Consider the following 121,896-nt stretch of genomic DNA (forward strand, 5'->3'; position numbering starts at 1 on the left):
TATGAGCAATAAATAATGTGTAACAAGAGAGAGTCCAAAAACTGTCAAGAAAACATGCCTCGTGTTTTCTTAAATTCTTAAGAGGACTCAGAAGTTTAGCGCTAAAACAAACCTTTGCAAGCAGCACAGCACTTCCCTGTAAAAAGAGAGAACTGGATCCCAAATCTACACCACTCAGTAGTGACCTAGGATGGACCTCAGCTCTCTGGTCCTCTGGTTCTTGTATCCAAGGCATTCCAAAGCACTCCTTGCAGGCTGCTTACAAAGGTTTCAGTTTTGCTCTGCTTTCCTATGAACGTTTTGAAGGAATCTAATTCCAGTCCGAAGAAGTCTTTTTCCTTTTGAGGTATTCTTGAATTATTAAATGATGAATACAATTACATACTAAAAGGTCATCTTCAATCTGTCTGCTGCCAAGAATTCCACGTGCATCCAGGACGACAGACAAGCTAGTTTATGGGCCTGACACCTTGCATGGAATGTTACAAATCCCTATGATGTCCTTAAGCTCCTTCTTCAATTGAACTGAAAGATGGCTAAAAACCCTACTTGGGCTGATGACTCCCCACCGGCTAGCCATTTGAGAATGCTCAAGGGTGCAGTTTCTACAGCTGAGGCGGGCAGTAACTGTGGCTGTTTTCCTGAGCATAGGCAGCCTTCTGACAGTAGCCCGACTCAAATTTATGAACATGGATAAAGTTGCTGGATTCACCTTCCCTGGAAGTGTGGACAGGTCCCACACGCTTCTGACTGCGTAGAAAGCGGGTCAAGATAAGAGCCTGTGTGGGGAGAGGCAGCTGAAGGTTGTCCATTCCAGTCAGGTTATATGGCGTCAGATCGGCAGGACAGAGTCCCCCAAACACAATACTTTAGAGTCCCTCAGGGAATTAATCTGTGCTATCATGAGATTACCTGCTTTACTGTACATGCAAATCAATGATTAAAGTATATACAGGGCTGGACTTGCTACCAGAAATGCACACCTTTCCCTGTAAAAACTTTATTTGGTTTTTACAAAAGTCAAAAGTTTACAAGCTATTGATGAAGAAAACAAAAACAAAAACAAAAAAACTTTGTGAAAGAGCCAAATTCTGTAAGCTTTTTTATTTGGAGGTTGTGTGTTATGAAGTGTAATCATTAATAAAATAAACTTGGACCCAGGCAGTGGTGGTGCACGTCTTTAATCCCAACACTTGGGAGACAGAGGCAGGTGGATCTCTGTGAATTCCAGGCCAGCCTGGTCTACACAGCTAGTTTCAGGGCAGCCAAGGCTACACAAAGAAACCCTGTCTGGAAAAACCAAAACAAGCAAATAAATAAAAATAAATAAACTTGGCCCTAAGCAAGCTTTTAAGGAAAACAGTTTGTGCAGTTAGTGGTTCACTCAACATACACACAAATGGCCGCAGTTTCTACTCTTTCGTATATTCAAACACTCACCTGAACTCCTAATGATGCCATGTGCTGAACTTGACAGAGATGCTCAATGCTGAGAGGACACATTTCACTCCTTCAAAGAGCTCCCACTCCAGTGTGCAAGGCAGGCGAGGCAGCAACTGTAACAGGTAGCTCCCCTGACACAGAGGTTAACACGGGAGCTATCCTGGGGCAATGACTGCCTGAAGTAGCTACAGAAAGCTATTTAACAGTACTGGCACCTGAGCTGGCTCGTCAGGAGGGAGGGCTACTGAGCAGGCGGGGTGGGGGAGTCACAAAGGCACAAACTACCAACTAGAGCTGAGGAGCTGGAAGAGCTGGGAAATGGCAAGGCCTAGGGGGAGCAGTGTTGGAGGAGGTAAACAGAGGCCAGAGCACCAGGGGTTTGGACACCACTTAATTCTGCGGGCAGCATCCCAAGCCAGGGGATTTGAAGTAGGGGGACCTGCACTTAGACTTCCCTCTTGGAAAGACCTCTCTCAAAGCAGTGTGGAGGAGGAAGACCCAGACCAAGAAGCAGCTGGGAATCCAGGGGCAAATTGGTGGTTACCAGTGGCTGCAGGGAAAGGGATGGCTGGACCCAAGGGACTTCAGTAAACGGTGGAAGTGTTCTAAACCAGGACAGTGGCGGTGGCTCTGTAAGCCGGACTTTAGGAAAAGTGCCAAAGGAGGGCCCTTTATTTTATGTAAATTCTGCAACAGTAGAACTGTTTAAAAAACAAAGAGCACTGGTGGTGGCGGTGGCGGTGGCACACACCTTTAATCCCAGCACTCGGGAGGCAGAGGCAGGTGGATCTCTGAGAGTTTGAGGTCAGCCTGGTCTACAGAGTGAGTTTCATGACAGGCACCAAAACTACACAGAGAGATCCTGTCTTAAAAACAAACAAACAAACAAACAAAAACCCAAACAAACAAACAACCCCCCCCCAAAAAAAACCCAACAAAACAAAAACAAACAAAAAAGCCAAGAGCAATTATGGGGTGTCCTGGATACAAATCTGCTAAGAGTCTGCCACAAGCGCTGGGCATTTAGAATCAGCATGGATGGAGACGAGTGAGGCGTTCTGAGATCTGGATGGGACAGGGCCAGGAGAACCAGGTCGGTCAGGAAAGGTGGGGGCCTCTAGGCTTTGGCATGTGATCTGAGACCCTGTGGCCCGCTGCAGCAAGGTTCTCTGAATTCTGCATTAGGACATCTTGGGTAGGCTACTTCTTAGGTACTGTCCTGTATCGTGGGATGCTTAGCAGCTTCCTTGGCCTCTCTCCACTGAACTCTAGGAGTGAGACAACCAAAAACATCTCTAGATACTACCTTATATTCTTACGGGAACAGGTGCGTTCCATTTGAGACCCAGTTATGGAGAGAAAGATATGTGCCTTCTTACACACACACACACACACACACACACACACACACACACACACACACCCCACTGTATTAGCAGTTAACTCCCCAGATCCCTTCTCCTCAATCCTTCACAACCACTCATCTACCACCAATCTCTGTGGATTTGCTTTCCTGACATTTCAGATACACGGAAGCACAGACCACGTGGCCCTCTTTGCATCTCGCCTCTTTGGCTTGGCCCATTCTCAAGTCCGTGCCGAGGCGTGTTTCAGCACTTTGCTCCTTTGATGGGAATCTTGCATTGTGCTTAGACCACACTGTACTTATTCCACTCCTTCCCGAGATTCTTCAAAACGCCCCTGATGACCTCTAGTTTGCCAAACCCAAACAGTGGATCTCCAGCTCCTGTAGCACTCCACTTAGCAGCAGCTTTTGAAACTGACAAATGTTCCCTCAAAACAAGTTTCCTGCAAATTCCAGGCCCCTGCTCTTTTTTCTCGTCAATTGAGAGGAATTTCTACCTCTTTGCCATGGTCAATGATGCTGCCAGGAGCTCCGTCGTGAGGCTGTTATGTGCACACATTGCCATTTGGGGGGCACGGGGACCAGAAGAGCAGGTAAGGTGCTGACTCGGGAGTGGAACTTCAGAGGAACTCCAAGAACTACTTCTCAAAGTGCTGGTTCTGACACTCCCAGCACCAGGGGTTCAGTTCAGCGCCTTCGTTCCCATCACTGTCCTTAACTCAGACTCGTTTACTTCCAGTTAAGGTGTAACTCCTTCAGACGAGACTGGAGGAGGAGAGGAGGAGGAGTGGCCCAAGGTCATGCTAGAGGTCAGTAAAGTCCATCCTCGATTAACATTTATCATTCATGTTGAAAACCACGGAACTAAAATTCCACTCTAGGCTCCACGGAGCACCACAGGTGGACTGACACTCTCCTCCCAACTGCTCAGGAGTCACTCAGCGAGTGTCTTGTCCCCCATTATCATTCCCCCACTCCCATCCATATTTGTAATCTTGGAAATACGTCTTGCCTTTCCATCTGGACACTGAGTAAATTTCCCATCCCACCTTCTCGGCCAGGGTCTCTCTTCCTCACCTCTAATCCCTCTCCTTTCCCTCCTTCGTCACCCCCTCAATTCTAAGACTTTTCAAAGTCACCAGTGACCTCTTGCCAAATCCAAATGACTCATTTCTAGTCCTTGCTCATTCAAGTTATGAGTAGCTTTTGACAGGCAACCATCACCCCCTTACAATCCCCCTGCCGTGGCTTCCAGGATCCCGTCCTACCTTTCCCCCTACTTTACCAGTCCTCCAGCCTCATCTTCCCACCCACACAGAGCTCAGTCTTGACACCTTGCATTCTTTTCTTACATCACTAAGCACCTCAGATAAGCTGACTTCCCCTCCTAAACATCCAATCTTCGTCAGATCCCTTTCCCAAAGACACAGCAATTCCTTCCTTCCACTGTCCCAGGCTATTGATTTTAGTGGCCCCCATTCTCTAGTCAGCAGCCCCATCTTTACGGTCAGGATCCGACGACTACTTCTTGTCTCTGGCATCACTGTAACACGCCAGCCCAACTTCCACCATCTCTCCTCTGTATTATCACAACAGCCTCCTGGCTGGCTCCCCTGCACCTCACACCCCATCCACACCCAAGGCCCTGCAATCTACTCTCCAAGCAGCATCCACGACGAACCGTTTTAAGAGAGGTCAGATCACGTCATTCCTATGAACAAAATCCTTCACAGACTCACCTTTATGAAAGGCGATTTGGAAAACGGCTACCATAATGTCCTTTTTTGTATCCACATGCTCATTTGCTCCCTTCCCAAGATGACTCTGGCCTTGGCTGTGTGACGACTTCTGCCCACACGCCAGGTGACTGAAAGATGCCTGTTCATGGGCTGGTTCTCTGTTGTTTCAGGGAGCACTTCCGCTACCAGGTCAAAGGCTCAAGCCAACTTCCGGAAGGATGATGAGTGTCTTTGAGAGAAGCCACCATCCCTCCAGCTGTCCCAGCTGAGTCAGCCCCATGCAGAAGGAAAAAAGCCACACCAGACAATCTTGAAAAATAGTAGCTTTATTGTATTAAGCCACTAAATACCGGGGTGGTTTGTTACCCAGTGAAAGCCCGTGTCCTGCCATAGCTTCACAGCCCTCTCCCTCTCGACTTCACTTAGAACCTTACAGCCTTCCTGTGTTCCTCACGGACTGCCCACCTCAGGGCAATGTACTGTTTCCTATCGTAGGTTATCTTTCCTCAAACGCTCATGGGGCCTGCTCCCTGACTGTTGTTTTTTATCTGTAATTATCAGTATATCATCCGAGAACTCACACTAACAAACCCCTCTGACCCTCCCTCTCCCACCCTTCTTCTTAGTTCTCGAGATCTGACACATCCATCACCCTTCATCACACCTGCTCCCAACAAGATGCTAGATCTGTAAGGGCAAGAACGCGGTCTCCTTTATTACTATGTTTTTAGCACTTTCAATAAGGTCTGGACTTTTTTTTTTTTTTTTTTTTTTTTTACTATCAGGAAAATAGCAAATGCAGTGGTATTCCCACTAACTTGGTGTCTAGGTCTATCACTATCATGTTTCTTGAGGCTAAGGCAGGAAAACGAGGACTGTACTCCACACTGAGGCAAGTTACATTTGATGCTGAATTCCGTATAACTTACCACCTAGAAACCTTCAAGCACACAGTCATCAAGTCTTCAGAAGGGCGGCTGGAGGCTGGCCTGACAACGGCCCAAGCTCTGTGCCCTTTGACCTCCCTCCTTCATTCTTTCCCCTTCTTCCATTAACATATAAAAAATAGTTAGAAACAAAAAGCTCCAAGAAAATGTTATCAGCATAGAAATTTATTTAAATTCAAAATAATATGACTATAGTTAGAATAATGTAATATTTATCTAAAGGAAATATCATCATTGGCTCTGAAACAGTCTAAAGATGTAATTGTTCTGGAGTCAAAAATATGTAGTAAGAATATGCAGGAAGTGGGAATACAGAAACAAGCGGATTGAGTGTGGAAAGCTGTAACAGGAGAGGCACACTAAGACACTGGAACAATCCAAACAGGAAGACACTGTCAAAAAGCTGTCTTACCCGTCAATCCCGGACAGGAAGTCAGCAACTCGGAATGAAGGAATAACCCCACTTGGTTAACCGGACAAATTTCCCTCTCATTTGTCTTTGTAACTGATTTCTTTCCTTTTTACCATGGGTTCCATCTTGTTGACAAAACATTTGGTTTTATTTGCAAAGTGGAGTAAATAAATATCCTCATCAGAGTGTTCAATTTTGTTGAAGGTGCTCAAGGATCAGACTTTTTAAAAAGGTCAACTGAGCTAGTTAGCAGAAACCATCAGGTACGTTTGCTAAACATATGAAAGCAGCATCATTTAAAACTGGGTGAGAAATTCCAGGGATTACTGTAATGTAGACAATCAAAAGCAGACAGACGACCTTTGATTAAACCCATCAGAGGGTGAGCTAGGAGAAGGCTCAGGACAGAGCCTGATTCCCAAGGGTCCATGTCCAGAGGGCGCATCAGAAGGTCTCTTCCTCCCGCAGATACTGGAACACAGACGAGAAGTCTTTCTTTGAGTAGCCTTTGGCACACATCATCCTGTATATCTGGTGGGCCAGGCTTCCTAGAAGAATTGGGGTCTTGGTGTTGGTGGCAGAGTCTTGAGCCAATCCCAGATCCTAAATCAAACAGGCAGGAGGAAGCATGCTGAGATTTGTGGGAAGATGCATTTTGGAACTGGGCTGTCTACTGCTAAGGGGAGGAGGGAGAAGGAAGAAGAGAATCTGAAAAAAATAAAATTCTTACGTGTATTAAGTGTGTGAGTGTGTGTATGTTTTCTCTCTTTTGATGCAGAGGATCAAACCAAGTACTTCATCCAGTAGTAGGCAAGCATGCTACCACTGAGCCACACTCCCAGGCGGTATTATTTTACTAAGTGCTTTCACAGAGCTGGGAAAGTGCTACAAAGAGAAATCTTGATTTCTGAAGGTCAGCACGCCTGTCCCCCAGGAAACCTGTTTATTTTGTTTTTAGATAAAAATACTGTGTATGCAGGATTACATAAGGATGTTTTGTTCAAGCCAGGTGTGTTGGCACACACCTTTAATCCCACTATTCAGTAGGCAGAGGCAGGTGGATCTCTGAGTTTGAGGCCGGCCTGGGTTACAGAGTGAGTTTAAGACAACTAGGGCTACACAGAGAAACCCTGTCTCAAAAAAACCGAGATAGAGATAGAGATAGAGGGAGGGAAGTTTTCCAATCTACGGAAGTCTGTATGATTGCTATAAGAGTGTCTTCTAACATGAAGGGGACACATGAAAACAGTTTCAAATGTACTCTACACACCGGTACAGAGTGGTGAATATGACGACGCTGCATCCTACACAGACTCAGTTTACTGAAGAAAGACACTCAAGAGGGACTAGTATTATTTGGGAGCAACAGTACCAGTATGGAGGTCAGGAGGCATAGTCCAAGGTCCTGGTAGAGCCTTCTAGAACAAACAGATGGTGGAGCACAGAGCTGAAAGACAGGTGTTAGCGGGGTGAAACACTGGGGGCTGGGGAACAGCAGCAGGGGAGACCAGGCCTGACAGAGCAGTCAGGGGGAAGGCTGGGAATGAGGAGAAGGAGCGGTGAGTTCAGCACGGCTAACGCGGAGGGGAGCAGAGCAGGGAAGGAAGCAAGGGCAAACCGTCAAGGCCTTGTTAGACACGCTGCAGAGAGACGTTAACCTACAGCAGCTGAAGCTATTAACGGCGGTCCCAGAAGTGACACACGGGGGCTTTACATTCTAGCTACTCTCATTATCGCGAGGGAAGTGATATGGAGAAGATCGGGAGGGTCAGTGCGGGAGGCTGGGGGGGTGTGCAGAGGAGGCACTGCCAGGGATCTGAATGAATCCAAGACCTGCTCAGGGATGGAGTGGACAAACGTCCCGGGGCATTCGGGAGAGCAGGACAAGTACAGCATGTGGGTGAATGTGTCAGTCCATTCGTAATGGGGTGGAGGTGGTGAGCGCCATGAGAGAGCGGACAGATGGGTCCGCTGAAGTATTTTCTACAGTTGAGACGACGAATGAAACCAAGGCAGTGAGCTGCCTTTTAAATGACTAACTTACACACAAATCCCTCCGTACACTCAAAGCAGGAAGACCTACTGGAAACCCATGTATACTTTAACACAAGTGCATTAACAGCCAGGAAATCCCACTACTCCCATTCTAAGGAGTTGGTAAGTTAATGCAAGCTTATGATGAAAAACAAAATTTTACTAGCTTGTATTATAAGCAAACCCAAGCCCCAGAGAAAAATCTCAGCCCATCCTTGCCCAGAAATAAAATGAACAAAGTAAGGATTTTTTTTTTTTTATCAAAGTCATATTTACACTAATTTTTAGTGGGGAACTGACTCACTGTGATAACAATTTGCCTTCTAGGACAGGTGCATGCTTTGCTGAAAGGTGTGTGTGTGTGTGATGGTGGGGATTAGAGAACTAAATGTTTCTTCTTTCCTCCCAGTTAATCTCGGCATTTACCATACCTTAGCCATGAGTGTTGTCCCAAAGCCACCTTGGTAGTTATTAGACGAGGGGACTCCGTCCATCACCCCAGGCACGGGATTGTAAGTATCACTGGACCAGCATCGTCCCGAGCTCATGTTCAGAATCTTAGCCAACAATTTTGGGTCAAGCCCTGACCTGTCAAAGGTCAAAGAAAAACATTAAATACCAGAATGTACAAGTCACGCATGACTTATAACAAGTGAGGGCATTCCACCTTTTTGTTCATCACTATAAATTGAAAGTCCACACAGAACTAGGAGGCAAGAGAGTCGCTGCAAGTGTGAGCCGGCTTGGGATACACACACAGAGAGGGTCAGACCAACCTGGGCTACAGAGTAGCAGCCAACCTCAAAAATCCAAAATAAAGGCCAGGAGTGGAGATGCACGCCTTTAATACCAGCACTCTGGAGGGAGAACAGGCAGATCTCTGTGAGTTCAAGGCTAGCCTGGTCTACACGATGGCCAGGGTTACATGGAGAAACCCTCTTTTAACTCCCTACCAAACAAAACAAAACAGAACCCCACCCCCCCAAAAAACCCAACAACAAAACACCATCCATAAAATCAAAGCCAAGTGAGGAATCCAATCTTCAATTGTATATTAAGAGCTGCTGATTAAAGCTGAGCAGTGGGGCACACACCTTTAATCCCAGCACTCAGGAGGTAGAGGTAGGCAGATCTCTGTAGTTTGAGGCCAGCCTGGTCCACAGAGCGAGTTACAGGGCAGCCAGGGCAACATAGAGAAACCCTGCTTTAAAAAAGCAAAACAAAGCAAAACCCCTGAAAACAGCAATAACAAAAAGAGTTGCTGATTAACAAGGTCATTCCAGAGAAAACCTGCACTGTCTACTATAAAGAGAAGAAAATGCATAACCTCATCACAGTGTGCGTGGCTTCTCACACTCAAGGGTTCACTTATGAACTTTAAATCAATCTGATAATCTAAATTCTACACTCACATAGAAACGATCTATTTCAGAAAGAAATATTGGCAACTCTGGAAAGTCATGAGTCTGGGTGGAAAGCACTTATATGTATGTTTATTCCTTTGGTTTTTATGAGAGTAAGTGCAAGAGATGAACGATGAGCTGTGAAATGTGCTTAGGAGAAGTTATCATTACAAAAGACAGTATTTCCTGCGGCACACTTTCCCTTATTTATTAAGCCTTCATTAGATAATCTTGCTTATGAAGCAAGTCTGCCCAGAGTGGTGGCATATGCTATCTATTCAGAGACATGCGTCAGAGTTCTGGGTCACCTGCTGATAAGGTTACTGATCCTGATAAAACAAAGCTTGCTGGAGCGGAAACATCATTTGTTCTATCACTGGGCTGATGGCATAAATGGCTGCTCAATGCAACCCTAGGAACAGCTGCAATCTAAGGATCCTCACACAGTTTGGGATACCCAGCTTGTTAAATATCACTGAATCAAGTTTCAAATAAAACTCCATACTCAGCCATTTATTGGTTTCTTTCATGCAAAGGACCATTATAACACCACTGTCATAAAAGCTTTCTACTTTGTCTTAAAATCAATCTCTTCTAGGAAAAAAAAGATTGAAAAGAAACACTTAGATAAATGTTAAACAAACTGCACCTCAGCATGCTTAAATTGATCACTGTGTAGTCTGTTCACTGCAAAATCTGAATACCGAAACAGCAAGACATTTTTGTGATGCTAAAGCCGGAAAGAGAGCTGACAGCCCAGGATCACATGGAACCAGTGCAACACAACAGGATGCAACCAGGGTTCTGAGGGGTGGGAATAAACAGCACCCTACATGCCACCAGGCTGAGTTTGTATGCGGCCCATGTTAGGATGATGGGTCTTTTATTAAGGATTCTATCCAACATAAAGAGTCCATCTAAATCAGCTATCAGCTTCTGTCCAATAATGAAGAGAGGCACAATAGTTTCAGTCTTTTAAAAATATGAGTCTGGCCGGGCGGTGGTGGCACACGCCTTTAATCCCAGCACTCGGGAGGCAGAGGCAGGCGGATCTCTGTGAGTTCGAGGCCAGCCTGGTCTACAAAGCGAGTTCCAGGAAAGGTGCAAAGCAGAGACACCGTGTCTCGAAAAACCAAAAAAGAAAAAAAAAAAAAATATGAGTCTGGCAGAGCCCAATCTCAGCAAGTGGGAGGCAGAAGCAGGAAGATCAGGAGTTCAAGGCCAGCCTGGGCTACATTACATAGCAAGTCCCAGGCCAACTTCAGCTACATTAGTCAGACACTGAAAAAGCCCAAGGGGAAGGAAAAGACCCAAGTCTGCTGTGTGTGTAGTTACAACAGACACTTTCTTTCCAGTGCAAATAAAATCAAGCTATCATCAGGAGGACAGTGAGACATGGTGTGAAAAGACAAAGACAGCATTCTTAAGGAATAACTGAAGAGAAAAAGCACAGATTAGCCATCAGCTAACTGCTGTAACTACCAATGTATGCTCTAGGCAAAACAGACATCCATAAGGACAGACATTCCCAAAGACATCCAGCATTTTAGGGCCATCCTACTGTCTTAGAGTTCAAGATGCCATCACATCTAAAGCAGCGGATTTACTCCTCTCTTTAGAGCTTTCTAGGTTATGCTGGCCAGTACTTCACAAGGCTCTTGACTGCAAAGGAGGGTTCATACTCTGCAGCATTTGCTCAAATGGCGAGTTAGGCCTAATTCCCTGACTTCGGAACACCCCCTGCTTTCCCTGAATGGAACAACCAGGGAAAACCCTGGCACTGGCTAACGGAAACCTGCTTTGGCAAACATGCCACTATCTAGAGGTGTCTAACGGGTACATGCACACACAGAAAATCAGGAGGGCGCTGTTCTCCGCTCACTTCCAAACCTGATGCTGCCTGCCCTGCAGACTCCCTTCAGGAGCCTCCTGCTCCCTCCCTGCCCCCACTCTGCCGCAAAGTGTATCATTAAAAAGAGCAAGTGAGGAGTGTTTTGCATTTCCTCTTTCTGAGGCTTCTTCAGCTGGCACATACAGAACTGACAGTTAGAATTAGACAGGATATTAAAATCAGTTACTGAAGTCCTCTGTCTTCCACTGTGCCCAAGGCTTGTAATGGTCTGAAACCAGCTAGAATACACAGTAATTGTCATTCAGAGAGTCTACCCTAGAACGTCATGCTTCACTGGAGAAGACTGAGTTTCCATTTGAAATCAACAAATTAATCCAAGACAGGTATCTGAAAGGGCAAGTTTAATAGGAAGCAGCTACTGGGCTCTCAACCATGATAAAATGTTATTGCTGCTTCCCTGTAAATTGGCTGGGAACATATGATACTTCTGCATAAGAGCCCCATCGCTGCTCAGGAGATATACAGCTCAAGCCATCAAAAGGATGACAGTCTGTCAGTCCCCATAATAACTTGCCACTGGAGGTGGTTCAAGAGTGTGTGCATGCATGCTCGTGGCTTTACAATTGCTGGGATGTTCTCTGATACAAACAGAATGAATTCATTGCTCTGACTGCATATATAATGCAACTCAAATAAACGTCACTATGTCAAACCTGCTCACCTCTAAAACACAAGAACGGTAAACGAACTTTTGGGAGAAGTAAAAAACGATGCATCATAAACTGTTAAAAAAAATGAAAAATTATAACAACGCTTTGCCTTCACCATGGCCAAAATTTTAGGGACCAAAAGTTTGTTCATTTTCTACCTTTCAAGTATCTACACTGGTATTTGTTAAGAACAACAACTGAGTGTTGGTGTAACAGAAACAGATCTGGAAAGAACACATCTAAAGCCATGTCTATTTTAATCAGTCACCCACTGATTCACTCGCACATACTCACACATACTGCCACGTGTCAGTTCCAGGCAAGAGCCAATGAGACAACAAAGAAAGCCAGCACAGTCTGTGTCTGCCTACCGGTGCAGGTGAGAGGAGAGCCACACCCAGAGGCCATGCAGCCACAGCCCATCCTCTCCCTCAACTTCTCCCTCCTCTCCTCTTTATTTAGTCCGTCTTCACTCTGAATGCCTGCTATGTTCTTACAAGCTGGCCATGCACACATCTATTATGGAGCTTACATTCTAGATGGAAAAACAGGCAATAGAATACACACACACACACACACACACACACACACACAGAGAGAGAGAGAGAGAGAGACAGAGACAGAGACAGAGACAGCTAGTGAGAAAGGTTATGATGGAAAACTGTCCAAAATAAGAGTCAAATCCTAACCTCAGATATCATTAAGTACTATGTGCTAAGAACTACTTTTAAAAGGCTACAAGAATTAATCAGCCATCTCAATAACCCAGTGGGGGTTGGTACCATTATCATTTTATAAATGAGAAAAGCAGACATCTGTGTATAGCTGGATGCAACTTAGACAGATTAGACAGCCTGAGGCTCACTGTGTGACGGTGGGTAGTAGTGACATGACAGTCAACCGGCCAAGGTGTGGCATTTCACCAGTTAAGAAATCCTATCAACATTTTGATTATCAACCTCCATTTTTTCTGTTGGGTAGGGTATAAAAATAAAAGTTTTGTCAGGCAGCGGCAACACACGCCTTTAATCCCAGCACTTAGGAGGCAGAAGCAGGTGGATCTGAGTTCGAGGCCAGCCTGGTCTACAGAGTGAGTTCCAGGACAGCCAGGGCTACACAGAGAAACCCTTGTCTTGAAAGCCAAAAAAATAAATAAATAAAAGTTTTAATCCTCACAAAAGGGCAAACTGAGGCGCAATAATCAAGAAACTGGAAGCATGCCTGCAGGAAAAGCTCTCCGGGAAGAGTTTAAACTGCAGCAGAAGCAACAGAGTTACAGCCTCTGTAGGTCAAGACAACATGCTGCGGCTGCAGGAGGGAGTGGGCCCCACTGACCATGCAAGTCACTTGTTACCCACCAGTGTTTCTTAAGAATCAGTTCCCAATGGAGCAGAATGAAGAATCAAACAACAGAATGCACTTTAACAATGTTGCTTGAGTGTGATCACAGAAACACAACCTCTCTCATGCAAGCAGGGAGCTTTCAAGGCTACAGGACAACTTCGGAGTCCTAACTAGGAATCCAATTAGGAGGGAAAAGATCTAATAAACAGGAATCTCAAAGTATATTATGTACCAATATTTTTTGCACTTTATTTTTTTTTAACATTTTAAATTTTCACTAACATCCATAAAGGCTCACTGTAAAAGAGCAAAGGGTCAAGATGGTTTTTAAACTGTATGGTTTTATTCTTCTATTAAAGAGAAAACCATATCCCAGAAAACACTAAAACACTGACTTATGAGAATGAAATTAATCAGAAATGATCACGTCACTGGAACAGGCGACTCAATTTGTAAATGTTGACATTAATACTCTAGAAAATTCTACTTGCAAGTGAGCAGAATATAAATGCAGTTGGACCACTTTGATGCTGCACTACGCTGTGGGAATTTACTACTTGGGAATTTATGCTTGCTGATGCCAATTTTCTCTTTCACCTTGCAAAGTGCAATAAATCGTGGCCGCTCTCTATACTCTATCAGAGAGCAGTCCTGTCATTTCAAACCACGTCTGTAAACCACAGAGACAAGAGCAGAAGCTCTCCTCCTGGGCTGTCAGAGCACTAAGGCAATGCGGGGACCTCAAGTTAGGAAAACAACCTAGTACAATCTGAAACACTGAAAGTTACAAGTTATCTTAACAGTCAAGTAAAACAAACAAGTTTCTGCCTTGTTTATGGACTTCTTATGCACATTTTACTTATATTTATAGGTCTCTCTCCATATAACACACACACACACACACACACACACACACACACACACACATTTGTACATATTTAGAGTTTTAGGAAAACTAATCCTTTAAAAGTTTTGTATTTTTCAGCTTCTGGAGTGCTAGGTTCTATTACACCCTGGAATCACAGAAAAGCCTCCTATTTTCAAACATTATTTTACCATACTGGGTCATGGCCAAAATAAGATAAACTATTTTCTGCTATTAATTTCCCTATGTGGATTTACGCCACTTTCAATATTTTCCTTGGGAACCAACCTAGTGCAGTAGCCAACGGCTTTCACTTCATTATACATTTTGTTCAGGTGATGGCCCTATTGTTCTTTATTAGCGGCCATCGGTGGATTTACACAAGCACTTACCCTAGATGGAAGTTCCACTTTAATGTTTTCAATTCCATTTGTGTGTGTGTGTGTGTGTGTGTGTGTGTGTGTGTGTGTGTGTGTGTGCACTCACATGCCATGGCATGGGTATCATCAGAGGCCAACTTGCAGGAGTCGGTGCTCACCTCCCCCCATGTGGGTCCCGGGGATCAAACTGTCAGGCCTGGCAGCAGGTGCTCTTACTTTTACCTGTTACAGCATCTTTCTGTCCTCAATGCTTCATTTGTTTCATTTGTTCGTTTGCTTGTTGGTTTACTTATTTAGAGACAAGGTCTCACCACGGAACTCTGCTGGCCTGGAACTCACTATGTAGAGCAGGCTGGCCTCAAACACACAGAGAGATCTGCCTGCCTCTGCCTCCCAAGGTCTGGGATTAAATAAAGGCATGTGCCACCACATCTAACCCAAAGCTTTGCTTCAGAAGAGCAAATAATTATCTACTCAGAGTTTTGACAGAGAAGTATTCGAGAAACGCCAGAAGACACACTGTTGTGCCTAAGGAGCATCCTGAGCCAGTGATGCTCTGGCAGGAGGGAAAAACAAACTCGTGAGGAAGGGGCATGTCAGGAATCTAGGACGTGAACCTAGGCTCAGCCACGCTTTTGCTTTCATGGTTTATTTCCAGAAAAATAAGAATAAATCATACATATAAATATATATGGATATTAGTTCTGTTGTTAGCAACAATTAACTTTATATGCAATTCAAGCTCCAGAAAGTTTTGTTTTCCTCTTCCATGAAACTGATCTAGAGAACAGATGTGAAAATAAATATGCTAGGAACAAGTTTTTCAGTATGACAAGGGGCCCACAGCCTGAAACTGGCCACAGCACAGATATGAAGTTCTGAAGGGTTCCCACGCACAACGGTTTTATTAAGGCTTTGTACAGACATGCTTTACCATCTTATAGACATGGTTCTAAAATGTAAATGGTATGGGATATTGATAAACCAATTAGCGCTGATGCAAAGCAAATTCCTCTTTTATCTCAATTACAACATGACAACTTAATAGGTCAAGATAGTTTAACATCTGAGACGGGCAATTCAATAAAACAACAGCATCTTGATATGGTAATTAAGAGGAAATGTGAATCCATTACCATGGTTTAAAAAATATCTCAAGCACTTTGGCTCTTTGTATTGCTTTTATCAAAAGCTGGGGTCCAAGCTGCTCCTCTGCTTCGTGCTGCATCTATCTGACAAAGCAGCCCAGAGATATGAGAAAAGCTGTGAATAAAGGAGTCTGCACACATTAAGCAGTTCTCCAAAATTAAAAAAGTGTATCTATTATATTCATGAAATACAGAACATTAAAAATATTAATTAGTTGATTAATCATACATAGCATTCCTAATCCAAAGGATTAAAGGCTAAAATTAAGGCATTAACCTTTAGCATTCTAGAGAATTATCATTGAAAAGAAAAATAGAATTTCTTACTCAATTTAAGTAAACAATTAGTGAACACTGTATTTTAAAGATATATCCTAACATAGAGTAACCAATCAATTTAAAATGAAAGCTGTGTACATGAATCGGACCTTTAGGAACATAAGCCTGGTTATCCTGACAACAGACCACCAAGAACCCTGCTAGTGTGGATTCTGAGAAGTACATTTAAAACAGGTATATAAAACTAGTTACACAGCATAATACTTGAATTCACTACACATTAAAAACATGTTTCATTCAAATTTGTCCTAACATTGCCAAAATATGTTTGAATTTTATAGTTTTTGCATTTCAGTATAATAGAAGATATGGGACTTCCATATAAAAAGCATAATATAACTTCAGTGGATAGTGCAATATATTTTACGGCTGTGGCAAAGAGTGTTGATATTCCCGAGGGTCCTATTGCTTGTCCAATAAGCAAAGTCTATTAAAATTCAATAATAAAGCACTTTCAGCGTGCTCCTGAACTAACTCATTTCTCTCTCATGAACATCATTCTTTTAACATCAAAAATCAAATAGGGAAGACAATGAAGAGTGTTAGAATACGAAAATGTTCTCTTCCACAAACCTGATTCCAAGATTCATAGCTTCAGCGGTTCCAATCATGCTTATAGCCAACAGCATGTTGTTGCAGATCTTTGCAGCCTGAAAATAAAGTGAATAGTAAGGAGCTTTACTGTAAGTTATAATTTACAAGACTTTTCTTTACCTGATTCCTAGGGTTCTCTCTTGGAAAAAAACATACATCCAATAGTGGATTCTCTCTAGTGGGTAAGGGAATGCAGTTCAGTACATCTCCCTCTGAGCCTAACACCTGTCCTCAGCAGACCTGGAGTCTCTTCCACTGGTTAAAACAAAGGGCACTCCTACTGTGGCCTCGACACTAAGGAGGACTGGTTCCTGTGGCACACTGTTCTCACAGGACAATGGGAATGCTATGTGTTACAAAAGGGAACAGATGAGCAAACCAGAACAATAAAGGGTAAGGTCCGTGGGGAGGAGACAGGACGGGCAGGAAGAATGGAGTCCATGTGTGCATGTACAGGGCAGGACAAATGATTCAACTTCAGAGTTCAGTACTAGTTATCTCATCACTAAAAATAGGGTCTCGCCGGACGGTGGTGGTGGTGGTGGTAGTGGTGGTGGTGGTGGTGGTGGTGGTGGTGGTGGTGGTGGTGGTGGTGCACGCCTTTAATCCCAGCACTCGGGAGGCAGAGGCAGGCGGATCTCTGTGAGTTCGAGGCCATCCTGGGCTACCAAGTGAGCTCCAGGAAAGGCGCAAAGCTACACAGAGAAACCCTGTCTCGGGAAAACAAAACAAAACAAAACAAAAAACAGGGTCTCGGAGGAGGTGGAACAGAAGTCATCTCTCTGAAGGTCAGGACAGGATGTAAACAGACAAGAAAACAGAAGGACATCAGGGTAAATGGTAAATACATAAGAGGATTAGACACACAGAAGCATGGGATTTTAAGAACATTACGCATACATACATTTTAGGGAACATGGAGAACTTTGATAGTTTAGACTGTCAAGTAGGATAGAAAGTTAGAACATGACATGGTAGAAAATAGAGATCTACTGGCCCTCTGAGCAGCAAACTAGTTATGAGATAATGGAAGTCTATACCCAGGTAATATGTGGAATGAGCAAGATGATCAAAATGGTAAAACTCAGTACAGATTAGAGAACGGTTAGAGAACAGATTAGAGAATTTAAGTTCAAAAAATTCCTAACAGGAAAGTCTTGAGCTTTAGTGACTGGGCAAAGCATTACAAGAAGAATGGAATATGAGCATGTGTTAGGAGCAAGACAGGAGCAGTCAGTTCAATTCAGAGTTCAGTACTATCAGTCATCTCATACTTCTAAAGGAGATGCTTTACTTTTCAAAGGTTGAAGGGCACAGGTTACTTCTTTCTCGTTGGACTGACATCTGCCCAAGCCTACAACAATGATGAAAAACCAACTCATTCCAATTTAACTTAAATCTAAGCAGGGAAGCCACAGCATGAATCAAGGGAAAAAGGGGCAAGAATGTGGTCAGAAAGAACCTTCTCCATTGAGTCACACCAATCACTCGACAACATTACCTGCCCAGTCCCAACAGCTCCACAGTACATCACATTGGAGCCCATGCACCCCAGCAACTCTTTGGCAGCAGCAAACTCATCTTCAACTCCTCCCACCATAAACGTCAGGTTTCCAGACCGGGCAGCTCCTACACCTGAGTCATTGGGGGGAAAGAGAGGGAAGCAAAACTGCTCAGATAAAATAACAAAATGAGAGAAAAACCTAAAAACCAAAGGGATTTATTCAATCCTTGCCTCAAAAATGTATTTCTGCCATCCATGTGGAAGACTCTCCAAATCTCCACAGGAGTGCTCCAGTAACCAAGCATCATGCAGGTTAATCATAAACCCACAGACACACACAGCCATATACACTTCGAGTTTCCTGGGGCCCCAACTGGAACCACAGCATGCAGAGGAGCCTGCTCTAAAGACCGTGCTTGAGGTCTGGGGCTCCCGAGCTCCTTCTCCAGCCCCCACCTACTGAGGAGATCTGGAGCCCTGGCTCTTGGAAGGGAGAAAGAAGCGCTTGCTCATTTAGATGACTCTCCCAGGCACTTCAGGGGTCACCTGAGCTTCCTCATCTTTCTCTCCCTCCTGCCACATCTTTGAGGCAACTCATTCCTAGTGACACGAGCACAAACAGGAAATAAACTTTAGCATGCTCTGGCTACTTCTTAGCTTTTAACAAGCTTGATGAATTAACTGTCTCTGGTTGAAAGGATCAGTGAAACAACTTCTAATTTAGGCTTGTCTTCATAGAGGGAGAAGGGCCACTTTACTACAACTTTTTTATAAACTATGAAATAAAATTTGAAAATTAATGCTTTTAACAATTTTCAAGTTAGATTTTCTTCTTAAAAATAGTAAATATGTGAATATATTTTTATTATTATTATTTTTATTATTATTACTATATTAGGGCAACTTCTGTTTTTGTAATTACTTTACTTGCAACTACAGATGGGAAACCACAACTGCAGCACCATTAGACCTGGGCATTGGAACAGAATCTCCAAGTGATGGCCTGCTTTTCAATTTAACTCACTCAATGCAACAATTTCTAAACATTTAAATTAAATTATACAGATATGTATGTGTATATATATACACATATACCATATACATACATACACATATCCCCAAAGGGTTTCTCTGTGTAGCCCTGGCTGTCCTGGATCTCACTCTGTAGACCAGGCTAGTCTCAAACTCAAGAGATCTGCCTGCCTCTGCCTCCCAAGTGCTGGGATTAAAGGAGTGTACCACTACTGCCTGGCTTAAATTGTCAGTATTTTTCTATTGTCAATCAAGTAGCTTTCTTTTTCCTGGTTCATATCATTTTTAAACATTTACTAAAAGCAAAAGTCAGTGTGATGTAAGCCAAACAATCTCGGGAGTGCATTCCCTATATATGGAAACCTTCAATGCTCACAGGAAGTTAAGTTACACCGTTTCATAATAGCATTAGAAACACTTTGGAAAGGATTGTGTACAAAAACCTAATTATTTTAACAATAATGACATTTGAGTGGCTATCATTTTGCTGGTTTCTAATTTATTTCACCAAGATGGTAAACCATCAATGTTTTTACAATTATTTTCCTCACTTTATCCATTCTTATTCAAAACACATAACTACTCTGTCTCCTAATCCTGTTGATCTAACCTGGAGAAATTAAGTAGACAATTTAAGTCAAAGCTTACAAATAAATCCAGTGCTGTCCATCATAGGTCAGTAGCTCTGTATCTAGATTACAGACTGCTAAATAGCTTCAGAGAGTCACTTATTGAAGAAAAATTAATGCTGACAATGGTTTTCAGTTGGTTAATCTTTTGACAGGTGCACTTTCTCACTTGTTCAAACACATATTTCAAAAGAAGAAATAAGTTACTTAAGCAAGAAAAACTCACAAGAAAGAATCGTTCACCCTTGATTCAGAAGTCCACGGCAGTCTCACTCTTTCAGTGTGATGGTGTGTTTATTTCTGACTTTATGCCAACGTAGCCTGATTAAACTGAGCAATTCCTGGGATCAAATCCTATCATCCCATACACATTCCTTTAACGCTATCAAGCCTACTCCCAAAGCAGGGGCAGAACTAACCCTAAGCTATCCTAAAAGAAATGAGACCACTGCAGATGAAAAGGACTTCTGAAAAGCTGGAACTCAAAAGCTTCCCAAGACCTCTTACAGACTTCAGAAGACACTGCAGAGGATTTTATGTCTATTGATAAGAAGCAATAAATGGTCTTGCTATGCCATTTTAATTTTTAATATTCTAAAATAGGACAACACAGAACTAATGCATGCTCAGGTAGCTACTGGGAGAAATATTCATAGGTTGACCATTCTTTCTGCTTTGTTTAGACAGGGTTTCTTTCTCTGTGTAGCCCTGGAGTCCTTGAACTCTATAGACCAGGATGGTCTTGAACTCAGAAATCCAACTACCTCTGCCCACCTCCATCCCCAGGGCTGGGATTAAAGGTGTGTGCTACCGCCGCCGCCACCACCACCACCACCCAGCAGCTGACCATTCTTAATTCAACAATCTAAAACCTGTATGTTCCTTTTAAAATCCAACCCCTTTTGAGCACCAATATGAAACCACAGCAAAAAAAATTGAGCGTCTATCCTTAAGTAATAGGATGTGGTCAAAATGCAGGCAATCTAAAAATTCTATGTAAAATTACCTTCAGCATATGAGTAAAAAGTACACATAAAACAGAAACGAATTCTGTGTTTACATTTTGGTTTCAACCCCAAGATATTTCCTTACATACACTCAAATATTACAACATCCAAGAAAGTCCTAAATCTGAAACACTGGCCCCTACCACTTCTGATAGTAAGCCTGTATTTTAGTTTATATTTTAATAATAGTATGCATAAATCCAAACACACTGTTTTAGTTGTATTATAATATTTACCATAGTTTATTAAAACCTTTGATTTTCTTTATCCGATTTTCTACAAGGTCAGCATGGGGTCTTGCTTATGTCAGTATTCCTATTATGTAGCACACTACATGATATATTCAACAGACGACTGTTTGGAAAATAAATCAATAAGCATGGCTGAAAGGATAAAGGCTCTAGAGATGTAATAACTGGTTTTAAGAGTGATACCTGCTGGCTGTGTGATTATAAAGAAATAACTCCGAGCCAGTGAATAAAATGGGAAAGGCATTAATACTTCTTTAGAGAGTAGCCGGCATACCATTTAATAGAAGGGTTTTATAAGTTGAGTTTGTGAAGTAGGCATTTTCCTATCTGGTTATCTAAGTCATCGTCTCTACTAGGGCAGTTTTAGCCTTGCTTGTTAACCCCATAAACAAGAGAAGCAGGCTGGCCCAGGTTAAGAAGTTCTAGAGAAGTCCATGCCTGGTTGATGCTGATCACATCACTGTAAGATGGCTGTGTTAGCACACACCTGCCATCCCAGAACTTGGGGGGCTGAGGCAGCAAGACCATGAATCCTGACCAATTTCAGCAGCATAATGAGACCCTGTCTCAAAAAAGAAAGAGTGGGGAGAGGATAAACCACTGTGAAGAACCCTTGGAAAAATCAAGGACAGCTTAGTGTATCTTTTGGAAAGAGATGAGCAATCTGCATTTGCTGGTTCATCCAACACAATCTGCCGGGGACCTAGTCAGTAGCCCGTCCTTAGCTGTGGCGTGAAAGCTAAATTACACGTATCCTTGCTTCTACGAAGTCATGCAGCTGTGACCTGGCCACTTTGTCTACAACCCTGGTCTGAGCGTGGACTACAGCAACAGCCTCCTTCCCTCCCACTCGCTCCCCTTTCTGCCCTGGTCTCCAACACCTATTCTCCACACAGGAGCCTGAGGAACCCTCCTAAAACATAATCTAGTTCATGGTTTTTCTCTACTCCCAACCATCCCAAAGCTTCCCACCATGCCTCATATGAAATCCAAAGTCAGACAAACCCTAAAGGGCCCTCTAATAAAGCCATGGCTTCCTCGCCTGTCTCATCTCAAACCCACCTTCAGTCACTTTGACCTCTGGCTATCCCTGAAACAGATCAAGCATGATCTCTCATCCCAAAGCCTTGCACTTCTTATTCTTTTCAGTTTGATACATTCTTCTCCAAACTATTCATGACTAATTTTCCAATAATTAAGAACTTGGCTCAAAATGAGCCTCTTCAGAGAAGCCAGACCACACTTCTTTATCACTTGTTAACTTTATATCACTCCCTGCCCCAGCTTGCTTCAACACCTTTATCTCTGATCTGCATTCTCCATAGGAACATTATTTCCTGGACCGCAGTGACAGCTGACTCATGAGACACATACCCACAAGCCTGGTACCAAAGAGATGTGTGGTATTGTGTTCCCCCAAATATTATGCATGCTAATAAACTTATCTGGGGTCAGAGACAGAGCAACCACAATATTAAATATAAAGGATAGGCAGTGGTAGCACACGCCTTTAATCCTAGCATTCCAGAGGCAGAGATCCACGTGTTCAAGGATACAGCCAAGCATGGTGACTCACGCCTTTAATCCCAGGGAGTGGTGGTAGAAAGCAGAAAGGTATATAAGGCATGAGGACTAGAAACTAGAAGCATTTGGCTGGTTAAGCATTTGGCTGGTTAAGCTTTCAGGCTTATAGCAGCACAGTTCAGCTGAAAGCCATTCAGATATGAGGACCCAGAGGCTTCCAGTCTGAGGAAACAAGACCAGCTGAGAAGTTGGCCAGGTGAGGTTACCTGTGGCTTGTTCTGTCTCTCTGATCTACCAGCATTGACCCCAATAACTGAACTCGGGTTTGATTTTATTAATATGAACTTTTAAGATTCATGCTACAGAGATGTCTAATAAGTAACTATTTACCCACAGAAAGAGATGCTATGTGTCCTCTAAAAAGCAAGTCATCCCCATGACAACAGTGTTGAACAGTGAGACCCGATGAGAGGTAATTAGAACATGAAGACTCCATCATGAAGGATCATGCAACTTCAAGGGCAAGGGCGTATGAAAGGACAAGTGTGACCCCTCTCACATTCAACCCTAACCTTTTACTTTGGACTTCCCAACCTTCTGAACCATAAGGAGTAAGTTTCTGTTCCTTATAAATTAACTAGTCTCTCTCTTTTTCTTGGGGTGATGGTTGCTAGGCATCAACCCCAGGACCCTGAGCATACCAGGCAAGTACTCTATCGACTGAACTACATCCCCAGCTTCCAGTCTCTCAAGTACTGCTACAGCATCCTAAGGGGACTAAGACAGGAGACAACAGGTTAGAAACACTGAGATGCAGTACTGGGTGAGATCTGCTGTCAGGGAAATACTCAATGATGCTGAGAGTTAGTTACCAAGCCTTTCACCATTCTCGTATGCCATTAAGTGCTGCCTGCTCTATCCACTTCCCATCTATGAAGACAGTCAGAAAACACAACCACGGAGACAGACGCTTCCAACCTTTGACATTCTACGACCACTTGGGGTTTTCAAATTCACATGCATCCACAGTCAAACACGTATGACACTGACACACAAAATGGAGGCACCCTGACTCTGTACAATAGTTCCGTATCAGAGAAAAGGCTGACCATGACAAAATTCAAATGACAAAAATAGTATGCTACTTATCACGTATGATGTAATACTTGAAGATATGTATACTTTGTAGAACGAACAAGTCAAACTGTCTAGCAGGCTATACTGTACACATCTTTAATCCCAGCACTTGGGAGGCAAAGGCAGGAGGATCTCTGAGTTCAAGGCCAGCCTGGTCTACAGAGTTAGTTCCAGGACAGCCAGGGCTACACAGAGAAACCCCGTCTCAAAAGTAAATAAATAAATAAAACAAACATCTTCTAGCTGATTAAGTCCAGACCCACTCTATGTACTGTCCTTTATTGCTTCTTGGCCTTTGGCTAAGAACAAGTGCAGAAAAAGGAGATTATTTTTTCTTACATCACTATACTGACTAAAGCTAACAAGCCCAAATCCTTGTGGCTGCCTTTAGAGCTTACCTAGCCATTTCGTTCAATAATATCTTTAGATATTCTCTTCCATAACCCTAGAATAAAAAGAATGAACTCATTTGTATAAACAAATGAAAATGCAAATGCCAAAATCACTCAAAATAGACACAAATACTGTTCTTAAAAGCCACAGACATCTATCATATGTCTTGGCTGTATGGAGAGAAACAGCTTTTCTTTAAAAAAAAAAAAATTATTTATTTATTTATTTTTATTTATTTGTAATAAATAAATTATTTATTTATTTGTTTGTTTGTTTTTACTTTATGTACATTGGTGTTTTTCCTGCATGTATGTCTATGTGAGAGTATTAGATCCCCTGGAACCAAAGCTATGAGCTGCCATGTGGGTGCTGGGCATTGAACCCAGGCCCTCTTGAAGAACAGTCAGTGGTCTTAACTACCATCTCTCTAGCTCCCAGGAGAGAAATATTCTTACACCTAATCAAAGTCTAAGTTATCAAGTCTTCCCTATTTTAAAAACAGAGACTTACAGTTGACATACACAAAAAACTGGCAATTGGAGACCAATCATTCAGTGGCCTTCAACCTGGTACTAAGGAACAGCTCCTATGGACCAAGGAGTATGAGATCAATTGCTGGTGATGGGAAAGCAAGGAACAAGAAAATCCACAGATGCAACAAAAACAAATGCAATCTAGAGAAGTATACATACAGACGTTCACAAGTTCAAAGAAGAAAAATACCACCAGCAAGTTATCTTTTCAGTGCTTTAACTGTGACAGGTACAAAGATTCAGTGAGTAAATATCTTTCCTGAATCAAAAATCAAGATCTGTTTTCTGGCATATTAGGAGACCATCTGAATTTTGGATTTCCAGGAAATCCAAAATGTGAGGTTCATGGGAGACACAGAACTCTATCTTTATCCTCCAGTCCCCAAGGACACACCTACATACAACTTGCACGCCTAAGGCTCAGGGACCACTGTAGAAGAGGGGCAGATGGATTCCTGGAGCCAGAGAAATGGGGAGTTTGCTGTGAGATCATGTCTCCTAGGAGTATCAGAAGCTACACCCATAAAGTCTCTCCAACATGACTGCCTAAACATGAGCTGAACAGGACAACACCAGTGGACATGCTAACATGATCAAGGGGAAGCTCAGGAGGTCTAACCCTACACAAAGAACAACAGCTAGCTGAGGAATGCTGAGAGTGGGAGAAATAGTGTTTTCCAGGGGTGAGCACACCAACCGGCTATCCAATACCAATGGTCACCATGAAAACACACATATAAGTAACATTATATACACCGAACAGGCTGTAGTTATATATTTAAGGAAATGTATGTATGCATGTATGTAAGAACAATTAATGAAAAAGGGAGCCATGAATTTGAAAGAGCAAGGTTGGGTTTTTGGGAGGGTTTGGAGAGAAAATGATACAATTATATTATAATCTCAAAAGAAAAATTTAAAGGTCTAAACCATAACTACAGAAGAGATGTGTATCAGCAGTGTGCTATATGATACCAGAATCAGATGATGGATGACAATCACCATCAAATCCTGGGTCCTTCTTTCCTTCCATTTTTTGACTGCTATTGTTAAAAAGGCAAAAAAGGAAACAAGAAATCTCAAGACAGGTAACATGGTGTCTCATATTCCAAATGCACTTGCAAATCTGGTTCAAGGAGATAAAGCAATCATGAACTAAGCCCTCACAAACTCTGCTTGTTCTCCAACCACACAAAGCCCCTCAAGAGCTTTAAGTCTGCTTATTGGAACAGTAAGTTTAGAAAGCAGAAAGCCAGGAATAAGAAGGGAAGTGTTCAGGAGCCCACTGTACAATGTGATACCTACCATTAGTAATAATGAATTGTATTTCTGCCGATTGCTGAGAGTAGATTGTAAGTGCTCTCATAACTAAAATCAATGCACAGTATAGTATTTTAGACATTTTGAATTAGCCATTCTACAATGCACACATATCCTAAAATAATACATCGTATATGATAAGTAGTATATATTTTTGACACTTAAAAGTCAACTAAAAGGTTAGGAATATGGCTCGGTAGATAAAGCGTTGCTATGCAAGCATTAGGATCAATGTTCAGATCCCCAAAACCCATCTAGAAGACAGGCAGGTGTGGCAAGCACCTGCAATCCCAGCACTCCAGAGGGAGAAGCAGGGATTTAAGGAGCAAGTTGGCTAAGCTAGCCAAATTAGAGAATGCTCCCTCTGTTAACTGAGACCCTCCCTCAATGAACAAAGTGGAGAGGCACGAGGAGCATGCCCGATACTTGAGTCCATACACATTTAAACACACACACACACACACACACACACACACACACACACACACACACACATCAAAAGGAGAAAAAAAGGAGCAACTCAGCATTAAAAAATACAAAACAAAACCCTAACATTTCACATACACACACAAAAGTTATCTTCAAAGTAAGAGCAAACTTCATTTGGGGAGGAATAAAGCAACCTCAAAAAGTGAGTTTTTCCTTGAACTGAGTTATATATTTCAAGTTCACATATTTTTCAATGCTTATTTGGTTCTTTACACAGAATATAAAAAATGATATAATGAATACAGTTTTTCCTATTTTTATGTTAAAGGATCGTTTGCTCCAACTGAACTCAGTTAACATTCAGTTTGTCCCTTCTTCTGGCTGAACTTGGCCTCACACCTGTAAATCGGTAAACATCAACATAAACTATCTCGTTTTAATAGTTATGCTGCTCGCTCTCCCAACCTTGGGGCAGCACAGGCTGCTGTCTCAGACAATGCCTTCCCAGGAACACAACCAGCGGCAGACACCATTCACTATTACCAAGCTAGCCTTGTTCCCTTGTCCCCTACCGTCTCTGAGAACTTGTATGTTGGACTCAGCAAAGGACAGACAACAGAACTCTTACTTTTGTCTTCCTTTGGTCTTAGAGTTGTAGAAAGCAGTGAACTTGTTCTTCTCTCTCCTCAAATCTTCTATCTTCCTCTTTCTTGTCAATGAATGCTAAGAATTTCTACCCCACAACAAAACTGCCTTGCGCGTACACTGGGAACCGTGGGTTTCTCTGCACGCATGCTGTTCCCTCCCTCACAGGAAACCCCTTCTGTCCCTCCTTGCCTGACCAGCTTATCTCCAAGACTGCACTCATGCCAAGCACCTCACCACTCTGGCTTTCTTTTACTATTTTTGGGGCATTCTGAGAGATGCTGGTAAAAAGCACTTGTAACTACTCAAATCCATGTTTTTCTTCTGATGGGTCTTGTTAAGACCTTTATGAGCATGTACTCTTTGAATCTTAGTAAGTTAAGTTCCACCAAGCTGTCTACAACGTATACACACTACTGAAACATGCTATAAATGATAAATACCATTTTTATTTATCAATTTTATATAAAAAAAAAAACCCACCTCAATTTTGGAGCAGTGTGATTCTCCGTATGTGGCACTGGCATTTTCACTTACTGCCATATAAACAAACTCAAGTGTGTGTGTGTGTACAGGGATATTATTATGAAGAGCTATAAATAAAAACACGTGATTCAAATTAAGAGGCCTAAGTGAAATCATCACTCAAGTCACACAGCTTGGACAAATCCCAGTTCCGTTCAATCTCAGTTTCTCTGTCTAGAAGGTGCCGTACTTACGTGGAAGCAACAAAGAATATAAAAGAAAGGTATTTTATATAGTAATACACAAATGCCATGAAGCTTAAATGCAGTACGTAAATCTACTCAACCTAAGGATGTCAAAGTCTGCCCTAAGAACACCAAAGAGGTGGAATTTGAAAATTAGCCTTACTGAAAAAAGCTGAACCAAGTGAGGGTAACCTAAAATAACCTCTCAGGAATCACAAATGAGCTCATTTCACCCACGCCTATCGGAAAGAGGCCTTCAAACCCAGAAAGGGAGAGACAGAAAGTTAAAATGTACGCTCCAGCTAGATCTGCCTTTAACACTGTAAAAGCCAAACTGCCAAGGCACTCACAGGAAAAACGCAGTAAATCACCTAATTTACTCAAAAGAACTTAAATGTTTTAACCAGTCTGCCATCAAAAGAGATCAAGAAGAGGGCCAATGGGACTTGGGCTGCAATGTGAGCTGTCTTTAAAATGCAATTGTTCTAATCATTTTCTACAGATGCAGCCTCACAAGGGGCTGCTGTCACAGGGACCATTTACGACTTGTTATGGTGTCTCTATTGTTTACCAGCGTCATTCCCTGAAAAAAGGCGACAGCTGGGACAGAAAGCTGCTACTCAACGAACAATATAATCCCGTGAAAGTAATCAACAAATTTAAGGGTGTTAATTAACTTTACACTTTATCATGTTCAATTAGTTGTCCTTTCTAGAAAAGATTGCCGTGCACAATCAGTTTAGAGCGTGCCATGTTTGATTTGTAAGTGATCACTGTTTCTGTTTCAGAGCCATGTCAGATGTTCTCCTGGGTTTTGGTGACACAGATGAATGGCTCTGCACATGTTAGGGGTGATCTGGTTTAACATAAGCCAGCATAACATAACCCCTTGTTAACACTACTTCTGGCATAATCCAAGCTGGAAACAAGAAAGCCAAAACATTCACAGCACTATTCTGGAGTCTGATAAACAAAGTTTGGTTAGCCTTTCCTGAAATAAACAAAGACAAATGCATAGCAAAATAAGCAATTTTTCATCATTATTTTTCAGAGTAAGATTTCTCTTTCAGGGGCATGTCTGGGATCATTTCCTCCCAGCAAGATCTCGAAGCTCTGCCACATTATGCACAAAGCACCGCTGCAGCCTCAGACTACACAATGCAGACAGGCTTTTCCACAGCAACTAAGTAGGAAGTGTGTTCAGTACTGGCCTATATTCAATTCTAGATTGTAATGATTAGATCCAGAAGCTGCATTCTGTAAGTGGAGAAAATCTGCAGGGAAGCACATTAATCTATGAATGCAATTTGTTATCATGCCTACCTTTAATGCACCCGCTCCTACTTACTAATAGGACAAGGAGAAGCTCGTGATAGAGCGACAATATATTCACTACTGCACTTTAATGAAAGCCACTGCAGCTATTCTGAATTGATAAATACAGCATGTATCAAAATATTTCAAAGTCAATGAAGGGGTGAACAAAACCTAAAACTGAGGTCTGGCAAGAGGTGTCCATCTTTATGAAAACAAAAGCAATGGGCATGCGCTGGTCTCTTAACAAAAATGCTATCGATGAAGGATTTTTGAAACACTGTCCTAAGTCATACCTTGCTGTTCTAGACTATTTCTTGCACAATGTACAAATTAAATAAACGCATATAAATAGCTACAGCTGGTTAGCTGGTTACAGCATTCACAAGGACAAAGCCGACTTCTTTAAAACAGAAAAGTTGTTAACACTGAAAGCTAATAATGTCCTAAGTTAAATATTAAAGAAGGAAATTATAGGCTATATCTGAAACAGCTGAAACCACAATACACAGCAGCAGAAAACATTTGTTTTCTGCAGAAGATCTGCAGGGAGAAGAGGAGCGGTCGATAGATCCTTAAATTGGAAGCAATAGCCGTTCTTCCAGCCCAAGTTGGCAGCTGCTCCATTTGCAGACCTGCTTCATTATTTACCCATAATGACCATCAAGCTGCAGTCAAAGTCAGATCACAACAACTGTCAGCAGCTCTTTTAATTAGCCTTGTTTGAATTCAGATAAATATCACAATAGCCCTGCTTATGCGGACAGAGCAACAGAATGTTCTGTGTGGAGCAAGCTTGGCTTGAGAAGGACCCTGGTGCTGTAGAAAGCCAGAGAGAAATGCAGAGTGGGTCTAACTGGTGGGGAATCAAAGCATAAAATGCTTTACCTTTATTTTGAAATCACCTAAAAAAACAATTTCCAGACATTGGCCGAGACTGAGATAGTTGCTCAATGCTGAACTGCAATGAAACTCTAGGTCCCTGAAAGGCACATATCCTGAGCCTCCAGAGAATCAGGGCAATGTCTTCGGAAACACTGAGTTTTAAAATTCTGTCTTGGAGGTACAGAATGGTAGAGCACATTCTAATACCATAAAAACGAAAACTCATCTTGTAACTATCCTATCTTTCAGCTTTAAAAACAATTTAAAAAAACAAAATAAATCTTTTATTAAGTAGCTTGTAACTTTAATGTACTTTTATTTTACCTTTTAAAAAATTTTAGGAGTTTATCCTTCTGTGATAGGAATTGGTGATTTCCTATAAATTTCATGTTTTCTTCTCATTCAGCATTAATAATCAAAGTTTAAAAGGCTAATAACCAAATTCTAGGTAATCCAATTACTGCCATATTCCACATCTGTCTGGACCCCACCCACCCCATCTTGATGCAAAAGAAACGTGACAATTACTTCCCCTCGACTTTATACAGAATGTGCTGTAGCTTTAAAGGAAGGAGAAAGCAACAGCTGACAAGTGAGGAAGAGGAAGAAGAGGAAAAACAAGCGAAGGGCAAGATGACCCAACAGCAAAGGGAGTAACAGGACCACCAGAAACTAAGGAATGCTGAGTGAATGTAGTCACTCCTGGCCAACCAGAGCTCAGCTCTGAGTCCAGCCCCTTGTAAAGTCTTTGTGAATCTCAACTCCGGATTTCAAGGTGGAAGGCCAAGCTGAGGAAGTAGCTGCTTACATTATGAGATGCTTTCCCTCCATTCTTGCTAACTCCTCAGCCACCGTGTCTCATTCTGCAATCATTTCTAATACATGGCAACCTCAAGGAAGGTAGCCACCATATTTGCATGAGGGTAAAGGATGCATTACTATTTACAGTTCGTATCCACTTGGCAATCTCCTTATTGAATTAAAAAAAAAAAAACACTGCTATGGGAAGTAATAAAGAAAGCAAGGACTGCATTTACAGTCAACTTCAGGTACTTACACCTCAGAGTCAATTATAGCACGCGGTGCCTGTGAGAGAAAGGCAACTATTTACTTGAGTGCTGATAATGTTAAGTGAGGAGGGAGAATTCGCCATCTGGTTTTGTGAGAATTACAGCGGGGTTATATTTCTTGTCTTGTTGTCTTTAAAGTGAAGCCATATGTAACAACCTGCTATGGAAAATAGCCTTTCAGCTCTTCACCCTTTAATACAACCTACCTCTTGACTACATGCACAGCCAAGAGCTACAACAATGTGTTTCTTATTGTTGGCCCTCACAGGCACAATTCAGCATGTTCTAATGGTGACCTCCAATCTTCTCCTTCAGTAACACCCCAAACTGGTGCTTCTTCAGGCATCTCCATTCCTTAGCCATCGGCAGGGCCTACATGCACTAGAAGCTGTAGAACAGATTTCCCAAGGTTAACACCTTAGATCACTAGTTTTACAGGACACTGATGGAGATTTACACGTAGAAAATTTTACAGTTATGTTTTGTTTCTGACCAGTATAGTTTCCCATCCTCCTCCAGTACCCCATCCGAATGGCAACAAAACCAACAGAATTCTGCTCAGAAAGGCCAGCGTTCATAGGAAGGGTCTGCAGCAAGGAAAAACAGAAACAGAAACAGTACCAGGACCCAAACCCTGGTTTCTTTCAATTTGAGAGCTACCCCAGTAACTTCCTAACATGAACCGCCCCCCCCCAACACACACACAAAAGTTCCTTAAATGTTTTGTGGTCAAACACATTATGTTAAACTGATGCTTAATAACATAATCTTATATAAATATGCAAATATATACCTTGAACTTTTTCTAAAAGCAGAGAAAAGCTTTCCAACTTACTTTATTTTTAAAAAGTTTTTACTATTGGGGCTAGAGAGATGGTTCAGAGGTTAAGAGCACTTTGCTCTTGCAGAGGACCTGAGTTCAGTTCCTGGCACCTACATGGTGACTCACGATCATCTGTAACTCCAGTTTCAGGGAATCCAATGCATTCCTCTGATCTCCACAGGCACCAGGCATGTATATGGTCCAAATGCATACATACATGCAGGCAAAACACATAAAATAAAATAAAAAATAAAAAAATCTAAAAATGTATTTTAAAATTTAATATGATAATGATGTATATGAGCACTTTGCCTGAATGTATGTCTGTGTACCATGTGTGTGCGTGGTGCCTGCAGGGGACAGAAGAGGACATCAGATCCTCTCAAATGGGAGTTACAGATGATTGTGAACCATCATGTCAGTTCGGGGAACTGAACCTGGATCCTCTGCAAGAGCAAGAGGTGCTCTAACCACTGAGCTAACTCTTCAGTCTCTCCAACATCTTACTAAATTTCCTTTTCAATGTATCTCAAAATGTGTCTTCTTTGGGAGATATTTCATGAAATGTTATGTTCGAATCACATGACCTCACTTTCACCTTTTTAGCCACTAATTTCCATCGATTTTCATGTGAAATTTCATTTTTAGTTAGTATTTTCTCAGTGAATAATTTTCTGTGTTAAATCTCCTGGCATTAGCTTTTCTTTTTTGCGTTTTAATAGATGGTGTCTCTCATAAGAAGTAGAAGGCTAGAGTTTAAAAATATAACTGATGAAAAATGAGTTAGCTTGTTTTACTTTCTGTGGTTAGTTATTTATAACACATTATTTTGTAACCACTATTCAAGTTCATTTCATTGTTTTCTCCCTCTTGCCTCAGTTGGAGAAGTTTTCTACTTTTCACTCCATTTTTCCTTCTTACTGTTCTTATAATGGTAATCTTTAAAACTGTAAAGCATATATCATTAATTATAAACGTTTTAATGGAGTTTTTTTTTATTCCTACACTGCTGATCATGACATGAACTCTGGTATATTTTAGGCCAGGGAATACCATTACACTCTCCACCCTTTACACACACACAATTAAAACATTATTGCCAAAAATTTTAGTTTTCCCTTTTAATTTCTAAATGCACAAAAGTAAGTTTTCAAGGTAGCTGATGGTTTTATTTTATGTCATTTTGTGTCTATAGCTATTTATATTCTGTTTTACTCTCTAGAAAAACCTTCTAGATGATGTGGTAACTAATTAGGTAAGATTTTGTTAACCTGTTTCATTTCTTTAAAACTTAAGAGTTTCAGTTTTCAGAATCATTTTTTTTTGGGGGGGGTCTGTTTATATACCCAGAACATCTGAAAAAACATCATCTTGTCTGTTAGAAATTTACTTAGTAAAGAGTTTAATTTCAAAATGTATATGATCCAATTCTTTTACTTATTTTTGAATGGGGCACCATGGAGGGAAGCTTCCCTCCCTTAGGCCTACCTCCAGTAGGGCTAGAAGCAGGGGGCAAGATCTGTTATTCTGGTCCATCTAATGATGTAACTTTCAGTTATTATTTTAGCTTTAAGAGGAAATAAAGGGTTCGGATTTGAAGGAGGTGGTACGGGTGGGGGAATGCCAACAAAAGAACACTGATTGTAATGTGAGAAAAGTGTATTTTTGTATTTTAATAAATATTGTTCAATTTTTTTAAAAAAATTTACTTAGTAAAGAGTTTAATTTCAAAATGTATATGATCCAATTCTTTTACTTATTTTTTATTTTTTCTAATGATCCAATTCTTATGTCAAGGTCAAACGGGTTCTCTGTGGGAGAGAAAAGCTTCTCTGCAGAGCAGCCACATTTGAGACTTCCACATGGCCTGTATCTCCTCGCACAGCCGCTATCCTGGTGGTATTCTGCTGCCACTTCCACACACTCGCTGCTCACAAGTTTCATGAAGAGATTAAATCCTCACCAATATTCCATGGACATGTCTGCCAACCTTTGATTACAACGGTAACTTCTTGTCCAGAAAGTTCTTCACCTCAGGAAGGTGGCCCCTGCTCATGGTGTCTCTATGCCAAGGCTGTGGCTGCTTTCTTGGGCTCTTTGAATGGACTGCTCTTTATTCAGTCCCATTCCTTACTCCCACCCGGGTCACCCGTACTGATCTGTCCTTTGTGAAATAGGGGACTGAACCATCTGCATAGGCTAGGCAAGCACTTCTATACGCAGCCTCCCACATAGCTCTTTATGGTACGGTTTCTTACTACCAACATGGTAGCCACTAAGTTTCTGCTCCTGAATTCTGGAGGAGACACACACAAACCATAGCACCTACATGTAAGAATTCTGTTATTTGAGGCTTACAAGAATTTGCCTCCCCTAACCTTTCTTCCCTGGGTGTCATAGCATATGCCTGTAATTCTAGCACCCAGGAAATGATTGCCAGAGGATAACAGGTTTTGAAGTCAGCCTGGGCTAGACAGGATACCCCTGTCTCAGAAAAACAATGCCTAAAAAAAAAAAAAAAAAAAAAAAAAAAAAAAAAAGCCTAACCAAATTAAATTTTTTATTAAAAAAATGAATGTGCTGGAGATTGAGTACTGTGAACATAGCAAGCAAGTACTCTACCAGTGAGTTATAACCTTTGCCCCTTTGTTCTTTGTTTTGATTAGTATTAAATAAGTACAGTTTCTTCCGTTTAATTTTAGTCTATCTATATGGTTTTTAAAGAGGACCTTCCCAAGTAGAAGGGCTGGAGAGATGGCTCAGCAAGCAGTTAAGAACACTTGTCTGTCCCGATTTGCTTTTTAATGCTGTGATAAACACCATGACTAAAAGCAACTTAAGGAGGAAAAGATTTATTTGACTTATTTACCTCAGTCACAGTCCACTGCTGAACAAAGTCAAGGCAAGAACTTAAGGTAGGAACCTAGAGGCAGGAACTGAAGCGGAGACCATAGAGGAACACTATTTACTAAGACAAAAGTTAACATCAGGGACTGGGGTATTGCTTATGCCCGACCATGTTTTTGTTCGGAGGAATTTGAGCTTCGGGAGTTTGGGTTAGGAAAGCAGTGGAATGCTTTAAACACTGACTAGTGGGCCATCCTAGTAGGAGCATGGAAGGCAGTGGTGCTGAGGGTGATTTGAACTGTGGGGGGCTGGCATAAGAGGTTTCAGAGGAGAAGAATTTTAGTCTATGGCTTAGAGACTGTTCTTGTGGTATTTTGGTGAAGAATGTGGTTGCTTTTTACCCTTCTCCAAAAAAAAAAAAGTCTGCCCGAGTTTTGGATTAGTTGCACTGGCAAAGGAAATCTCAAAACAGCCAAGTGGTTACTAGTGTTCACTCTTAAGAAGATTTATAATGAAAAGGAGTACACTGAGCACGTAAAAATACAAAACGTACAGATTGAAGAGAAAAGGAACACCAGGAAGTGGAATGGAGCTAAATCCTGTGTTCAAACTGAAACAGATTAGAGAAAAGCCAGCTGTTAAATAGAATAAAGAGAGTGGTAACCTCAGGGCAAGACCCCACCCAGCTAAGTTTCCAACTTGTGAAAAGGAATTAAAGAAAAACTTAGGTCCAGGAGTGGGTAGGATCACACACCTTTAATCCCAGCACTCAGGTAACAGAGGCATGTAAATCTCTTGAGTTCAAGGCCAATCTGGTCTACAGAGCAGATTCCAGAACAGCCAAGTTTAGATAGAGAAGGAAACCATGGAAAACAGAAATTGGTGAAAATGTAAGTGACCAAGGGGGCCATGTTCCAGGTCCAGTAAGCAGCAGAATTTGGCAGCTTTGGCCACGTGGTTCTGGCTTTAGAGTCAAGGATATAAGAAAGGGATTATGGAATACCCCTCTGTGACTAAGGAAAGCCACTAAGGACACGCATGTGTCAAGGGTGTCTCTGCATGGAGGCCCTGATAGGCCATTGTGCGAAACTGTGAAGGTGAAGCCAGGATTGCCTTAGAGACCCTGTGGGAGCCCATTTTCAGGTTCCTAGTGGCTTTACCTAGCAGGTCTGCAGAGAGAGAATGATTGGATCACGGGCCTGAGTGCAGGTGTCTGAGATGTTCTGCACTTGGCTGTGCTGGGGGGAGATCTTTTGCGCCACACCTTGGCATTTCTATAAATACTCTAGGGCAGAGACAGTCGAGGCCCATTGGAATAGGTTCCTAGCCCTCTTGAGGCTATCCTGTATTTCCTATCTGTTTATTACCACAATCAAATCCTTCTATCTAATATTTCCTGCTGCTCTCACTCAACTCTGGGGAACTGTGGGGTTGGTGGGTTGCTGCTGGAGATGCCAAAGCCATAGGATACCTGCCAAGGAAAGCTAATAACAGAGAGTGGAACCAGCCCCAATGAAATATTATCCTTTATTAAGAGATGCTGTGGTCATGGTGTCTCTTCACAGCAACGGAAACCCTAACTAAGACACTCTCCCTAGCTTGCTTTCTTACACCATCTGCCTAGGGGTGGCACTACCCACTGTGGGCTGGGTCTCCTACATCAATCATTAATCAAGAAAATGCCCCACAGATATGCTAATATGCCAATCTAATGAAGTCATTTTCTGAACTAAGGTTCCTTCTTCCTAGGTGACCCTAATTAGTGTCAAGCTGATAAAAACACTCAACAGCACACAGCTATCCAGAGGACCTGAGTTCAGTTCCCAGAACCCACAGCAGGCAGCTTACTATGAAGAGCCCATAACTCAAGCTCCAGAGGAAAAAAAAAAGAATGGGAGGGGAACAGAATGGTAGGTATAGAGAAGGGAAGAAATCAGGCATGGTAGCCCAAGCCTGTGATCCCAGATTTGAGGAGACAGAGCTGAAGTTCAAGACTAGCCTGAGCTACATAGGAGGAATCTCTGTCAGAAAAAGCCAAAACAATAAATAAATAATATTTAAAAAAAAATGTCATTTTTAAAGTTTCTATATTCTTAGTACTGAGACTTTCTATCTCCTCATTTTTGGGAAGCACGGTTATAACAGCTGTTTTAAAGCCTCTGCCTGATATAAAACATCTGTGTGATCTTGTGGTTGGTATCTTGTCTTTTCCCTTGGGAATTTATCAGCCTTTCCTGGTCTTTCTGTGTCAAGTAACTTTTAAAGCAACATGGACATTTGGAACATAACATGTAATGAAATCCTCAAACTTGCTCAGTTTCTATGAAAAATAGTGCATTTTGGATGCGTGGGATATATATTTCACCAGACACCAACTGGGTTAGAGGCAGGCTGCACATTTCAACCTGCTTTCACAATTTTCCAAAGTACTATTTGCATCAGCTCCAAATGCAAATTCTCCAGAAAACAGTTTGACATTCAGGAGATGAGTCTTTGGTGTGCTGTTAAAGATGAGAGCCCTGCTATATGGCCCGGGAATAGACCCAGAAATCTATATACATTTTTTTGATGTTTCCTCTTGCACCTCCTAACACTCCAATACCTACCCCCAATCCTCCTAACCCTTTGACTAGAAAGTCAAAAGTAACTAAGTCTGGCCCTGTGGCCAAGCAGAAGGAAAAGAAAGAAAACCACAATATAGTCCTTCATTCTGGACCAAAGTTCCTCTGAAGCAAAATAACTTCCCTTTCACCAGGCAGTGGTGGCGCACGCCTTTAATCTCAGCACTCAGGAAGCAGAGCCAGGTGGATCTCTGTGAGTTCAAAACCAACCTGGTCTACAGAGCGAGATCCAGGACAGGCTCCAAAGTTACACAAAGAAACCCTGTCTCAACCCCCCCCCCAAAAAAAAACCCAAACCAAACCAAAAAACCCCTCCCCTCTCAGGTTTCCAAGATCTGCTTGGCCATTACCAAACTTAAACTTCAGGAGTGAGACTTTAATGGAAGAGCTGTGAGGGGAAAATATAGAGAAATAATTTACGCACCATCACCCCCCCCCCCCCAGGAGGAACCTCTTTCCTGCTCTTGGCTAAAATTTTTCTTTTTTGGAGTCTTCCCATCTGTGCCCTATGGGCAGCAAGAGTTCGTGCTGTGGAGGTGAGGGCAAACTGGGAAGCTTGCCGCCAGAGTGTTTGATTTGAAGTCCTGTTTCTCCTCTCAATCCACCTGCTATCATTTACTTTTCAGAGTCCTCACACAGTGGCTGCATGCATTCTGTCCAAGATCTTTAGTCATATTCAACAGAAGAAAAAAGGAGGAATACATTTATTCCTTTGTACCAGAATTGGAACCTCACCATCATCTTGAAGGAAACTTTCATTGGATTGTGTTCTAAATCAACAGATAACTTAATCTTCTGACAACAATGTTCCACTGTCTTGTGGCTTCGATTATTCTTATCAAGTTTATTACAGACACAAAAGACCACATATTATATGAATCCTGCACGCACACATACACATTCATAAAGTATTTACATTATAGTCTAGGAAATGCAAAATTAAAGTGATAGCCAATAAATCAGTGTTGACCTAGGCAGGGCTGGATAAGTGGCTAAGGAAAGAAAGACAAGCAAACTTGCTGGGGAACAGAATCCGTTTGTGTGTTAACTGTGATTGCAGCCACACAGCCATATACAACTGTCCACACTCATCAGTCCCCACAGTTCAAACGACTGAACTTCATTATATACCAATCAGCTGATGCACATGTGGGACAGATGCATGGGGGAGGCAGACAGGCTCTTGCTACCAGCCTGCTGTCCTGTGTAGATGATGTTGTCTTTTCTTACCGCTTTAAGTGTTGTATTGGTTACTTTTCTACTGCTGTGATAAAACACTATGACCAAGGCAATTTACAAAAGAAAGGACTTACTTGGGCTTTGGTTCAGAGTGTTAAGAGTCCAGCCCTACGTGGTCTGTTTTTACCCAAGCACTTCCATTTATTATACGAATATCTATAAATTCTAATAGTCCTAGATTGAAGGATTTTCTCCAGAGAGGATGTTCACTCCTTTTATGGGTGATAGTTCATACTAACTCTACTTAGAAACCCATAAAGTTTTTGGTTATTTTCCCAATTGGGTAAATAATTTAAATTTAAATTCTATATCCATTAATTCAGAGCTATTGTTGTTATAAAGATTCAAAAGAGATTAACAGATTTTTCTCAAACTTTGGCTGGTATAGACAAAGAGATTTCCTTGTTAGCCTCCTTGACCAGCAGGCAAATTATCTCCAGACGATCCTTTCTCCTTAAGAGTATGGCCTGTTTGGGGGTGTTTAGGTTTCTAAAATTTTTCTTTAAAAGGGGCACAGTGGTTAGCTTTCTCAGTTTGTAAGCACATATTTTAGGTTCCCATTACCCTGTTATCCAGGAGTATTAATTCCCAAAGTCTCTGGCTCCCAGAGCTAGCAACTGCTTCCAGGGCAGTTCAACTTGCTGTGTTTATCTATCATTTTGATTTCACATTGCTACTCAAGTACTTGATCTTTGAATATTTCCCTTATCTTTTGAGGACCGTGAAATGCGTTTAAAAGCATGTTTAGGAAGTGCAGTGTGGTAGCACACACGTGTAATCCCAGTACTCAGGAGGTAGAGGAGAGATTTAGAGGTCAAATCCAGCCCCAGTCACATGAGTTCTTGTTTCAAAAATCCCCAAAGTATTTGGAGCGCTGAGGATACAGATCAGTGGTAGAACCCATGTATGGCATACATAAGGCTCTGGGTTTGCCTGTACTGACTCTCACCCACCAAAGTTTATGGTGATTTATGCTGTGTATGGGTTCGTTATGACAACAGGGTATTTGAATATATCTAGGTAAAGCTCACTCACATTCCTGTATATAACCTCCCATTCATGTTCTTATAAACAATCCTAATTAAATTCATTATATCACCAACACACATTCAGGTGTGCACATGCAGGCAAATGTACATGCATGCATGAACACACAGAGAAGCAAGAAAATGGACTAGTCTGGAAAACAAAGTTGATAGGATGGTAGAGAGAAACAGAGAGGGCAATGAGGAAAAGTAAGATCAAAACATTCTATACATGCCCAAAAATATCATAACTGGATAAGTAAGATATCTCAACTGTGCAAGCCTGATGATCTGAGTTGGAACTACACAGCAGGTGGAAATGACTCCTACAAGTTGATTCTCTGACTGCCATACACATGCTGTGGCACACTCATGAATATACACATACAAGATAAATATATGTAATAAAATTATTTTAAAGTCATTAAAACCATTAGGTATAACTAATATATGCTAATAAAGTTTTTAAAAAGATTTACTGGGGGCCAGTGAGACTGGTCACCAGTAAAGACACTTGTGAGAGCCTGACAGGTAACCTGAGCTTCGTCCTCCTAACCCAGCTAGAGAAGAGTTGTCCTCTGACCTGCACATGCATGCCATGACACAAGTCCACTATAAACATCTTGTACACATACAAGAATAAAGAGATCAACATTAAATCTTTTTGTGTGTTTTGAGATAGGCTCTGAACTGTGTGGCCTTGGCTGGCCTGGAACTCTCTATGTAGACCAGCCTGGCCTCAAGCTTGAAGATCCGTCTGCCTCTAACTCCCAAAGATGTGTACTACCATACCCAGTCTTTTTATTGTTTTTTGTTGTTGCTAAACACTAAAATTTTTTACTTGGTTGACCATACTGCCAAAAGCAGAACCTAGCCATATGAAGAAACAAGATGTGTTCTTTGGTATCAAAAGAAAAAATTGACTTCCCCCTACTTTTATGCTAGGATAGTTTTCTTTTTTGATAATAAAACAAGTTTCATCTTGACCATTAGGACTAGCATCAATCTAAAACTTTACAAACGAATGCGTCTTTTATGGTCTGTACTTCCTATGAAATCAAGAACTTTCACTCAACTAGATACAGCAGTCAATTGAGTTAATAATGACTTTCTATGAATCAAAAAGAAAAAAATTAGATACTTGAAATCACAAGATCACTTCAAGTTCATGTATGCTCTTTTTGTGTCTGTTTTAAAAATCTCATATAAAAATATTTACTTTCTACAAATCAAGTATTTACCAGATATCTTCTGTATAAGCTCAATACACTTTGGGTTTTCAGATCACACAAAAATAATTAAGTTCCAATTTTGGTTCAAGTTGAGTTTGAAATCCAGACAAGAGTTATTGCACTATAAAATAAATCTGAATGTAAAGAAAACTAATTGTCATTAAAAAGTTAAGATGTTCACAATTCAAATAAGTAAAATATCACACTGGGTTATAAAACTAAAAGCTTAACTAAAAATATCAGATTAATGAGGCCATCAAAAGTGATCTAGTATTACAGTGCGCTCACAGAGACTGACTTGGGCAGACAAGGGAATTCCAGGTAAATAAACTGTGGCTGCTTCCCTCCCCACCCCAATACAGGAAGCCCTGGGTTCAATCTCCAGCAATGCAGTAAAAACTGGATTTAGTGGGTCATGAAGCACATGAGAGGTAGAACCAAGGAGGAAACAGGATCACAAGTTCAAGGCCATTCTTTACTACAAAATGAGTTTAAGAAGTCTACAGGAGATCTTGTCTCAAAACACAAAATAGCATGGAAGAGGGGGTAGAAAGAATGTGACAGCCATAAGATGAGGAGGAGTGGTGAGAAATGCTGTCTTCTGGACATGGACTCACAAACACTGCAGCTATGGTTATTACACAAGATCAAGCCAACAAGATTAGTCACCATTGTACGCACTAATGGGACCCAGTGGATTACAAAAAAGACTGGAAGGTGGAAGGGAGATATGTTGGGGGCTATGCAGAGTGAGTGAGATGGAGAAGCTGGGGTTACAGATGATCAAGATACATTGTACCCATGTATGAAAGTGTCAAAGAATAAATACAAAACAATAAAAACCTGTTATGATGAAATGAAGTAAACGACATACCCAGTGAACATCAAGGGGGCTGGGAAGACGGCTCAGTGGGGAAAGTGCTTGTTGTGCAAGCACAGGATCGAGTTCGGATCCCCAACACCTACATAAAACCCAAATGTATGGTGCACATCGGTGGGCAGGTAGATCCCAGGAGCTCCCTGCAGAGACAGTCTAAGGTTGGCTTCAGGCTAGTGAGGTTAGTATGGGACTCTCTCCATAAAAAAAAGTGGAGAAAATGGCCAATGTCAAACTACACACACACACACACACACACACACACACACACACACACACACACACAGACTGGGGTGGGTGGGGAGAGTGTTAACAGGACACCACTGGAACCAAGACATAAAACATAAAGGCATAAACATAAGAGATTTCTTTCTCCCTGGCCTGCTTCCCCCAGTGGATCTCAGAAATCACTTTATACAGAAACAAAGATATATTGGGAAACAATGTTTATAAAGAAAGGTGTATCTCAAATACCTACCTGTTTGAGTTATAAACAAACAAAAAAATCTTACAAGTCAGTTTCTATGGTATATATGTATGCAAGTTTTGGCCCACAAAACTGTTCTTCAAGGAGAGAAAAAAGAATGTGTTACGCATGTCTCCTTTTCTAATAAGAGGAATCTGTATGCTCTCCTTACTCACAGGAAATAATACTCAAAAAGAATTAAAAAATACAAATTTGAGTTCATAATCCACAAATCTTCCATATTTTAATATGGTGATATTTTATTTGCACTGATATGTGATTTTATTTGTATGTTAATAAATAAAGTTGCCTGGGGGTCAGAGCTAATAGCAAGCCATAGCAGAGCTGGGCATTCGTGGCGCACGCCTTTAATCCCAGCACTTGGTAGGCAGAGCTAGGTAGATCTCTGTGTGTTCAAGGATACAGCCAGCATTGGAGACACATACCTTTAATCTCAATACCATAGAAGACCTGGAGGGCTGTACAACAGTGACGAGGCAGTCATGTGGTTGGTTTTATAACCAATGAGAAGGCAGAACAGAAAGTCTATATAAAGACAAAGACAGGAAGTAGGTCTCTTTTCGGAGAGGTCTCTTGGCTCAAGGTAGGTAGGTAAGGCTTGCAGCAGGTAGGTAAGGCTCTTAGCTCTGATCTCTTGGCTTTCTTCTTTGCATTGGTTCTGTGTTTCTTATTTAATAAGACGGTTGGTTACATCTATATTTTAATTTTTACCAAATTATAAGAAATTTGGTGCATTATAAGTCAATGGTTATTTTTAACTAAACTCTCAATTTCCTCAAAATAAACTACATAAATGCTTGCATTTCCAGTGAGTTTAGATAGCAAATAATTAAGGAGGACAGGACTGTAGATTAACTATTATTCTCATGTGATCTGACAAAATCCAAACTATTGGACAAAGGTCTATCTATTTGGAAATGAAACACACCCTACAATCTTCACTAATACCACAAACTACAAAAGTACTTAAATGTTTTCAGAATAAGGCCAGGTAGTATCAAACAGGTTTTGCATAAAAAACTTAGTGTTTTTCTTTCCCAAGACTCTCTGGACTTGATAGGTTTAAGTGTAGCTGAAGCACAGGAACACAGTTATCAGAATACAGGGGAGGAGTATGCGGCTCACAGTCAGAATCGCAGATGGGGGCTTTGTTAGGCTTGTAAGTTTGATAGCGAAATAAGGAAAAATTAAAGTGCTAATTTAAAAATGCATAAAGAACTATGTTCTTAAGTAAGGTAAACTTTAAGGAACAGTGACTGGTCCACTTTGGCTCAAACTTAGGACTTAAGGAAATACCTACAAAAAGGAGTTAGATGCAGACTGTAGGCCTGGAGTGGCAGACTGAAAGCCTGGCTCGGACTGCCACCATCAAGAGCCAGAGGTTTCTGAAGTGTGCATCAGAGGTGACCTTAGGCACGCAAAGCTCCAAAGGTGAAGTAGCAGGTTAAGTGCAGGACCACAGGGCAGTGAAGGCGGCAGCAGTAAGGGCCAGCCAGTCTGTGCACAACGTGTGATGTGCCTACCGTCTAAGCAAGATGTGTACAGACCGAACTGTATAGATGGTCATTTCTTCCCTGGGATTGGCAGGCCTCCTCTTGGACAACCAATCTACTTTTTTTTTTTTTTTCTTTTTTAACCACATGAGTGGGAAAATCTGCCTCTTCCTGAATGGATTCCTGGCTGGACATGCTTAAGAGAGCTATCTTCTCTCAGCAACAGGAACAGCTCCAAGCATACCCATCCCTCTGCAGGTTGTCTCAACTCAAGTTGCCCATCTTCAGAGTCCTTTAACATATTCAATAAATCATTCTCCTAGGCATTCAATCAAAGTTGGAAAGCTTGAGAAAACAGTCACTACTAAGAGAAGCAGATTTAAGTGAACAGGGAATTCAAGGGAGGGAGAAAAGAAACCAGGTAAGAAAGAAGAACAGAGCTGGGGCAAAAGAAAGCAGAGAGCAAAGCATGAAGACATTGAAGGAACCCATCAACCATTACCCTAGTCACACAAATAGAATGCATATTTACCCTTAAGCCATGAAGACATAGAAGGAATCCATCAACCATTACCCTAGTCACACAAATAGAATTCATATTTACCCTTAAGCTTCATTTTCAGAAGAATGAATGTTTGGCTCATGAAAGGTGTGGAAGTGGTAACAAAGTTAATTATGTTTTACAACTGGTAATTAAGATTAGAAAACAAAGCCTTCTGTGATATGCTACTCTAACGATGGAGGACCAACATCTGAGAAATGTAACAGTGTATGAGCATAACCACATATGCAAAGTACACAGAACCATTTCCAGTTACCTTGTCATTGAATGATTAAATATGAATTCATAATTAGAAAAACCCACACTGTAATTTACTGGCTCCTCCAACTGTTCTGGTTCATTAGCAGTTGATTACTAAACAGTGACCTCTAGTGGCCCATAACTTTCTAATGCTGCATTACTTCTCAAAAGAGCAAGATTTGAAGAACCTATTTACCCTAAATAAAGCAATTACTTTTCCTTGTAAGGGGAAATACTCCTCTTTCCTGCTTAAAATAATTCTGTATGAGAATATAAAGTCTCCCTAAAAACTATGGCTCCTGCCCAAGTGACACATAAGATTTACTAAATTATAAATGAGTGCCTGCCTGAGACCCTGGGCTGAATGATTAAGGTAGTTTATTAAAACGTAAGGACTGACTTCACTAATTCTTTATGATCTAACCCAAAACTAAAGCAACATGAATTGAACTGCCACAGTACTATTTATTCACTGTGCATACACATAAACATGCTAAAAGTTCACTTTTAAATTCAATTTCTGATTCACAACATTCTGAACTGCTATTTGCCTTACAAGGCAACTGACTAGCAACTATGAAACAAATCTAACAGGCTGAAGACAGAAGTCAGTGGTAGAGCAAATGTCCAAATACACGACCCTGGGTCTAATCTGCAGCATTAAGAAAAAACACAGTTAATGTCTTAACTTTTACTTGGAGAGGTTTTGATACAAGGATCTTGTTCAAGAAGTCTATGTCCATCACATGTGTGAGCTTTCCATCTCTCTCCTTTCACCCTCTCCCTCTTAAAGTGAACACATATTTTTAAGGGTCCATATGTTCACATCAATAGTTTTAAGTTAAAATACAATTTACAAATATGTGAATGCACTTGCTTTTATTACCTGAAACCAGGTACATTCATTCATTAAGGTTTTAGAAAGGCTACTGACATGAAGAGAAGACTTGGACGGTGTAACAAAAAGCATTATATTCTTTCATTCACTCATATCAGCCAGGCTATTGATTCTGGATTTCTAAAATAATGGCAAGGCTGGGGCATCCTTTAAGATATGACTCAGCCTCTAATAAATATAAGAGGCAAACAAAAGAAACGTACATATTTCCCTGCACACCACTGCTGCAGAACACACTGGTATGGGTGCTGGTGGTTTGCCCTGATGGTTGAATGTGCTAGCTGGATAATGAGTTGAACCTTCTGTAACAACTGAATCACCATTTAATGCTAGTATCAACAGTTCATGACCCACCAGCAAGAAATGTCAACCTGATTAATCTAAATACTGATGACCTTAAAAAACCCAAACCCAAAACTGCCTTACTCCTCACAGGAGAATCCTACTATAAACATCTATTGTTCTTGAGTATGAAGATCTACCAGGAAAACTGTTACACCAAGACCACATCTGAGGGCTAAGAAGCTACTTAACTATCAGAACATGTAGGGTTTGAAAAGAACTGGTGACATTACTTAAGTGTGAAGTTTTGTTACAACTAAAAGAAATATTTTTGAAATTAACACATGCTCTAAGTTCAGCATATTATTTAAAATATTTATTTTCTTAGCATATAAATTAGTATTACACTAAGCTGTTATTTGATTATTAAATTCTTCTTATATATGTTTCAAAAATAACCAGACTAGATCAGAAGATCTACTTCCTACTTCCTTTTATAGATAGAAAATATCAGTGCAAAATATTTCATTTTCACACACATTGGAGTACAATCTCTTGCAATTCAGCCTGTTTTTGTTTTACACAGGGGCCACTTTTGAAAGGATGTAAATCTGAAGGCGGCACTTCAGAGGGAATCATTTAACACTGCCATTTCCAGATCCTACCAGGGACAGAAGACCACAAATCCTACCATTAGGTTTCAGAAAGGTGACTGCAGCATAAAATTGGACAGCTGATTTTTACTAAAAGCAAAAACAAAATTTCTTATCACAATAGCTAGGTTTCTTTATCTGCAAAAAGTTAACTCAATTTCAGCTTCCCTATACTTGAGTGAGGCGACTGGGACTCTTAAGAAAAACATCTGAGACCGTGAAGATTAAGTCAAAATTTTCTACAACTGATGCCAAACTTTTTTTTAAAAATATAAAGCAGGCTGAACATGGTTACTGAAAGATTTAACCTGAAGCTAATAACAAGGAAACAGACAAATCCAGATTGAAGTCCTATAGGTTCCTCTAGGACTCTAAAGATTTTATTTTAATAAAAGAGTTTTTTTTTTTTTAATGGATGGGGGGAACATTAGAACTGTTCTAGATTAAGACAAATGGAAAAAATAAAACCACCACAATGCACTAACTGCTGTCAGACTCTGGATTAAACTTGTGGGACCACATGGGAAATGTGAGTCTGAACTCTACCCATTGTTGTGGGGTAGTTGTTCACACTGACACTCCAAGACTGCCAATAAAGTTTACTTTAAATCAGAGAACAGAGTTGGGAACCAGCTGACCAGAATTAGCCATAGAAGTTTGGGAAGACTGATGATACCTATAGAGACACAGGAAGTAGGAGGGAGGGGCTTAGAAAGATTCCCGGCCTTTTGGATGGGGGAAGGAGAGGGGAGGTCACTGGTTGCTTCTCTGATCAAGGTTTTTACCCCATCTCTGACTCTCAAGTTTTATTTAACAGAACAATGTAAGTAAGCGCTTCACCCAATAACACCAAAAAACCAGTGTTGTGGGATATTTGGTTGCACTGTGAAACCCTGAGACTGTGTAATAAAATTAACCTTGGATTGGGGGCAGAGCCAGTGACTAGTTGACTGGAATTAGCCAAAGAGAGGATGGAGGAGCCAGGAACATGGATACAGATGCACAGGAAAGAGTAGGGAGGGACTTAGAGATTTGCAGTCTTTTTGGTTTGGGATGAGTGGAGAGATGCTTCTCTTGCTGGGTCTCTGGCAAAAAGGAAGGGTCAGCTGGTTGCTTCTCGGCTTCGCTGATCTAGCAAGTTTTCACCCTAACATCTGACCCCCAAGTCTTTATTGGTAAATAGAATGACAGAGACTTAGTTAAAACTTAAGTTTGGTGGCCTCCCAGACCGGGAAACCCACCAGGCTCTGGTGTGAGCAGCAGCGAACAGTGACAATACCAGTGGATTCAGGTGCAGCCGCTAAGCTGAGTCTGTTATCAGTCTTGGAGTTATACAGAAGAACCTCTCTTCAGGAAACACAGGCTGAAAGTATTCAAAGGTGAATGTTTTGGCCAAAGAGCAGAAAGTATGTAAATGTGGAAATCAAGTATGGAGTGCACATAAACTGAAAAACAAACAAACAAAACAAAAAACCCAGAGCATTTGAGTAGGCAGCAGGGGGCTCTATAATAACTAGTCCATAGTAATCTATTATCAACTCATAATCCATGAAACCTGAGTATAAGTGAACTTGTATACTCATTGAGAAGTATTTCCTGAATTCCATATTTACTGTAACTTCTAGAAGAGCAAGAACCAAAGATCAATGAAAGTAAGTGAAGTATCTCTTGATCTACATATCACTATTATGAAACATCAGTCATTTTCTTTTTTGTTTTTGATGTACCTAAGGAGTGGTCTCAAACTCTGGATCCTGCTGCCTCAGCCTGAGGATGCTGGGATTCCTGGTGGGATTCCTGGAGTGTACCAACATGTCTGGCAAATAGAAAGTCTCTCACAGGAGAGTTCGTTGCTTTCATTAGTTTAGGGTTTTGTTTTTGTTTTTGCAATGGTAGGAATTGGGCCCAGGAACTCCTGCACGCCAGGCACATGCTATATACCACTGGGCTACATCTTCAGTCTATTCTGAGTAAATTTCTAAAAACAGAGTAAGTACTCAATGATTGGCACCTAATCTTGCAAAGTTGTTCTGGAGTATCTACCAGAGCATTACACAGAGAGCACCCTCTTGAGTTCCATTTTAAGGTAGTCTAGCAGATAAACCTCAGCTACCAAGTAAGAAGCTGGTATTGGCTGACAGAGTGAGAAACAAGATTCCTGGACAGATTCTACAACACACGGTTGTGCTGAGTTAGAGCTCATGAAAATCCAGGGCTTCCTCCTACATCCAAACTGCACCAAATGCATACTGTGCATGTGTATCCTCAAGTAGCCAAGGAACAGCATTGTATAACCACATTTCTACAAATGAGGACTTGTGGGAGAGAGAGAGAGAAGGTTAAATTTAAATATCCTTGGGTATTTTTTACAATGACCAACCCCACCCCCAAAGAAACAGAAGGGTCAAGGAAACAAACATGCTTCCTGTGACTTTTTTTTTTTTTAGACTGGGTCTTGCTATGCAGCCCAAATTGCTATGCATCCTTGAATTCAAAATCCTGCCTCTACTTCTAAGTGCTAGGATTACATGTATGTGGCACTACTCTTGGCTTCCAATGATTTTAATTAAGGAAATGAATTGGCATTATAATGAGACCATAGTAGACATCTCTCAATACAAAACTCATCATGCCCTATCTCATAGATGAGAAACAGTGATGGAGCAGACAGTTAACCAGGACTTCTAAGAGGTGACAATAAGTCAAAAGAACAGAAGCTTGGGTTTGTGCAGATCCAGACCATCAATGCAATCCATGAGATTAATCCATAAGCTTAACTACTTAGAAGTCAGACAAGTCAGTTCCCAGGAGCCAAAATCCGTCCCAACAACTAGAGCTGATGCTCAAAAATTTCTGATGGCGGTCTCTATAGTAAACAGGTAGAGAGCTCTTCAAGCCAATAGTTAGAGAAATGTGGTTTTTAGTTTCTAATTTGAGTACAGAACATAGGGAAAGACTATTTATTAGGTATGCTTTGTGCTCTTCAAAGCAGATACTGTAATTTATGTCTTTTCTTTCTAGAAAGATTCACCTATTTACTTATTCACTATCTACCCATTCCACACAAGTCAGGTGCCTACTATGTATGGGTATTGTCACAGGAACAGACAATACAGCAATTAACACAAATAGAAACAAATTCTGGTTTTACTGGAGCTTACAATCTAGTGGCATTGGAATCAATCCCAACTATGTATCAAGAACAACTCCTAGAGATTCTGATTGTAATAGGAGACAGCAAGAGAGGTGACAATCAGAAATAGAAGGTGACTTTAGAGATCACTGACACCGTCCATCCCGTGACAGAGGAAGGCATGGGATTAGTAGACATGGTGGTGGGATATGTGGAGTCTCTTTCACAAATGTGAGCATTCTCTTGAGAAAGGAGGAAGGCCACCAGCTGACACTGAGAAACAGTACCAGGGTCTGGAGACAGAAGAAAGATGAGACATAGTGCAGACAAAAGAACAAGGGAGGACTTGGCCAGCAGCGCTAGGATCCCACTCGGCAATCAGGGATCATGATTTAAAAGTAAAAGCAAGATGGCTAACTATTCATCCCAACACATTCACCCACTCAAAGGCAAACAGCAGTTGGATTTGACTACAAGAGGATTAGATTCCAGAGGCAAAGAACACGCCCCACATTGGGCGCCATTTGTTGCTGGAGGGCTTCTCTCCAGGTTCCATTAAGCCCCGCAGTCCCACAATCCACGTATAAAATAATCACTCAGACATTTATATTACTTATAAACTGTATGGCTGTGGCAGGCTTCTTGCTAACTGTTCTTATATCTTAAATTAACCCATTTTTATAAATCTATACTTTGCCACGTGGCTGGTGGCTTACCGACGTCTTTACATGTTGCTTCTCCTGGCCGTGGCTGCAGTGTCTCCCCCCTTTCTTCCTGTTTCCCCAATTCTCCTCTCTCCTTGTCCCGCCCATACTTCCTGCCTGGTCACTGGCCATCAGTGTTTTATTTATATAGAGTGATATCCACAGCACTTCCCCTTTTCTTCTTTTTTTAAAAAGGAAGGTTTTAACTTTAACATAGTAAAATTACATATAACAAAACAATTATGGAGCAAGAATTACAGTTACAATATTAAAGAAGATGTCCTATCTTATATTTGTGAGTTTAAGGTTTTATATCTAACTTATCTTTTATCATAACTGAGGAAATTACAACTATCTAGTCTTTAATCACACCAAATACCTGGGGCTGAGGCTGTGATCGTGCAGAGTGGAATGTGTGCGTACAGCGGGAGGAGAGGAGCGCAGGGGAAGGGGAAGGAAGAGGCTGGCCCACTTGGCTGCCTCCCCTTGAGCCAGGTAGCTGCTTACTGCTGTCCTAACACTCAGGTTCCTTTCCTTTAAAGCCATTCATTTTCCTTTGCAGAAGGTAGGCTGCCTTTCCCCTTAACTTTATCACAGTGTAATTATCAACTAAGAATTATGTGTTTACAGTATACGTGTTACTGTGACGAACATGCACCTTTTAGATCACATACATATCATTCTACTATGTTCTTAGTGTCTATCATAGATGAGGAAAACTTTGTATTTTTGTATCTTTGGTGCTTCAAAGACCAATAGCACTTTTTTTCCTTACTTATTTGGCATCCAAACTACTTAGGATTAATATTCATATATTATATTTCAGTGTAGAAATAGTGTGTTGATTACAGAGGGCTGCCTTAGACTCTGCTGGAATTAATGCATAACGGAGTAAATACAAATGCTGCCTAGGATTTAAGAGCAGCTCACATGACTCCACAGTGCTCAGTAAGGGAATATTGTCCTACAGAGGCTATTTTCTCTCTTCCTACTTTATAAACAGGAATTTAAACTTCTGGTTCAGTGTTAGAACTTTTGTAATAATTTGCTTCTGATTACTGGCTGCTTAGGATATACCAGGTACTCAGTTTTGTCCACATTATCTCAATTCAATTGAATATTGTGAATGATTCTTTACAGCCTAGATATCTGGAAGTAGTCAACTTTAAGCTAGGCCATTTCTCCCTCAAAACCCACTGGGCTTCCTAGGTCAGGAGCTGAGTTAGCGGTCCCTTGTGCCCTCCTTACTCAGGTAGTATACCATGTGGTTAAAATGGCTAATCTAATTAGCTGCACCTCCACAATGCCTAGGACAAGTACTTCAACCTCTTCACGGACCATTTTCACTTCAGTGAGATAAATGGTATTTAACTCAAAAGCAGTTATGAGGACTACACAGGATATAGTCTATAAAACACTCAGCAATTAAAAATTTTTATTAGCTCTTGGAGAATTTAATACATGTATTTTTTTTTTATCATATTTACCTCCTTCCCTCTTTCTTCCAGATCTATCCCATTTCCCTACCCACCTAACTTTATGTCCTCTTAAAACACAAAACCCCAGTTTGTGCTGCTCATACATCTTGGATGTGTGGCCTCCACTGGAGTATTCTACCTCCCAGGGGCCACACTCTTAAAGAGCACCCACGCTCCCTCTCCCAGCAGCCATCAACTGCCAAGAGCTCCTTAGCTAGGTACCTGGTCTAAGACTTGCTGTGCAACTGCAGCCTATTAAATATTAGTTTACTTTACCTTTGTAAGAAGGGCTATTTACACAGTGGCATTTCCTTTCTATATTACAACTACTGTTCTACAAAACTCTTTTATCCCTGTAGTAAAATGAAATTCACACGCTATGATACTCTTGTTTTCAAAGGTTTCCCATTTTGACTTTACAGGAAGCTTTTGAGGCACTGAGTGTTACAAATTCATAACTTTTACACCGAAATTTACAAGAGATGACAGAGGGAAATATATATACTAGATGGTATTAGAAGCCTCACTTGATCCATTCAACAAGTCTGAAAGGTAGTTATCATTGTCCTGGTTTATAAAACAGTAGAAAGAGATTAGGCTGAGTAGCCTGGCCAATGTCACAAAACTAATACAGAACACTATCTTTGTCAAAGCCAGGAGGAAACAGTATCTCATGATGCAGCCTAATATTTACTCATTCATTGATTTTCCTTTCACAGAACTGGGGATCAAACCCAGGGCTTTGGGCATCCTAGGCAAGTACTTAGACACATTTACTCTTACACACACACACACACACACACACACACACACACACACACACACACACTTTCCCCCTTAAAAAAATTTTTTAGACCTTTTTTTGAGATAGGATCTTACTAAGTACCCCTGCCTGGGTGGGAACTTTGCTCTGTATACCAGGCTGGCCCTGAACTTGTAACAATCCTCCTGCTTCCATTTCTCAAGTGCTGAAATTATAGGCATTGTGCCACCAAACCTAGTTTACAACTCCTTTTACAAAATGTTTTCTAGCTTCCTTTCCAGAGAAAACTACTTAAAATTATACATAATAATTATGCATAATAATTATGTATAAAACACTTCACATTACTATAATCCTATTACATATTTACAATAATTTTTAAAAACTGAATAACAAATTCTTTTTTTAAATTCATTTTACATACCACCACAGATCCCCCTCTCTTCCTTCCTCCCGCTCTCCCATGAATAACAGATTCTTATAACCTGTTTTCAAATCCTAACAAAGAATACAGTAAAAAAATTTAGGTTAACGTCAGACATGGCTACACAGGGAGTCTCGGACCAGCCTGGACCAACGAGACCCATCTCACAAAAACTTTTTTTTCCATGTCAAATTGATTTATTTTAAATCATAATGCAGATTAATAAATTCATTCTTATTGGATATTCGAGCTATTTCTAAGTCATCACTAAGTTACATCAATGGTTCATAAATCTGATCTTGGGATCCCTTCATTTTATTACTTATCAGTGAGGACACAAAGCTTTTGCTCATATGGGTTACATATATCCCATCAGAATTTACAGTATTAGAAATTAAAACTAAGAAAACTTTAAAATATTTCTCTTTACTAACTTAAAGTATGTTAACATATTTTTATTTTTAAAATGTTACACAGCAAAAGAAGAAAAACATTTTACAACTGCAACTGTCTTTAGCTCTGGCATAATGGAAGGCAGCTGCATTCTTAAGGCAGGTTAATGTGGATATACGATGCTCTCGGGTGAGTAGATAAGGAACACAGATAACACTAGAAAAGTTCACTACTTAAATAGCCTTTCCAGAAAACTGGCTATTCTTCCATGATAGCAAACGAAAATCTGTCCAATGTTCTCTGCCTGTCTAGCTACAACATGGGATCTGAAAGTGCTCCTGGAGAATTTCTGTACTGGCACATTAACACCAACAGTTGGTTTCACAACGCCCAATAATGCGCATGTGGAATACAGTGAGTCGGTGAAGTACACACAGCTTCACCAATTCCCGGGACACAGTGTGAGGAGCCTGTGTTCTTTCTTCTTTTCTGTCCTTTCCTTCTCATTTCTTTTTTTCTTCCCTCCTCTGTCTGTCCCTCTGTCCCTCTGTCCCTCTGTCCCTTCCTTCTTCCCTCCCTCCCTCCCTTCCTCCCTCCTTCCTTCCTTTTTTTCTTTTTGGTTTTTCTAGACAGTGTTTCTCTGTGTAACAGACCTGGCTGTCCTGGAACTCACTCTGTAGACCAGGCTGGACTCAGACTCACAGAGACCCGCCTGCCTCTGCCTCCCGAGTGCTGGGATTAAAGGCCTGGCTAGGGACTTCTGTTCTTTAATAGCACTTCCAAGCAGGTAAAAAACATCTTAGGAGTCTCTCAAAATCTGTAGTCAGATGGAGGAGTTCCAAAAGTATAATTTTTCACTTGAACAAACTGGTTTTTACAATTGACAACAAATACATCAACATTTTTTCCTTGAGATTAAAGGCTCTGTTAGTTCTTTTTCTAAGTCGTCATTAGTAATTTTTAGAAGTAAAATGATGTTCTACAAAAAATCCCAGCCAGTTTGGTTTGCAATTACACATTACATCAAATGCAGCACAAGATCTTGGTGCACATGTGCCATTTCATCAGAGAGAACATTGAGAGGATGCATCAAAGTCAAAATTCGATACAATTATTATTTCTTCATGGAGGATCTTCTTAAGTGAAACTATCTGAACAGGAGTTGAGAATGTAGCTCAGCTTATCCAGTGCCTGTCCAGCATGCTTGAGGTCCTGGGTTTGATCCCGAGGACCACATAAACCAGACATGATGGTGCACACCTGTAATCCCAGCACTTGGAGGACAGATAAAGGAGGATCAGAAGTTCAAGATCACCTCAAGCTATAGAGCAATCCTGGAATACATGTGACCCTGTCTCAAACAACCACAAACCCTATAAAGCAGCCAACCTGATTCATGCTTGAAGACAGTGGTACCTCCTATTCCTTTCATGAGGATTACGGTCTCATTAGGAAAACGGTCTTGACTTTGTGGTCCATCTGGAGGGAGGGTTATGGTAGCACCTCAGGAACCTGTTCTCAGAGTTGGGGCGAGTAACTCAGTCAAGAACTCACCTAGGCCTAGGGTCTTAATCCTAAAAATACATGCATATCCGTAAATATTTTTACACATTCCTAATGTGGTGATGATTTCTTAGAAATAGAATCACTAGGTAAATTATGTGTTTGTGTAATTTTTGTTTTTTGAGACAGGGTTTCTGTCTGTGTAGCTCTCTGGCTGTCCTTGAACTCACTCCGTAGACCAGACTGGCCTCAAACTCAGGGATTCACTTGCCTCTGTCTCCTGAGTGTTAGAATTAAAGGCATGTGTTTGTATAATTTTTAGAAGCATTTGATACATACTACCAAACTGTTTTTTGATTTGGCTGAAATACAAATATATAAATATAAGAGCTGTCTACAAATTTACATATTTCCCCAGCCTTTGCTAAGAAAAAAAAAAATCATGCCTTCATTTTGGGGACCATCCTTACTGTCCAAATAGGACTAGAGGATTAAATAAAATACAAGAAAATGACTGAACACACACACACAGAGGAGAGAGAGAGGAGAGAGAGAGAGAGAGAGAGAGAGAGAGAGAGAGACTAGTTAGATGATCCAGAGGGGCAGATGAAATGTTAACAGCACTCTAGAGAAGTATATGAACTGTTTCGTTTCACAGAATTTTGTTACATCAAAAGGAAATAAGCTTAGGGGCTTAGATGAACAAATTTTAGTTTATTAATGGGAGACCCAAGGCCAGCCTTCTTCCAAGCCAATCTAATCTGAGAAGATGGGTGAGTTAATTTCTCCACACAAATGCAATCCCCTCAGACACAGGGGTGGGGAAAGTCACCTGAAGGGACCCCAGTTCACTGTGTACCGTTTACTCTTTAAACATGGTTTTCTCCCATGAATGCTATGCCTTTGTTTCAACTACACAAAAGCCCAGAGTGGCCAAGTGGCGAGCAACTATCCTCTCTGGAAAGGAGAGCTCTCACTCCAGGAGGTGCTAGCCCATGGCTCACCAGTGGCCACTTTTACTTCCCTGGGACTTCGGCTTAACAGCCCTCACTGGTGACTTGTGACATTGTCCTGCCAGTCCCTGCAGGTCCAGAACCCTGACAGGCCATTATGAAAAGGCTCTCTAACAGGGCCACTGGCTGTCAGAAGCCACCAGCTGGCCTGCCACAGCCCTGCAGTCGCCAGGGTCCAGCTGCCAGTCTGGGCGGTGCTGTCCATGCTGAGCAACGTGCCACCCAGCTGCTGCGTGGCCACGTCCATCTGGAGCTCTCTAGCTAGACAAATCTCTATGCTGTCAGATCTCTTCGGCGAGTCTTGTTATGCAAATCCAATTACTCAAGTGTGCCCTGTAACTGCTGGCTAAGTCCTCCTAGAACCTATCTCACACTGACAGTCCACATTTTTTTTTCTCACCAAAAAGTACCTCATTTATTCTTGCTTTGCCAGGCCCGTGTATCATTCAAGCAGAACAGCTAACGCCATAGCATTCTAACCTCTCGGCAGTGGGTTCCTGTTCTCCACACGGAGCTCCGGGGAAAATTAATTACAAAACACACCCTTCTAATCAGACACAGAGGTGTTCAAGCTGCAAACTGCTTACATTTGACTGGGGTAATTTTACTGCGAGAAATATGAGACTTAAATTTCAATGATTTGGACAAAAGTAGAATTATTAGAATAAAGCTGTAGTAGTACTTTTATCAATACCCAATTTTATATTTTAAAAAGAGGACAGGTTTTATCACATAAAGTTCATGTTGATGGCTCCTTGCCCTTTCTGAATTCCTTCCCTATAATTTCTTCCCTATACACTCTCCTGGACATGAACCCTCTATATGAACATTCAGCCCTTAATTTCTTTCTCTTTCAATAACTCATTCTAAGCAACCACTGATTTGAAGATTATTTGGGAAGAAAATTTTTGAAGTCATGTAACTATTTCTACTCCAGTCAACTGAGGAAAGATTCTACAATGGTAAAGCTGTAATTTAAAGAAAAACATTCACCCAAGAAATGTCATTATAAAATTAGACACTTGAACAAACCGAGAAGGGAGAGAGATGAGTGTATCAGCAGCTAGACTTTCAAACTTGTAGTTTCCAGGACCCCAGTCCTGCAGTTAAAAGGGGAAGGCCCTACATAAAAGTCCGTTTGTCAGTCACAAAATGATACGAACACTGTATAACCAGCATTATGAAAAAATATTGGTATCTGGACCTCAGTCCCTTGAAGAATGTAACTGGAGTGGGAATGCTCAGGATCTTTACTCTGAAGGTCCCAATTCACCGCTGGCTGCAGACACAACCAGATTTGCACACTCATACACTCACTAGTCAGCTTTAAAGATTCAGGAACTAGTCTGTTACATGGTTTTTGGTTTGCTTCATTTTCTAAATGGACTTGGAAAATGAGTAAGAAAGAACATCAGGCAAGAACTATGATCAATCAGAATAGAGTAACTTAAAATATTCCAGGAGACTACTTCGTTATTTGCTAAGATAGTTAGTTTCACTAATTTACAACTCTCTAATTTTGTTTCTAGAAATAACTAAAGTTTCTTCAAATTATATCTGATACTAAAAAGCACAAGAGCTTATATTCTTTATTTTACTCTAATCCTGATCAAATGAGAGAAATGCATAGTGCCTATGTAATCCATCTTAAACCCAAACAAGCTACCCGACCCCTGCTTTTCAAGTGTCCATCTACTGGTAATTTCAAAGTCACCGTCTTTTAACTCTTCAGAAACTGAAGTTTAGTAAGAATTATGTAAGTTGAAATTGAAAGCAAAGCTTGCAAATGTATTTAAAAGCATAAATGTATTCATTACCATTTGCACTGTAGGAATAAATATCTACCCTGCAGGAGTGATATTTTTTTAAATGTGGGAATGTGAATATATTAAGTAATGTAGGTACACTGAAAAGATGTGTTTCTCTCTAATGAACTGGTTATACCAACATGCAATGTTTCTACTTACATATTCATGTTCACAAAAAGGGTAAAGTATATTTCCATTGTAGTAAAGTATATTTCTATTATTATCCTTATGTTTTTCTCTTTTAAAGATTTACTTATGTATTTTATGTATATGATTGCTCTATTTGCGTGTATTCCTACCCTACAGAAGAGGGCCTCAGATCCCATTATAGACGGTTGTGAGCCACCATGTGGTTGCTGGGAATTGAACTCAGGCCTCTTTGGAAGAGCAGCCAGTGCTTTTAACCACTGAGCCATCTCTCCAGCCCCCTCTATTATTATCTTTAAAATCACAAAAATACTTCGGTTAAAAATAATTTAGGAGCCGGGCGTTGGTGGCGCACGCCTTTAATCCCAGCACTTGGGAGGCAGAGGCAGGCGGATCTCTGTGAGTTCGAGGCCAGCCTGGGCTACCAAGTGAGTTCCAGGAAAGGCGCAAAGCTACATAGAGAAACCCTGTCTCGAAAAACCAAAAAAAAAAAAATAATAATAATAATTTAGGATTTTTTTTAAACATTTCTTCCCAACACTCAATGCATAGAGGGGTAAATTAGCTTCCATAACTAGATCAATCCTTGAAATAGTCTGTTAAAGTTTCTCTCTCTTTCCCTCTCACTTCCTCTCCTCTCCCCTCTCCTCCCCTGCCCACCCCCACTACTGTAGTCCAAGTAGGCCTTGATCTAGCTAGTGATCCCTACTGCCTCAGCCTCCAGAGTGCTAGGATTACAGGCGTGAGCCACCACACCCCACTCCATATTCTCAGTGTTAGGTAACCACTCACTATGTCCAATTCCCTTCCTAACTGGAATTAAACACTGCTGTCTATTCTGTAATCGGAATTTGTTGCCTAGGCAGGTCTCCTAGTTTCCAAGCAATCTCAACAGTTTCTTCTTGATTCTTTCAGAAACAGTCAAAAATAAAGGTTTCCCATACAGAACCAAGTAAGCAAAAAACAAGCACTATGTGCACCAAACCCGACTCTGTAGACTTGAAAGCACTGTCATTCACTAACTACCACCCTCTCATCTCTTCAGCACTCTTACTCTATCTCTACCTCAGCTGTACAGCCTTCTGGAGGCACTGCTAATCCTTCACCAGCCCACACACAGGCCTCACTTCACTCTAACCAGAAATGCCCCTTGTGTCAAGTCCAGCCATCGTAGCAGCAACTGATTATCAGAGCAGCAATCATGGGGACTGGGGGATGGCGCCATGGTTAGAAGAGCTTACTGCTCCTTAGAGGCTCTGGGCTGGTTCCCAGCACCCACAATGGGTGGCTTGCAACCGCCTGTTACTCCAGCCTCAAGGGATCTGACCTCCTCTTCTGACCCCCTAGCTTATGCAGGCACACTCACAGAGATGTAAAAATATTAATAAACAAATCTTTAAAAAATGGAAAGCAATTACACTTAAGAAAATACCATAATGTATGGTTAAGTAAAATTTGACCTCTAGCCTTTCAATGAGGTATTCTTGAGTTTCGATCTTTGAATATAACCCCAAAGAACAATCAATGGGAAAAGAACATAGTTTAAAAGAATGCCAACACTGCAAAAATCTATTTTAATTTTTCATTTTATAAATACAAACCTTCATATTATGATACTACATGATCTCATTTAGGTCTTAAATTTTAAACTTTAAGCTTGGCATTAAGCTTTTCTTAAAGGAGGTGCCAATATAAAATAAATTACAACACAATACAAATTATTATTAAAAAAATTAAAACTCCCACAAGCTGGGTGTGGTGGCACATGCCCTTAATCTCAGTACCTGGGAGGCAGAGGTAGGATCATCTCTGAGTTTGAGGCCAACCTGGTCTACACAGTGAGTTCCAGGAGCCGGGGCTTTGTAGAGACTCTGTCTCAAAAACCAAGACAAAACTCTTACAATAAGGTGAAGGAAGAGCAAAAGGGAAAACAGGAGACACCTGCCTCCGGCCTCAATAAGCACAGGAGTGAACACACACACGCTCTCCACCAATCTCAAGTTCCTCACTAGAAAGAAATGAATAGTTTGGTAAAGACCCACTTAAGAGCCACTTAAGCTCACTGAGAACTGCCACACCCACCACAAGTTCTGATTACTTCCACCTAACAAAGGTAGCTTCATTATTTATTTTTACCATTTGCAACTATTTACATGTTACACTGAAAGCTGTTTTTTTCCTTTAAAAATACAATAAATCTATTCTCTTGAAATTTAGTCAATCAATTTAGTCGCTAAACTGACACTCTGAAAGTCCGTTCATCTCTTTCCCCAGCACCCAGCAAGAGCACAAAAGCCGAAGGATGGGGAGGAGGAGGGGAAACTTGACCTAACTGGCATTTGGGGTGAGGCCTTTAGGAAGTGATCCGAACTAGGTAAGGCATCAGGTTACAATCTTCCTGACTGGTATGAACGGTTTCTAAGAGGGAGAGAGAGCAGAAGAGACAGGTGTGTATGCTTCCTGACTCTTGTCATGTAAGGCACATGCCATGGGACTCTGCCAGCAAGAAGGGTATCAACAGATACAGCCTATGACCTTGGACCTCCAGAACCATGAGTCCAAATGAAACCATTCTTTATAAAGTTATCCAGCCTCATAGATTCCTAAAATAAAAGATAAAAGGACTAGTAGTCCTCAATAAGTGTTTACTGGATGAAAGGGTATTAAGAATAAAAAATAGAGCTGCAAAGATGGCTTAGCAGTTAGGAACCTGTATTACTTTTCTTGAGGGATGTGAATTCAATTCCTAGCACCTAAGTTAGGCAGCCCAGAACTGCCTATAATTCCAACTCCAGGGGATCTAATGCCTCTGGACTTCATGGGTACCACCCCCCACCTATGTGGCATAAAAACAAAAATACACAGATTAAAAATAAAACAAATCTTCAAAAAGAAATAAAGAACAGAAATCCAATGAGAAAACAGAAATCTGATGCTTCCTTGGGTTATGAAATGAAAAGAAGAGAATTTTAAGTCAACATAAAAGCAACCACAGCTGGCACTAACCCTAAATACCTGCACTAAGCCTATTTAACCTGCCATAACCTTGGTGCATTTTATTGGCTACCTTCTTATAATACCTAAAGTCCTTCTAGGAAAACAAATGAAAAATCATGTTATCACTTCCCATGACTAGTACAAACTAGTATGCTTGCGCTGTTACAAGACTGTCCCCAGGCACCCCAGATTTATTCTCACCCCTCTATCTGAGGTGTTTCCCACACTATAGCTGCTATCATCATTTAGAGATTCTAATATGATCACACTGCCTTTCTGCTTACAAGTTTACAGCTTCTCGCTATTCTGGGCACAAAGAACAAAATGAGCAGCGTGTCTAACAGGGCTTAGGCCAGCCTCTCCTCCCCTTCTGACTCTAAGGTAGACTTGGTTTTGTAAACATGCCAATTTTCTATAAAGTCTGTGTAATCCCAACAAAATTGTTAACAGGATGCTTTTAGAAGAGCATAATAAAAATCACTCCCACATTGCTTTGGAACAAGAACCAAGTAAAAGTTGTTTGGAAAACTTAGAGGATTTCAGGGGGGAAAAAAAAAGACTATTCCTTCCAGATAATAAAACACAGCAATAGAAAATAAAACTGTCCTCTAGGAAAAGAATCAGCCGTGATCTATCAACAGAATCGTATAGAGAGCCGAAGAACTACACCAAAAATATATGGGGACTGAGAGCATGAAGTCAACAGAGTATTTGAAATTAATGAAGGAAAGATTTTTATTTCATTAAGTAGATTTTACAAAAAGATTTATTTTTATTTTATGTATATAAGTATTTTTACATGCATGTATATTTGTGTACCACACGCATGCCTGGTTCCCCAAGAAAACCAGAAGGGGGTGCTGGACCCTCTAGCACTGGAGTTACAGACAGTTGCGAGCCACCACATCTGGGCTGAAAATTGAACCTGGGTCTTCTGGGAGATCAGCAACTGCTGAGCCACCTCTCCATCCCCCATTAAGTGGATTTTTGAAAGAAAAAAGTAATCTAGCTCTCTACTAATATCCCCTCCATCAAAATAAACCACATACAAACCAAAGAGTTGAAGTTTAAAAAATAAAGTTCTAATACAACTAAAATAAAATACGTATGAATTTTAAAATCTTATAAAATGAAGAGGGCAAAGTCTTTTTAAATAGGTCATAAACTCAGAAGTCATGATGGGTAAGATACAACAAAAAAAAAAATCCAACTATATAAGTGATTTAAAATTTCCATGCTTTGAAAAGTACCATAAATAAAGGGCAGACTGACAGAATAATTTTAACATTTATATTTTCCCTTACATATTCATACCCACTACAATATAACCTCCATAGAGAAAGTGTGTGATGTATGTGTGTGTGTGTGTTTATGTGTGTATGTATCCCTGTGTGTGTGTTTGCTGCTATATTCCTAGGCTCCTAGGCCTAGCATAATACTGAGCACATGGCATATACTCCGTAAGTAACTGCCGAATGAATGAATGAATGAATGAATGAATGAGTACCTGATATTCTTATCTCAGTTAGAAAGGGTCAGTGCAAGAATGAAGGCCTGAGTTTGAATCTCCAGCATATACATTTTAAAAAGTCCTATGTGGTGGTATCTGGAGTTCCACCCTCATTGATAAACATTCTTAAAATGCCAAACTACATAATTTTTTATCCTCTCAGATTAGAAATGTGATAAATACTCTCTAATACTTTGTGCTACTACAACAAATTACCTGAGATGGGGTCATTTATACAGAAAAAAAAAAACTTTCTCAGATTTTTTGGAGGACAGAAAATTTAAAAATATACCAGCAGGGTTGTGGCTAGTAATGCACACATCTCTGCATCCTATAGAAGGAAAGAATGCCATGCCATCCTCAACAAGGCAGGAAGTGGAAGGCAGAAGGAGACCAAGAGACCAAACTTCCTGGGTCAGACCTTCTCATAAGGGCACTAACCAATTTCCAAGCACAGCGCCCTAACAACCCAAACATCCTCCCACACTGCAGCTCTGGAAATGAATTTCCCAGCACATGGAATTTGAGGAGCACATTCAAATGGGATCCCTTCCCCACACTACTAGTGTGTACACTGTTGAAACACCTGGCAACCTCTACCAAATCCAAAATACAGATACTCTGCTACGCATGGCAGTACATGCTACAGTCTCAGCACTCAGGCAGGACCCCAAGTTCAGGGTCAGATTGATCTGCACAGGCAGTTCCAGGCCACCCTGCACTATAGAGCAAGACCCTATCTCAAAAACACCAAAACATTGATTAATTTCAATAAAATACATATATTCTTTGACCTGGCAAGTCCATTTTTAAAGAAAAACACATAGAAAGATCTATGCTCATGAATATTTAGAGCTGCTTCTTTTGCAACATTAATACTGTGCACATAATAAAATACTTTGTAGTATTGAAAACTATAAAGCAAACCTACTACATAGTACAAAACATATTAAATAGAAAGGTACGTTTTAAAATAGAATCTGATTTTCTTTTCAAAGTGTATATAAGGCAATCTTCAACTAAAACACACAGAAACAATTTGGTTTTTTGGTAACCCAGGTTGGCCTCAAATATGGCGTTAGTGGAGGATGAACTCCTGATCCTTGTCTGTTTCCTGAATATGCCAGGTTTATGTGGTGCTGAGTTTGAACCCAAGGCTTCATACATGCTAAGAAAGGACTGTACCTACTGATCCAGAAGCTTTCAGAACAGAGGTAGGAACTCTTCATTTCATTTAAAAAAGAAAAGAAAAACATAAGCAAAGAGGAAAAATTGAAAGATAGACATTAAGAAAATCCAATGGCTATGAGGCCATGTTTATAAAGTATATCTTTACTTCCAATAGGATTTTAAGTTATTTTCAAAGATGTCATAAACATGTGGACTATAACACTGAAGAGAGAACATAGATCTCTCAAATTCACCAGTATTGGACTAAGACCTGGCAGAGAGTGAAAATGAGGTGTTTTTAAAAGTAAAATATACAAGTGAAATGGAAATCATATAGAAAAGGCAAGGGTGTGGAAAATGATTGTTATTGAGTCCTAAAAATGCAGCAGGCCTCCTGACACCCCTGTAAAAAGCTAATCTTCCAACAGCTTGAGGAGCTATAGCACTATGAAGGAAACTGCCAGAATCTACCAGCCAGATGCCTCTGCATGTTATATTTCTAGTGCTATAACCTCAAAGAACTGAGTGGACTCCAGACACCACCAAGACCACCTACCATTCTCTCTCTCTCCTCTAAGATTCAGACTGACTGAACCCAGGGCTTTGGGCATGCTAAGCATGTCTACTAATGAATTTAACTTCCAGCTCCCTCACCTGTTATTTTGAGCACAGATTATCATTTTCCCTCAATATAGGTTTTAAAAAAAAGGACTCCAAGGTCAATGGCAACTTGGGATATATATATATAATCTTATCCAAACTGAAAAAGTCAAGGGATAGAAATAGAGCTCAGTGCTATGAGCTTGCCCAGCATGTGCAAGGGCTCTGGGGTTACAACATCATTGGCAATGGAAAAACCAGCTATCCAAAACAACAAAAAGTGTTATTTTTTAGGGGGATTCTCTGTGTAGTCCTGGTTGTCCTGGAACTCGCTCTGCAGACCAGGCTGGCCTCAAACTCAGAAATCCACCTGCCTATGCCTCCTGAGTGCTGGGATTAACGGCAGGTGCCATCCCGCCCAGCAGTTACTATCTTTCTTACGTTGCTATTTATTGGCAGGAATACATAAAATCTAGAACATAAAATATAAAAAAGCTCGAAGAGAGAGTTCCAGAGCCAGGAACATCAATTTTTGATTGCCTGTGTAAAGAAAGGAATACTAACACACATAAATGAAATGGGAGAATAATAGTTTACAAATCACCCCACGTACTCAACTGGAGCTATAAATTTACCTTCACCTTCAAAGCATCTGAAGTATGAACTATCCAAGAAAGAAGAAAACACTGTCTCAGATACCAGGTAATTTGATGATACCTCTTACCTGTTTTTACTAACACATTTACTAGTTAGAAGAATTCAATCAGAAATATATTTCAATCCAATAGCTAGGTACAACTACAGCCAATGCTGATAAACCAGGACTGCATAAAAGCTACTCACGTGTACAGTTACTTGAAACAGCACCAGTCAGGCTAAGCAGAACTAAACAACAAAGACAGACAGGAAAGCATATCCTGGGACATAAGAATGGTCACAAAGAAATGTTTTGGGGGAATTAAACTAAGAATAGCTGTGTTGTGTGAATCAAAGACCTCAACATTTTGTCCCTAGACCAATCGTTCTGTAATATAAGAGACTCCCATACTCTCTACTTTCCTCCTTCTTTGATAAAATAAAGACGGTCCTTCATTATCTAGATATTTCTCTCTGGAAGTTCTGGTGGAAAAAGTTTGACTATCTCTACCACTGATACTGTTTCAGACAAAACTGATCCGTCATTTGTGGTCTGCATCCCTAAACCATTTTAAAGGAAATTAGAAGTATACACTCTTGCTGATCTGATGAAGGGCTTGTTGGATAATGTGAATACCGTGATTCCATTTTCAGGAAACAGAAACTAATCCTTTCAGATCAAACTTCCACCCTAGGAGTTTTAGTACAGTGTTTATCATACCTAGCAAACCTGCCAGAGAACAGTTCATCTGCTACAGCAGAACAGAGGAAGATAAAGGTCTCCAAAGCCCTAATAGCACTTTCCCAAAAAGGGGCCATAAACTTAACACCGCTGACAGCCAAATGCAATCTGCTCTTTGCAGACCTAGACAGGAATTGCTTCAATACTATCTCTTCCCTCTTCCTCACCATAAAATCTACTCACTCCTGGTTGAGATGCACAGATCTACATCCCAAGATGCTTAGGAGATTAGGAACCCACAAATACCAACAAAGACAGGAAACTAGGACTCTGTTCCCACAGCTTTACCACCATTTCACTTCAGAAATGACGCAGCCACTGAATACCAAAAAGCAAAGCAGAAAGTCTGCCCCAGCACAGCCAAGACAAACCAGATGTAACAGCATCATCTCTGCCAGATAAAGGTTTAGTGCAGAATACCTTAAGGGGACATTTACTTGATCCCACCCATCCCTTTTATATCATCCCTGAGAAGGAATAATTGAAGAGTCCTTCAGAAAACAAGCACCATACAGAGACGTGTTCATATACCAACTCCAGTCCAGTTAGAGTTGTGGTCCTGGGGTTCAAACAAGAGTATCTTAAATGCCTTCTTCATATATAATTTAATATAATTTAAAGAGGGGTTAAAAAGGAAGAATATTTACAGAAAAACTTCTACAGAAAGAGAAAAAAACTACATGCAATTAGATACAGTTCCCATCTTAAAAACTTTATTTTGGATCTTTTGTACTTAAATTCTTTATTAGTTTTAAGACTTCACCAGGAGAAATTAAAATAATATAAACAAAACAATACAAATAAAGTTAAATAGTATTTACTCAAAATTAGTTCTTTTTTAAGTAAAGAGTCTTATCCCCAAAAGAATTTGCATGGAAGATTATAAGTAAATGTCTGGTGGTTCTTTATATAATAGTGTATATTATAATTGCATCATATAAAAAAATCAAGAACATTTAAAACACATATAAATAAAAGGTTTGTATATATTTTTTAATTGTCAATGAAAAATTCAGGGTTACTGTTGTATGTGGAAGAAATAACAACAAGACCAATTTATTTCCTAGACCATAAAATGTTTTAGAGGAGTAAAGGAAGAGCCAAGTCAAGAGGTACAGCCACAACAGTAGAGAATATAGAAATGTCAGGCCATGAAACCACAGACCACTCATTTCCTACTCTTCCCAACTTCCAATTCCCAGAGTCATGTGACAGACATATACTACAGATTAAAAAGTGCCAACTGTTTATTTTGGTGTAGTACCAAAATTACCATTCAGAAGAGCAAGTGTGATATCCGTAAGCCCAGAATTCAGGAGAGAAAGGCAGAAGGGTCCAAGTTGAGAGCAGCTTAGGCTACACAATGAATTCTAGTCTAATCCCTAATAGTAAATACCATCATAAAAAGTAACAATCACAAAGACAGCACTAAACAGTTAGGAGTGGCAGTGTGCACCCCAGTCCCAGAGCTCAGAAGGCTGAAGCAGGAGGACAATCTGAAGGACAGTCTACACTATGCTATGAGGTGAGTACAGTCTGTATGGTGAGGCACTATGGAACAGGGTTAGTGTAGTCTATATGGGGAGGCACTATCTGAAAAAAAAAAAAGCCACTGTGAACAGTTTTTTTTCTTCTAATTTTTCTTAATTTTTCACTCAACGAATACTCCACAGATCCCTCGACTTTCTCTTTTCTTCAATAAAAACAGAATTCTACTCCATTTCACACTCTTTTCATCTTTATTACTAGTTTTCCCACATCGTCTTCCCTTTCTGGAAACACTGTCTCAGGTTCACACTCACACACCTTCTGGAAAATCACAACCAACCTTCTTAAAGCTGAACCCTCTATCTTAAAAACAATAACAACAGAACTAATCACATTTTAAGAAGTTGTACTTATTCTTTTTATTTATGTGTATGCCACAGGGGTTTTCATGTGCCACATGTGTGTAGGCATCTGAGGCAGTCAGTCAGAGAGCACTGAATCCCTTGGAACTGGAGTTGTGGGTGCTCCTGATGCACGGAAAAATCAAGAACTGCCCCTTCCCTGTCCCAGGAATTTGCTATCATGAGCATTCTGGCAAGAAAAGATAATATATATCGTTGACACAAACTCTGTCCTTGGTGTTCCTGTAATCACAGAATCCACCAGGGCAACCTTCCTAATGCTGCAACCCTTTAACACAGCTCCTCATGTTGTGGTGACCTCAAACATAAAATTATGTTTGTTGCTACTTCATAACTGTGATTTTGCTACTGTTATGAACTGCAATATAAATATCTGATATGCAGATGGTCTTAGGTGACTCCTGAGAAAGGGTCGCTTGACCCAACAGACTGCAACCCACAGGCTGAGAACCATCACACTAAAACACCCTCACAATCCAACCAACAAGAAAGAAAACCATACAAAAGTAGTCGACTGAATTTCAAGTTTCATCACTACTGAATGAATAACTTTCTATGGCGATATTTTATTTGTAGTGAGATGTGATTTTATTTGTATGTTAATAAATAAAGTTCCCTGGGGGCTCAGAGCTAATAGGAAGCCATCGCAGAAGCTGGGCTGTGGTGGTGCACGCCTTTAATCTCAGCTCTTGGGAGGCAGAACTAGGCAGATCTCTGTGTGTTCAAGGATACAGCCAGCATGGAGACACATGCCTTTAATCTCAATACCAACCATAGAAGACCTGGAGGTCTGTACAGACAGGCAGTGAGTAGGAGGTCATGTGGTTGGGTTTACAACCAATGAGAAGGCAGAATAGAAAGTCTATAAAAAAAGACAAACAGACAGGAAGTGGGTCTCTTGGCTGAAGAGGACAGCAGCAGCAGTGAAGTGGTAAGGTTTTTAGCTCTTAGCTCTGACCTCTTGGGCTTTCATCTCTGCATTGGCTCTGTGTTTCTTATTTAATAAGACAGTTACATCTACAACTTTCTATTCAGCAATAATCATTATTTCCTTGGACTATCACCCTAGGAATCAGAGTCGGAATATATTCAGAATATATTTATCTCTTTGTATTTGGGGGCTGCCAAAATGGCTCCACAGAAAAAAACACCTGCCCTGCAACTGTGTAGACCAGAGTTCGGATTCTCAGACCCTATATAAATGATGAACAGGCTTGGCAGCCAGTCTGTAATTCAAGCCCTGGAAGGTAGAGACAGATGATCCCAGAACAAGCTGGTTAGCCAGACTCGCCAATCAGTGAGCTCTTCGAGTGACTGAGATAACCGGCCTCAGATGAACAGTAATGGATTCCTGACATCAATCTTGGGCCTCCACATGCATGCACACACACATGAATACATGTGTGCCAGCAAGCACTCAAGCATACACATACATGTGCACACACAAAAGAAAGTTTTTTCCTCCAGAAATTTTTTGCTTATCTTCTCTCATCCTTTCCTTTCACAGCAACCCATATAATAAGTTCACCTTTGATGTTTCCATCTCATCAGTATTTTTAGCCCTCACTGATATATACAATCTTTTGTGAGATTACTGAATCTATCCCAACAGCTTTCAGCAGAGGACTTCACATGGGGGTGCTTTAAAGGTTTAATCCTGAAGAGAAGCCAAGAATGATTCCTTATACTTTAGTTAAAACCAACCAACCCTCCCACCTATACTCGCCAGAGTATAATGGGAAAGAGATTTCTTGGAAGGTTTTAAGAGAATCTGATGTGTTAAACCTGCTTTGCCATTGTTCTGAATTTCGCAGAAGATCAAGTATGTCAAAGTTGGAAATGCTAGCCCACAGTTGGGAAACCCTGGAACCCTGCCCACCTCCAATTCTGCATATTCCAAAATTTCAGAGTTCTTACTTTCATTTTCTTAGCTATTTTCATTTTTTAAAGACTTAATGTTTCATTACTCTTATTACTTATTTTGCCAAAAATGCAATTTAATTCAATCTTTTATTACTTTGAAGCCAAGTCTAGGGCTGACAAGATGGCTTAGTGGCTAATGATGCTTACCACCAAGTCTAAAGATCCTAAGAACCCACATGGTAGAGAGATGCTGTCTTCTGACCTCCATATGCATACCAGGAAACACACAGCCCTGCCCCCACCTCAAAAAACAAACAAATAAATGAGAGAAGCCATGCTTAGAATTAAGTGGATATGCACAATAAAAGTATATTTAAAAGTTGGTATCTTTAGCAGGGCAGTGGTGGTACATGACTTGAATTCCAGCACTCAGGAGGCAGAGGCAGACAGATCCCTTGAGTGTGAGACCAGCCTAGTCTAGAGTAAATTCCACGACAGTCAGAGCCATTACACAGAGAAAGCCTGACATTCATAGATGATAGATAGATAGATAGATAGATAGATAGATAGATTGATTGATTGATTCCAGGACAGTCAGAGCCATTACACAAAGAAAGCCTGTCATTCATAGATTAGATAGATGATAGATAGATAGATAGATAGATAGATAGATAGATAGATAGATAGATAGATAGATAGAAGGTAGAAAAGGATAGGAAAAGATAAGATAGATAAGATAGATAGATAGATAGATAGATAGATAGATAGATAGATAGATAGATAGATTGATTGATTCCAGGACAGTCAGAGCCATTACACAGAGAAAGCCTGTCATTCATAGATTAGATAGATGATAGATAGATAGATAGATAGATAGATAGATAGATAGATAGATAGATAGATAGAAGGTAGAAAAGGAAAGAAAAGGATAGGAAAAGATAAGATAAGATAGATTAGATAGATAGATAGATAGATAGATAGATAGATAGATAGATAGATAGATAGATAGATAGATATACAGACATACAAACAGAGATAGACAGACAGACAGACAAACAGGTATCTTTGCTAGGTGCTGATTGTTCACCTTTGATCTCAGTGCTTAGGAAACAGAGGCAGGCTGATCTTTTTTGTGATGCTGTCAAAAATAAAAATAAAATATAAAAATAAAAGTGAGGTATCGGGCCGGGCGGTGGTGGCACACGCCTTTAATCCCATCACTCGGGAGGCAGAGCCAGGCAGATCTCTGTGAGTTCAAGGCCAGCCTGGGTTACCAAGTGAGTTCCAGGAAAGGCACAAAGCTACACAGAGAAACCCTATCTCGAAAAACAAAAACAAAAACAAACAAACAAACAAAAAAAAGTGAGGTATCTTAGTTGCAGAACTTGTAAAGGCTAAAGTCTCTCACTCTTTATTCTTAGTCTTAATGTTTTACATGCCAAAAGAGCCCACTGGTTAACTTTCTGCATCCCAATTCACTTCTCAAAGACCTACCTCAACACCCTACACCACGCAGATCCAGCACGGTTTATGTGGTCTTGAAAACAATATACTTCCCACCCACTGGTGGTTAGTTGAAATCAGACACAGCCAGGCCCAGCCAGGCAGTTTTTATGATTTTAACTCTCTTTCTCCCAAGCAAGAGCACCCTCACACATCTTTTAAATTACTTATTTTAATTTTAAAACTTCTGGATGTTTATTATCTTGGCAGCTTTACTTTTTCTCTGGATGGACTAAAAGGTAAGTTTAAACAATTTTGGTTTCTTTCTCTAATGTATTTGACGACCAGAATCCAGTGTTACAAGTGATAATGATCTTCTTACTATGCTAACTCACTACACTGGCACAGCTTCCTTGCTATCTGTAACTTCAACAGTCTAACTAAAATGTGACTTTGCATACAGTTAAAGCTGGTTGATCTCTAACCATCTTTCCTAGCAGTGACACCTAATTACCCTACATATTTCTAAAGAATTGAAAATCTATTTAGTGCTTGATTTTACTATCATCATTTCTGGTTTATTTATGTTTTTACTACTATTACACATTCAGATGCAATATGTCATTATTTTCTTGCCTAATATTTAAAAATTACTAAAACTAATTTTAAAAATCAAATATTAAAAAAATTCTATAAATCTCAATGCCAGTTTTTCTTTCAAAGCCACAATAACTGCCTCGTAACCAGTTAGTTCGTTATTTCAGATATCAGTAAAACAATAATAGGCATCTTCAATAGTTAATGCCATTTCAAAGACTAAAATGCTAACTTTCAAACTAACAAATTTAACTGAGTTAAACATTTTTTATCTTAAATCAAATGAATATATTTCGCATGGATGCAGTTTTTAAAATAAAGTATGCAAAAACTCCCTAACATACAAATGAAAAATGATTCAATGATTCAATACATTTCAAATCCGGAAATGTTCCCTTCCATCCTCACTGACTTTAACCCTCAATAGTTAACACTTCCCCTCTTTTAACCAACCACCCCCAACCTATACCCACCAACACACATGCAAAGCAGATCATCTAGACTAGTAGTATTTACAATGCCCCTCCTCTGACCTTAGACAGCCTTATCTTTATATCTATATGGATGTTCCCATGGCAACATTCATTCAGTCCAATACTATTTCCAAGTGAAATGAGAGCAGCCAAAACTCTACGTTTCATTGCAATATAGCACACATGCTAATGTGTGAGGATTTTCTTCCCATCACTATTATTAATGAAAAATTTGATTTGTAAAGCCAGTTTACTGTATCAAATTTGATTTATTTATTTATTATTTTTAATGCTGGCTACAAAGGTCACAAAACCTGAGTGAGAAATTCTGATGAGAAGCCAAGAAGTAATTCATGGACAGCAGAGGTGATTCCAGAACATAGGACACATAAGCTATATAGGAATCACAGCAGCTTTTTGATGTGAAATAAGGAGGAATATTAGCATACAACAAAGCTAAGAAGCAGACTGTTGTATCACGTTTAAAAGTAAAATGCACAGGGTCAAATGTCACGAATATCACTGTCTAGACCACTTTCAAATGTGAAGTTATAATTTTAACACAAAGTCTCTGATAATATGGAATATATTTACTTTTAGTACAATACACATGTCAACCAAGTGATTCACAATATAAGAGAGACATTAAGAGAGGGAAGAGTTTTAATATTTCACCATGTGAAAGGGAAGAGTTTTATTTTGTTGCTAAAAGGGAGTATCAAGGTGGGAAGTCAGGCATTTACTTTGAAAACATGTTTCTTATAGGCTTTGCACATTAAGAAGCCTCAGAGAAGAGGCAAGAGTATACAGTGAGTAACTTTCATAAAGCACGCTAATAAATGATCAAAGCCAAGCATTAGCCACCTCTCTGCACAGTAAGTACACACTGTTATAGAATAAAAATCAAGAGAATGAAAAAAAAATCAAGAGAATGTACAGAGAACTGCATATATTCCAACTGGAGATTTGTGTTAAATAATTCAATAGTTTTTGGTACCGTTTATTAATTTATACTTAATGGCTCATAAAAATACAACATGAATACGCATCTTAATGAAAAGATCTCACTTTCATAAAATTTATAATGAGGTGCTTTTTTGTTTTGCATTATCACTTTTTAAAAATAAGCTGATTCAAAAGCTATAAAGATTCACTGAAAACCAGTACAGTAAACTCAAGAACCTACCTTCCTCAAAACAGCTTTGAAGACATGAGCATGAACTGCCGGATGAGTTTCGCTTGGGAAAGGACTAGCCTGAACCTTTCAAGGCCCTCCATCTTCTTTACAATTCCTGTCAGTGCAGCCTGCTGACATGTTTTTATCGGGTGTGTGCGTGCGCATTCGCAGAACATGTGTGCACACGGCTGGGGGCTCATTTGTAGCACTAAGGGGTTTTGAAGTGTTTGTGAGCATTTCTACAAGCAAGATCCTTCTTCTGTTGTTCAGACAAGTGTAAGAAAGAAAGAAATAACAAAACACTGTATTCATCTTATTTTTTAAAAAGATAGTCTCCATAAATGTTTATTTTGATTTACTTTCAGAATCAACCTAAAAATACATTATCTGTAAAACTCAGGTTTTTTTAGCTCTCTGAGGACACTTAATTAACCTTACTATTAGATATATTTTTAAGCCAACATCAAAAGCAAAAGCCTAGGAAATGTCTTACATCCTCTCAAACAAACAAACAAAAAAAACCAGTGCATCTTAAAATCCTTCCTCCATCACAAGCAGGTTTGGACGCAATGCCCCCTGGTGGTACAGACGAACTCGTACCCGGGCTGATGGTTCCACAGTTGAGCACTCCTTGAAATACCAACTGCCTCTTTCAACTACTCTACCATCTTCCCAAATGAATTCTTATCCTACAGTTGAAAAATAATTTGTATTTAGAAATTTTAAGGCCTTTAAGCAATTAACTGCATGAATGCACATAACAATTTCCTCGGTGTTTAAATCATAAGAGAGGCAAAACATGTTTTCAGAAAGCAATTTTGTACTAAAGTTTTCATTTCAAATAACAATGTTTAGGGAGGGGGTTAAGGCTGGAGTAACCAAGTTGCTTTGTAAAATTACACTGTATAATTAATTCCATGGTAAGAATGTTTTTATGGTGTGTTTTGGTGACCTTTTATTACCATCAAGTTCACAATGCTGGTGGGCTGCCTTTTAATCCCTCCGCAGACAAAAGCCCTAAATAAACACAGATCCCTTCCTGGGAAAAAGTCCACTCGGTTAAATGGTAAGGAAATGAGTAAATCATTAGTAATCTTTAAAGCCAAAGCTATAAACTCAAGTTACCTTCAGCTGAAATGAAAGTGTCCTGCAAGAGTTTCAAAGTTCTGTCACAGATAGAAATCTCCAGCTCTTGACTCCAGACTAGGCGCCAGCTGATAAACAAACAATTTAAGTCAAGAGCTGGAGAATTCCCAGCTTTTTCAGTTAATGGCCCTGGCCAAGATTATTTATTGCCTCCAGTTTTATTCTCACTTAGCTCTAAGAGGGAATTTAAACTCATCATTATCTTAAACCTCATACAGGCAGCAGGCAGCTCACCTGAGGCAGCTCCTCTTACTGGGTACTAGTGTGCGCCTCTACTACAAGTGATGTAATAATATAAACTAATTAACCAGTTTTATGTTGACTTTTTAACAAGCTAAATAAATTTTGTTCAATATAGTTTATATTCCCACTTGGGATAGTAACAATTCCAAAAAGTTTAACTTTACAGTTTTCAGAACAAACCCAGCAGCTGAAATGGAGGGGACAAAGCCTGTCTTTACTTCCCCCAAAGCCTGTGGTCCTGCCCGCTGGCCCCCCACCCCCCACTCAAGCCATCCAACAAGCCTACTTCTGCATCAGATGTGGACTCCTTCCTGTTAACTTCAATGTCCCAGCATGGACAGTCTGTTTCTGAATGGAGCCGAGGCCAAGGTCTAAGATGTAAATGTTGGATTGTGAAAACTTGATTTTATATGAGTACTAATAAGAATATAAATAAGAATATCAAAGTTCAGTCCAATTAAAGACCATGAGATATCATCAAATATTTTTACATGCTGATTTAAAGTTTGCTATTACAGATTCCAAGTTTTGAAGTCAGTTACACGGTTGCTCTTATTTCTTTCTTAAAATTATCTGGTTTTAGGAAACTCTCATCTCTACCCAGTATTTTAAATCAAAATAATTCTTTCAACAATCTGAGTGTTTACAGATATTTAACAATTACAAGAAATAAACTATTCTCCTTTCTTCAGATAATTATCTAACAAAAAATGCTAAATGAAAAGCTTCTATAGCCTATGATAAAGGGTTAATATGTCATTAGTAAAAAAAGAAATATTATTTTTCTCCAGTTTCTTAATTTTCAGAAAGTTTTACAAACCTATCTTGGCTAGAAAAGCCAATTACCTGTTTCAGTGACTGCCAAGCCTTTTTCTCTTACTATATGGACACAGAACATTAAAAATGTTGGATGCTGGAAAACAAGTATTAATCTCACACATAAAAAGAATTACAAGCAATGAAATTAATTAACGGTAAAATTCCTTGTATGCCAGGTCTTATATATATTGTTTTATTTTTAAAATCTTTCTAAGAACAACGCCTTCTCAGAGGCAGCAAGGGAGAAAAGATTTTGAGGACAACAGCTTGTACTACAACAGTACAATGTTGACTACCACGTTTAAATTTCCCAAGGAACACGGGGAAAAAAAAAAAAACCCTCTATTTTTCATATCCTCGATGGTAAGCTGGGCTAAATACAAAACAACGGCCCATCGTCAGGTCAGGTTAAAATCCCTGTGAGGCAAGAAAGAGAAGGCAGGACCACTGTTTCTGTTCCAGCAGGAAGGAAGGGAACTGCCATGAAATCTTCAGGCAAATTTAAAATGTCCCCAACTAGAGCACCCACAGGAATGAAGGAAACAGATACAACTGTACAGCAAATACAAAGAGGTAAATTTAAACTTAACTTCATGTCATTTTTATCTCCCACCATTATCAAATTACTTTAAGAAAAGCAGACATCTGGAGAAAATAACTATTTTCATAGTACTTACAAGGCTCTAATCACATTCTCAACTCCATCTTTGCTCTCGCCTCTCCCCAAGTGCTATGCCCAGATCAAAAGAAATAAGGCTATGTAAAGCATAACGGGCCTGATTTCATGCTGCTTAGAAATCAATAATACTAAGGAATAATAAATTACACACAAGCAACAGTTTCAGATTTATTTGCTAAGTGTACTCCAGTTTTACATAAACAGAGGTAGACACTCCTAACTGTGTGACCAGACCCAACTGCATCTGGTCTCACTTACATCCTGAATGGCAATTAAAAGACATTAAAAATACCCTAGGATTACTGCAGGCAGGACCCCCGCCTTACTGATGTGCTTTCCTGCATAGCAATGTGAAGAGAACACAGTGCCCCTCCAGCACAGGCAAGGGCCTGCCAGGAACAACCTTTGTAGTGAGTGTTTTCAACTGAAAATTACAATGCAATTAAAATGTAGCTTTAGAGATGAAGGAATCCCAAAATAAGAGAATCGGTGTACAGAAAGCAAGTAGACTACTAGTAACAAGGACTATTATAACAAAGGATAGTGATGGCAATAATGAAAACACTGAGCAATCACTTTACTGTCTATAGCTCCTTCTCCCATTCTCTCCTTGGGACAGAAACTCTCCGAGCTATCATTATGCCATCTCACACACTGAGTCAGTAGTCCTCTTTCACTGCATTAAGAACTCACTAGCAGCTTACAGGGGGACTCTGGACTACAACAGCTGTTGCAAGGGAGTCTTAGAATGCCAAAGAAGATAAAGAGATTTTTATAGACACCACATCAGAGGTCCTTTCAATAAACTCTTGAAATGTATTTACAAACATTTCTGAACTACCTGTGTGAACTGTAGAAAAACCTCGAGGCAAAGACCTTCTAGACACAAAAAGGATACTTAAAGGATACAGGGTGATGAGAATTTCAGAGAATGAAATGACTAACATAATTAACTCAATTTTGTGTGCTCTGTTAATGAATCTTAAGTCATTTCCAAGGAAATGGAGTTGGCTACCAAAGCTTTAAGTACATTTTAACCATTTAAGCTACTAAAACAATAAAAAACTTTATTAATATTTTTAAAGAGTAACTCAAGTTTCTCATTCTAAAGTCAATGCTACAACATACTTTTACATTTTAGTAAATGATCAGAGTTTCCAAATAGAGAGTAACTTTAAAAATACACTGCCTAGTCCAGTGTGGTACCTCACACCTGTAGTTCTGGCCTAAGGCTGAAACAGGAAGCAGCAAATTCAAGGTCAACCTGGAATATGGAGCAAAACACAGTCTCAAAGGAGAATGAAAAAACAAGACCTATGAAAACTTAACCATTTTATTTCAAAATAAAAATTACAGTCACGTTATTAAATGGTAACTGATATACCAAAACTCACAAATCTTTAATGAATAAAATGTGATCAGTTTGGAAATAAGTATATGTTGTGAAATAATCTTTTCGTACACTATGAAGATGTCTTTGCCAAGGCGTTTTCTGATTGGTTTAATAAAGAGCTGATGGTCAATAGCTAGGCAGGAAGAGGTTAGGTGGGACTTCCGGGCAGAGAGAGGGGAAGAGGAGATGAATCTAGACATGAGAGAGACACCAGAGGACATGGAGAGGAAACAGGAGGTGCAAGATAGAACAGAGTTAAAAAGCCACATAGCAAAAAGGAGATTAATATAAAGGGGTTAATTTAAGTTATAAGAGCTAGTGGGACAAGCCTAAACTATAGGCCGAGCTTTCATAATTAATACTGACTTGCTGTGGATATCACTCTATGTAAATAAAACACTGATGGCCAATGACCAGGCAGGAGGTAGGTGGGACAAGGAGAGAGGAGAATTCTGGGAAGCGGAAGGCTAGGAGAGAGACACTGCTGCCACCGCCAGGAGAAGCAACATGTAGACTCTGGTAAGCCACCAGCCATGTGGCAAGGTATAGATTTATAGAAATGGGTTAATTTAAGATAAAAGAACAGTTAGCAAGAAGCCTGCCACGGCCATACAGTTTATAAGTGATATAAGCGTCTGAGTGATTATTTTATACGTGGATTGTGGGACTGCGGGGCTTGGGGAACCTGGAGAGAAGCCCTCCAGCTACACTGACTTCATGTCATTTTTTGTGAGCTAGCGCCCCAAAGAAAAACCCATACACACAAGCATACACCCATAAACCTGCCACTATCATCAAGGTAAATAACATTTATCTTCCACAGTTTCCTCATCCTCGTGTCTCCTTGTTGCTGCTTTGCAGGAGCAACACTGAACAGATCTCCCTTCCAATTATTTTGTCTTCTTTTGTTTCCTATGGAGCTCAGGTTGACCTTGGAGCCATGATTCTCCTAGCTCTGCCTCCAGAATGTTAGAACTATAGGCCTATGCCACGATGTCATGCTCTTTAACAAACGCTTTTCACTTGCTTATTTCTGTGTGTGCAGTGTATGCACATGTGTGGAAGGTAGGAAGGCACAGAAACTGGGAGGAGTGGTGAGGGTCCGCCTCTATCTCTGCCCACCTTCCCACAGGGTCTCTTACTGAACCTGGAGCTCACATCTTTCTTGCAGCCAGCAAGCCCCAATGAACATGTGTCGCCCTCGGCCCACAGGCCTGCCTGTGCAGGAGCACACTCACCTAGTGGGGCCAGGATGTGACTACAGTCTTCGTGTTTTCACAATGAGCTCTCCTAACTACTAGGCTGTCTCTCGGGCCTCCCCCATTCACAACTCCTTCAGTAGAGAACACAGAACCCTTAACAACGAGCACTGTGATGTCACAGCATATCTCTAGAGCTCATTTATCCTGCACAGTAAAAATTCTTACTGAGGTAAGAACAAAAAGGAAGGGTGAGCTGAACACTGGTAGGTGAGATAGCTCAGAGGTAAGAGCATTTCCTGCCAAGCCTGACAACTGAGTTTCATGCCTGGGATCCACAGAGCGAAAGAAGAGAAGCAACTCTCCCAAGTTGCGCTGACCTCCACATGCAGGTTGTGGAACTCATATCGAAACACACACTCACACAAAATGAATAAATAAATGTAAAAACATTCCTAAAGAACAAACAATACATATACAACATTGGCATGTAATCAAACCATGTGTGAGGGCACTAGGAAAAGTACTATAATCATCCTTCTCCCTCAATGCATCAGACACATGAAATTTGATAAAAAGAATTTGCTTTGGAACAGAAATAGCAACATTTCAGCCTAAAGCCAAGTAAGACTGCCAAGTTGTAAACTTTTCTAAGAAAACGCTGTAACCAAAATGCCAACAGACCCTTAACTGTAATAGCACTGGGTGCCAAAACAGAAATGATTTTTGGTTTTGTGGTCCCTTTACTATAAATTAGATACAGATCTAGTGGAAAAACAGTAGGTATCCAGCTCAGTGAGAGTCAAAGCCAAAACTGCATACTTGATTATTAAATAAGAATGGAGACTATATGAAACTTTCATTGAGATGCAGCCTGCACGTCTGGTACTTCAAGGGCAACTCCTTAATAGGTTTCTGTGCTTACTACTTCACAGTCTAAAGAACACCTCAAATGACTAAAACATAACCCAGGCAGTAGAATATAAAATCAGGTTTCCTGGTAGGAAACTGTTACACAAACACACAAGTTCATTGATTTAATTTTGACATTAATTCCTAAGTGAAACAATTCAGTTTAGTGTGTCAATCAGGCTTGGCAGCACAGAAAGCCGGGAGCTAATTGCAAGTGCCACTTCAAAGCTGCTTCAAGGCAAGGTCTCTGTGGAAACCTACAAACATATTAGGCAATAGGTGAGTTTATCTTTAATTATTCAAGCACAGGTAAGTATCGTAATACTGGTGGAGCAGCTTATAAATGTGGTCATTAGAGATCATTTTAAATTATTAAATAATAATTAAATTTGCTTCATGTCTGGCATCTATACCAGAAATGAGTTGATTAAACTGGACCACCACTGTGGCAGCAAATACAACACCCTCCCCTGCACAAAAGACACGTATATGCCCAAAGTGGTGTGATAACTCTAAGTCTCACAAAGACGTGATTTGCACAAGATAAAGAGATTATGCTTCAGGTGGATATCAGGGTTAATTAACACCACAAGGTATTAAATAAAGGCTGGTATGAGAAATGGTAATCAAGTAAAGGCTATTACTCAACCCATCAACCAGGTACCAGTAACACCCTAGTGATAGAAAGGTAAAGTGTCCACAAACAGGAGACTGTACAGAGCAGTCCCTCCACTAAAACACACCACTCTCCTGGGCCTCTACATTCACATCTCTGATTAAATGTCCTTCCTTAGAAAGAACATCCATCACTCTAGAGAAAAGGACCCTCCCATTAGTTTCTAACTCCCTAATGAGTACTTTTACTTAAAAGTACTAATTATTGAAATTCCCTTTATTTGATTGCTCCTTCTATTCCCACTAAACATATGCTCCAAGAAAAGACCAAGCTCTAGTATCCCAAGTATACCAAAATGTAACAAGTACTTTTTATAAACATTTACTGCATGAAATACAAAGTGGATCATGTCCCTTGTGGTCAAAGTATTGTCAGCATAATAAAGAGTATGTAAGCAGGAAGCAATATACAATCTTAAAAATGATATAAAAACAGTAATTTTAATTGCAAGCTATTTTGTTGAAAGAAATGTATACTTACCTTTTCATGTGCATGCATATGAGAGGTATAGATGTCATGTGTACATGTGCAGGTCAGTTGACACTGGAGGTCTTCAAGCGTTCTCCACCTATTTTCAATTTTAATCTTATATATAACGTGTGTGTGTGTGTGTGTGTGTGTGTGTGTGTGTGTGTGTGTAAGTATGAGTGCTTGTGTGCCATGGCATGCATATAGAAGCCAAGAAGACAATGCTGTGTGTCAGTCTTCTACTTTCACCTTGTTTGAGACAGGTCTCCAGGCTCCACCTCCCATCTTGCTGTAGGTGTCCTGGGATTACATACATGTGCTACTGCATGCAAGCTTTATGTGGGTTCTGGAAATTCAGACTCTGACCCTCATGCCTTTGTGGCAAGTGTTTCACCCACTGAGCCTGCTTCCCAGACCCTGGTGCCTAGAGTTATCCTTTCTCACTACAAGTCCCAGGCTCCTAACATCCAAGAAAACTAAACTTCTTCACTAACACAGCTGATGGTGATAAGAAAATGATCTGAACTAAACCACTTCCTTCCTTGGTTTAAAGAATATTTCCCAAAGAACTGTGAAATCTAAACCTAAATTCCAGTGGTTCCCATAGGATATTACAGGAATTCATCTGAGGTTTCCAGAGTCTATCTTTAACATATATTTCCCATTTCCAAACTCAAAAACTCTTTCAGCTTCTGTAGAATCAGCTCTATGTGTTAAATCCAGTGTTGGTTTCTCCTTAACTATCCATATGAGTGTATGAAGGAAAAATCAGAACAGGAACAGCCAGCCAGCTCAGGGTGACATGCTTCTCTATGGCAAATGGCCACTGCTGGAAACTGCTGCAGAGAAGCTCCTGTTCTGCACAGGTCCTGAGATGCTGCTATTCTATAATAGTTTTCATTCTGCAACTGTTTACAAATTATTAGTATGTTTTTCTACATTCTAAACTTCCATGTAAAGTCTTCCTCTTTACAGTGTTCTAAATACTACATAATTTAAGGATGAGAAATGACTGCAGGAAGACCCAAAGTAATTAATATTAACATTAAACTTGTAATTTATTTATTTACTTACTTACTTACCTAGTTACTTATTGGAGTCCTGGGGATTAAACTCAGGGCCTTGTACATGCTAGGCAAGTGCCCTATCATCATCTTAAAAAGGGCTGGGGATGTTGTTCAGTGGTAGAGAAAGTCATGTTTGAGTGTTATGAAATATTATTTTAACTATGTGAAGGTGTGTTACATTTGTTTATGTGGAATTTGTTTAATTATGTAAAGATGTGTTGCTGTTTTACCTTGCCTGCCTTAGGTACCTGATTGGTCTAATAAAAAGCTGAATGGCCAACAGCAAAGCAGGAAAGGGATAGGAGGGGCTGGTGGGCAGACAGAATAAGTAGGACGACAAATCTAGGCTCAAGAAAGAAGGAGAAGAGAACAAAGGAGAAAGAGAGCAACACCCCCAGGGCTAGAAGCCAGGCAGATGAAAGTCAACCAGACATGAGAAGCAGGAAAGTAAGACATACAGAAAAGGGGTGGGGGTGTAGATAAAGAGAAACCAATTAAAATAAGAGCTATGATGAGGCCAAACATTCATTAACTAATAATAAGTCTCTGTATCATGATTTGGGAGCTGGATGGTGGCCTAAAAGAAAGCCTGCTACACTTGATACCCAGTATCACATACATGAATGAACAGGTAGCTTGGTAAAGCAGGAAGAAAGAAAGGAAGGACTGATTGATTTTGGTCATTTTTATTAAATGACCATTAGGAATATGCATTGGAGATATAAAATTAAAAAAAAAAAAAGTAAGGTCTACCCACTTCTGAGTCTAGCAGAAGAAACAAGCACATAAATATAGCATGGCAGTCCTGGTAAAGGCCTAGATGTGATGCCATGGCACAGAAGGCAGGCATGGAACAGCTTGACTGCTGCAAGTTAAACCATCATTTCGGCCTTGTGGCTTTCAGGCACACTCCTGTTGAGGGGCTTACATCTCAGAGCAGATCATGTCCCAGTCCCACCCGAACCTGGTAGGGATTCAGGGAAGACAGCACTTACTTCTTCCTCTGCAGGCTTATTTGATTAAGCAGCAGCAGCAGCTAGGTAATCCCAAACAGGAAGGACTCCCAAAACTGGTTCTAACCCATGCTGTCGGCAGAGCAGAGGTCACTCTCCAACTAACTAGTAGAACTGGTCAGAGTTCTCCAGATTACACAATAATGGTTTCTCAACCAATTCTTCCCAAGTGACTCAAAAAGACATGGTTAGCTCCACTCAGGTTAGAAACTGGCCTCTAAGGGCTAGAAAACAAGGCAGTCCCCTTGACGGGCCAGTACCCATCAGGGAGTGAACTAGCAGGCAGAAGTAGCTGTGGAGAAGGCGGCCTCGCTGGAAACGGAGCTATCAGGAGGAAACTGGCATGACAACGAGAAATAAATCATCACAAGACTAAAGGGAAGAAGTTCTGGAAGATGGCAGAAGAGCCAAGACTGAGCTGGAGACTAAAACCCTGCTCCCAGGTTTGCTAAGAACCTGGAGAACTCCAGGCAAGTCACTTACCATTTTTGAACCTCAATTTTTCCATCTACAAAATAACAGAGTCAGACTAAAGTATTCATAAGATCCCTTCTAACAATAAATTTCCGTTGTAGGAGCAAAAGAGACACTTAAAAAGTGGACATACTACTTAACCTCAACACGCCATGAAAAAAAATAGTAACATTTTTTTTTGAAATTTACCAACTACTTTCCCAGATGTGAGCAAATGTGGGTATCTTATACCAACTTGCCAAGCAACTTGATTAGCATACTCATTGGTAATCAGAAATAGAGACTTAAGGGCACAGAACTGTTTATAGCAATCAGATTTCCATATAGAGTCATTTTCTCCAGCTTGATAACAAATCCTGGACAAGAATCTTGGTTATCTTGGTTATCAAACTTCAGGACTTTTACTTTCTCACAATTCTATAGGTAAGCAATTTAGTCTGAGCCTACTGGACAGTGCACATGCTGGTCAGGCTCAAGGTAACCAATGAGGCTGCAGTCATCTGGCACTCTGACTGGGGCAAGCTGGATCAAGCTGCTCTGGTGGTGGGAGAATTCTACATAGAAAAAGAGCACATTTCTAGTGTTCAAAGTGCTTTCCAAATCTCCTTGTCTAACACATCTAATACATCACTGTCCAAAGCAAGTCAGAGAGTTAAGCCCAAGCCATTCAAGGAGTAGATACAGAAAACAGATCCTGGGAGAACAGGCATTCAAAGTCATTACTGTAACAGTGTACCACATCAGCTGTTAGCTATTTTAGCCAAATAATGAGTTTACACTTTAAAGAGCATTCTTCCATTTGGCAATTTTTATTTCTACTTGACATAAATTAAAAACACCAAGAAAGAGTTTCTTTTTTTTTTTTTTTTTTTTTTTTTTTTTTTGGTTTTTCAAGACAGGGTTTCTCTGTGTAGCTTTGCACCTTTCCTGGGACTCACTTGGTAGTCCAGGCTGGCCTCGAACTCACAGAGATCCGCCTGCCTCTGCCTCCCGAGTGCTGGGATTAAAGGCGTGCGCCACCACCGCCCGGCAAGAAAGAGTTTCTTAACACAACAAAATATGAAGCAACATCACACTCTGCTGTGGATATCGCTCTGTATAAATAAAATGTTGATTGGCCAGTAGCCAGGCAGGAAGTATAGGCAAGACAAGCAGAGAAGAGAATTCTGGGAACAGGAAGGCTGAGTCAGGAGACGCTGCCAGCCGCTGCCATGAGTACCAACATGTAAGATACTGGTAAGCCACGAGCCATGTGGCAAAATATAGATTTATGGAAATGGGTTAATTTACGATGTAAGAACTAGATAGCTAGAAGCCTGAGCCATTAGGCGAAACAGTTAAAGCAATACAAGTCTCGTGTGTTTACTCTGGTTGGGTCTGAGCAGCTGCGGGACTGGCGGGTGAGAAAAAACTGCAGGGCTGGAGAAAACTTCAGCTACAATACTCATATTCAGCTTTACCACCAACCAGGTATGAGCTTGCACTAAGTTATTTAACATCTCTGTGAATTATTTTCACCTTTATAAAAGGGCATCTCACCGCTATTCTGTCTATTTTTCATAGTTGTTTTTCCAGTTGAGTTCAACCTAAAATTCTGAACATTTATTGAAGACCAACAATGTTCCAAGTATTATACCTGACAGACTGAAAGGGCAGGCTACCATGGTGTATAAAAATGCGCATAATTTTTAAAACCCTGAAGTAATCCAAACATGCATCATAGCAGAAAGGCTGAAGTGTGAATGTTTATACAGACTACCACACACCTGTTAAAATTAATGAACTACACGTAATAACTATGTAATGATAAGACATTCATGTACTATATGTGGTCCTTTAGCCAAACAGATAAGTAGAGGCTGACATTCAAATACATTGTTAGGCAAGCCATAAACCCTGATGTAGAGTGACATTTGTCCAAAAAAGAGTGACTTTTTCTTTGAAAAAAAAAAAAAAGTCCCTTTGGAGCAGAGTGTAGTGGGACATGCTGTACTAGGTGGCAGAGGCTGAAAGATGCCAACAGCCTGGACTCTGCAGTGATATCTTATTTCAAAGACAAATCAGATGCTGTTGGCTTACCTAGGAGTTTTTTCAATACTAAGAGGGCAGCTTTTTCTAATGCTCACAAAGGACTGGATAAGCTGATGCTTCTAACACCATGGACGACACAGCAATAGGACAGAAAGTGACAAAACAAGTCACGGAATATGCTCATGATTCTACTTCTAGAATGTTCCAAATCATGAAAAAAAATAAAACTACTGTTTAGAGGTTAAAAAAACATAGTTAACTAAAAGAAAAGCAGGAGAATGGGATGTAAAATTCAGAATGTGGTCAAAGAGAATAAGATGGGAGAGTACGTAAGAACACCAGTGTCTTAGGTGACAGGCACTCCAGTTGTGTGGCTCTGATTAGACACTCTAATCATAACCCTGAAATGCCACACTACACCCCTAATTATGAACAAGCACTCTATTAATTAAAAGTAAAATGTCTTTTTAAAAGAGAACTTTGAGGGTACTAAGTAGTAAAGTTCTCCCTTAAACCAGGCAGTACCTATCAGCTCAGTATCTACTTAAACTGCTTCCCTTCCCAATGCCTTATAAACACGGTGAGGGAATGGGCGAGGGCAAATACATGTGCGGTATTTAACCGAAGAAGTTGGGTTTTTAGAAAAAGACTCCATATTCTCAAACAAACAAACCCTGAAATGCCTAGAAACACAACAGGATGAGATCTGAAAAGAAACGTGTAGAGTTTCTTTTAAAAAGAAGCATCAAAGAGGTGAGATGCGCTGGGTGCTCTCGCAGTAACGCCGGCACTGGACCGTGACAACTGCATGAGAGACACAGGTCGCGTTGTGAGCTACTTCTAATAAAGAGGGCGTATACAGAAGTCATCTCTGCTGCTTTAATTGACATCAAACCCAACCTAGGAAAAGCCTTCAGTCTGCTACTTCATGGACTGTGAAAATAAGAGAGGAATGATCTTTCTTTGCTACTTCCCAGAATATTACTTAGGAAGAAATGGAAGTAGTGGATGGGGGAAATCATCTACATCCTAAAACACTACACCATTTCAATCATCTGAGTCAAAAAATTCATATTTTATTTTTAAAAGTCATAGAAATTGTAGTATAGTCCTATTTGTATTTGTACACTACTATATTCACATCCATATACAAGGCTATTTAACTGCATTTTCATTTAAAACATCAGGGGGTGGCTGTAAGGCTCAGTAGGCAAAAGGCTTGCTGTGGAGGCATGAGGACCTGGGTTCTAAACTCCAGCACCATGTAAAAGTCAGATGGAGCAGTAGACATCTGTCACTCAAGCACTGGGGAAGCAGAGACAGGCGGCTGCTTGGAACTTGCTGGCCCACCAGGCCAGGTGAAACAGAAAGCTCCAGGTTTAGTGAAAGACCCTACCTCAAAAAAAAAAAAAAAAGAGGGGCCAGCTACACTGCTTAGTGAGTAAAGGCACTTGCCATCAAGTCTGACACCCTGAGTTTTCACATAGTTGAAAGAGAGAACAAACTCCCAAAGTTATCTTCTGACCTTCAAATGCATGCTAAGGCACACACGAACACAAACATACACACCCCCACCCCACCCCAAACAAACAAACAAACTAATAAATAAATAAAAACAATAAAGAACAATAGAGGAAAATACTCAGTCTCCAGCCTCTAAAACAGATATAAAGAAAGGGATACATGGAAGAAAAAATTTAAGGTTTCAATCAAATGATCCAAAGTATCCCATATTCCAAAACTGATGAATACAAAGCTTCCATAAAACTGGGTCGATTCCAGGTTCCTAAAGTATACTTTCCCCACATTCCTCTTCCTTCATTTTATTAGGGTAAAACAGAATGATTTTTAAAGCTGCCTATTTGACACACAGGTAATCCTTCTTTATTTAAGTGAGAGAGCACAATCTTTTGGTTATTGCTTTTCAGACAGGGTCTCTCTCACCATGTAGCCCATTCTGACCTGGGTTTCACAGTAATCCTCCTGCTGTAGCTTCTCTAGTGAGGAGATTACAGGTGTGCTCAGTTTAGAGTCATTTTCAACAAACCATATTTATATATAAAATAATATGAGACTAATCCATCATATTAAAACCTAAAAAATAACTGAGAGGACCATATAAATATAAATAAGCTGCTATTATATACTAATTAATCTCATAATGATCAAATGTCAAACCAATTAATTAATACAAACTATCCACTGTGCAAAACAAAGCTTTTCATCAATAACAGTACAAATTCAGATGCATTCACCATCGCATTAGGACTTAAACATTGCTTCACAAAAAGAAAGGATTTCAAATGTTTCTGACTATTTCAGGCTGAGGAGACAGCACAATCAGCAAAGTGCTTACTATGTAAGCATAAGGACCTGGGCTGGATCCCAGATCCACGTAAAAGCCAGGCACCTGTCTACAGCCCCAGCACGAAAGAGGCAGAGACAAGCAGATTCCAGAAGTTTGTTGGCCAGCATAGCCAACAAGTCAATTAGCTCCAGGTTCAGTGAGAGACTATCTCAAAAAAATAAGGCTGGATGGGCTGGCATGATGGTTTAGCAGGTAAAGTGGCCTGCTGCCAGACCTGACTAACTGAGTTCAATTCCCAGGATCCACTCGGTGGAAGAGAACTGACTCCCACAAGCTGTCCTCTGCTTCTATACATGTGGTTGGGCATATATGAAAAGTGTGTACATGCACACAGACACACAAAATAGCAGTGTGAAAAAATACTAAGTGGAGTCCTGCAAAATGTCTCTAGTGACCTGTGTTCAATTCCCAGAGACCACACAGTGGAAAGGGAGATTCTGTCAAGTTGTCCTTTATCTTCAATATGTATATTCTCTCTAAATAAGTAAACAAATACAGAAATGCCAAAAGGTTTTAAATAAGGTGGAGAGCAATAGAGGAAAATCAACCTCTGGCCTCCACGTACACATGCACACAAGCCTGCAAGCAAGTCTGCAAGCAAGTCTGCACATACATAACCCTCCCCAGCACCACTACCACACAGACTCCTGGTTGCTGAGGACATGAACTCAGGTCCTCATGCTTGGGCTACATGCTTAAGCTTAAGCTTGGGCTACATCCCTAAGCCCTTGGACAAATTTTTATGCACTGATGATTGTTGGCTCTTATCAGAAATATTGACATAGGGCCAGTGCTCCCTTTCTAATCAGGCTGCTTTTCAGTATTGAGTCAGATAATGTGCAGCTCCTTTCTCCCATCCTGTAGTTCCCCGTTGATTGTTCCTTCAGCTTGTCATTTTGCTGTTGACTGATCCAGAAAAAGCCACACAAGGTAGCAGGCATCTCTGATCCCAGTGTTACTGTGACATCGTGGGAAGAAGAGAGAGGAGAATCCTCAGCAAGAACTTGTGTATCATCCCATTCAAAGAAAGAATTGCTCAGTTTATTAATTTCATCCACAGCCCCAATATTACTAGTATTTTACAACAAGTGCCTGAATCAGGCTGGGGAGATGGCTCAGTCCATAAAGCACTTGCTGCACAGCATGAGGACCCAAGTTCAGATCCTCAGCACCTACATAAACACCAGGTGACCATGGTAGCTCATCTATAATCCTAGCACTTAGAAGACAGAACAGGGCCGTCCTAGCTAGCCAAACCAACTGTATCAGTGAGCTCTGGGTTCAATGGAGAGACTTACCTCAGTGAATAAGGTCATGAGCCACTGATGAAGACTCCCCAAATCAGCCCAGGGCCTCCACATGTGCACATACTCATGTACCCACATTTATACTAACGTGCCCCCACACCATACACACTGACACATCTTTAAAAATGGCTCCGTGAGTAAAGTGTTTGTCACACACCCTGAGAAGTTTGATCCATGGAATTCACCAGAAGATGGAAGGGGAGAACCAACACCACAAAGTCATCCCCTGACCTCCACACACATACTAATAATAAATTTTAATTTTTTGAGATGTCTAAAGAGTACTACTACAAATCTTTATACTTAAATCTTATGTAACTAATCCACTATGACAAGAAGAGCTAACAATTATTTATTCCTTCACCAACACTCAAAAATGACTTGAAGGTGAACATAATAGTGAATGTCTGTAATCCCAGCTTGGGAGGTAGAGACAGGGAAATTAAGGGCACCCTGGGCTAATATATAAGACCCTATCACAAATAAACAAACAAAATAACAACAAAAAAATAGTAAACTTGGAATATGTTTTTTTTAGCAAAATCATTAGTTTATAAAAAAATGAAAGCTGACAAACAATATTTCTTTTTATTTTTAAAAATCCAAAGTCGGCCGGGCGGTAGTGGCACACACCTTTAATCCCAGCACTCGGGAGGCAGAGCCAGGCGGATCTCTGTGAGTTCGAGGCCAGCCTGGATTACCAAGTGAGCTCCAGGAAAGGCGCAAAGCTACACAGAGAAACCCTGACTTGAAACACCAAAAAAAAAAAAAATCCAAAGTCAAGTTTAATATAATTGGAATAAAATAGCTATTGTTGCCTACTGCTACAAATGTGTACTTATCTTTACATTTGTATAAGCACAAACATACACAAAGAACACTTCTTATTACACAGCAACTTTGGAAATGGTAGAAAATCATGCCCACAATCCTACTATACACACAATCCTGCCAAACCAGCAATCCTGCTATGCCCACGTATCTGCCATGCCCACACACCCACCACCTCCACACGCCTGCCATTCCCACACCCACCACCTCCACACACCTGCCATGCCCACACCCACCACCTCCACACACCTGCCATGCCCACACCCACCATCTCCACACACCTGCCATGCCCACACCCACCATCTCCACACCCCTGCCATGCCCACACACCCACCATCCTCACATACCCAGTCCTGCTATTATTGGATACAAAATTAAATTTTAAGAATGTCATTAGTGAGTTCTTCACATCTCAAAGATTATCATGTAACGTTTAGGCATGTTACACAGTGAATTACAATTACAGATTTTCTAATATTAAGCCATCTCTACATACTAGCCACACAGAACTTATAATGTTTGATTTCCCTTATTTATGGTTGGATTTGATCTGCTAATTATGTTTTTAAAGGGTGGACTTCTGAAGTCCTGACTGAAATTCATCTATCATTCTCCTTGCTGATTCTTTTTGCTTTAAGTAAGAGAGTTACAAGGTCTTTCTTGTACAATGAGTTGGGAAGTATTTCCTCATTGTCTAGTGTCTGGAAACAATCACATGAAATTTTGATGATCTTCACCTTATATTTTAATAACAGTTACCTGTAGATCCACCTGGGCCTCATGTTGACCTTAAGGGGTCAGATGGTTTTGTTTTGTTCTTTTTTTCCTTCTTTTTTAAATCACTTCTTCAATTTCTTGAACAGTAGAGTCAGTCAAGCTGGATATCAGGTACTCCAGGTTGGCCTCAAACCCCTTATGTAGTGAAGGATGACCTTCAACTCCTGATTCTCCTGCCTCCGCCAACCAAGTGCTGGGATTACAGGCATGCACCAGCACATGTAGTTACATGGTGCTGAGGATCAAACCCAGGGCTTCATGCATGTTAGGCAAGCACTCAACCAACTGAACTACAGCCCCATCCCCAAACTAAGTATTTCCTGAACTAGTTCTTCAGTCTCCAGGAAGTGATTTATCTTTATCACACAGTAACTCAACCTAAAATATGTGTGAGTTTTACATGAATACCAGCGCTGTATCAAGAGAGCACTAAATACCATGCCAGTTTTGTTTTGTTCTTATTTTATGAGAGATTAAGAATCTTTACAGATCTAAAAACAACTGTAAATACCTTGGATGTCACAAAACCAAGACTGCTATTTTTGACAAGCAGAAATAGGCATACATGTATTTTAGATAGCACTTACCACCAGAAACAGGGGCATCCATGAAAACAGCTCCCATTTTCTCAACTTCTTTCGCCAATTCTTTTGAAACTGAAGGATCAATAGTACTGGAATCTATTAATAATGAGCCTTTCTTCACTTTTCTAAGTATAAATAAAAATATTCAAGTTTAAAATTCTGCATAAGTACTTCATGCAACTAACTATACAATCAGAATCAGCTAAAAACTGTTAGACCATCAACAGGCTTGGTATTGAAATAGTTTTAAAAAAACTCATATTTACTCATGTTCCAGATCAATTTCAGTGCAAAGTAAACCCATACTCATTCAAAAAAATAGTAACAAAATAAAAATATAATAAAGCAATTGGTAAAGTCTGGTATTAGGTGAAGTACACCAGTCATGCTAACAAGTAAAGCTAACATGTAAGCAATTTTTAAAGCTGATCAACTTTAAAGGAACATTTGATAGAATTTAAATTTTTGTTTGTAGAGTCACTGGGTCTTCAAAAGCTTAACTCTTTAGTAAGCTATACTGCAAACTTCCCATATCCATATCATTTTCACTAAGAAGAAACACAAGCAACTGATATATAGCTATTTGCTTCAAGAGGGCATATTCTTTCAATAATGGAGACATTTTTAAAAGTAGTATTTTTGTTAATTATTTGAGAATTTCAAATAATGTATTTTGATCATATTCACCCCCTCCTCCAAATCCTCCCAGATCCACTCCCACCTCCCTACCACCCACCTTCTCCCAGATCCACTCCCACCTCCCTATCACCCCCTTCTCCCAGATCCACTCCCACCTCCCTATCACCCCCTTCTCCCAGATCCACTCCCACCTCCCTATCACCCAACACCCTCCCAGATCTACTCCCACCTCCCTATCACCCAACACCCTCCCAGATCCACTCCCACCTCCCTATCACCCACGTTCTCCCAGAACCACTCCAACCTCCCTATCACCCAACACCCTCCCAGATCCACTCCAACCTCCCTATCAACCTACTTCCTATCCTAATGGAAACTTTTTAAAAAACAAAATATTAAACAGGCAGAAAAGGAAATAAAGAAATAAATCTACAACCTTCAAAGATGCTTTTTGTGGCAAATTAAAATACATACATTGATAAAGATGGAAATAGGATCACAGATCTTTTATATAAACTTCCATCATTCTTACAGTAGAGATTTCTGGTTATGCTCTGAGTTCAGTACAAGTACCTAAAATAGTTCCCTTATATCTAGAAGGCAGTGCTTATTCTAGTGGCTGGGAAACTAACCTACATTATAATTTAGCTACCTGGTCTTAGTGGTCCAGGCCTACAATCTTAACTACTCCAGAGGCTGAAGCAGGAGTTCAATATCTGCCTGGGTTACAATGTGGGTTCAAGGCCAACCTAAGTTGATTAAGTGAGATCATGTCTCAAAAGTAAATAAAGGAAAAACATATAAATCAAGGTTAATAGCTAACAATTGCATGCAAATTCCCCAAAGTTCTTATCTATTATTAGTGTATGTATATGATGTATATGTAGCTGTGCACATGGACTTCAGAGGACAACTCTGTGGAGTCAATTTACACAACAAGAGCTCTACCCAGAGCCATCCCACTAGCTATACTTTCCTCAATTTCTCCCTGTAGGTCTGGTCACCCAGGGATACACTATCAAGACTGGAAAATCAGAACTCAGTATGTAGAAATATTAAAAAAGAAAATGCAGAACAATCACTATTTAAAAAAAAAAAATAGATACTAGAGCCAGGCATGGTGATGCGTGCCTTTGATCCCAGCACTTGGAAAGCAGAGGCAGGTGGATCTCAGAGTTCAAAGCTAGCCTGGTCTACAGAGTGAATTCCAGGCCAGCCAGGGCTACACAAAGAAACCCTACCTGAAAAACAAAAAACACACTGTAGACAGATCCAACAGAGTATCTGGGTGTACTCCATACAGACATGCCAAGTACTACTAAAAATCACCTCAGTACAAAGGCTTTATTTTATGTAACAGAAAAAAAAAATATGAATAAAACCTACCAGTCTTCTGTGGTATTATCATTTTCAACAATCTTAAAACCAAGTGGGAAGTCATCTCAAAATTACTTATGTACTGGGTATGAATAAAGAATCCTGAGGGGTGGGGAGGTGGACACATCACTGAGAAGGTAATTATAGCTTAATATGAAACCAAACTCTTCCTAAGCACTCCCTGGACAAAACACGTCTGGTAGCTGTCACCTCCTCCAAAGTAAAGGATATTAATAAATGTTGTGTCACTACACGTTTTAGTAACTTTTCTTTGAGAGGTAAAGCAGGGCCGTAACTGAAGCAGGCTAGGTAATGAGTCAGCCAGGATGCCTTGGGACCACACACACTGTGGGCCCGCTGGATCCATCCAAAATGAGTGCCACTCAACCATCCCTGAAATCTAAACATTTATCTTATCAGTTTTCTGTCTAATATCCAAATGTCTTTTCCTTCCAAGTCTGTTAGTTTTCCAACAATTCAATTTCCCCAAACCTCAAATTTCACATATTATGGTTTTCTGAAAGTAAACTTTACTTTCTTTTAGCAAGCATTACTAGAAATCAGTGTGAAGGTAACTCAAGTGTCTACATGGTATATGATTTTGTACTCTCTCTCTCTCTGTTGAATTCAATAACAAATAAGTTAGAAATAGGAAGCAGAAAGCATAGAAAATGGGATCCAACCACTGTCATTCTGACATAACCACAAGTATTTAGCAGTGAGCAGCAATTCACCAACACGTTTACAGCACCAGGGAAGACAGACACTGATAGGAAAGACTGACCTAAATTATACTTGACTCAAAGAGCTACTGCTGACACTGAATTCCAGCTTCCCGAAGTTCTCACTACAGATGGACTAACCCAGAGGACACATAATAACTTTTTATTATATAATAAAAACTTAAATTATGGTGTTCTTTCCAATGTTTGGTTTTATTTTTCACAGAACCCCTTTTCTGGATTTCTGTACACTATAAGAAAATTATGCTTTTAAGAGCGGTACAATTTCAACTGCAAGCCTTAAAAGTCTCTTGAACATGTTACAAATGAAGGCAGGTTTAATGCAAGAGTTGAAGAAAAGAAACAAGATGGGGGAGTCACCTTGACACAGGGCACATACTTGACTCTAGTGCAAAAATGAACCCTTTATGGTGAGCAGGAAATCACACTGTTCACTTTATGAAATAAGAAAACACACAGAAGATTTAACCAACAGAGCTGCAATACCCTAGCAGTTCTAAAACACGTGAAACCAGAAATTATAGCAAGAAATACGAGCATTGAGAAATACATACTTTAGAATTCCATTTGCTCCAGTATAAACTTCTACTGAATTCAGACTGGTGGGCAGCATTGTGATAATCCTGTCAGCCTTTTCAGCTACATCTGCTGGGGAAGACGCTACCTTTAAGGAAATTGCAAAGGAGAATTGTTTAATTCAAATGTAAGCAGTTTCCAGACCTTAAGCAGGACCTGTAACTATTTACTGGCAAACAGTTCAAGAACACACACGAGTAACAAAGCTCAATGAAATGAAATAACAAATGGAAGATGAAGATTAAGTCAGAGTCTTTATCCTCTACTGAACTGTCTAGAGAATATGGGTTTCACAGAAAGCCCCCCTTAAATGTCCATCCTCACATCACTGAAGTAAATACAAAGCAAAACAATGGCATGTCTTCTTATTGACGCCCCATCTCTAGATCATTCCAAGATAGAAGCCTGGAAGTTTATGTCAGAAAACTTTAGACATTCCCTTAGAAATTCAGAGTTCTCTTCCAATGAAAGAATTTAGTTCCATCTAGATAATTCCTTTAAAAGTCCCCTACAGGGTACCAAAAATTAGCTCACAGATCTTAGGGTGCTACATGTCTCCAAGCTTTTCATGCCCATAACTGGCAGTGCCAACTCATCCAACTGCCAAGTGCCAAGTGCATGGGGTGGTCCATCGGCCCCCTGCATCCCTAGCATCTGCTTCTCGGAATGTTTTGATTTGCCAGAGCACTGCTAACCCCTCAATTACATCACATAGTGTCAAAGCTCACAGGTCTGGAAAAAACACACACTGATGGTGATAGCAGGAATGTCACAACTCTACTGGCCACAACTCTATCTAACGACTACATTCATTTGCTATGGTATAACAACAATGTCTGATTTGTACAACAAAGGCAGGTTTCTTAGACACAGGCATTCAAATAATCTTAACCACTGATGTGAGGACTTTAAAACTGAAATAATAACTGACAAAATTTGGCCACAACTCAAAAGACGAGGAAAAAACCAACCTCGTTTCCAATCTGACACTAGCCACAAAAGCCCTTTAGCAGCCAACTAATTAGAATCCCTCAATTACATTTGCTAATTGAGTGGGTAAAAAAGACAGCATGGATGGAACAAAGGAACACTTATTTAGGGAAGCCAGAGATGCAGCTCAGCCAAGTAGTCAGGTATGATTTTGTGCAAATCACTGAACCTCACTGGCTTCAGTTTCCCAACCTATAATGAAGAGCAGTACATTAATTCCTGTAATCCTAGGACTCAGGAGGACTTGGATTAACAAGAGAACTGCAAATGTGAAACCAGCCTGGGATGCAGAGAGAAACTTCTAACAAAGAAAGACTGAGGTTCTGCCTTTTAAAGAAATGACTCATTTGTCCTCATTCTTAACCTGGATAAACCCTTCGTACTCTTCTGCCCTCTGCCTCTACAGAGAACCCTATGTGCCCTTTTGCCAAACAAAGTAACAACAAAACATCTATTTTAGCTTCTACCTCCAACATAGAATTCGTTAATATCCAGTAACCTTCAATTCCAGGAAGGCTAGTCACTGTAAAATGACACTGAACTCATCTTCTTCCTTCTGTCTACTTACATATTATAAAGAAGTGGAAAAGAAAAAATCTGGTCACTGAGTCCATGTCCTGGAACTCTCTAAGTCCTCAGACCTTATCCTTACAACTTTCATTTCAGATGACATTACTTCTGTCAGAAAGAAGCTAAGATAATACACATTATTTTTCTGTAGTTCTCTATCAAAAATGAACTGTAAAGGAGTTACCTGTCTTTTTCTCCTCAAAAATTGTCTTGGCATTTTATTTATAGTCACATCATAATTTAAATAGAATGCCACATGAGACATCTTGTCACTTTCGGGTCAATGCTGACTACTACACATATAACAGATACTCAAGCTTTATCTGTTGGCCAAAAGCAGAAAACTCCTAACAAATGGAAACTGAGGCTCTGTCTTTTAAAGAAATGATTCCAATGCCCTCACTCTGAACCAGAAATGTATTCTCATAGAGCTGGAAGGCAGAAGTCTGAGTCTGAAAGCAAGGTGTCGTCAGTAGGGCCACTCTCTCCAAAGGCTCTAGGAGAGGCTCTTGGCTTCTTCTAGCTTCATGCAGCTCCTGGCACTCCTTAGCCAGCAGAAGCCCAACTGTAAGGTCTGCCTCCATCTTCAGAGCACTCTCCTGTTTGTGTCTTCTTCCTTGTGTGACAGTTAGTCCTGGCTGTCAGCTGCCACTAGCTACACCCTCGGTTCTCATTTTTAAATGGCTTTACTGATACACACACTATACAATTTTCCCATTTAAAGTGGATAACTAGTTGGCTTTTATATATCCCCACATAAGAGTAACCATTACCATAGTCAAGTTTGAGTCTCTTCAAAAAGAAACTGATAACCATGAGCTGTCACCCCAGTATGCCAAAAGCCGCCTATCTCCCCCTCAGCACTAAGCAACTAATGTACTTTCTTATCTCTATATATAGATTTCCTTTCTCTAAGATTTTTTCAGATAATAGGAGATGCACAGTGCATGAGTCTTTTGTAACTGGCTCTTTGATTTAGTGTGCTTTCTTAGTTCATCTATGACATAGCAAATTATCAGCACTTCCTTCCCCTTAATTCCTAAACAGTCTATTACAGATGTCACACTTTGTTTCCTCATTCATCCACTGATATACTTAAAGTGTTGTTTCCACTTAGCTATTATGCATAATGCTATATTACACAGAAAGTTCTGTGTGGATATATGTTTTCATTTCTCCTGGTATAGACGTAGGTTTGTTTTTTATTGTGTTGGGTTTTTGTTCTGTTTTGTTTTGAAACAGGGTCTCATTATGTAGCTCTGGCTGTCCTGGAACTCACTATGTAGATCAGGCTGGCCTTGAACTCACAGAGATCCACCTGCCTCTGCTTCTCGAGTGCAGGGATTAAAGGTGTGCGTCACCACCGCCCAGCTTAAATACAGGTTTTCTTTTATTGCTTGGTCAGGAACTGGGGAGATACATGGCTCAGTGAACAAAGTGCTTGCCATGCAACCATAAGGCCCTGGGTTTGGATCTCCAATACCCAAGTAAAAGCCAGGCATTGCGGCATGCATCTGAAACCCCAGCACTGGGAGGCACAGGAAGTGTCACTTTCTGAGGACAGCACCTAACTTTTCCATGCATCGATTCTGACCCCTCTCCTGGTCTCTGAGGGCACTGCACTCTTTCATTCACAGTCATACTTCAAAATGAATAAACCAAAAACAAACAGCAGACCAAAATGAGAGTGGTTGAGCTGCTTTTTGTTGTGCCACAAACCCATAACCAAACTCTTAGGAGGCCAAGGCAGGAAGACTGAGATTTAGAGGCCAGCCTGGGCTATACAATGAGCCCTGCCCCACAAAACAAGTAAACAAAATACACAAAATACTATCAAAAGACCTGAGACACAGCAGTTTCTCACTAAATATTAGGTTCCTTTTTCTTCCATTTAAAATGTAAATGTGTCCTTCATTCTAGCCTTTCTTTAGGCCTACCTAAAATTCCCAAAGAACATGAATGTTATTGGAGAATAGAGGTTAGAGGGGTAACTTCAGAGAATATATAATTTAAGCAGAACACCAGAAAGTTCTGGAAGTCTGGGGAAAACTGAAAAAGCATACAATGCAATGGCAAGCATTTCGTTGTTCCAAAAGCAAGCTGTAAATTCTACAGGATGGGAGGGGGAATAATGGGCACTGAAGAGCCCCTGGGTTTCTGCTCTGCAGTCCGTACTCTAATCCACTGTAGGAGCGCCAATCAACCTCTACCTTGCTTTCTGGCTAAATTCTGTATTTAACTTAAGACAGCCCCTCAGTAAGAGATCAAGGAGCATTGCTGTATACATGTCACCACATAGTGACAAATGTCAAATATCAGGATTATTCCCAAATTAGTATCTACCTCCTGAAATCAATTAGCTACTAGTTGATTAACCCCAGACAGGAAACCAACTTGGAATGCTTACTGTATCTAAAGGTAATAAAAGGTCACCTTCTTCACTTTCTAGTGAAGTAAGTCATCAAATCTTTCCTACAAAGTTAGTAAGAGCCCAGGTTACTCAGCCCGGAGCACCAAGGAATGCAATGTCAGTCTCCATAGACCACATGGGCATGAGCAGCTTCAGTGATACTGAAAAGCCCCAAGATCTGTGGAGGCCCACAGAGGCTTCCTAATGAGACTTTCCTTACTCAAGGTCAGAGAATCTGCGCTTGCTTTACCCAGCAGGGGTGCATAAGAAGATGATTTGGCTGTAGGCATGGTTACCAGGTGTTTGGAAGGGTCTACACTTGGCTGTACAGTGTGCTTTGATCTTGCAAGGGCGAGGTCTTTTGCCTCTCCCCTTGGCATTTTATAAAAAGCCTTTTGAATAAAGCTCTAGGTGGCTAGGTATTGACCCAGGGCCCTCCCAAAGCTATCCTGTGTCTCTGTCTTTCTCATCATCTCTATCTTTCTACCTAATATTTCCTCATTCCTCTCTCCTCCCCGCAAGAATCTGTGGAAAGGTGGGAGCAGACCGGAGCTGGACCCTGGCAGACTCCCACAAGTATCACAATCACATTCTCATGCAGTACCACCAGTACCAAGAAGCACAGAAAGCATGGCCAGAAAAGACACAGGGTGTTCAGCTCTGCAAAGGGCTTCTAAGTCACTAAATCTATTTCTATCTCAGGACTGCATTTCTCAGTATTTGCTTTCAATAATAATCTGAACATTGATTATTCTGCTTTATTTTTTTCTCTCCATTTTCTGATTCTTAGGAATCTTTTGGTATTCTTCCAGTTCCAGGGTCGTATCTTGCCCTTAATTACCATTCTACAACTTATGCAAAATTTCCCTTGAGGTGGTATTGTGTTCCCCGAAATATTGTGCACCCTAATAAACTTATCTGGGGTAGGAGACAGAACAGCCACAATATTAAACATAGAGGATAGGCAGTGGTAGCACACACCTTTAATCCTAGCATTCCAGAGGCAGAAATCCATGTGTTTAAGGATACAGCCAGCATGGTTACCCACACCTTTAATCCCAGAAAGCAAGCCTTTAATCCCAGGGAGTGAGGCAGAAAACAGAAAGATATATAAGGCTTGAGGACCAGATACTATAGGCATTTGGCTGGTTAAGCTTTCAGGCTTTGGAGCAGCAGTTCAGCTGAGATTCATTCTGGATGAGGACTCAGAGGCCTCCAGTCTGAGGAAACAAGACCAGCTGAGGATCCAGCGAGGTGAGGTAGCTGTGGCTTGTTCTGGTCCTCTGATCTTCCAGCTTCACCCCAATACCTGGCTCAGGTTTGATTTTATTAGTAAGAACTTTTAAAATTCCTGCTACATTCCCTCATATTGTAGAAAAAATCTACTCAATTCAGAGACTAAAACATGGTCTCGCCAGGTGATGGTGGCATACGCCTTTAGCACTCAGGAGGCAGAACCAGGTGGATCTCTGTGAGTTCAAGGCCAGCCTGGTCTACAAAGCAAGATCCAGCACAGGTACCAAAACTACACAGATACCCTGTCTCAGAAAAACAAAACAAAACAAAAACAAAAAACATGGTCTTTTGTCATTTGAGTTACTAATACTAGTAAAGTTTGACAAATCCAAACACAACAAGACTTGCCTGGCAAATGCTACCATCAAACATGATAAACCACAATTCTTGAAATGTAAATGGCAGCCTAAAAGTAACACACTACAGTTTGGTCATAACTCAGCTCCACATTACAGTCCACAATGTTTTTAGGTTGTCTCCTGGTTTATGGCCAGTAACTAATTATGGACTCACAAAGTGCTGTCACGGAACATTTATAAAGTACATTCACATATATTTTCTCATCTGAGCTTCATAATCTAATGACACAAGTAGTTAGTCATCATTCACATTTTATAGATGTGGAAGTCAGCTGAGGGGATAACGTACCCCATTAAGACAAAATATAAATGTTTGATCTGGGACTTGGGCTCAGCTTTAGGTCCCAAAACAGATTCCTGTCCTAAGACAGTCATCCCTGACTTTCTCTAACAAGGAGGCTAATTCCACCAAACAACTGCTTCATCAGCATAATCAGCAAAGCTACTACCTCAGGAAATGACCAAACAGAAAATGCCCAGGACACCTAGCAGAAAATAGACCCCCCTCCCAGCAGCTATACCAAGTGTTCTTTTGATGTGCACCCAAATGTTGAATTAATGTTAAATATAAAATGAAATACAATTAACAATTAGGTTTTATAACTCTGTTAGGTATACTTCTAAGAAGTGCTTGCTTCTTTAAAAAAGAAAAATAAAATGTATTTTTAAGAACTAAAGCCTAAAGCAAACCCAAAGACGAGCCTTACCTGTTCACCAGCTTCTTGAAACTCTCTGCATGCATCAGGGAACACATCATAGAGAATGAGTGGATAGCCATGTTTCATGAGATTTTTCGCCATTGGATTTCCCATGTTTCCCAGTCCAATGAACCCAACTGGAGTCTTAGAAGCCATTGACCTAGAACACACTGATTTCAATACATTTATAAATAAAAAATAAATAAATTTGTAACACTTTTTAAAATCCCACTGGGGACCTAGAAGTCAAAGCAATGGCGTAGTCAGGCATAGAGGTGCATGCCTATAACATCAGTACTCTGGAAATGGAGGCAAGAGGATCCAAAGTTTGAGGTCACCTTCCCAGACACTGATTCAAAATCAAACGGCCCAAAGCTCAGGAAACAAAGGCACTGACAACCTGAAATACATACCCAGAACCCATGTTGTAGGAGAGACTGTCCTCTGATTACCACACTTACACAGTGGCATGCTCATGCTTGCTCGCTCTCGCGCTCTCGCTCTCTCTCTCTCTCTCTCTCTCTCTCTCTCTCTCTCTCTCTCTCTCACACACACACACACACACACACACACAGAGTTTAATAGTTAAAACAAAAAATAGGGGCTCAAGAGATGGCTTAGCAGTTAAGAGTCCTTTGCTCTTGCCTAGGATCCTGGTTCAGTTCCATCACCCACGTGGTGGCTCACAATCATCTGTAACTCCAGTTCCAGGGGCTCCAACACCCTCCTCTGAATTTCATGGGCACCAGGCATTCATATGGTATACATACATGGATAAATACTCATATACAAACAATAAAATAATCTTAAAAATGTTTTAACCCCATAAAATAATGCTTTAGAAAATAAGAGAGCTTTGCCTCACCTTGGAAATAACATTAGATACAATTTCTCCATTTCACATTGACACTTGACAAATACTACTCAGTAAATGCACATGGCATGACATAATGACAGAGTTTAAAAAGACACAAAACACAGCACTTGCCCTTGAAAAGTTTACAATCTACTAGCAGAAGAAAGAGAAATAAGTCTACCTGCCCTTGCATTGGCAGGTTTTATTCCTCCTTTTCCTTTCAAAGACTTCGTCTTTGAGACCGTACCATGTGACGACTAATCACAGCCATTTTTAAGTTTCAAATCCTCTCAAATGATTGCTCCTACTCACCATGATCATATGTGAGTATGAGAAGACCCCAAAGGCAAATTATTTGAAGCTCTATATTTAAGAAACAAAGCTCATACTAGGTTAAAAGTTGATTAAGTTCCTTTTCACGACCGACTTTACCTCTTCCATTAAATGTGTCACTCTTGGGCAACATCACATCACTGCTGTGAAGTTTTACTAGACACAGGGACGCTTTGTCTTTATAGTCCACCAAGGTCCAATGGCAGAGAAATGACACCCAATTGAAATTTTACATTAAAATTAAATAGAATAAGAAGTACATTTTATAAAAGAGATCTAATACCCACAGGCAAATTAACAAAAAGAGAATTGTGTTGAGGTTGGGAAAGTGCAACTCAACAATCCAAAAACATTATAAACAAGGAACACTGCATTTCTAAAGCAGTTAATTTAACACAACTACTGTTAAGTCAAACAGGTAACAAGGAAGAGAAGAAAGAGTGAGGATTCAGTCACATACTCCACAAGCATTAAGTAGCCACTTCAATGTACTATGCCAAGGGTGACCGCTAACTCTGATCCTCCTACCTCAGCCTCCCAAGTGCTGGCATTATAGGTCTGCACCACAACACCTAGCCACTGAACATACAAATGAGATACGGTCCTTGCCTTCCAACAACCTTAAAATCCAAGAGGACATAAACCACACAATAAAACATTAATACAAGCCAGGTAAAGTGAAAAACAACGCTGGCACAGAATTCATGGTTTGAAATTTGAAGAAGGTATATTTAGCTTGTGTATTCTACAGTGGATCAGATTTCACACAGAGCAGGAAGAAGGGAATTACATCAAGAAAAGGAAGCATGAGCACATTTGAGGACAGGAAAGCCAGAAGACTTAAACAGTAACAGTTAATATTAGGGCAGCTTCACTCCATGACAGTTACCTAAGCACTTTACTGATAACTGCCAAAACTTAGCATCCTTCCTAAGAATCTGGATGCTTGCAAGCTTAGGTAAAATGACCACGGCCTTATCTAGTTGGGCTCTGGTTTGTTTGACCTGGTTTTGGTTCTGCAGTGCTGGAAGTTGAACTCAGGCTAAGTATGACCACTGAACATACTCATGCCTTTGGGCTTCACAGAAGTTCCATCTCAGGATTCCAAACTCTTTATGAACATGTGGTCTAGTTACATGGAGGAATGTTCTAAGATACATACTGTAATAGTGGGCTATATTATGGCTGTTATTGTTTTGTAAATGATGCAAGCTGGATATGTATATATGTGGAGAGAAATAAGAAAAATGGCAAAATGAACAAACTATAGGCTCTACACAAGACTACTCAGAACTCCCTGTATTGTACTCTTACTGCTTCCCATCTGAAATTTTTCACAAGGGGGAAAACTAGCATATTTATATTTAAAAATATTATAAGTGATAAAAAACAAGTAACTAAGAAGAGTACTGTTAGCACATGCTATAAACAGGACTATTTTATACCCAAATAACTTAAAAACCTTGAAGAAATTTCTGAATGACTCTGATAGGCAAAAAAAAAACACACCACAATATGACAACAGAAAATATGTCAGTTCTCTTCAGAAAAAAAGCTACAAAAACATATTCAACTTGTCATAATTAGAGAAATACAAAACAAAAAATATGATACTACTGAATGGTCAACTACTGAATGGACAAACTTGGTTGTTTGTTTGTTTGTGTTTTTGTTTTTCCCGGAGCTGAGGACCTAACTCGGGGCCTTGTGCTTGCTAGGCAAGCGCTCTACCACTGAGCTAAATTCCCAACCCCATGAATGGACCAACTTTTGTGTCTTAGACAAAAACTATCATCAGCAAGTAAGGATTGATGAAAATGAGTGTTTTCATACACTATAAACTATATCAGATCAGCCTTTTTGAAAATCTATCTACATTTTAATTTCAATTAAAAACAACCAACTCAGCAATTTTACTTCCTAGAAATTTACTATTTACAAAGGGTCATGAACTTTGTCTTAAAAGGGTCAGCAATAAATTACTTTCAGCTTTGCAAGCCATAAGGCCTCTGCTACGACAAACCCATTCATCTGCTCTAGTTTGAAAATAGCAATAGATAATAAAAAAAAAAAAAGTGCATGGCTTGATCTAATACAATATTGTTTAAGTATGGCATGTGCACATATGTATGGATGCATCGGGAGGCCAGAGGAACATTGGATGTCTTCCTAGATCCTCTCCACTTTATTTACTGAGGCAGATCTCTTGAACTATGAGCTTACTGACTAGGCTAACCTAGATAAACAGCTTGGGGTGGGGGACAGGGGCTTGTTATAGGTAGGACACCACACCACACAGCTTTTAGGCATGTACTTAGAATCCAAACTTGGGTCCTCAGCTTGGAATGGCAAGTGCTTTAACTACTGAGCCATGTCTTGAGCCAAACACAATTTTACATATAAAAACAGATAAGTGAATATGGTCCATCATTTGCTGGATCCTGCTATACACTAACCTCCGAACCACACAAATAAATAGTTTATTATAGCACTATTCATTACAGCAGAAAAATATAAACTAATAACATATTAGTACTTAATTCACAGTAATTCACACTAGCTCAATGCAATGAAATATTACTCCTATATTTAATGTAAAAGAATGTAAACAGTAGAATGGGGCAAGAAACAGCTCCACGCTCCTACATGCAGCAGCTGGAGTTCCTTTCAGAATCCTCAACTGAGCTGAAGCTTGATTAGGATTCTTTAATAGATTCAAGCACAGTGGTCATTAGAGAGGCACTCACAGAAAGGACAAAACACACCAAGCTGCAGTTGTCATGTATATGATTGGTGGCTCTCAAGTTACATCTCAAAGGTTATTAACATCTCTCCCCTTTTTCCCTCTTTTCCATAAATGAGATTACAGAATGCTCCAGAGGTGTCTTGAATAGGACCAAACTCTGATAAGGTAAAAACCAGGTTAACAAGGCATACACAAGGGTCAAAGGGTGTCTTTCACTACAAATGGGAATTCTGTGAGCTGGGAAAAGGAGAAAGACCACACTTGGAGGTGATTAATATGTTTAGGTCTTAGGCATGACTGTCATTTAAGTCTTGTTTGAAACATTTCTATATAAAAGGAATATTGTCTCTTATAGGTAACTGTCACTGAAAATGTTAAATGCTAAATTTCTTTTTAAGAAAATAACATTTTCAATTTTGAGAATTTCATACACGAAGACAGTATTTACAACATTTCTACCCTTTCTTCTCTCCATCTCCAGCTCCTCATGTGTCCCCTCCACTCACTCAAGTTCATGACTTTCTTTATTGTTACACACGTGCATACACACACACAAACACAGTCTGCTGAGTCCATTTAGTGTTATTCACATGTGTATTTGTTAGAGTTGACCACTGAGATTGGATAACTCATCCAAGGGCTTGTCGCTGAAGAAACCTGGCTCTCCCTCTCTTAGCAGACATGAACTGCCTATAGCTCTTCACGCAGGAGTGGAGCCTTCCAACAGTGCTGTGGGATGTCATTCTGTATGCTGTGAATATGTGTTGCTCCCATTGGCTAATGAATAAAGTTGTTTTGGCCTATGGCAAGGCAGCTTAGAGGTAGGTGGGAAATCCAAACAGAGAGACAGGAAGAGGAGAGGCAGAGAGGGGAGACTCCAGCACCACCAGAAAAAGCAAGATGTGAAAATACTGGTAAGCCATGGCCACGTGGCAACTTATAAATTAATAGAAATGAGTCACGTTAGAAGAGCTAGCTAATAGGAAGCCTGCCATAGGCCATGCAATTTGTCATTAATATTAAGCCTCTGAATGATTATTTTATAAGTAGCTATGGGACCTGGGGGCTAGGCGAGACCAGAGAAACCCTTCCAAATACATTTGGCACCCAATGTGGGGCATTGACCCACACAGATCTAAGAAAGCTTAAAGATTCTGAATGTACAGAAGTGGAGTCACACTGGGCTTCCTAGTCTCATAGTCTCATATCATCATCAGCACATAAACTCGTCTCCTGACAGCTGCCTGTGAGATAGAGCTGGCTGCCAGCCACCATAAGGTAAGCAGCATGGTGGATTCCTGTCTCAGTACACTAAGGAGTCTCCAAGCCATGCATGCATAGTGGATTTAGCTTTTGCTAGTACAGTAAAAAAGAAGAAAGAAAGAGGGAGGGGGAGAGAGAGAGAGAGAAGAAAGGAAGGAGGGAGGGAGGGAGGGAGGGAGGGAGGGAGGGAGGGAGGGAGGGTAGGAAGGAAGGAAGAAAAAGAAAGAAAGAAAGAAAGAAAGAAAGAAAGAAAGAAAGAAAGAAAGAAAGAAAGAAAGAAAGAAAGAAAGAAAGAAAGAAAGAAAGAAAGAAAGAAAGAAAGAAAGAGAGGGAAAAAAAGATATCTGGGCTACATGCTGATGGATGGAAGCACCCACTGCTTCCCAGACTCAGTGGTGAGCATGGATCCCAGAGCTGAAGGTAAACATACCACCACCACATTGGGAAGCTGAGGTGGCCAGAATCAGCAGCCAAGGCAGCTGTACTGGTCTTAGCCATGCAGTTTAGCAATTTAAAATCTCTCCTTGTCAGAGGATTATAGATTCACAATGAGACAGATTTAGATGGAATAAAACTCTAAATGGTCTACAGTGTGTGTAAAAATGTACGCAGTCTTTGAAGAGTGGAAAAGGAGGATTGACAGTTATATAAAGAAATAGACAATTTTAAAAATAAAGTCTTTAAAGAGACAATAAGAATAATATAAAAAGTAAGCCACGAAAAGTTGGCAATTATACAGAGACTCTGGATTATATTGTCTTTGGGATTTTTTAACTACAGAAAGACATTTGATTTTAAAGGCTGCTGAGTTAAACAAATATATATTTATTAAAGGTATCTTGACTTCAAAGTTTGTGTCTTTGGAAAAGAGATTCTGCTTTTGTTTCCACAGATGATAAGAATCTGTGGATTGCTTCCAGGCTAATATGGTTTGATCAGCCAAGACCTCCTGAAAGGTATCCAATGATACCATGGCCCAGATGATCCAACATCCAAAATGAGCTTCAAAGCAACTGGTTGAGATGATCCATCCTCACAGACTACAGCCAAGATTTAACTATAATTCTTAATTTTCTCAGAATCCCCATAAGATTACCAGTAGAAAGTAGTATGAGAAGCTATGCCCAAATTCACAAAATATTATTTATAAATATTTATTTTTATTTAAACGGGGTTGATTATAAATGCAATCTTTTTCTAAAAAAAAGAAAAGAGGATAGATTATTGAATCTACTTTTAAAGAGCAGCAACTTGTTTAAAATGTTTTACACTGCTATGGATTTTAGTTTACTGATACAAATTTAAAGTTAATTGTGTTACACTATACGTATATTTCTACTCTTCTTTAAGGTATTACGTTTGTGTAGCTCATTTGAAATTGTTATAATTAAGAAATATAGATTAATAATTAGTCATCCATGATAATCAAACTTATAGTCATATTAGTTAAGTTTTCTAGGTATACATAGATATATTTCAATTAGGTAATCTTCAAACACTTCAAAGACCTACAGAATATGGCAGTTTAAATGTTTTAAAAAGTTAGACTTTTCTAACCCATGTCCCCCTGCCCCAGTGTGGCAGGTGTTTGGCATTTGGTCTGCAGATCCTGTTGACGTTAGTATTTATTCTCTGTCTCTTTGTTTTGTCTTATGCTTCAGTGGATAATGCTCCATAATTACTCTCCTTTCTTCCCCTGTTGTTTTTAAGGAGAGCATCCTCAGTTAATAGAAACAAACAAACAAAAAAAAATGGTGATGGGCAGAAGGAGACAGCCACAGAGGGATTATAAAGCCACCTTAAGGCATTATAAGTGACCTTATTTCTACTTATCTGAGCTAAGAGTGGTGCTACTGGTGAGGTTCCTGGGGCTTTCACCACACATACATGCACCCACCTGAGAAGAGCTGAGGAGGAAGGAGGCATTCTGTTGATTTTATTCCCTGGCAAGGACTGTGAAAGACTGCACTCCGTCTGGAAGAGCATACCACTGTACCTAGTGTGTGGTAGCAGAGAGACAAACACTGGCAGAGCCCTCCTTCTCTTCCCCCACTATTCTGGGTCTCTGTGCAGAAGACTGCGAAGAACTAGGGTGGCTTTCCTAAGGACAGTGTCAGCTTTAAAGGTAGGAATTTGGAGAGGCATTCCCTAGGTTTTCCAGATTAGCCAGGAAAGTTAAAGGGTCTACAGCCCTACCTACACACCTTTAGGAGTCCTACCCAACCCACACACACATCCTCTCCCCTCACCAGCCTCCATCTAGCTGAACTTTATACATTTTTTTTAAACCTTCCTCCTCTAAGGAAAGAGGGGGAAAACTTTATTAAAATAGATAAGTAGATTGTGCTAAACATTTTATCTCATGAAACTTGGTTAGGTGGCTGGAGGTACAAGTCCCTAAACTACCTCTTGCTGTAGCCGGGGTGAGTAGGGTTTCTTGAAGCGGTACTGAGGTTCCAAATGGGAGTGGAAAAGTGGGGCACACTCAGCAGCCTCCTGTACCTTCTTTTTCTGAGCCCTCACGGTCCATCTGTCACAGGGTTGTGGAGAGTATGCTGAGGGCACAAGGACCTCACTTGGCTCCAAAGCATTATGCTCTAAGGTTTGGGATGCTCCCACTGGGAGGGTGAAGTACCATTCCAGAGGAAGAGCCACAAAAATGCCTTCATTTGAGCCTGCATCTGCCCCTGCTGATGAGTGATTCGACAGTTACTGGTTTTGTCAGCTTGTCCCTCCCTGCCTTCTGTCCTTCCATGAGTAGCAAGAGGGTGTTCTGGTGAAGTTTCCCTTGAAGTGGCAGTTTCATTATTGAGAATGCAAGGTAGAACATCTTATGGATATCTTTTTCTGTGTGTGTTTTAAAGCTTTACATGTGAGAGGGTGTAGGGGGTGTCTGTAACACCTTAGAATCCTTAATGTCAGAACGCAAAAATCCAGTTGAGATTTGCCTTTGAGACCCTCAGGTTTGCCTCCACCAGGTGGACTTGGTCGCTGTCTGAGTCCTGGGGTACTGGAGCTAAGGAAACCTTATTCCTTTCTTGTGTGCACTCTAGACTCTTGGAGAAGAAATGGAAATGAGCTTGTTCCTTGGGAGGTTACTTAACTCATTTGCCTCCAGGAAGACCCCAGTGCCTTTTTACAGTGACCAGGGTTTCTTCTACTTCCCTCCATTCCCCCCCAAAGGAAACTCACTCCAATGCTAGCCTTTCCCCTGGAGTCCTAGAAGGGGAATGGGATTCTGCTTCATACTGTGGCTCTTTATAACCTCAGGTCTGTAATGTGATCACTTTCCAGTTTGAAAGATGAGTGGAAATATTTTTGCAGCGCTTGTAGCCTGCAGAACCTGAGTTCCTCGCAGCTCTTTCCATGTCTGTCAATTGGGTTCCATTCCTCTAATAATACCCATCCAATTTTGTGATGGGTGGGCTGGGATACTGTGTGGCTTTTGTACAGATATGTTTCTCAGTATGGAATGTTTGTTTTGCTTTGTTTTCTTGTTTTGTTTCTAATTGAGGGAAGGGAGTTTTGAGAGTTTGAGGAGAAAATGAATGAAAGTGGTTTAATTTCCCTCTTTTTCATTAAATAAATGATAAACCATTTTATGAAAAAAATTAGACTTTTCTGAAAAATGAAACACGTCTGCTCCTGGCAGCAGACTGATTTCAAAGAGAAAGATGGGCATCAAAGACACTCCATATAGAGTTTATCTTCTTCTTGGCAAAAATAGCCATTTGGGCAAGAGGCTACTCTTGCCTGAACTGCTGATAATATGTTGTATAAACTGGACATACAGGACCCATAGAAAATGACCACAGAATTTGCCAAAACAAGGTGAAATGGTTCTTCGAGTTTCTGCTTTGCAGAGCAGACTGCCAAATATTCTACAGGACACAGGGAGAAACAACTAAAAAACTCTAGAACTACTGGCTAAATATGGATGCCCCAACATTACAGAGGAACTTTTGATGACTGTCCAGGCAGGCAGCTGTCTCTGTCATTTCCAGAACTTTGGAAGTTGCTTACAATGCATTTCCTATTTACTTAGGTAATATTATATCCTTCTGGGGTCTTTGATGTAGTTGAAGACTAGATAGTTATAATTACAGTTTTCCTTAGTCATGATAAAAGATAAATTAGATATGAAACTTTAGACTCACAAATATAGGATAAAATATTTTCTTTAATTTTGCCAAATACAAATAGACTAGATATTGTAACTTAATTCTTACTTGATAACTCTTCTATTATATGTAATTTTACCATGTTAAAGTTAAAACCTTCCTTTTTGATTAGCTAGAAAAGGGGAAGCACTGTGGAATGTCTTTCTGTATGCTATGAATATGTGTTGCTCCCATTGGCTAATGAATAAAGTTGTTTTGGCCTATGGCAAGGCAGCTTAAAGATAGGTGGGAAATCCAAGCAGAGAGACATGAAGAAGAAAAGCAGAGGGGGGAGACACCAGCACTGCCAGAAGAAGCAAGATGTGAAAATACTGGTAAGCCACGGCCACGTGGCAACTTTTAGATTAATAGAAATGGATCAACTTTTAAGAGCTAGCTAACAAGAAGCCTGCCATAGGTCATGCAGTGGGTAATTAATATTAAGCCTCTGAATGATTATTTTATAAGTGACTGTGGGACCTTGGGGCTGGGCAAGACCAGAGAAACCATTCTGACTACATCCAAGATTTCCCACATCTTGACTCAACTGTCAAGAAGTTTAAACCAGTTCAGAGTGAGAAGATTCTTTTCCCTTCCACATTTCCTTAACTGTCTGTCTTTCTATCCTGTCCTACCATAGTATAGCTGTCTAAGGCAGAGGAGGGAAAACCTCCAGGATAAATTGCCAAATAAAAAACAGCAAGATGCAGAGCATTAATACAAGAATATACATCTCTATCTGTCCTGTCCTACCACAGCATACCTGTCTAAGGCAGAGGAAAAGCCTCCAGAATAAAACTAATAAAAAATAGTAAGATGTAGAATATTAATAGAAGAATAGGCAAAGGAAAAAAAACACATGGACTTATTTTTCTGGAGTTTTGTATGGATATATTTAAAAAAAAAAAAAAAAAAAACAATAGTCAGTCACAGCTCAAATGTCAAGAGTCCTAGGTCCGATTTTAAAAAAAGATTTTTTTACTAAAGATCTTTCGTTTTTTACCATATGCATTTAATTTTTATAACTACATTTGTAAGAAAAGGAAATAAATGAATTGGCACAGTGAATGTTAAGTGCTATGTGAATTAATTCTAACTAAAGAGGTTTCACTAAATGGGCACATGGGGATACAAGTCAGTTATGAAGCAATTACAGAGTAACAGTGGTGGTAAAGTGGACCCAGCAAATGTGAGCTATGTTGCTACAACCACTACCCAGGTTAACTCTCCAACATTCTTCATCCCAGATTCAGATCCCACCTGTCTAAACAATATGTAGCAATGCTGCTATTGCCAAATGTCTGGTCCAGGGTCTGCCAACCCCGTCAATGACTTGGAAGTGCTATGGGAAATGTAATAAGGAATGAACATGGGATTAATGGAAGCAATGTAAATAATTAGCAAACTTCTATAACTCTCAATATCACTACCTAAGTGGCAGCCAGGGGAAGGGACAGGCCACAGATAATACTCAGAATTTAAGCAAGAGATTAAGAAAAATATTAAGATAATATCAAAGACATCAGTGAAATTCCTATTTATAAATAAACTTCAGATGGGATACAATGAAGAACAAAACTGTCTGTCTAGTGGGGTAAACAAAGGAAGTATCAACAGGCCAGGTATAAAACAGGGAAATAGGATGGATGTTAGCAGAGCAAGAGTCACAGAGGGTGTGCCAGCCACCAAAAGACTAGTTCTTGTGAAATTCCAAGTGATAGGATACAAGAAGATCTGGGAGGACAGTGCTGACCTTTGCTACAGAAGATTAGGCGCCAAGAACAAGAAGGCCTATGTTATCCGGGCCAAGTACATGTGCATCAATCAAGACAGGTTGTCAATGATGGGCTCAGTTCTCTTCATTTCATCATTGGGGCAAAACAAGAAAAGGATAGTATTAAGCAAATACAAGTACTGTCCAAAGAGAAGTTACTCATTGATTATGATCAAATTTAAATTCTAAGTTTAGGAGACCCATGTGAAGTCGAATATATATATATATATATATATATATATATATATATATATATATATGCTCTTGAAGTGACAGGTTAACTCCTCCTATGTGTTTTTAATCAACAACAGTACTGACAACACCAGAGGGTTACTGTAAAGATTACTTGAAATAAGATATGTAAAGCACTCAACAATGCCTAGCACATGAGAGTCACTGAACAGTAGCTACTTTTATTAACAAGGGTCAAGAGGCACCACTATGGAACAAGTCCTGCACCAAATGGCCTTTTGAGCCTAGCTGGTTAAAAGGAAGAGAAAGACTAAAGGTGGCAGAGGTCATTAGGGAACTACAGGCTTCCAGTGATGATGGAGCTTCTGAAGGAAGGAGTACTTGGCATACAGAACTGGCTCCTGAAGGTATAGCGATCCAAAGGAGTTTAGGGAATTCCAAAAAAAAAAAAAAAAAAAAAAAAACAATCAAACCTACAACAGAAATGCATCTTCCTTTAAGCAAGTTTAGACAGTAATGTGTGGAGACAGTGAAGTCAGATGACAGATAAAAATCAAGCTGGGGGAAAAAAAAATTCAGCCAGCATAAAGGTGATGCTGGTTGACTGGTGAAGAAACTGATGGGAAAATTTGACAACACTGGTTTCTAAACTTATAGATTATGATCTCTCAAATGTAATACAAGCAAGGTTATATATAGCCTGATAACTTGACCTGCAACCAGAAATCAGTATACTATGTGTAAAAAGATTATTTTAGATTTTCTAAAATTTCCTACTCAAAGGAACATATTTATTGTAGATTACCCAAAAATAATCACATAAAGCTTCTGAATGGACTTCCTGTGTCATAAGATATTATAGTGTTCTTTCCTTACCTGAAGGAGATAGAGTGCAAGATTGGATGTCTGAAGTAGTTACAGACAATATCAAATACACACACACACACACACCCATGATAAAGCTTAATTCATAAGTTAGGCACAGTAATAGATGAATAAAAATAATCATAATACAGAACAATTATAACAACACACTTTTTGAAGTTATGAAAATGTGATCACTCCCAAAAATATCTTTCCGCGTAGTATTTTCAGTCTAAGGGGTATCTTTTCCGGAATGGTATAGCCTCTGGGGACTAGCTCTAAGGAGGGTCCAGAGGGAATGAAAGAGGTGCAACAGAGGGCAATGGAGGTGAATATTATCACAATATGCTGTATCTATGCATGAAACAGAAAATAGTTTAAATCAAAACATACAAAAAAAGTAGGGTTGGGGATTTGGCTCAGTGGTAGAGTGCTTGCCTAGCAAGTGCAAGGCCCTGGGTTCGATCCTCAGCTCCGGAACAACAACAACAACAAAAAAAAGTACAATCCATATATACAAAAAGCATCAGTGATTTTTTTAAACTCAATATTGTAATTCCATACACAATAGTATTTCATTTTTCCACCCCACCTTTGGTCAGGTAGTCTTTAAAAATGTCCTGATACAATTTTTCCATGCGCATGTTGAGTCCCAAAAAGTAAGTTGAAGAGTCTATATCTGTATATTCTTAATCTCTTTACAAAAATAGATCTAAAGCTAAATATAATTATCTTTTAAAATGAAATACAAAACTTGCTTATTATGAGTTATGAAACAGGAAAGTAATTACATTTTTCTATTTCTTCTAGGATGTATTAAATGTATTAAAGTTGCTATAAACTGACAACTTGTAGGTCTCATTTAAAAAAAAAAAAGTATGTGGATCTTTATAACATTACCATCTACATGCTATAAACAGCTTAAACTTATGAGGAGGCAAATACCCCCACTGAATTCTGAACATTAAATGTTAGTAACTGAACATGATTTCTTTTCTTCATTTTCCTAAACTTTAGAATTACATGGAGATGGGTTTTTCCCCATTTTTTTAAGATTCAAATCTCAAAAAAGTTATCATTTTTGTAGTTAGTTTACTATTTGTAGTGGTTAATTTTACTTTATGTTAACACTAGCATTTAAAACAAACCCAGAGTAAAATACAATTGCTCAAGTGTTTTAAACACTTCACTAAAGAACTTCTACTTAAAACTGTTCATATATACACACCTTTGGGCCAAAGCACCCATCAAGTACAAAATGGTTTGTTAAAGCAGTCTACCCAGCACTGGGAGATAGGTCCTTTCAGCTGTCAGAGCAAAGTAGTATATCTTTGGCCTCAGATTCTCCTATCACGGATTCTAAGAACTTTCATAACTCTTAAAAGGTACACCAAGAAGAGTTCATCAAACTATCATTAGAACACCTTGTAAAACCATTAAACAGCAAATACATCGTCCTGGGCCAATGAGCTCTGAAAGAATTGTGCATTCGTGTGAAAACTGCTGCTCCCTTTAATACTAAGGAAAAGTGATTTTTAAGAAACTATATCCAAAATCATATGTGGTTGCATCTTGCTACCATGATTCCTTATCTGTCATCTGTTACCTGTTATCACACAGATGCTCTTCCAAAACAGAAAGGAAATTCACAGGTCTTCCTGAGGGGAAAGACTGGGGACAGGCTCAGAAATCAATTCCCAACCTATTACACAAAAATTACAGGCACCCTGAATCCAGAGCCCCTTGCATGCTAGGCAAACTCAAGGGGGTTGTTTACTTGTTAATCTATAAACTTTTACATTAAGAAATCCTTCAGTATCGCCCACAAATCAACCCATTCTTAAAGAGGTGTCTTGGTGTCCTAAGAAATCCAAGAATTGGGGAGAACCAAGGGCTACTTCCTAGATCTTGTTGGAGATGTCCCAATTTACTAATTCAAGAGCCTCGGGAGTTCCTCGGGTGAAAAAACGAAAAGACTGAATGAGTTATTGGGCATTCACGTGGCTCTAAACACAGATCTTCCTAAATCCCTGGTCCGTTTCCATAACTTACAGTACAGCGTAGTTAGTCAGACAGGTTCTGGCCACAATTCTGAGGACTTTCAAAGAGTTGTGGTTAATAATTTGACAAAAGTCCACCACTTTCAGACAGCACAGCTCCATTCCATAATGGAGTAAGCCCGACTGGCTGGTCAAGGGTGACAAACTTTGCCAGAAGGCTAGGATACCGCCATGCCACCCACAAGGGTGGTTAAACACAAATGGGGCCTTGCAGTTCGAGGCAGCGACCGCTTAGGGTGAAGCCGGGGAGCTGGAAGGCCAGGGGTCGCCAAGGTGGATGCGGCGGGGGTCACCCCTGGAGCTGAGCCCTCCAAATGTCCTAGGAGCCCCAACTCCAAAGCGCACGCCCCAGACCCAAACACTCCTCCCCTTCAAGAACCCAAGCTGTCCCTGGGTCCCGCAGAGGACGCTGAACAATCTGGAGCCTGGCAAAGAGCAGGAGGGGAAGGCTGACCGCTCAGGAGGCAGTCGCAGAGGGGCCCCGGGCCTTGAAGACCTCCACAATTGTCGCTTTTACCAACCGAAGCCCTTGGGGGCGAAAAGCCCTCTTCCGATGGCCCGAGGAAAACGCGCAGGAGGGGCGCGAGGTTCTTACCCGCTGCAAGGTTGGCCGCGGGGCGCCGCCGGCTGCTCCAATACCAGAGGCCGGAGGCTGCTCCTCGGAGCCCCAAGGAGGCTGCCATGCTGCCCCCGCCCCGCCTCCGCGCCGTCACCCCGGCCGCCTCACACTCGGCCTGCCGCTGAGAGTGTGCGCAACCCCGCTAGCCGGCACCGCGGCGAGGACAGCTCGCGCACGCGCCCTCGCTGCTCCGGGTGGGCTCCGCCCAGCGAGGGGCGGAGCACGGTGTGGAGAGGCGTGGCCGGAGAGGCGAAAACGGACCAATCGGGATCCCCAGATCTTTAGACGCCTTGCCGTGCCGCCCGCTACTGCAAAGTTTACAACCTTGGAGTAGGAGAACCCTTGTTTATCCCGAGCCGAGGGGTGTGTGGGAGGCGGTGGCTGTCGCTCACTACCGCCTCCCTCAGAACACCTGCACTCGGGACCTGCCTCTTCCTGAGGCTGGGAACTGTTTTTCTTCCTCACAGACAAGAATGCAGCTACTGCACTATTTAAAGAAAAAGCAGAAATTCCGTGTTTCCTAGTATAGGGGACTCATTTTTAAGTTAATAAATGCACGGATCTCCTAGTGTTAACATACATATTTTTAGTTTCTGTTGAAAATAGAATCCACCTTGTGTAATTACTGAAATCTATGTAACATACAACTCAACGGCTTTTCCAATCATATTTGAAATATAGTAAGAAAGTGATTTAATAACATTGTTGTCTTCGAAAAGTAGAATTTCTAGGAACTGACTGAGTTCCAAGACACGTTGTTGTTGTTGTTTTTCGAGATAGGATTTCTATGTGTAACAATCCTGGCTGTCCTGGAACTCTTGTTTTGTAGACCACGCTGGCCTCGAACTCAGAGAGATCCTCCTGCCTCTGCCTCCAGAGTGCTAGGATCAAAGGCGTGCACCACCACCATCCAGCTAAAGACACAAGTCTTTAATGTTTGAAAATTCTACAACCTGCATCTATTTTGAAACCAAAACCTAATGGTACATTAAAACCCAGAGGAGAGTATATGTGTGTATCATACAAACAGATGCGTTGCTGCTTTGTCCTTATTTGGATGGTTGGTATACATCTGTTCTTTGGGGATAATTACAACACTTTCTATTTCCACTGAAGGATTTTCATCTTCAGTACCCCAAAACAAGACTTGTAACCTCCGAAGAAAAGTAGAACAGGAGGAAAGAATGAGGTTTGGAGATAATAGCAATCCCTGGATGTCCACCTCCCCTCCTCCAAGGCTGTTTTTGTTTTGTTTTGTTTTGTTTTTTAAATTCATTTCTCTTGTGTTGTATTCATCCAACCTAAAAAGCAGAATCAAGGTATTTGAGTTTGACTTTTAAAAAACAAAAACAAAAAACTTTTCCTTACTCGTGGAGTTGGTTGATAAAAAAGGAAAGCCAAGATGGTGGAGAAATGCTTTGCAGGCACTCAAGGTTCTGCTGGGGTGTTAATGCTACCAGGAAGCCATACAGAATGCAAGGACCCATCTATAAGTAGTAGAAAAACAATTACCTTCATTGGTTGTCCTTCTAAATAGTCCTCTGTCCTACCCTAATAGAAAAGAAGGAAGGCGGAGGTGAAGGAAAAGTTTTAAAAAAAAATTCTAGCTATTGGACAGTCTCTCAGATTTGGTGCTGCCATCCCTAATAGGACTAATTGGTTTCTGGAGCATTTCATGTCTCTCTATTCTGGTTTCCTTAGGTTTTAACTGGAATGGATTTTCTGCAACCAATAAATGTGTCCCTACAGGTTTCTATATTTAACTGCCGAAGTGCAGTCTGCTTTCCCGCTATGTCGACCCCCACAGCAGAGCTGTTTACGACACAAGACAACACATCAATTCATCTCTGCAGCTCCTTGAGTTAATACCCCAGTCCTCTTGAGATTTTACACCCAATCAGATTGCTTTTGTCATTTTTATTGTGGGCTACTGTTTTTGTTTCTCTGGGTTGTTTATGGGCCTCTTTTCTTGAAAATGAGTTATTTCTTTACAAAAGGCTGACTCTTGGAACGCCATCCTCCTAGGAGTAGGAAGGAATGGAGGCTGGGAGAGAGCAAGCAGAGCTCTACTTGTGTGCTTGCTTTGGCTTAGTTTGGTTTGATTTTTGCTCTGGCTTTGAAACTCATAATATTGAAAGTTTGATTCTTTTTGTCTCGATGCCATAAAAGGATAAATCATAATTTTAACTTATTCTCACATCAGGTAGACTGTTGTCTCCTCCTAGAAGCCCTAAATTGCTTCACAGAGAATTTTCAAAGGAGGGTGCTGTGATTTTGTTATCAATTCTTACTGTTTAGTAGGCAGTTACTGCCTATGGTTAGCTTTGGAGGTGGAAGCTAGGATTTAAGACAGTGTCTCCCTCTGTAGCATCGACTGGCCTGGAACTTGCTATATAAACTAGGGTGGCCTCAAATCCACAGAGATTCACCTGCTGTGGTGCGAATTCTAATTGGTCTTAATAATAAAATCCCAGAGTTAGATGTCAGGGTAAATATTGAAAGATCAGAGAAGTAAAGGAGCAGCCAAAGTCACCTCTTGCCTCCACCTCTCCTCAGATCGAAAAGGGGCTGAGCTCCTATCTCCACCCACCTTATATTCCTCTCTCTGCCCAGACATATCTGTCTCCTGTCTATACAGACCTCCAGACCTCTATGGTTAACTAGTGGCTAGCTTCACCCTCCAATCTTCAGGCAAGCTTTATTTGTTAGAGCACAAACAAAATATCACCACAACCTGCCTCTGCCTCCTGAGTGCTGGGATTAGAGATGTATATCACCACACCCGGCCCATTCCGTGACTCTTTATGAACCTGATATATCCCAGACTGAGAGCTGGAGAAAGCAAATGTGGGGAGCACAGGAAGCACTCCTTAGGTCCCAAACCCGGGACAAGTGGCTACTGAGGTGCCTGTTAACATATCAAAGCGGACCCTGACTGCCTAGTTCTCACAGCATCTCCCAGTGCCTATTAGAGTTGTCCTGACTGGCATATCCTGCCCAGGGACTGGGACACCCTTACCCCAGCTGCTCTTCCCTATGAAATCCAGCCATTTTTGGTAAACTTTTACGTCTTTGCCTCTTGGTCTCCTGGCTCTCCCCCTCTCTTTTCCCCTCTCCTCTCCCGACTCTCCTCACATGACCTGACTTAATATGCTGGTCATGTCTACTCTGGACTCTCCTAGATGTCTCTGCCTCTGCCTGTACTCTCCCTTATATCTATAATAAAAAACCTCAACCCCTTAAGAACAGTCATGTCCTCCTTTTATTTCTTTTCTTCATTCAACTGGAGAACAGAGAGGAGGTCAGAGAGGTGAAGGTTCTTTGGAGTCAGAGATTCCTCAGGTTCAGGAATGCAAGTGGACAGGAAAGACTCAGAAAGGGAGGGTTCAGAGCTTAGGTAAAAGCGTGGGGATAAGGTAGCTCTTTTCATTTGCCCGTATGCTGGCAGAAGTTAGATAATTCCTGTGAAATATCAGGGTTCAAGCAGCCGTTACGCGGCCATATTTACGTAAAATAGGGATATTTAAGGCATTTCTCAGAGGAGGAGTGGAACCAAGAGGAGGGAGTTTTTATATCCCATGACTGCAGCCAAGAGGCATGGGTACTGCCATCATCAACAGTGGGCGGCAATAAAGTCCTTTCTATGAGAATGCTTCCCCACCCACTTGATGACATCAGAGGTAAGGAGTCCAGAGTTCCACCCTTACTTTAGAGCAGTGGGACTCCCCTGCCTTGCTCAGCTGGGATGGTGTCAGAGGACGCCTAGGAAAGAGTCGCCTTTTACCGCTAAGGCGTGTGAAGAACAAGAAAGAGGTGGCCAGCACCTGCTGGCTGGGGAAGTATGGTAGAAGTTTCATGGGGAGCTGAAGCCAGGCCAACCATGAATGTACAACAAGGAAAAAATGGAAATTTTAGAGCTGAAAAAATGCAGTTATTGAAATTCTCTCTCTCTCTCTCTCTCTCTCTCTCTCTCTCTCTCTCTCTCACTCACTCACTCACTAACACTCACCAATATAAGCAGAGTACTAAAACATTGCAATAATATGGTCACCAGCTCAAGATTTTAAATTTCCCATGGCTGCTTCTTAATATGTTTAAAATTTTTTTCCCGAGCTCCAGAGAATCCACCTGGACAGGTCAGCAAGCTCCAGAACCAGCTTGAATCCATCTGGACAGGTTGGATCTGCTTCAGATAGGTACAACCCAAACTTTCCTGGTCCCAGGACTCCTTCTCTCACCCTGGGTACCCCCCTCCACAAAAAAAAAAAAATAAAAATAATAATATTTTTTTTTTTTTTTTTTTTTTTTTTTTTTTTGGTTTTTCAAGACAGGGTTTCTCTGCGTGGCTTTGTGCCTTTCCTGGAGCTCACTTGGTAGCCCAGGCTGGCCTCGAACTCACAGAGATCCGCTTGGCTCTGCCTCCCGAGTGCTGGGATTAAAGGCGAGCGCCACCACCGCCCGGCAATAATTCTTTTTTCTAAGCTTTTCTCTGTCTCACCAGTACTCCCTCAGACTCAAGCAACCAGAGTCCCAAGCCAAGAAAGATGGTCAACTCCAAGGCAGCAGACGACAGCCCACCATCCCAGGACACCTATCTACCTCAGAAGCCCCCTTCCCTATGCCCCCTAAGAGTCAACCGATGCCCACCAAGTCAGCTTGAAGCAGTTTTTCAAGAGAAATGACACCCCTATTCCTGTTCACCCAGTTTTTTATAATAAGCAAAAAGTTTGGAATGTTAGGATCCTGTCACTCCCCCAGCTGCATGACCACACATGCACAGTTCAGTAGTTAAGTAAGGGGTCTTACATCATCAGTGCACTGCGTGATTACACAATCTGTGCATGTGTGGCGTAGCTCTGTAAGCCCACATGCACATGTGCAGGGAAATCCTTAAAAAGCAGGTCACAGACTCCTCCCCTCTCTTCTGCTCTCTCCTCCTCCCCCTCCTTCCCTTCTCCTCATGTGTCTCTTCCACAGGCCTGGTCACTCTCTTCTGTCCACCCCCCCACAACCTTCTAATAAAGCTCTGATACTTGGTTTTGTCATGCCTCATGATCTTTCCTCACAGAGTAAAAGCACCGTATTTAAAACCAACAAGTAGGGCAGGGGGCAAGGGCTAAAACTTGTATAACTATAAGAGAAGGTCTAATGCTCCTGTGGTCAGACTTAAAAGAATTTTTCTAATACACCAAACTAGCTAACTTTTCACCTGTCCCTAAGATGGTACCCTACTGCAGGAATTTTGATCACACTCTGGGACTGTTAAATAAAATATACCTTGAATCAGGGGGCAGAGCCAGTGACTAGCTGACCAGATTTGGCCATAGAGAAGCCAGCGATTTGGATAGAGAAGATGCACAGGAAGGAAAGAACAGGGACTGGAGTTTGGAGCCTTCCTTTTGGTTTGGGGACCCGTGGAGAAACACATCTCTTCCTGGGTCTCTGGCAAAAAGCCAGGTCAACTGGTTGCTTCTCAGCTTCTCTGATCTATCAGGTTTTCACCCCCACATCTGACTTCTGAGTCTTTGTTAGTTAATAGAACAATAGAGACTTCATTTAAACCTACATATGCTAGGGTCCTGGAGAAGTCCCACAAAAGACCATCATCTACATATGCAATCAGCAAGAGCATTTATTATCTCAAGAAAGCTTCCAGCGTACTGGGGCTGGTCATCCCACACAAAGGCAAAAAGCTTGCTGGCTCCTTTTAAGCATAGGCAAGGGGAGGTCCTAAGGCAGTTAGGTCATTTTAGATATGATTGGCTTAAGCAAGTGACAATCATATTAGTATGTTCTAATTGGTTAGGGCTGGCAGGGGCTGGTTAAGGCTACAGTTACTCCATTTGGGGGCAGGCCTAGACAAGTCCCAGGCTTTCTCCTTATTTGGTTATTAGCTTGAGCTTGCTGACTATTGCTCAGGCCTAGCCTGGCCTGATATTGCATGTACCAGGCCTCCTTGTCCTTGCTGTCGGGCACCTCTTAGAGATTGATTGTCCTTTTTTTGTGGCTCTTTCAGAAACTGCTTGTTCAGTCTCAGGAAACTGAAATTGAGGCCTGATCGCTGAGAGAAGACTGAGCAGCCTGTTATGGCGTCTGCTTGGTCCTCTCATGTATCTGCCAAGGCTGCTCAGGACCAGAAGACCCTCAGGGCTGAGGCCTGAGTGGCTGCTGGGGCATTAACTGCAGGGCCTTGGGGCCTCAGAGGATAATTAAAATATCAGTAGATTCATGTGCAGCCACTAAGCTGACAGAAAAACATCAGTACCTTTACTTACCTCCATGATAATATGATACTGTGTCCTTCGCTTCATCACTCTGAGTTCCCCAGTTCTCTTTTTTCCTTCCTTTCCTCCCTTCTTTCTCTCTGCAACAATTTTACTTCTCAATTTCCAAGATTTACTTGGAAGTGACCTTCCCAAAGTCTTTTTCTTGGGTAACAAATAAGTGCCATGAATATTTTAGTACTTTAGTACTTTAGAGCTGGGTCAAGATGTGCATATAGCCCAGCAGTGGAGTCCTTACCTAGTCTGTAAGTCTAGGTAGTCAGCACTGAGCTGGGAGTCGGGAGAAGGAAGGACCTAAAGTCACTTGACACTTTCAGAAATATGTAAACTTACCTCATGTTTGGCTGGCTGAAACCAAAAGTCTAAAGGACAGCAATT

General features: G+C 40.5%; 1 protein-coding gene across 1 annotated transcript; it reads right to left on the reverse strand.

Moving 5' to 3' along the window:
- Nucleotides 1-5,642: 5,642 nt before the first annotated feature.
- On the reverse strand, nt 5,643-115,394 carry Hibadh (3-hydroxyisobutyrate dehydrogenase). Its single transcript, XM_028864140.2, has 8 exons — nt 115,211-115,394; nt 100,377-100,537; nt 94,023-94,132; nt 90,713-90,834; nt 18,078-18,211; nt 16,556-16,632; nt 8,373-8,529; nt 5,643-6,510 (listed from the first exon to the last, which is right to left on the reverse strand). Exons 1-8 carry the CDS (start codon nt 115,296-115,298, stop codon nt 6,352-6,354), a joined length of 1,008 nt encoding a protein of 335 aa, XP_028719973.1. The 5' UTR covers nt 115,299-115,394; the 3' UTR covers nt 5,643-6,351.
- Between the last annotated feature and the right edge of the window lie 6,502 nt (nt 115,395-121,896).

Source organism: Peromyscus leucopus, chromosome 3 (genome assembly GCF_004664715.2).
Source record: "Peromyscus leucopus breed LL Stock chromosome 3, UCI_PerLeu_2.1, whole genome shotgun sequence".
Lineage (NCBI taxonomy): Eukaryota > Metazoa > Chordata > Mammalia > Rodentia > Cricetidae > Peromyscus > Peromyscus leucopus.

Excerpts from the sequence above, each read along its gene's own strand:
- Hibadh (XM_028864140.2), bottom strand. The coding sequence starts at position 115,298 with ATGGCAGCCTCCTTGGGGCTCCGAGGAGCAGCCTCCGGCCTCTGGTAT. Across the intron at positions 90,835-94,022 it reads GGAGCAAATGGAATTCTAAA|AAAAGTGAAGAAAGGCTCAT; the intron begins GTATGTATTTCT and ends ATTTATACTTAG. Across the intron at positions 18,212-90,712 it reads GGATGCCCCTGTTTCTGGTG|GTGTAGGAGCTGCCCGGTCT; the intron begins GTAAGTGCTATC and ends CCAATGACTCAG.